Below are 143,034 nucleotides of genomic sequence, written 5' to 3'. Positions count from 1 at the left end.
GTCTACCACTGATAGTGCCCTGCAAGCAATAGGCCCCAATAAGGAGCAGGGATGGCTCTGAACCTTTCTTAGTTACTTAAAATAAATGCCCTTAAAACTAATACCCCTTTGTTACCTTATGATATTATACTTAAGCACATGCCTAATTGGTACAGCCCCAACACCTCTTTCTCTCCATCTTCCTGATACTACCCAATACTTCTCGCCCTGCAATGAACCCCCAACGTAGTATTGATTTCAGCAGTTTTGCTTAGATTCTTTACCGTACCAAGAGAAGGATTAATTAAACCAACCTGTTATTTCCCAAAGATACTGATCAAGATATTCTTGATTACCTTGGCTGGTATTTTTGAGATTGCAATTCCAACACAAAGAAGGGGAACCTGTGTGGGGAAGACAGAATTAAAACATTGTATTAGGAACTGACTAATGTCAAATCCTAATTCATGTTTTGATGATCATCAGTGTGTTCTGTCTAGATCTTCTGACTATTTAACAAGGACTTGTGGCTCCTAACTTCTAGCATAGTTGTAACAAAATGGCCTCCCCTTCATCACCATGAACTATCCCACTGATTACTGAAATAAAGAAGCTTGAGTAATAGGAGTAGTCTCGGAATGTAATTCTAGCACTCAAAGTAATGCTTGCACTCAAGAGTTTTTGAATTCTAGTCACATCAGCCTTCCAAAGAACAAAAAAAGAGAAATCAAACTTTACTTCCTGCAGACTGAAAAGAGTGTTTACACTCTATGCCCATATAGTATATTATATCGTTACCCAGTATGTTTACTGTAAATGTAATATGTCTGATAGAAAAAAATAATAAACTTCTATTATTACTAAAATACATATTGTGCAAATTCTGAGGCTGTTTTTGAGGTTTCTATGCAGTAGAAAGGCTAGTGAGTTGCTGATATATTAGACTTAAGAAAAGAGGAATAAATATCCTAGTTCATATATCATAAGTAGTTGGATTTTAATTGGTAGTATTTTACAATCCAAAGTATGTTTTCCCTTTCAGCATTATTGTACAGTTGTGGCCATTTTACAGATTGGGTTCTGCAGTTAAAGAACATTCCAATTTTGTTGCAGATTTAGGGTATCACTCCAAACTTCCCAGACTAAAATCCAGTGATACATGCAGAGTTGCATTAGTTTGTTTACATCCTTATTAGATGTGTAAACAACTATATAACTTCCTTCAGGGATGGAAGGAGATGGCATTAGTTTAAGTAAAATTGTTAAAATATTTCGCTATTCTCCATTCTTCTAGTGCAGACATTTTAAAACAATAGTTGAAAATGTATGTAAATGTACTTCTTCTGAGTGCAAAGACATCATTTCTAACAAGACTATAATAAGGAGCACTCTAAATTGTCTTTAACAATTATCCAACACAGTAAGCACTTTTTTTTCATATTTCAGCCTTTCAAAAGGAGTGAGGATGTATATTAGTCTCATATGCTTTGAGAATAGAAAATATTGTTTTTCCTTTTTTGTGTATTGTGATCTGATTCTTATGAATGTTATGTTATTAAGAACATAATGTATTAGTAATATATTAGTTTTCTTTAATCTTTGGTACTTTCATCTACCAATCATTTGATTAAAAAAGATCTGCTCTAAAATTTTAGGAAATTGGCTAATTCCTAACACAATTTTCACATCTTCCCTTCAACCACAAGCTGAACACATGGAAGGAAAAGAACCTACTGATGCTCAGTTGCAGGCATTGTGCCTGGGAATTATATTAATACATGTCCTTAATATAGTTTATAATTATATTAATTATATATCTTTAAGCTGTTTATGCTATTAGGAACCTTGGAACTTTCCTTCTTCCTATTCTGTATGTTATATCTGAATAGGAGGAGAATAATCTTGAAAAGTTATCAAAGGGATTTATGTCTGGAAGTAAGAAGACAAACTATGCTGTAGCATTTTGGAGAGTTCCTGGTTGGTTGTGCTGTAAGCTTCGTCAGGTAGCAACAGTTGGTTCTCTTGGATTCTAAAAGATAGGAATGTTCAGTTCAGTGGTGGAACTCCTTGGCAACCTGTGTCTCGAATCCATCCAAATAGACATGTATTGCCACCTTAATCCAGCAATCTTTAAAATTTAATAACATCTTTATATTTTCTCATCACATTGCATACAAAGAAAATAACAAAATTAACTGCAAAAAAGTGCTACATCCTAGTGGCATTTGGAAAAAAGCTGTGACTTGTTTATGAAAGCTCCAATGTTAACTGTGAGGTTGCCATTTAATAGGTCCAGCAGTTGAGTCTAATTTCCAAATGAATACAGCTCAATTTCTACCTATTTCCAGTTGTGTTTCTTTGGAAAATAGCTTATTTTGTTCCTACTTCAAAATTTTATCTGTTCCAGTTGGATTTATCCTGTTGAGTTAAAATAGCCCCACAAACGTTTATTTGAGTATGGTGATCCCCTTCCCCCAACTGTTTTTGGTCCACATCATTTCTTTCCTTCTCCTCCCCCACCCCTTTCCCCAATCCACTCTAGTACTCTCCAGATTATGAACCAACTTTGGAGTCTCTGTAAAGATAGAGATATTCTGTAACATGCATATAAGAAAATGATTTACTTACAGACCTAGTCTCAAAAGAAAGTAAATAACTTATAAAAGAGCATTATGTTTTCCTGACTTAACACTGCTTGTAAAATAGTACAGCTGGAAAAATGACAGAGCAGTAGCTGGTATATTCTACTCATAGAAAAATGGCCTTTAACATTTATAGTGTGATCCTTTGCAGTCCAAGAGGTCTTTGTTTCTCAGTCATGTTTGCTCTGGTGCTTGAAGTTTCATAATTTGGAAAGATTGTGAGAATAGTGTCTCCCATCTAATGTCTGCTAAGCTTTGATTCTGTTTAGAGCTTTGTTTTGATTCCAGACCACAGAAAGGAAGGGTGGAACATAAAACACCCACAAATTGTAGAGTACTTTCTGCCTAATCCCTTGTTTGCTTGGAATTGGTTTGTCTTCCATTGTAATAAAAGCCTTAATTCAGGGCTGTTACTTAACTCTCCTTCTTTCCATTGCCATTAAGGTGTAGACCTGTTCAAAGGATGTCTATTAATGAAAAAAAAAACCTTTATGTGACTGACTAGAAATAATTGGTTTAGCAGTCACACACTGTGACTTGATATCTAGTGTACTGCAATGGGCTGTTCTTGGTAACATCATGTTCAAGGTTGAGTAAAGATCTACACTGAATATCCATTTGTAGCTGGTTGAAAGTTTTAGCTGATGATTGGTACAGTGTAGGGAAGTCAGCCCTTTTTGTCAGATTAGAAATCCACACAGACCACCTGGAAACTGTACTATTTACAGTCTGTAAATGCACTCTGAGATGTACAAAACATGGCATGGAAATGTAGAACATGGCACCAACTAGTAGTGAACTAACTTTGACTTGTGAAATTTTGAATTTATATGTAATACAGTTATAAATCAAAACCCATCTTCTTAGTGACTGGATTCACACATCATGTTAATCTATGGTTTATTAGGCAGTGTGTATTGAATAAATGACCTTTTGTTGTTGTTCAGTCGTTAAGTCGTGTCCGACTCTTTGTGACCCCATGAACCATATCACGCCAGGCCTTCCTGTCCTTCACTGCCTCCCTGAGTTTGCTCAGTTTCATGCTCATTGCTTCAGTGATGCTATCTAACCATCTCATCCTCTGCCGTCCTCTTCTCCTTTTGCCTTCAATCTTTCCCAGCATCAAGGTCTTTTCCAAAGAGTCCTCTCTTCGCATTAGGTGACCAAAGTATCTGAGCTTGAGCTTCATTATCAATCCTTCCAATGAGCAGTCAGGGTTGATTTCCTTTAAAAATGACCTTTGGCTGGATTCATATAACAAACTAAACTATAAAGTAAAAGTGTACAACCTGAGGCCCTAAGGCTGTGTGCTGCCTCTGAAAGCCTTGGATTTAGCCCCAGAGCCCTCCAAACATTGTTAACAAATTGCAATTTTTAATGTGATGGAAGTGAAAAATAATTAAATGCATTACTGGAAAGTAATTGTCTATTAACTAAATTTAATGTTGTAAATACAATAAACTCAAATTTAGTTTTTGCTCTAATTCCACTCCCAGCACACCTGGGGAAAATTACCCTATCATATATTATGGTTTATATACTATAATAGGTGGATTCACACATCATAATAAGACAGAACTGTTATGATTCATGCAATTTATACTTGGCTGAAGACTACATTTCAGCAATTTGTCCCATTGCCCCAATTACAATGGGACAAATGAATGAGATATACTAAGTGTATTTTATCCCTCAGTTTATACATTAGCTAAGCATCTAGGAATGAATGAATGAATGAAAAAATATATATATATATATATATATAGAGAGAGAGAGAGAGAACCAAATGAGGTACATCCAGGTTTAACAAACTGGTTAAGGATGATTGTAGGAATTACCTTTGGTGAGGTTGACTTGCTTTTCCTTTACAACCCTTCTCTGGCATAGCTGTGGGGTAAAAATCAAGAGCTTTTATGTCCATTTGATGACTCCTGGCTCTTCATTTATTGACTTGTTAGATTTCTGTCCCTCTTTTCCTCGAGGAGCTGAAGGTAGTGAACATAGGACTCTCTCCCCCAATTTTACCACCACCCTGGGAGGTAGGTTCAGCTGAGAGAGAAAGAGGCCAACCCCAAATCACCCAGAGGACTTCTGTGACTTACTTATTTTATTTATTTATTTGTCCAATTTATATAGCCACCCATCTCAAAAAACAAGTGACTCTGGGTGGCGTAGAGGGTTTCCCTTACCCTAGTCTCAGACAGATTAGGTTAATCTCAATTTTAGTTGAGTTATGTGATCCAGTTTCATATTCCAAGATATGAAGCTGGCTTGTTTAAACAACATGTTAAAATTAACTACCCTTTAGAATTCATATGAAATACTAACTTGGGATTAATGGAAATTATAGGAGAAAAGATTCCTATTTTAGTCAGGGTTAAGGAAATGAAAAAGAGGAATATATGAGTTCAAGTCTCAGTGCAGCTTGTTCCTGTAACAAAGTGTTTAGCATTATTGAACATTTTGAACAACTTGTTATTTTTAGCCCAAAGAACAAAATACTTTTTCCATCCAACTAGTCACAGGCACTCAAAATGCTTGCAAAAGACACTTAGGCTTCCTTGCTTCCTAGTGAAAAGTATATTTATATTTGTACATTATGATAGCCACAGTCAGGCTATGTATAGCAGGATGCTGTCCAGAAGTATGAAAAAGTTGCATTCCTTTTTTTTTTTTTTTCCACCTCCATAAAGTGACTTAGTATCAGTAAAATGTGGGACAAAGATGGAGGATGATCGCTAAAGCCAAAGTGTGGTAGCTGATGACTTTTTAATAAGGAATGAAGGTATTACCAGTTACACCTGTTTGCTGGATTTGAACCCACAGTTCTGATATTGGCTTCAGAATTAAAATAGGAAGCTCCTCAGAGCAGAGATAAATGGGGGTGGAGGAGAGGAGGATCCCAAGGCGTTTTGCTGCCTGATTCAGAGGAAAAGTTGCTTCCTTTCTGTTCTGTGTATTGGACCTAATTCAATCAGCAACCCAAAGTGACACTGGGGAAGTGATAATTTGATTATTTATTACTGTATATACTCCTGTAAAATCCCATCTGTAGATAAACTGATCCTTGAACTTTTATAATGAAAAATGCGCTGCCCTGGATAAACTGACCCTCAACATTTTCGTATGTTTTAATTTTCACAACTGGCTTATCCACGGGTGGCGCATTTTTCATGATATTTTGGTTAAAAAATCAAAGTCTGCTTATCTGCAGATAAGTTTATCTGTGAGTATATATAGGATATACAGGTACTTTTAAAGAGCTGAGGGAAAAATCTATGTTATGTACTCGCAGATAAGCCCATCTGCAGATAAGCCAAACCCAATTTTTGGGGTGTAGTAGCACCTAAAATTCTCATCTTATCCACGAGGATATACGGTAATTTATTTCCTTTATATACCACCAATACCTTACAATCCCTGGTCTTTCATCTCGCAAATTAGGAGGCTAATTTAGGAGTATGGGACTCGTGTGTGGTACAAGTAAACCCTGAACTTTGCACGCCACAAAAGGAGAGTGGCAGGAGGACTTAGAAAGAGGAGGGGTAGTTTCTCATTGCTCTTTTTCAAATTCTACTGCCTGAGATGGTTTTCTTACTCTGCCTGATGCAAGGGTCACCCCAGTATCAGCAGTAGCCAGGAAAACAATTGGTGATAAGCCCAACAGGTTTCAGGTATGAAATGTTTGTTGCCTATCCAAAAAAACAGAATAAAATGTTGCTCTAGCATCTGTTGAGAGTGTTTTCCTCCCTAGTCAAACACTGTCTCTGTCTTTCATGTTCAGATAAAAGCTGGAGACATTCTGTTTTTTTTTTAAAAGGCCTTTTAAGGGGGGGAGAGAGACAGGATTGGTAGCGTGAGCATACTTGCACATGTGCAAGGAGTGTCAGAATTAAGATTTGTGGTCCTGCCAGATTGTATGTTGGGCCAGTCTATCACTGGCTTCAGCTTCTGCCAGATTATTCTTGAGGGAATTGAAAGAAAAATCCCTCACCCTTGCTGTTCATTGTTTGAGTGGATGTTATGAACTAGCCGAGCCTCCACTGATGTAATTCAGCTTTCTGCTCGTTTCTGCATGCTGGTGCTAAAATCTAATTATGTATAGTATCTTCTCTTCCCTCCCATGCCCTGGGACTTCTGATATGTCCACTATGGATGGGTTACACACATTCTTTCAAGCCTATATTCAGAGATTGTAGAACTGAGTTTATTGTTGTGTGCTCACTATACTTGCATTTCTTCAGAACTATGTATTTCAACCCTGGAAGGTTCAGTACAGTGACAGTTATATGCTAGTGTTTTTTTGTTGTTGTTGCAACTTAGACGGCAAGCTAGTTTTTGAAATCTCTCTACATGAGCATCTCCGAGTTACAGAGATGACGACATTTCCAACAGACAGTTGAATGCTTCCTTCCCCTTAATTACTCCTACAAGTGACAAATCTTCAGAATGCTACTGAGAAATGAAAGTGTTAGTTTCCATTGTACAATCCTGCCATGTTTTCTGGGCAGAGCCTTGGGTAGTCTGTGCTTGTTTGAAAATATCTTTGCAGGTTAATAACAGTCCAGAGGGATTGTAAAATGCAATATTAGTGAATATTAATCTAGAAGATCTAATAGTGAATATTTTCTGCAATAGAATGCTTAAATTATTTTTTTAAATTAGAACAGATAAACAAATGTTCTTCTACGTGTTGATTTAATAGAGTGAAAGTTGCAAAGCCAGTGCATTTTCATGATTAAGTTGTTGCACTGGAATCAAGGAGTCTCAGGTTCAATCCCCATCTGACCCCGAAGGTTCTTCACAGTCAGATGCTCTGTTTGAACCCAACCCATTCTCATATGACTGTTTGTTGAAGGTAAAATGTGGAGAGATTTCCATGTACATTACTTTGAACTTCTGGAGGAGATGCGGGCTATGACTATAGGAAGTAACATAAAATAGAACACCATCTGTTTTGCCAAATATGGAAACCAGACTTGATACTACCTTGCCTGCCTGGTGCCTCAATTGGGACAAAATGGTTTCTTCATTCAATGAAAGTATATAAAGATTTTTCAAGGGCTTTTATCAGTAGTAATATTCAAGGGGATGGCTTTAAAAGAGTGAATGAATAGGTATGAATTATTTCCTGCTAGAGAACTTCTTAAGGACAAAAAAGCAAATGAACCAGGGAAGATGAGAGCACTTATATGCTGAATGAAGTGGTCTGCTAATGGAGAAATGATTCAATACTTAGTTTGTCATCTATCTTGCTGGAAAACTCCATGGGAAGATTATTTCAACATGCTTTCATAACTTCCTTTAGATATTTCCCATTGTTTTCACTTTGCTATTCCTTCAAAGAATGCACAGTATAACCATTATATCTATTTTCTTATTAAACAAATTCTAACATTTAGATTTCTACCTTTAATTGTGTTTTAATTTTTACTATATTTTTATTCAAATTTGCATTCTTCCTTTTTTCCTTTATTTTGTTCAACTTCTGCTTCTTTGTTTGTAAGTAATTGTTTTGAGAAAAGGTAATGTGAATAGGATGGAAATGAGATTCTTACATCAATTTTAGAAGCACTGCAACAAGCAGGATTCCACATCAGAACAGGAACAATACGTTGTTTTCATTTTGAGCACTTACTCCATACAAAGTTCCATGAAAGATAAACTATTACTTAGACAACCACATCTAAACTCAGTGAATTCAGCTAGCTCTACTTTAATGTATATTTATGATATACATTATTTTGCATAATCTGAAGACAACAACTAGAGAGAATAAAGCATAATTTCAATTTGCATATTGTAGTGACAGGGCTATAGGGAGCACAGAGGATGGCCTTGATGAACAGAGGGAAGATCCATTACCAAGGCAATGATCAGATAAACGTGGCTTGAGCCCATATCAAGAAAGACTTTTACAAAGACACTTCAGACAGCAGGACCACCTCAGTTCACATGAAGATAAAAGAGAGAGGACAGGAAGCACATTCAGACTTGCAAGTTTCTGTTACTATAACTGTTCTAATAAAAGTAGCTTTAGGCCCACAGAATTTCTGTTTCTTAGTCTGGTCTACCTTATAGGCTGACAGGGGCTGAGCTTGTAGGGTGAAAGATTGACAGTTTCAGTCTTCTTTCACAGAAACCATCTAGGTGTCCACACCCTAACACCACATCCTACTTGGGTGTAGTAGCTTTGTAGTTACTGTTCCTATCACCTATCTTCCAAGGGAATGCCTTTATATTCCCTTAATTCTATAGGATCCCACAGCCTATGCACATTACTGGCAAGTAAGAGGAAAAAAGATGATACAATTCTATAGTGTTAAGGTATATGGCTATGAAAATCAGACCCACACATCCATCTTTGGGAGATGGATCAAACAAGATATACCCAGAATTAATGTTTATTTAAAGAAAAAAAAATTCATGTAAAATATTCAGTGGCATAGGAGATAAAAATATGGTTATTTAAATTACAGATCATGACTTCAGAGGATCTCCCATAGAAAACTGTAATAGTGAGCATAACATTCAGGGCTAAGACACAATAATGTTGGTCTGTTCCTTATTTAGAGGAACTCTGCTGTAAAAGGTTCAGAGTTAAATAAAAGACTCTGAACGTATATAGAACATAGAGTTGCATAAAAGACTCTGAACGTATATTTACTGAGCATATATAGAAAACAAATACTTGAGACAATAATCACCAGAGACATTAAAGTGGACTTAAAACACACAGAAAAAAAAAAATTATGCAATATTTCTAGCTAAATGTTTTTTGCCTATCCTTTCAAAGAAAGGTACTTTTTCTGAAACAGATTTCCCTCTGCCTCAATCTAGAGGAGTCTGGTCAGTTGTTTCTAAGGCTACTGGGGAAATGGACAAGGCCCCATTTTTTCTTCTCAGCCTGAATTCATCCTCCCTCTCTTTTTTACAGAGACAATCTGCTTTTCTCTCCAGCAGAAAGGAAGGGGCATGGTGATCTCACTTGTAGGTAGCCCAGGGCATCTAACTGTTCCTTGCACAGATGCAGACTCCATGTCCAAGATGAATTTATGCGTACTGGGTATGGCACAGCCTCTCTGGCAAAAAAGACTAGCAAACAGACTAAGTCTTGTGAAAGGCGGCTGCTATTCACAACACCACACACTTGTTTTAGAAAATAATTATATGGTTAATCACCCATTCAGCCAGGGAACCTTTTCCTCCAGAGTTGCCAGACCTGAGATCTAGGTGATCTAGAAATATATTAGGAGCAATGGACTGGCTGATAATATGCTTGGAGAGCTTTAGAAAATCTTCCTGCTCACATGTAAAACTTTATCAGAGCCAGAGAACTCGTGTTAGGAAGTAACAATTTAATATGTAAAGCCTACTCATGAATTTTAATGGTGTTTCCCCCTCTCTTCCATTTTTCTAGTACTTACAGAACTAAGTACTTTAAGTACTTAGGACTTGCCACTGTTGAAACTGGCAAAAATAAGAATGGTTGAGTTCTTGACTTAAGAGTGACTTTTATTTGAAGAGAAAATGGGCTCCATCTGATGTCATACAAAAGCATTTCAGCCTGCACAGTGCATTTTCCTCCCCACTTTAGCCCCTTGAATCTTCTCCATGGGGGCCCAGAATCTCTGTAGAAGTTTGAATATGCACAGAGGGCTCCAGGGAGAGGAGATAGATAGTTTCTCTGTGTTTTTCCCATTCATTGTCATATGATCATTTGAGCATGCCTTATGTAATCAAGGTTTTCCTGGATGTCATCACATTATCATATTTGCAGTTAAAAACAGTGTTGGGTTTTACTCGTCCATCGGGGTTTGCTTTCTTGATGGCTGGCACTAACACAGGATACACTGGCATAGTGAAAGCTAGTGCTCATTGAAGAAATGGATCTCTTGATAAAACTGGGATTTTATCTTTCAAATGGAGAGTGGTCAGCGAGTGATAATCAAAGTTTGGCAACTCTAAAGCTGGCTTACCATATTGTGACATTTTGATTTGTACTAATAGCAGCATTGCCTGACCATGGTACTAAAAATAGAGGCCTAGCATACTATCCTAAAATGGAACTAACAGATAGCTGAAAATAACCAAGAAAGGGGGTGACCCTCTTTCTCTTGGTAACTACTACTTGTAGAATTTTCACTGATGCTTAGTGAAAGATTGGTTTCCCTCCAGCTGCAAACAGCTGATGCTTGACATATCCTCAGTAATTAGGCTGAACATTTGCTCCATGTCATATCCTTACACTTCTCTTGAATGAATTGTAATTAGTAACACTGAGGGTGAAAGGCAGAAAAATGATAATTGCAGCCCTGCTTTTATTAATTTCTATGAATACGAGACATGGACCACAGAAACCTCAGCTTCCTGCTATGCCTTAACCTATGAAAAGTTTTGATGCTAAGACTGCTGATTCTTAATTGATAATTCTAGATTTTGGCATCACTTATTAATGGTCAGGTGTGACTACTAGTGGTGTTTGTCCTCGTAGATTAGATCAGGCTAATTAATTCTAATGTGCTTTCTGCTGTAGCTGTAGAAGTGTGTCTAAAGTACATGGGCAATAATGTTTGTAAGGTGGCATTGATACATGGTGACTCTCATAAGCTGGGCATTCTTGTGGCACTGTTCCAGACATGCCTACTTAGAAATAAGGCCAACTAAGGCTAGTAGGTCAACTTTTAGAGAAGTAGGTATAAATTAGTTTGAATTCTCTGTATTTCTGTCTTTGAGATGGTGGGAGCCTGTATAATTAAATTAGTTCCAAATTATTTCCATAAACCCTTTTTTGTAGTGTTAATACCACTTTCTGTGTGGACATTGCTTGTTTCCCAGAAGAGTTTCTTTGAAGATAGTATGTGAATATTGCTCTACAAATAATTATTTGATATTGCTGGCTGTATAATATGGAGAGAATGAATAAAATTTGTATTTAAAAAAACATGATGTGGGTTTGAAGATCTGTTTAGGCCTTTGCTCCACAAAATGACTGCTTTCTGTCATAACCTTACAACATCAGGTCTTGAGTGAGGAAGATCTTATTCCATGTGCTAGATTTCTGATCTCAGTATTTGTTCTTATGCCATCATGATTGGTAGTTGCCATTTATATTAGAAAGTTATACTTAGGTATTGTTGTGGCATGTCCATTCCTCATTTTGTTTGAATATGGAGACAGTTGGCTTCAATAACTATATTTAATGTTAATTAATTTTTTTTTTTTTTAATCTGCGCTCAGTCGTTACCGACTCTGCAGTGACTGCTTGGACGAGTCCTTGCAGTTTTCAAGGCAAGGTGTTTCGGAAATGGTTTGCCAGAGCCTCCTTCCTAGAGCAGAGCCCAGCTGGCGAGCGCAGGAGGCAGAGTTTCCGTTGCTTTGCGCCCTTTTCGGGCGAGCGCGGTTTCGCGCTTACCGGCAACTGCTCCCGACTCCTTTTGCAAGGCGCCGCCAGCATTTTTCCTCCCACCGGAGTGAGAGTACCCATTTATCTACTCACGTGAGTTTTCGAACTGTTGGGTTGACAGGAACTGGGGAGGAAACAGGAGCTCACCCTGTTAACGTGAAGGCTGGACTCGAACTGCTGAAGCGTCGACCATTTCTGGCTGGCAACTTTCAGCGTCATTAAGCCGCTGCGCCACCACGTCCCCCGTTAATTAATTAATCTGATACCTTTGATCCTAAACATGCTGAAGCAAGCAGCATATGTGTTTCAGATGGTCTGAACCAATACCTGATCACTAGCCATGCTGGTTGTAGTTAGTGGTGTGTGTGTGTATGTGTTATTCCAGCCTTTGGAAAGCGCCAGATTGCTTACTCCAGTTCTTATGCTAAGAACTCTAATGCTGCTTGCTTCAGCATGTTTAGGATCAAAGGTATCAGATTTTGGATCAGACATGCAGTTAAAATGTCACTTGTAATGAGTTGGAGAGACTTCCAGAGAATCAAATGAGTCATACTCAGGCACACAATATATAAGCATGCAGTGTACAAATGCACACTCATACCCACAAAATTGATCTTGTTTCAAGAATCTCTGTTCTTTGCTACCTGCCGTCTGTTCAGTATTACTATCGCATTGATTTTTGTTTTAAAGACAGATTAGTTTGTTAGATTCTCACCAGACTTGTATCTGGCCTCTGGCCCCAGAACTCTCTTCATGTGGGTTTACTTAGGGCACTGCTGTCTACTATGAATTACTGTGCTCACGGATCCCAGAAAGCATTGGCTCCTTATCTAATTGAGCACTACACTTATGCTAGAGTTCTAAATATATTTACTAGAGAGTAAGTCCCACTGAATTTGGAGGAGCTTGCTTCTGAGTACTTTATTTACTTAATGTATTACTCCTATCCAGTTTGTAGGCTAAGAGTAATAGCAATGGTCCCACTGTTGGGTACAGCTGAGAGAGGACAGGTAGTAGAGTCAGTGCAGCATCCCACCTGATGAGCTCTCTGTCAAGTGGATCCTGGTAAGCTGTATGGGGCAACTTAGCCTAGGAATATTCCATGTGCTAGATTTCTGGGGTATGGGGATTGCTCTCTGGGGCAACAATTAACAATATGCCTATTTAACCAGGCATTTGTAGGATAACAATTACTGCAGGAACTGTCTTTTAGATTACCTATGCAATAGCTTTTATTTTTGTTAATGAATTCTGTTTTAATTTTTGTGTCTATTTTTAAAGACTAGACTAGACCAAAACCAACATGATTTTACTGTTGAGGGCTTTTATTAAGGATGTTTTTATTGTTCTGGGCTCCTCTAGAAAAGAAGAGCAGTAAAGATTTAAAACTAATAGTTGTAGAAGTAGTGCTGTATAAATGCACAATAATAACCATATGTACTGAGCAAATACTGAGGCCTGGCCTGGGAAGAAGCATTTTCAGATTAAGCCAAAGCAGTCCATTGACTTTCTAATATTATAGTTTTCAATTCTGAGGTATCCTTAGGACAGAACTACTGAGGCAGTGTTTTCAGAAGCATGGGCAGTATCAGTATTGTTGCACAGAACGTGTTTTAGGAAAGCAGCCTATTGTACTAATAGTAAACAAGCCAGAGTCTTGGACTGCAAAGACACTCTAATTTCCTTGATTTTTCATAATATATTCCAGTTCTGCATTTTATTCAGATTGGAACTCAGAGCATGCTACAGAAGATTCCCAGGAGGCTTCCCACCACAGTGTTGGCCAAGCTAGTGCTGTATTGTGTGTCCTCAGACCATGCTAGACTAATCCCAAGTCTAGAGCAGATGGAATCTTGAAACTGATTATTCCTAGGCTTTTTTTTTAGAAGGTCCAGATTTAGTTACTTCTCCTTTTTGTTCCAGTGATCAAATATTTGTGTAGCCACCAGTTGCCAGGAATATGTAAGCAGCACCATTGCAGCTATTAGGCCTTAAGAGTTATTTAGCAGCTTTTCACAAAATAGATGCAGCCTTAAGCTGCTAGACAACAGTGCTGTGCAAATGCAAGTTCTACGGAGAATTGAGAGACTCTTTCATCTTTAGCAAAATTGATTAGTTGGGTTTCGTCATCTCAGGTTCTTAAATCACGAATTCCAGGAGTTACTGCTTGCTTATGGGTAAACCCATGATATACAGTGCATTCAGAAAGTACTCAGACCCCCTTCACTTTTTTCAATTTTGTTATGTTGCAGCCTGATACTACAATAGTTCAAATTCATTTTTTTTCTCATTAGTCTCGGTACCCCATAATGACAAAGTGAAAACAGAATTTTAGAAATGTCTGTAAATTTATTAAAAAGGAAACCGAAATATCACATTGGCATAAGTATTCAGACCCTTTACTCAGTACTTTGTTGAAGCACCTTTGGCAGCAATTACAGCCTCGAGACTTTTTCGGTATGATGCGACAAGCTTGGCACACCTGGATTGGAGGATTTTCTGCCATTCTTCTTTGCAAATCCTCTCAAGCTCAATCAAGTTGGATGGGGACCGTCAGTGGACAGCCATTTTCAGGTCTCTCCAGAGATGTTCAATAGGATTCAAGTCAGGGCTCTAGCTGGGCGACTCTAGGACATTCACAGAGTTGTCCCTAAGCCATTCCTGTGTTGTCTCGGCTGTGTGCTTAGGATCGCTGTCATGTTGGAAGGTGAATCTTTGGCCCAGTCTGAGGTCCTGAACGCTGTGGACAGGTTTTCATTGAGGATATCTCTGTTTGTTGCTCCATTCAGCTTTCCCTCAGCCCTGACCAGTCTCCCAGTCCCTACTGCTGAAAAACACCCCCACAGCATGATGCTGCCACCACCATGCTTCACTGTTGGGATGGTATTGGGCAGGTGATGAGCGGTGCCTGGTTTCCTCCAGACAGAATGTTTAGAAGTGAGGCCAAACAGTTCAGTCTTGGTTTCATCAGACCAGAGAATCTTGTTCCTCACAGTCTGAGAGTCCTTCAGGTGCTTTTTTGCAAACTCCAGGCAGGCGTTCATGTGTTTTGCGCTGAGAGGCTTCCGTCTAACCACTCTGCTCTAAAGCCCAGATTGGTGGAGGGCTGGAGTGATGGTTGTCCTTCTGGAACTTTATCCCATCCCCACACAGGATCTCTGGAGCTCAGAGTGACCATCGGGTTCTTGGTCACCTCTCTTACTGAGGCTCTTCTCCCCCGATTGCTCAGTTTGGCCAGGTGACCAGCTCTTGGAAGAGTCCTGGTTGTGCCAAACTTCTTCCATTTGAGAATTATGGAAGCCACTGTGCTCTTGGGAACCTTCAGTGCAGCAAAAAATTTTTTGTAGCCTTCCCCAGATCTGTGCCTTGCAATAATACTGTCTCTGAGTTCTGCAGGCGGTTCTTTTGACTTCATGGCTTTTGCTCTGATACAGTATACATTCTCAGCTGTGAGGCCTTCTATAGAGAGGTGTGTGCCTTTCCAAATCATGTCCAATCAGTTTAATTTACCACAAGTGGACTCCAATCAAGGTGTAGAAACAGCTCAGCAACAATCAAGAGAAATGGGAGGCACCTGAGCTAAATTTCAAGTGGTGTTGCAAAGGGTCTGAATACTTATGCCAATGTGATATTTCAGTTTTTTCTTTTTAATAAATGTACAGACATTTCTAAAATTCTGTTTTCACTTTGTCATTATGGGGTACTGAGCGTAGATTAATGAGAAAAAAAATGAATTTGAATGATTGTAGTATCAGGCTGCAACATAACAAAATTGAGAAAAGTGAAGGGGGTCTGAATACTTTCCGAATGCACTGTAATTGGTTTGGAAGTAATCTATTTAAGCAACAAGCTGAAAATTTGAAGGGAAAAGGGATGCCATTTTTCTATAAATGATCCTGATCCCATGAAACTACAAGCATGCATTTACTGGTGTTTGGATATTCCCATATTGGGAAGGTTTGGAATAGAAATACCATTTCAGACATAAAATTTCCCCTTGGAATCCACTATTACCAAATCATAAACCAAAGATCAAATACAGGTTGTGAAAAACCAATGAAGGTTCATGTTACTCTAGAGATTTAACACCAAATCTGCTAAACTAATATTTTCAGGAACCCTGAAAAGCAGATATAGCTCATAACACAAATTACAGAGGAAAGGGGAAAATATTAGACTTCCCATCCATTATACTGTAAATGTCACCTCCCCCATATTTTTTCTTACACTTTTGTATAATTAATCTTTTTGAAAGAAACTAGGTGCAATCTTTAGTCCAAACTGCTTTTGGAGGTTACTGTCTCTGATCTGTCCAAATAGATTAATACATGAGTGTACTATGCCTTGATTATAGTTAATATAAGCTGTTCAGGAATGGAATCCCAAGGAGTAAGAGATGCACAGCACAGAAAAATAAAAAAGATTAGTTTAGCAGATTTGGCATTATATCTCTAGAGTAACGTGAACCTTCATTGCCTGTATTTGATCTGTATTATCTTTGGTTTATGATTTAGTTGATGTGTCGCTAAGTACCACAGTCGTTATACAAGACATCACAGGACCATGACTTGCAACTTCCATGTTTTTCATTAACTCTGCTTGTTGGAAGCCAGTTGCAAAGCATGCAAATGGTGATCATGTGACCGTGGGATGCCGCAATAGTTGTAAATGCAAGCGTGTTGTGAAGCACCCGAATGGCGATCATGTGACTGTGGGACACTGTGATGCTCATAAGTGCAAGGATTGGTCACAACGCTTTTTTTTTTAACACGGTTATAACTGCAAATGGTCACTAAATGAGGCAGTCGGTAAGTGAAGACTACCTGTAATTGGATCTCTTAGCAGAGGATTCAGGCAGTTGTCCCACACATCTGAAGGGCACAGATTGTAGAAGGCTGTTCTGCACTTCCTTTCTCTAAATGCTATTCCAGGTGCCTACAGATTTGCTCAGTTAACCTTCTTGCACAGTATTCACAAACACTTAAAGTAGTTTTTGGAGGGATTCCATCTGTCAGCCTCTCAGCTGTTCTGAACCCACTGTCATATTTTATATATAAAATCAGAGTTTGAAATCAGGGTTGCTGGATCTCACTGGAATCAAACCTGTCTGTCTGGGTTTTGTTTTTGTTTTTTTTCCAAATTTGTCTCTGTGGAAGAATCTACCTCTGGCTTTGAGAAGGAGATGGGAGAGGGAAATGGTTACTCAGCCCTGGGAAAGTAGAAAGAATGGGGCTTAAAACAGCCTCACCTTGACCTTCTTGTCCTTTAAAAGGAGCCCTGAAGGTCTGGACAAACTTTTAAGATTCTGCTATTATACCCTACAACAATAAAGTAGCATTCCTGGAATCCCTGCAGCGTCTCTTTCTTGACATGACCTGCCTTGAAGGGCTGATACTCTCCCTGTTCAGATGAAATGGCCCATATTCAGTATTCTGGTAGGGCCTTGTACTCCCTGTCACCATATTCATTTTATCCTATAGTACAAACTGTAAATTAGTAATTATCAGTGGTTTATCTAATGGGTTCAAGTCATCCTGGAGATTGTCTATGCTTGTGGTCTCTTAAGAGTTGACACCAATTTGATGACACATAGAAGCATAGGATTGGAAGGGATCTTGGAAGTCTTCTAATCCAGTTGCCTTCCCAGGGCAGAAATCCTCATGCCATCCTGGACAAATGACTTTCCAATCTTTTTTCTACAACCTTCAGTGATAGAGCACCCATGACTTCAGGAAGCAGCTGCATAATAGCTCCCACAGTCAAAACATTCCTCCTTATTTCAAGTTTGGATGTCTCTCTCCCAAGCTTCTGCCCATTGGTTCTTGTCTTATTCTCAGGTAGCATGGAAAATAAATCCACTCCCTTCATGTATTAGAAGACTGGTATCATGTCTCCCCTTATCCTTCTCCTTTTTAGGCTAAACATGCAGGTAGCCTTCACTTACTGACAGTAATTGGGACTGGAAACTCCATTGCTAAGCGATGCAGTCGTAAGGTGTGATGTCATATGACCATGCTGACTTACAATGGCAGTTCTGGCAGTCCCAGTTGCCATCATTAGGCAAGTCCCGCACGGTCACAGCATCCCATGGTCACATGATTGCCATTTGCTATCTCCTGTTGGCTTCTCCATTGACTTTGCTGCTGAAAGCCAGCAGTGGAGGTCACAAATAGCAATCACATGACCACAGGCAGGGACACTGTGATGGCTGCAACTATGAGGTCCCATCTTAAGTCCCCCTCGTTCAGCACCGTTGTAACTTTGAACAGTCGCTGAATGAGTGGACGTTAAGCAAGGACTTCCTGTACAAAGTTCCTTTAACCACTCTTCATAGAATTTAGCCTCCAAGCCCTTACCATCTTTTCTCTTGTTCCACACATATCCAAAGAACTCTTTTTTTTATTACTTTTTGCATTCATAGCAAGCTTCAGCTCGTGCTTAGCTTTAGCCTTCCTTACCCCATTCTGGCAGATTTGAACTATTTCCTGATATTCTGCTTTTGTTATATGCCCTTCTATCTATTTTCTAAACTTGTCCTTCTTTTTTTTTGGTCCATCAGAGAGATCTTGTTGCAACCACACTGGTCTAATCAGGTGTCTCCCTTCACTACCCCCATCCCTACCAACCTGGTTTGATATTGTTTGTATTTGAGCCCTAATTGTCTTGTTTTTCAGAATTTCCCAATCTCCTGAACAGTTTTTCCTTTTACAATGTCTATCCTTCCTACTTTTCCCCCTTAGCTTGTTGAGGTCAATTCTCTTGAAATCTAGAACAGCAATCTGGCTACCTTCAGTTCTCCTTGCCTGCAATATGGTAAATTCTGGGATCACATGGTCACTCTCTCCCAAGGTTCCTACCACTTCCACTTCTTCCCTGTTAGTATTAAGTCCAATATAGCTGATCTTCTAGTTATTTTCTCCACCTTTTGAATAGTGAAGTTGTCTGCAAGGCACATCAGAAGTCTTTTGGATCTATTTTGTTTATTTATTTAAAAGACTTATATAGCTGCCCATCTTGCATACCATAACCCTGCACAGCTCACAGAACAACAATAAAAACTATAAAAATCATAGCAAAAACTCCCAACCCCACAAAGGTAACACATACCCACTCATCCACATTCAACTGGACTGGGCTCCAGCCTCACTCTACCTCAATCCTTGCAGGGATCTCCCAGTTGCCACAAAGTTTGATTCCCAGTTGATGTCATGGTAATTGAAATCCCCCATTCTCAAAGTAGTGTGTTTCCTGGATACTTTGGCCATCTGGTTTGAGAAGATTTCATCTGTATCTTCTGCTTGGTTGAGTGTCCTGTAGTCCACACCCACAACAATGACATTTTTGGTTTTTTCCCTTAATATTCACCCAGACACTTTCAGCAAGGTTTTCATCCTTTCGTTCTCTACAAATAATGCAAATCCACCTCCCCATTCGTTGGGTCTGTTTCTTTTGAATAAATTATATCCTTCCAGTACTGTGTTGCAGTCATGACATCTTTCCTACCATTTATTGACGATCAATCAATGGATTCAAGGCTAAGACAGTATCAGCCTTATGTTTAGGCATGTGATGAAAGCATTTTATCTTCTGCTTTACAAAGTCACTGACTAGATACATTATTTTCACATTTTGTTAAATAAATCAACCCAGACTTTTTTGTCCCAGGTTCAGTACAATATTCACTATATGCTACACATTTACAGAAATCCACCCTTGATTTAGATTTTTTTAAAAATCTGAAGGATTTTTGCAGGGCATCCCTCCACTTTCATTCTTAGCTGCTTTGTATAGGAAGGTGTCCTGCAAAGTCTGGCTTCCCCTATTGTACTCAGTCAGAGCTCAGTCAGAGAAATCCTTCAGTTTTTCTTGTTGCAACCATTTTTTTGTGGTTTTACAAAAAAGTGATTACAACAGCTTGTTTTACTTTTTCTAGTTATTGCTGCAACTTTCCAAACCAGTATTACTGGTTCTCCTTTTTATTTCTACCTGTCCAGTCTACCTGTGTGTGTGTGGTGTGACACACATTCTGGGCATTCTGAGTATTTATTCACTTTAAGTGCCTGACAGCTGCAGATTATTTAATTAACTTGTGTGATTAATTTAGGCAGACAAGAAACCGGAGCATCACTATTATTGAGCTGCTTTCTAATGATTAATTCCATCCAATTTCATTTGGATTCATAAACTCAGGTGCCTTATAAAGATCTTTAGTAAAGAAGGACAACTTATCTCCTTTCTAGCCATTAGCTCAATTTTCTGTTTGGACTTTAAGATAATTATCAGGTGTCTGGACATTACAGCTCAGAGATTGGTTCAAGCTGGCAAATAGTTACCGCTATAGGAGCAGCTTTCTATAGTTAGTCCATGGGAAACATCTGCCATTTGTCAATTATTAGAGATCAGAATGAGTTTTAAAGATAGGATGCTTGGCTCTTGTTTCTGTTTCAAGGAGAGACTAATGTGTAGAGTAGGGGAAAATGAGCTTGGGGTCGAGGATCCCTGGTTTTTCACCTTGTCTCTGAGCAACTTTACAGTCAACCAGGGAGGTGATGCTCAATTTTTTTGCAGGAGAAGCAACATTCAAATCATACTTCCCTGTCATTTTGGGCAAGTCAGTGTCCTGTTTTCTTGTGCCAGAGAGAGAGGGAGGGGGATTCTGGAAGTTATAGTTCCAGCATATCTGGAAGGCTGATAAAAAGCCTCTGGATTCTTACTAATATAGGTAGTTCCCAGTTTCAGAACGAGTTCCGTTCCCAAGGTCGGTCCTTAAGTCGAATTTGTATGTAAGCCGGAACAGTATTATTGTATAATACTGTGTAAGTTGTATTGTATAATGAACTCAAACCATTGTGTATTTAACTTGAATCGTTATGTATTTAACTCGAATTTTGCTACAATAGGCTCTGTTCTTAACTATGAGTCCTCCGTAAACCAGGCGTTCTTAACCTAGGGACTATCTGTAGTTGCCACGAAGTCATATTCACAACTAACCCCTGTTTCTGTTTATTGCCATCCTGAAAATACAGTATTTTGTACAGAACAGAGCAACATTGTGACTCCTTGGGTCACTGCCAATAATCCTTTTGTTTTTAATGTGTTATAGTACTTGATCAAGTTAATATGGAAGTATAGAAAATGCATTCTTGAACGCTTCTCCATCCATAACATTGTAATGCAGCATTAGAGGACTCATCCTGTTTATTTACAACCATATCTGTCTCACTTTTTCAATAAAATATTTTAAAGGTCACGCATAATGTAATCTAAGTTAAAATCAAATTTATAGCTTTAAATGATGTTTTCTAACAGCAGCAGTCTCTTCAAACTGAATTTGGGGAAAATTCAACCAAGCATCCAAATAAGATGAATCCTGCACTGGAAAAATGTTAGCAGAGCATAGTTGCACAGTATTAAAAAGGACCCGTCTGTCTGCCTCACCTTGGAAGGAGGGGCAGGGCCCTCAGAGTCAGGCCTCTAACACTGTGCTTAAGTGCAATGTATGCAGTCTGCCCTTTACAAATAGAATCCTATGCAGAATTCACAGTACCATGTTGAAAACTTAAAATACTGTATGTAGCAGAATATCTAAAACATAAAGTTAGAACTCCAGAAGAAAGAACTACAAATCCAAGATTTTAAATGCACTGAAAAACTTTCAACTCAAACTTATAAAGCTAGGATAAAAGAAAAAATAATCACTGAACTGTGAAAGACTACAATATAGGCACCAGATGAACCTTTCTTGGGAGGGCATTCCACAATGTATTGTATTTTATTATAATAACACCTAAAACATTTTTAAACACTCAAAAAAATTCTTAAGAAGCAAAATTACAGGTAGTCCTCGACTTAGGACCACAATAGGGACCAGAAAATTCATTGTTAAGCGGTGTGGTCATTAAGTGAGGTGTCTGCACCCAATTTTATGACATTTTTTGCAGTGGTCACATGGTTTCCCATTGATTTTGTTTGTTGGAAGCCGGCTGGAAAGGTCACAAATGGCAATCATGTGACCCCAGGATACTGCAACTGTCATAAATACATGCCTATTGCCAACTGCCCGAATTTTGATCATATGACAGCAATGCTGTGATGGTCATAAGTGCAAGGACCAGTCGTAAGTCACTTTTTTCAGCGCCATCGTAACTTCGAAGGGTCGCTAAAGGAATGGTCGTAAGTCAAGGACTACCTGTACCAGGGCTACAGATGGTCATTCTGTCTCATGATGACAACAACCTTCTCACAGGATTTCCTTGTCTCTAGCAAAATGTTGCCATGGAATAGGATTTCTGTCACCTATAAAATAACTTATATAAAATTCCTCAGGGCAACCAGAAGGCATTCCACAACCAGGGTGCTATCACTGGGCACTTCTCTCTAGTAGCTACCCACTTATTTCACACAGCAGAGGAGAGCTTCTGAAGATCTTAAGCCCAGGTCAACAGATGAGTGGAGGTGCTGTCCAGGCTGTGTGGGAATGGTCCTCTAAATAGTTGATTCCAGAGAGTTTGAGATTCACCCCATAGATTCTGCTGTGTTCCAGAAACCTGAAGACTTGCTGCAATTTCAAAACATGGGCTTGATTCTCCTGCCCTAAAACCCAAGTAAAAACACCTTCTGTATGTTTTTTTGTGATTTTACTCATAGTCTTACATTTTGGCTTGTATCAATTTCAGTGACAACCTTGCTTCTTGTGACATACAAAAAAGATACACTGGGGTGATAAGAAAATTATTTATCTGGCACAGGACTCAGCTAGTTATTCTCACTATAGCAAAAAAAATAATATGCCTCTATGCTAACTTAACTGACCTTCACTTTTCAGAGATCCTGAATGATGTTATACACAGCATGAAGAAGGAAGGAGAATGGAAGGTAAGTGCAGCTCCATGTCTTGGATGACTTAAATTTGTCTGATCAATTTATTAATCTAAATTACATGCATCTCCACTGGACTTTCTGTTTATGTGTTTAGAAAATCTCAGATGCAGCTTATTTATTATACAGTAAATTCTGGGACTTGTGTTCAGTAGCCTGTTGTATCCTTCACTGTGACACTTAAGGTTCTTCAAGCTTCCCTTATCTTTTCCTGACATAGGAAGGTACATGGTAAGTGAGCCTTGAAATTACTAACTGAGACAGACCAAATGTGTTATTAAATTAGTTTTGCTCTACTGGGTCTACAAGGGTATCCTGTGGCAGTGCTGATTATCTCATGTCTATCCTATAATTTGCTGTCAAATTGGTAAATATTTTCCATCTCAGAGTATTCTAAGACATGGTTGCCCCTATAAACTATACACCCACAGTTATATATCTAAAACACAGAGATAGAAGCCTCTGTGCTGTGACCAATCGTGTGTTGTACTAGCTGAAAATGAAATACTAGTTGAAAATAGAAAGCGGATCTGAAAGTACCCTTTAATCCTCTTCAGAGAAATTACATTGATGAGATAATGTGTTTTGTAAAACTCCCTCCAATGCAAGTGAAACTGTTTTAAACATCTAGATCATCCTTTATAGTACTCTTAAAACTCAGATGTAGAACAAAAAATGGGTTCATATTTCCAGGAACTGGAATATAGTAAATGCTGACTTACATACTCGTTTACTAGCAAAGTGATATTATGATCCAGCCATTCCCCCCCATTAAATAGTGCCCCCCCCATTAAGGAGGTTCATCTGATGGTACTGAGAAAAGGGGCCTTCTCCGTGATGGCGCCCTACCTATGGAATATCATACCCCGGAGATAAGACTGGCCCCCACCTTGATTCTCTTCCGAAAGGCCCTGAAGACATGTTTTGCCAGCAGGCCTGGGGATCCCAGGTTGATATGGAGCCCATCAAATGGCTAGTTTGAATTTGTTGTTGCGGGGGGGTGGGGAGTGTAGTGGGTTTTGTATCTGGGGTCTGATTTTTGTAAGCTGCCCAGAGTCACCTGTGTGTGAGTTGGGCGGCTATATAAATTTATTAAATAAATATTTGTAATGATAAAGGATGCCTTAGAAAGAAGATCAGAGCCCAAAACTAAAGACCTCCATGCTCATTTTGAAATAAGACATGGGGGGTAAGAAAAGGACATGGATGTGGACGTATTTCAGTTCTCTGTGCACAAATTTGGGAGCAGAAATAAAAATTGGAAGACCAATAAAGAATTGGACAGGAGAATAGGATACTTGTTTTTATAAATTCACAACACAGAAAGAAATATTCGGGAACATGAGTGTACCTCTTTATTGTTCCATGCTCTTTTTTTAGTGACGTGACTAATTATTTTATGCCTTTGCTCAACATTAAACATTGCTTCTTTATGTACAATATTCTTTTCTTCTCTGTCCCTGAAGGTCCTCATTATGGATCATCCCAGCACACGCATTCTCTCCTCCTGCTTTAAGATGTCAGATCTTCTGGCTGAAGGAATCACAAGTGAGTGGCACGTGCAAGATACTATCTGTCTGTGGTTAATCCTGTGAGCAGAGGCTTTTGTTAGAGTGGGAGAGGCTTCTGTCTTTTGTGACACAACTCTTGCTTCAGTTCCTCAACACAATGTGTCCATCCAGGCACAGCTGGTCCCTGGTTTCTTTAGAACAATTTTCAGTCAGCTTCTTCTGGTACTGTCAGGCTCAGATCTGTATATCCTTTAACTACTGTTTTTCCTTCTTTCACATGCCCTGGGAATTGTTGCCCAATTCTTTGTCCTTCCATCCAGATGTCTAATACAAATTTTACTTTCTTCAGTTATTGAAGATATAAACAAACGCCGAGAGCCCCTTCCCAGCCTGGAAGCCATCTATTTGATCAGCCCTGTTGAGACGGTAGGTCCATTGCCTGTTTGGGCAGTTAATGCACTGATAAATGCCTCCTTAAAGATAAATCCCATGAAACTTCCTCAGATACCTATGTCAGTGATGAGAGCTTTCTGCCAACTCCTTGGGGAGGAAAAAAGGTGGTAAGAGCAAAGGCAAATACTTTTGATTGCTCTGAAGCTTCACAAGGAAACTTATTCATTCCAGAATTCACCCAGAAGGATGGTTAGATGACTGGAGGGTCTCTTGAAGTCAAGATGAGGGCGTTAGTAGAAGATGTTTGGGTATTTGTATAACTGCTGCTAACAATCTGTTCTCCATTTACAGTCCGTCCGTGCTCTGATAAATGACTTTAAAGGCACTCCCACATTCACATACAAGGCTGCCCACGTCTTCTTCACTGATAGTAAGTTCAAGGGCTGTTCTCAGGCAAACAAAAAGACACTGTGGTTCACAGCAGGACTGTCTTTACTAACTTGTTGCCTTCCAGATTGGGGAATCCTGGGACAACATTTAGTGGGTACTGGGTTAGTGAAGGGTCTTCTAGAAGGCAAAAGCAACTGATTCTAAGATATGGGATACCCTGTTAAGAGATGTAGCCTGAGTACTATGGTGTTTTCTGTTATGGAACAGATACTTAGCCAATCTGAGTGTTGACCTGTAATATATTACATTTTTGCTATGAATCAAAGGGCTGTTATGCAATTGCTTGAGATATCAACAGCAGAACTGTATGGCTGCTGGCCTTAGTGACTAGGTTGATGAATTTTATTTATTTGATTCATTTATATTCTGCCAAAATTGTATAACTCATGTTAAGCCATGGTTTGTTTAACTATGATTTGATGACTAAACTATTTGGTTCATAAATTCTACTGAGAGATAAACCATGTTTTACAAACCATAATGGCTAGATTCACACAACACATTACATCCAAACAGACAAAAAATTGTGTCTTAGTGTGGTTTATGAATCCATTTCACTGAGGGTGTTAATTGTGCTAGATCCCAAAGTCTGGAAGGATCTGACCAAGAGGGCTCAAAAGTAAGCTTCTGTTCTGAGACATTTGTGAAATTTTAACTGTACTTTATAGCTTTTGGGGTAGACCTATAACCATAAAAAACTTGCAGTAAAATGAGTGGTGCAACCTGGAGGATGATGAACATTAACTCCCACCCTTGACTTTCAGCCTGCCCAGAGGACCTCTTTAATGAGCTCAGCAAGTCCCGGATCACAAAAGCAATCAAGACACTCAAGGAGATCAACGTTGCCTTCCTTCCCTATGAATCACAGGTGAGAAGAAAAGAGAATGGAGCAGGGGCCTCTAATTTTCACTATAGTCTGAAGGTTGTAAGGATACATGGATTAACACAGCACACTTTTGCTGTGTGAGAGATTTTGCTTTTAATAAAAATAATTATGTCGAGCTACTGTTTATCATTGAAGTCCTTGCAGAAGAAAAGAAACAGAGCCTCTTAGTAAAGGCTCAGAATTTGAGGAGGGAGCCTATCCAAATTATGGACACTACGTGTAGGCATTCTGATGTCTTCCAGATGTTTTGGATTCCAACTCCAGTCAGCCTACATTAGCATGGCTAGTAACAAGGATTTGGAGTTGTAGTCCAAGCAATTTAGATAGGTATTTGTAAGTCATTATGAGAATTGACTATGTTCTAGTAGCGGCAAGGACTCTCAGTAGTTTAGCACACTGAATTCATAGAGAGGTTTGAAGGTCCTTGCACACGAACCAAATTCTGATCCTCTAAAAGCTGGGGGATCTTGTGTATAAATAGACTTTTCTGGTGGACAGTAGATATAATGATATTTCACTGTCCTACTCCAGCCATAAATTCCTTAACTTTATTGGCATTACTACATATCCAAGATATGTTTGCACACATGGAGAATCCTGCATCATTCCTGTATTTGCAAGAATTGAACAATAAATTATTCTTAAGTCTTTATACTGCATGGCTTTCCATCCATTGTTTTTCCAGCTTTGTTTGTTTGTTTGTTTATTGAAAATTGAAAATGAATACGTCATTTGCACTTTAACCTGGAGGAAGATCGATTTTGCCATTGGGATTCATCTATAACTGGCAGCTGTTCCCCAGACTCCTAGCAACGTGCTTTTCTCCCAGTCTCAAGATGGGAGTAGAGTATGAAACTCTACTTTTTGCTGAACAAAAGTAACCAGTATGGATTTCTGAGTCCCAGATGTTAATATTTGCAATAGTAACAGGACTCACATAATCCAGAAATTACAATGTCAAAATGAAGAGGTCTTGGTAAAACCAAGAATAGATTTTGTGTTTGTGACTTCAGTTCATTTACTGTATGGTACCGTACTGAGTGCCAGTGTTCCTTTAATTATAAATGTATTTATTTTGCATGAAATTCAAGTGGATAAATATTGGAGCCTTAAAAGGAAACCTGTGTCTTCCAATTTGAGCAAAAGAACTCAGATTGGACTTGCTTGGCCCAACTATTGAGAATGGTTTTTTGTCAGTCTGCCTATTACATTCACTTCTTTCATAAGCCAAGTAGCCTGCAGCTTATTCTCCTATATTTGACTACAGGGCATGATTTTAATTATTCTTTTTTATGAGCTAGCTACTGAACTTTTATGAAGATGACTGTAACTATGGTAGTACACTCACTTTCCCCTATATTTTTCTGTCAAATTTTTCATCAAATTGCCCTCCGCTCAGCATTTTTTACTACTCTTAACACCTCGAGCAAGGAAGAAAATGGCTGGTGTGGGTCTTCCAGGCTGTGTGGCCATGTTCCAGAAGTTTTGTTTCCTAACGTTTCGCCAGCATCTGTGACGAGCATCTTCAGAGGGCAGGAGCACAGTTCTCTCTGTGCCCAGGATGATGTGACCCTGTTGTGGGTATTTATAGAGATCAGCAAGGGTGCCTAAAGGGGGTGGGTGGGGTAGGTGGGTGGGGGTTTGGGTTAACAAGTGGCTGCTTGTTTTGGTGTCAGAATATGTGTGTATCTTCCTGGGGGTTAGGCAGGGTTTTTTCTATTGAGTTGTTAACAAGTGGCCGCTGAGGGTGATTAGCATGTTCATTGTGTGAATTGTTCACGCGTCCTGGTGGTTGAGCTGAGTTCATTGATCTTTTGCAGGCTGTATTTTTCAGGATTGTTAGCCAGGTTTTGTTGATTTTTAGACTTTCCTCTTTTTTATTGAAACTGTGCTGGTGTTTGTGAATCTCAATGACTTCCTGGTATAGCCTGGTATAGTGGCTGTTGGTGTTGTCTAGTATCTCTGTGTTTTCAAATAGGACACAAAATCTAAAAGTCTAAAAATCAACAAAACCTGCCGTGAAAGCCTTCGACAATACAACGAAGTCCTTAAAACTTTGATTCAAGACTCTTTTAAGATTAGATGAACCAGAGTACATAATGTTAATTATAAAGTTCTTGGAGCCAAGAAACCGGCAGCATTCAGTGAAGTGTTGTACATCCAGAATTTACAAATAACCATTAACTCTGGTCCTAGTATGATGGCATGAAGTTCTGAATGAGGAAACTGTGCCTAGGGGAATGACATCTAAGGTTGCACCGACTGACAAACACAGGATAGGTGTCAGTTCAGGGAGAGTGGCCTGGAGGAAGCAATAGGCAGAAAAACACAATTCACTTTGTGACAGACTTTTTAAGAAACTTGGCCTCACTATTGTGAAAAAATGTTACTAGAGCATTGTACGAGTTTACACTGCCTTCCTCATAGGTCACTAATATAACACTCCTGTTTTTTCCCCATTTCCTCTCTCTACCTTCCTTCTCTCTAGGTGTACACCTTGGACAACGCTCAGAGTTTCCACCATCTCTTTAGCCCCTACTGCAGGGAAGATAAAAACAACCACTTAGAGAGGATGGCAGAGCAGATTGCCACACTGTGTGACACCCTCAAGGAATACCCCTCAATTCGCTATAGGAAGTTAGTACAATGGGGAGAGGGATGAAAAAGCTGATACTCTACTGCGTAAAGACCATATAAAGAGAATGAGGACAACATGGGGAATAATATTTGACAACATTGGAGTGTAAGTGTGGAGCATATCGGGGGCAGCGGGAGGGCACACCTATCCATTATGCAATTATGTAAGTATCCTGCTGCTTTTGGTTGATGCAGACAGTGACTGGCCTACTTCTTATACTGGGAGTCTGCTGCCAGACCAATGCAGCTGCAGAATCTGATGCTTTAGTCTTGTGTGGGACATTGTTTCATCAGTTGAGCCCCCCTTGACCCCTCCTGAAGACATCTCTGCTGCCAAGTACCTATAATAGGGGTTGAGAGCAAAGTTTCTTAGCTGTGTATAAGAAAGCGGGCCAAGAAATGGAAGAGACAAGCCACTCTTTACCTTGCCCAGTCATTTGTTTTGCTTGATCTCCTTCCAGAATGTCAGAAGACCTGCTCCTAAATAATTCTGTGTTTTTTGGTTGCAGTGGCTCTGAAGATGGTTGCCTATTGGCCCACGCGGTGTTGGCAAAGCTGAATGCCTTCAAAGCAGACAACCCAAACATGGGAGAGGTGAGCAATCCCAGAGCATCCCCAGAGTGCTGAAGAGCAGCCCAGTGGGTGGAATGTTAGGCTGTGTGAAGCCAGCATTCTGATACTATCACAGATCCCCTCTCCTTCCCCTGAGAATTTCACTAATAGAGCAAGAGTTGAAGCTCAGGAAAATGCAGATGTTGTCTTCCACCAAGCAATTTCTACAATAGCAAAATAGGATCAAGCTAGCAACGACTGTCGTATCACTTAGTGACAGGTTTAAGAATGAACAGTTGGGTGTAAGAATCCATCTTCCAAACACTGTCCTTGATCATAACCAGCTTATTTAATTTAAGTGGAAGTGGAGCGTTGTCAAGATGCTCTTCACAGAGGTCTGCAGGAGAGGCCCTTTGGCTGCACAGTTCTTTCCAAATCAAGCTTAGACATGCCTTAAGGACCAAGATCACAGGAAAAGATGACTGCAGTCTCTTACTGTTTTATGGCAGATTATGGATTTGATTGGAACAGTGCTATGTGTGTACAATGATTCTGCTTTAACCCTTTCCCCATGAGACTTACTAATCAGCAACATCGCTTTCTCCAAATTGCTTTTCCAGTGGGTGAGCAAGAAGCCAGGAAGGCAGACACTGATCAGAAAAATGGTCTATAGGGACAGGATTAAAGCACACTATTTGCACATACAAATTGCTGCTCTGTTATCTGTAGCTTCTCACTGCTGCATTTCAATTCTAAGAATAGAACAAAATTAATTGTTGTGGGAACTCCTCCAGGTTTTCTACCTGTCATCTAGTTAGCAAGCAAATTGTTAAATTGTTGATCTTCAAGATTAGACACAGACACACACATACACACCTCCCCAAAGTCCTGCTGTGGTGCTTCACCATGGTGGTGGGGAGTATTCCTGGGATGGGATGAGCAAAGAGTGTATGCCAACAGTATATATTCCCAGAAGGAATGAAGGTCATCCCAGCTGCCCAGCTAAAGAAAGTAGGCACCTATATTCGGCAACAGTGATATAGGAAGATGCTGGAGGCAGATGATCACTTTAATGACACTGCACAGGAGAAAGCAATGATAAACCAAGAAAGAAACATGGGTAGAAAATATAAAATGATTGACAATATAGTGCCAGATGGTGGGCCCCTCAGGTCAGATGGCATTCAACTTACTACTAAGGAAAAGCTGAGGATCTTTTGGAGTACTAATGATGCTTATGACATGACTAGATTAAAGCCTTCAAGATATCTAGTAGCTGATTTTGCTAAACAGGAAAAGAAAATCTGAAGCTGCAGAAACAGAATTACAGTGGGAACATGAAACATAAGAAGCATGAACACGAGAAAGCTCAACACAGAGAAAGATGAAGTGAAACTACTACAGAATGAGATGGACTGGAATTGCACACCTTCAGTCAGGAGATTACAGCGTTCACTACTCAAGACATAAAAAACAAAGAAGCACTGGGGTTGCTTTTATAGTTAGGAAAGGTATAGCAAGAGCAGTACTTGGCTGCAGTGCAATTAGTAATCAAATAATATCAATTAGACTTTATTTAATAATAATAAATTAGACTTTGTGGACAGTAATATCAATTAGACTTTAATTTTACATTTATCCTAGTTTATGCTCCAACCACTGATGTAGAAGAATAATTTTATGGTCAAGTTCAATTTGAAATTAACAGAACATGCAAGCAAGATGTGCTGCTTGTGACTGGAGACTGGAATGCCAAAACTGGAAACATTAAGGAGGAAAATGTAGTTTGACTGTATGACTTAGGAAACCAGAACGAAACAGGAGAATGACTTATCGATTTCTACCAATCCAATTATTTCTTCATTGCTAACGCTGTCTTTAAGCAACCAAAATAACACCTTTATATGTGGACATCACCAGATGGAGTACATAGAAATCAAATTGGCTGTATTGTTGCTAAAAGGAAGTGAAGGAATTCAATTACAGAACCAAAGACATAGCCAGGTGCTGACTGTGGAACAGATTGCAAGTTCCAGATTAAGCTAAAGAAGAAGAAAGCCAAACAGTTTCCATGATGAGACCCTGAGCATATACCCACCATTTTCAAGGAGAGCATCAGAAATTGCTTTGAAGACCTGAACTTCATACACTGCAGACTAGGACTTGGTAGAGTACCCATGAAGGCCTTAGAAAAGATACTCAAATGCTGTGATGTGTATACCTACAAATATCAGAATAGTGCAGGCAATAGTGCAGAGTAATACAGGTATTCCCTGTGACACTCTATGGAAGCAAAAGTTGGGATTTGAAGAAACAATAGAAAAAGTCATGCTTTTGAAATTTGGTGTTGGAGAACACCCTGGGAATATCATAGACAGCCAAGAAAACAAATGCGTTATTGAACAGATCAACCCAGGCACAAATGGCCAGGCTCAAATTATCATACTTTAGACACATTATGCGAAGACCTAGCTCTCTGTAGAAGTCTAAAGCTGGGAAAGGTGGAAGGAAAGAGAAGAGGATGACCAGCAGCAAGGTGGATGGACTCAGTTATAGTGGTGATGGATGCACCATTGGAAGACCTAAAAGATCAGGTTAGATACAGATTGTCATGGAAAAAATCTATCTATATGGCCGTTAAGAGTCCACGATGACTTGATAGTACACAATCAATCTGTTATGATTAAATGACCAAGATATTCTACCTAAGACTTCTTCAGGAAAGAAACTCTCCTGTTGACTTCACTCAAGTTTGTAACAATTCTGCAGTACCACTAGATTGTGATAGTGGTATGTCAGTCCCCACATAAAGAAAAGGTCAGGGCCAACTTTGTTGATGTGGGTGGGACCCCCTTAAAAAGAAAATATGATAAAGAATCTTAACAGGGAAGGGAGGTAATAGTTAAGGAAATTTCCAAATTGGGCAGAGCAAGAGGAGAAGGAACTTGTGGCTCATCTCTGGCTGATCAGCATCTTCTCATGACATTACTTGAACCAATTTCTGTGCCCTGAAAGATTCGTTACAGCAAGGCTTTCCAATGGTTGTAATTTGTTTTTAACCAACTGTGCTAATAAACAGTGATGCTGTATCAAAGTGGGCTGGTCCTGGAGGTGGAGGAGGGCTCTTAGTGCTACCAACCAAAGGGCCTGTTGCAGATATTCCATCTCTCTGTACTTAATCAATTTTTGTGGCAAACAACAACAAAAAAGATAAAACAGAAGCAAACACAAGACATTATTGTTTGAAAACCCAGCTGCTACGGAATTCTGTATATATGGTAAGGTGACAGCATAACAGAAACTCTGTCTAGAAATCTGTGAGTGTGTTGCTTTTGAACAGGAAGGAGCACTAACTTTTCCTTTAAGAGAGTGGCAGTGTTTTGATTTTGATTGGTATAACAAGCAATTTTGAGACATTTGTTTATAGGACATACCATTTTCTGCAGCCTATGCATACATTTTTATGAGTTGTCGAATAGCCATTAAACTCCTGAAGGCATGAAAAGGTATACTATTTATCTGTCTGCATCAAAAGTACCTGAGTATCTCTGTGTCAGCTTTCCCCTGTCAGTAGCTATATGATTGAGATTTCTGAGACTCTGCAGTTCCAACATATCCAGAGGATATGGTTGGCTACTCTAACCTACCTTCTGTCTCTGCACTGCTTCTGGATTCACTGAAGGGAACACTAATGTCCGTAGGTCACTGTTGTGTATTTGCATGCCACCCGCTGGCTAAAGGATACACTGCATTGTACTCCAGCACCAAAGAGTGACCCAGCAGTGCTATACTTGTTCTGAATAGCTTTGGGTGTGCTGGAAATGGCTTGGTAACAATGATTATGCAACATAAGCTTCCCCCTGCTGCTGCCTTTGTAGAATGGAAGATTTCATAAACTGGATGTTAAACAGCTGGTGGCATTTTAGATGAAACTGGGTTCTGCTGCCACCTTCCCCCAGTCATTACCACCAAAGTCCCATCAAACCTCAGGCCACTATTAAGTCTGCTAAAGATGTTGTGGGGATGGTGGGATGTCCAAGCAGAATCCAAAGGATTTGTTTCAAATGGCTCCAGAGCAGAATGTCCACTACTGAGAATTAGCAGCCTCTAGCTTGCCTCTTTTCTTTTGTTGTTTGCAGAGCACCATAATTGTAAGTCTGTTGAGCTTATGGGATCATTTACTTGGAAGGGAGTTTGGATTGTTTGAATAATACATTTTTGATCAGGCTCCCTGCCAAGAATGACTACAGAGGCTGCACACAGCCAACAATGTTTGGAGGGGAGGTAGGGCCTGCAATACTCAGTAGTTCGACTCTTCCTTGGTGCCTGTAGCAGGGCTGGCACTTAATAATTAATAGTACAGCTCTGTGGCTGTCTTTCCATGTGCTCAGTCCACTAGCTCAGTGGAATTTACTTCCAGATGGGATTACAAATTAAATCAATCGTGCCATGGTTAATGAGAGTTTCTTAAAATAGCAGGGGTGTCCTATGGATGGCATTCAGACAATGCCTAGGGACTGCTTAGCAGGGAAAGATACAGCATAACATGTGGACAAAGTCACAAGACTTTTTTGTCTTCCCTCTTTTGCTGCCTTCAGGGCCCTGACAAATCTCGATCACAGCTTCTGATAGTGGACCGCAGCTATGATCTGGTGTCACCACTCCTGCATGAGCTCACCTTCCAAGCCATGGCCTATGACTTACTCAACATTGAGAATGACACTTATCGGTGAGAGCTATTGTGGGGGAGAAAGAATGAGTAAGAGGGTAGAAAAATTCTATGCCTTCCCATTTAGAGAGCAGCCATACATTTCTTACAAAATATTGTTCTGTTGCCTTCCCTCAACTCCTTCAGGTATGAATCCACAGGCATCAGTGACTCCAAGGAAAAGGTAGTACTCTTGGATGACGACGATGATCTCTGGGTCCAGTTACGCCATATGCACATCGCAGACGTATCCAAGTGAGAACCTCTCCATCTATGCAGCCATACGTTCAACTGCCTGGTTGCCTGATGGGTTTATGAATCAGCCTGAATGACAACTATAGCCATGCTGTAGCCCTTCTTCCTAAGTTGATCTGGATTGCTGCTGGTGTCCATAGCTGGAGTGAATAAAGAGTGGGAGGGAAGGGATGTTGCTTCCACCATTACCCTCTGCTCCAGAATTATTACCATTTCTGGTGCAGGAAGCCCTGGACTTTGTAGGCTGTACAGGGTCCATTGTTGTGGGAGAGATGGAGAGTTGCACCTTTGGGATGTTTGCGTTTGGCCCTGAACATGATTTCCTTCGACAGGAAAGTGACTGAGCTCCTGCGTACCTTCTGTGAGAGCAAAAGGCTCACCACAGATAAGGTAAGTGGCCAGACCCTCATCTTACCTCTGATTTGTCTTTCTGAGAGACGTGCAGGGAGGCTTGCATTCATTTCTGAGACTAGGACCCATTCTACATCTTACAAGCTAGGCCTCTTTGGCTCAAGTTATGTGACAGTAAAAGAAGCCATCAGACTGCTCTATGGCTTTTCAGGGAGGCAGATCAACCTTACTTAACTCAGTCTTGTTTTTTTCTGGACTTGACTTTTTGAAAACACTATCATGGGCACAGTGCACAAGAAAAGCTAGTCGAGAGGTGCAGTCGATGTGAAAGTAAGAGGACCATTGGGTACACCAGGATGAGGAATCTTAAGCAGGGCAGCAAAAATGACATTGGAATAATTTGGAAGAATAAGGGGCAGGATAGGGCTAGGACTGACACTCTTATATAAAACTTGCATACAACTGGAAATGCTGGACAAACATTACTGGCTAGTATGTCCATCCTTTGAAGTTTCAACATTCAGTTCCTTTAAGCATCTTGAGTGGCTGCTCCAGAAATTTGGAGCTTGCTTAGGCAGTTTTAAAAGATAGAGGGACCATCAGCCTGTAGATCTTGTAAGACAGCTTTCACCAAATATTTTGGGGCTACATCCAGGCTAGCTGGGAATACTAGGAGCTCATTCAACCAGGTTGTGAGAGCTGTTATAAGATGAGGAGAGAATTACTTTCATCTCAAATTTTATTAATACAGATTGGCCTTTATGTTGAGTTTGTCTTGGACAATGGCTGTTTTTTTTTCTAGGCTAACATTAAAGACCTCTCTCAGATCCTGAAGAAGATGCCCCAATACCAGAAAGAACTTCACAAGGTAAAAGATGCAAAGTGTCTGATGTACCTGTATTTAATTATTTGTGTGCTGCAATCAGTTATAGGTGATTTAAAATAAGTCAATCTTGTAATCATCCACCATCAATTAGCATAAATTAGAATACACTGACAGTGCAGATAGTTTCATGTTCTAAAGTGTTTTTTATCTGACACTATAAGGCTGAGAGAAAGCAACTGGAGGCATGTCCACACAGGCTCTTTGCACCAATCCAAAATTAAATCCAGACATGTTCATCTATGTTCAGCTGCTGTGCTAATCTATTTCTGATTCATGCAGCAAATCTAAAATCAGGGGGAAAAAAAATTCCCCCATTTATAGAGATGAAGGTCTATAGTTTTCCCATCAGTAAGAATTTTTGCCTCACCCCACCTCCTGGCTCTTTGATTTCAGCTGATATGGTGCAGTATTCACAGGTCTTTATCATCAAACCCATAGAAACGTGTATGGGTTTACAACTTCTAAACTAAAAAAACTCAATTCCTTCACCCATTCATGCAAATCTAAGTGTCCTGCTAAATTTAAGCTCCAGAAGAATTGAGGATTGTACACAGTACCTTGCAACATGTGACAGCTCCAAAAGACTACAGTCCCCCTGCATTGTTATGACTTCCAACAAGGCTTGGCCAGTCCCATCTTGGCACTATTCTCACACTTTCTGAATGTTTTGCACCAAACTGCCACTGCTTCCTTGAGCTTCCATGGGAGTTAGCCATTTTTCTGAGAACTATATTTTGTTTTGAGAAAGGTATCTCCCACAATCTTTACCCAGAGACACCCTGAGAATCTAATCTCTTAATAGCCAGGTTTCTGGTTGTTAAGATGGGTGTATGATTGCCACACACTCTCAAGCACTTCAGCCAGCCTTCCAAAGCTGTAAAGCTGGGGCCATTGCACTGTCAGAAGTACAAGCAGGACAGACTGTGCAGAATAATCACAGGGACAAGCTTGGTTTCATTTGCAAAACTTTAATGATCATGACATTTCTAGCTACTGCAGAATATGGCTCTTCTTTTTGTGGGAGTCCCTTGGATCTTGTCTTGCTTGTACCCAGAGGCAACTGTTCGTTCATTGAAGGGGCCAGAGGTAAAAAGCCCATTTCTTAACATCCTCTTTCATCCTGCAGTATTCCACACATTTGCACCTGGCTGAGGACTGTATGAATACATTTAAGGGCACCGTAGAGAAGCTGTGCAGCGTTGAGCAGGTGGGCATATTAAGAATTCAGGGGAGGTGAAAGCAAAAGAGAACAGCCATGGCAACTCAACTCTGTGTATTCACAGTGAAGTACAACCTACCCTTGAGTGTCTCCTCCTCTCCCCTGGTGAAACAGAGGACCATTTCTGATTATCATCTCTTTCCTCTCCCCACAGGACCTGGCCACAGGTGCAGATGTCGAAGGGGAGAAAGTCAAGAACCCCATGAAGAGTATTGTGCCAATTGTCCTTGATACCAGTGTGGAGGCATTTGATAAGATTCGCATCATCCTGCTTTGCATTCTCCTCCAGAACGGTACTATTCTCTCTCAGCTGTCCAAGCTAGGGAAAAGCTCCACTGCAAGGACAAGAAGGAGGAGAGATTTCAGGTCACTTCTTGCCCACACTCAGATACCATGTTCACACAGCACTGCTGGGTGAGGCATCCCTCTCCTGTGATGAGTTAAATCCCCTCCACGCACTGGCAACACCCAAACTGGGAAGTCTCAGATGATTGTCCCTGCTGCCATTTTTCAGGTCCGCTAACCCACCACGAAGACAACTAGATAATTCCATCTTCTGTTTTTAATTTTTGTTTCTACAGAACAATTTTTTTAAAAGCATAAAAATCCACAATCAGGGCCAGCCTACTCATGGTTAGTGCTCATCCACTTCCACACTTGTGTGTGTGTGTGTGTGTGTGGTGAAAACTGAAATAGCAACAGAAACTAAGCGCCTAGAGAAGGTGCTGGCCTAGGAACCAGGAGACCATGAGTTCTAGGCCTGTCTCAGGCATGAAAGCCATCTGAGTGACTTTGGGCCAGTCACTCTCTCTCAGCCCAGTCTAACTAACAGGATAGTTGTTGTGGGGAAAATAGGAGGCAGGAGAATTAGATATGTTCACTGCTGTATGTGCGCGCACACACCTTCAAGTCAGTTTTTGACTCCTGGTGACTGCTTACACTAGTCCCTGCAGTTTTCTAGGCAAGATTTTGGAAGCGGTTTGTCATTGCTTCCTTCCTGGGGCTGAGAGAGAGGGACTGGCCCAAGGTCACCCAGCTGGCTTTGTGCCTAGGGCGAGACTAGAACTCACAGGCTCCCGGTTTCTATCCTGGTGCCTTAACCGCTAGACCAAACTGGCTCTTGCCATATTGAGTTATATATAAAAAAGGTGGGATAAAATAATAGTAATATCATCTCATTCACAGGCATCTGGAGGGAAAATTATTTGTCATCTGAGGAATAATTCACAGATTGTGGTGCAAGTTAATTAGTTAGTTTAGCTCCAAACAAAAGCAGGTCTGTTTGGTACTAAATCTAACTCTCTCCAGGATAATTGGATGGATTATTCAACTACAGTAGGTTTTAGTTATTTGCATGATGTACTAGAACCTTTGATTCTGTCTCTCCCCCCAGTAGATATGGCAGGTTATACATGTGGATGGATTGTTTAGTGGATTAGAGCAAGTGCTCCAGTGGTCTGAGACCAGGTTATAAAAGCCTGGCGGACTCTGTCTGAGCTGTACTCCTTTTCCCTAGGCATTAACGAGGAGAACCTCACCAAGCTCATCCAGCATGCCAATATCCAGCAGGAGAGGGACATCCTCTACAATATGCACTGTCTGGGGGCCACCATCATGCCAGAGGTATTCCACATATGCACCTGCCTGGTGGCATTGGTTGGGCAGGTAGCTTGTGCCTGTGCTGTTTGTGCATAGTTACCATTCACTAGTGTGGTCTGAGTGTGGGCCCTGGCAGTTCTTGGATAACGGTAACTTCGGGATAACCTGTTGATTAAGATAAGAATCCCTCTTATTTGGTCTGCCAGTGTTGTGTTTTTCTCTCTGCTCATTCTTCTCTCTGCTCTTTTCTCCTCTTGCCTGTCCCTTGGCCAGTCCTGCAGGAGCCAATTAGGTAAGCCACCCCATCTTCCCCTAAACATTGGACTTTCCTGAGCCATCTTCTCCATCCCCTCCTGCCTTTCTTCCAACAGGCCTGGCTCCTGCTGTTTTATTTTTTAATTGGCTTTTCTACTCGCAGGACACTGGTGGAAACCTGAAGCCTGTGAGGAAAGTGCGGTTAGAGCCTACCTACCAACTCTCCCGGTGGATTCCCATTCTTAAGGATGTCATGGAGGTACACAGAAGGAGGGAGAGGGAGCCGGGTGCCTCGAGTGTTGGCTGCCATACTGCCCTCTTGAAGATGGATTCAGCTTCAGTCCCAAAGCAAATCCAGCCGAGGGTCCAACTCACCCATCCACCCCGGGTAGCTTTGTGAGCTGGATTGCACAAGAAGAAAAATTAAGCTCTTGCTGTAGAAAATCAACAAAAGATAAATCACAATGTCCTTATTACCATGTTGTTCTGTAGTCCAGATCTATTGTGCAGACAAGCTGCAGGACTTTGATTTGCTGCTTGGACATTAGTTGTGGTCAGGATGAAAGTTCTGAGAACAGAATCCCTTGGGGGAACAGGCAGGCAAAAGTGGCTGTGCCCGCACTTGTGTACTGAGCAGCCAGGATCAGCCACACCAGCCTGGAAACAAATACAGCTGCTTTAATGATTCAGAGGGAGGTGCATCACACTTGTTGCCTGGCACTGCAAAGCCTCTCTTCTGAAGAGCACTTCTTTAGCTTTTTGTAGAACCCCAGAACCAGAAGAAAGGGGAGCCCTCTATTTACCTTTGCTTATCTTGACACAGGATGCCATTGAGGACAAGCTGGATAAGAAGGTCTGGCCCTATGTGTCTTGCCCTGCCCCTGGCCCCTGCTCACAGACTGCTGTGAGGTAAGTGATGCTCCAGATAGAAGAAAGCATAAGGCAGCACCATTTTTAACACACAGGTCAGATATAAATTTAAATGATCAGGAGAAAACTTACCACTTGGGTAAAGATGTTTGCTTTTCCACTTAAGCTTTGTTGAAGAACACTCTCATGTATGTTCTTGTTTGAAAGAATTGTAGGTGCAACATCATCACCTGTCCTTGAACTGCTGAGGAATATATGGTAGAGCTGATTCTTTCTGTGCGCATTTGGGAGGGTGAAATCCTTCATCTCTTGGGCCAGCTTTGGTGTTGCATGTTCCTAGGGAGCTGTCTAGCATGCAAAAAAAAGCTGTTTTTCCCAGATTGCTTGTCTGGTAGCCTTTTTGCAGATGGGTCTTCTGCCCACATCCATTTTTATCTCACAGTGCCCGTTTTGGACATTGGCACAAGACCAAGACAGCAACTGAGTACAGGACAGGACCCCGCCTTATCCTGTATGTGCTGGGCGGAGTTACCATGTCAGAGATGCGTTGTGCCTATGAAGTCACGGAGGCTACTGATGGGAAGTGGGAAGTGCTGATTGGTAAGTGCCCAGCCAGGGGACAGCCTGCTTGCTCACATGTGCGTTGTACGTGATGAGCGTCTTTGGTAACCCTTCTCTCCCACACAGGCTCATCCCACATCCTGACTCCCAAGCAGTTCCTGAAAGATGTGCGCAACCTGACTGAGCAGATGTCCCTGAAGACCTAAGACTCCTCCTAGCCCCTAAGAGACTTGCTGGCAGCAGTTCCATTAGCTACCTGGAGGAAAGCTTTTTCCTCAGCAAGATGGCCTCTTCCTCACCAATGTCTTTGTTTCTGTCCTTCTGAGACTAGCCCCATCTTCAGTCTTTAGCCAGCTATCGTGACTGAATTGACACTGGAAGGGACGTGGGCCAAGGCCTAGGCTGAAGATAAGGATCTGTCTGAGTCCTTCATCTCTTATTATGATGTGGTTTCTGGACGCCCTTTATTTTCCTTCTCCCTCCTCCCCCCAAATGAGGAGGAGAAGCAGGGGCTGTGTACCCATGAATAAGTTTATCTCCTGCTCTCCCTCAGCACAGTAATTTCTTCCATTATATGAGGCCTTGCCAGGAAATCAGCTCATCTGACTTGACACACACAACTTTGATGGACTTCATCAAAGTCCCTGCTTTGCTTCTCCTTTTTTTTTTTTTTCCAGCAAAGGAAATTGACCAACAAAAGTGATTGTTTGTTCTTCCTTTATGGAAATGTCACCTCTGGATACCCAGGTTTATAAGCTTGGCTACTGTTTTACTACTTGGCTTGAAAGGATGGTAGTTGCTTTAAAAAAGCGGGGAAGATGCTTTTGCTGAAGAGGTCATGTGCTCTCTGCATTATAAGGGTTGCACAGCTCAGCTAAGGAAATCTCAGAGTCTTTAAAATAAATATGAAGCTCAAGATTGTCAGCATCATCTCTTCTGTGGAGGAGATTCAAGCTGTGATAGTTGGGTAAGAAGAAAGTTTTTGCTTCGCACAGAGAGAATCAGGTATGTCTTCATCTTGGAAAGCTACTGTGCCAGGTGGAACCCGGACTCTTTATGGGTATCTTTATTCTGGCCACATTCCACAACACATTACAAGGGGCTTCCTGATAACAGCATGGAAACAACAGCTGGTCAGAAATGTGACAGCAAAACTGTTCACAGGGATGCAGCCATACATATGCTACCGCTGTACACTCCACAAGTTGCTTGGCTTGTATTTCTGGCCCTAGTTTGAAATGCCAAAATTAAACATGCAACCAGAGTTGCCTCCTTTCATACATGCTCTCCAGATTATCTTCAGATAGTATCTTCAGATATTATATGTAATATTAAAAGATGTTACAATATCTTAAGTTTACTAAATTTTAATAAATTTATAAAGATTATTTGTGCGTTTTATAAAGATAGAGTTAAAGATATTAAGGGTATCTTCAGATGGTCCAATCGAGACGTCCCTTCCCAATAAGGTGAGACAGAGACACTGATGGCACTGATGCTTGCCTAGCATAAATGATCGCCTTGGAGCCAGATTAAGCTGCCTGGGAAAATAAACCAAACTTCATTTTTAAAAAGCTGCATTTGGGTTGTTTAGCTCTTTCCATGGCACAGATTTTATTCTGGCTTTCTTCTGTATTTGTTTCTTAATGTTTAATAGGGGTGTGTTATGCTGCTTTATTTGATGTTGTATGAGTTTAAGCTGTATTCAATGAACTACCCAGGCAACATGTAGCTATTGGGTGTTATAGAAACAAAATAAATACAAGTAGAAAAGGAAAGTTTTGCTGTATCATGAGAGGAGAGCAGGTATGTCTCTTGATTTAGTGCTAAATATGGGGTAGTTTTACATCCTGTGATAGTTGCAGGTAAAGAGATCCTTTTTAATTAATTTTTAATGCTAAACTAATCAACAAAAGTAAAAGTACCAGTACATACACACAGCATTAAAGTATCAACACAACCTCATAATTGACAAGCACAGTAATAAAAAAAGGAGAGAAGAAAAAGCCTGGAAATACATTATAAACAGTAATTGCAAAAACTTCATTTGTATTGCTCAAAAGTCTCCTTCCTTTCCCCTTAGTTGAAAAAAGATAATTCAGATAGTTACAAACACATAGCTGCAATCCACTGCTGCAAATTATTTGCAGATTTCTCTTTCCAATGGGTAATGATTCCTTTAGCCAACCCCTGTGCCCCTCTCCCCCAAATCTGTATTTCTTGATACCTTGATAGATTCCAAGTAGGGTAATAGCCAAGAACATAAGGGTCTTAAACTCACAGCAGTAGATTCATATTTAGAATCCTGTTGATTCTTAAAGCCCAAAGTGCAATCATAATAGGGGAAGAATAAGCCTTGTCAGTTAACGTTCCAGTTCCTGAGTTACATCTACAACAGGGAGATTATAACACACCCTTACTGACATTCTGTGATGCATCTCTGAGTAATGTAAGTAGAAAGACCCTATAAGGAAATCTGCAACTACAAGCAGAGGTTTTTAGAATGGCTTCATAATTATAGAGCATACGCAATTGTTGGCATGTAGGTACAGCGCCACCTAAAGCATGAGCAACATAGCACATAACACACACAAATGTATTTAAGACGGCACATTATTCTACTTTAATACATTTACACCAATATAACACTGTGATAAAGAGTTGCACTGTTTGCAACTGAAAGTGTTGAACTGTTTCAGATATATGGTCATCTTTAATACATATATGCATGAATACTAGATGTTCCAAATGTGTCTATCATTATGTGGCAACATTAGTGACCTGGCATCAGCTATAATGTGGCTTGTGCATTGACTGTTAGAAGCTATTGTCTGATTCAGTGTGTGAATCAATTTCCATTCATGCCAGTTGGATTCTGCTTTTTTCCTACTTGTTGGGGCTAGGCTTCCTTTTTTTAGATTCAGAAGTGCATCAACTATTGTGTACTTCCACCTGGCAACCTCTTGTATGATGAAAGGGGTTGAGATCTCAGTAACCTAATAAGGCATTTTTATATGACGCCCCTGCCTAATCTGCCTATGTAAAGCTTTAAGTCCTGACTCCTGCCTGGGAATTAACTGCAATTAATATCCATTTGGATAATTGCGGTAAAGCAGCTGCGTTGAGCTGGATAGTGGGTCAGAGGAGGGTGATGTGCGTGAGAGAAAGAGACAGACAGAGGGACGAATTGGTGCTAATGCTGCTTTGATGGTCCCTACCTAGACGCATTTCAGCCTAGGAGAGGGGCAGGGAAGAAGCTGTTGTATAACATGGTTTTAGAGTGACTTCTTCTGTGCCTACACTGCCAAAAGCTTCTAGAGCAGGAGCCAGAGATGCTTCCCAATTTTCCTGGCTCCATAAAAGAAGAAAGTGACTGTCAGAAGCCCAAATGGGAATGGCTGAAGGTATTTGGAGTGGTGGCTTGTTTCCCAATGAGCAGGGTTAAGTCTTTTGAGCACCTTTAAGGATGTTAGTTAGCGCACTTAGAGCATCCTTTGTAGATGAAGGTAACTTTTGCCATGATTGCCTGTATAAGCCACAAATTACGTACACCTCTAGAGAAAGGATACTCCAGGGCAGGGATTTTCCAACTTTTTCAGACCACAGAACCTGTTTTAAAAAAAATTCTAAGAACCCCTAATCAAGTGGCAAAGTTCTAGTGATAGAGAATCGGTTGCATTTAAAGTGAACTCTTCTTTCTTTTGCCCTTGGTCTCTCACAGAACCCCATTTAGGTTCCATGGGACATAATTTGATAAACTCTACTCTAGGGCAGGGGAGACAACAGTTTCCATAATCCGATTATCAGTCAGGATAGTATGGGCTGATGGTGGTTGTAGCCCAATTCCCCCTGACCTTGTTCTGAGGGAAATGGGAGTCATTTGTTGAAAGAGAGCATCGAGAACAGCCACACACAATCCTGCAGTATGTTGGAGCAATGCCTTCCCATTTTAATTTGGTCCTACTTCCTCCTATCATTTCATCCTCTAATGGGGGGGAAAAGTATGCAGCAGAGCTGGGCACACAATTCCAAATGTCTGGATAGAGAAATTAGCAGGCAATTTCTCTGACATTTTGCAAGGAAAAGAGAAAGTATCGAACAGCTTTTCAAGAGAAGGACTCCCTTTGCTGTCAATTTTAGCACTGTAGTGGAAAAGTCCAGTAGGAGGAAATCCTGTACGATTAACCAAGGGAGACCAGACGGCTAGAGGGAAGATTAAAGTGCAAAAGAAACATTGACACAATATCCTTCCCCACTTTGTCCCTAAATAAGTGGAATGATACTTTCTCCCAATACTTCTCTGAAATTCTCTTCCAAATGAAAACTGGTAGGAAAACACAGGTGAATTTCACTGTCTTGCAGTAGTAGTGAGGCCGTGCAGCCCCTGCTGCACTTTTTGAAACCTCCCAGAGATGCAAGTGTAGAGTGGCTGGGAGACCCTTTGAGTTATGCAATTAGCTCCTAGTACCATTGTAAACCTAGCAAGCAACTAACATCCCATCTGTTTACAGTATAGGAAGGCTTGCTACCGGACAAGCTCCAGCAACTCCACCTGAACAAATCTATGCCTGCTAATTGGTGCTGGAGAAAAGTTGAGATGCGACGAGTAATGCGTTTCTGTTCATTTTTTTTATAAAGCACTGTAAAGGGAAAACCTCTTCCGGCTATAGCACTTCTTTGAATACTACCTTTAAGAAAGCTAAAGCAGGTGATCAAAGCCCTGCTTGGACACCCCCCTCCTAAACTAGTATCGCAGCAGCTGAACAGAGAGAAGGGCCAGAAATTGTCAGTGGGACGCAGCACTTCCAGGCAGGGCGCTGTTTGACAGATACAGTCAGTGCTTTACGGTCTTCGGTTGCGGATGTTTCAGAGTGTAAATCACTTGTTTCTATTATTAGAGAGAGGGAACTAAGAGCTACTTAAGAAGGACTGCACACTGAGTCTGTGGTAATTGGGAGGAAATTAGTTTTTAACCCCCTTCCTAGATTTTACTCAGTTGCTAGCCTTGAGTTGTATGTCTGAATTAATGAGACACTTCTTCCTTTGCATTCAGGGCCTGCAGCTCCTGAAAGCCAAACATGAAAATAACAAAATAGTCTAAGCCTAGTTACTATATTTTGGCAAGTATGTACTTACAGAAATGGTAGATGCAAAAGAGTTTACATGTGGGACAGACCTACATTGCGGGAAACTAAGTCAGTTTCATCAGTGACATACTTCCCCAACCTATTGCCCTCAGTTCCCATAACCCCCAGCCATCTTGGGGATTATGGAAACTGAAGTCCCCAGAGCTTGAGGACAACGTATGGGGAAGAGCTGTTCTATTACATTGCAGCAAACTTGATGAGAAGCTGCAGCCAAAAGTTCTTCCCCAACCAGAGTAGCCAGACAGGACCACTTACTGGCAAATAGGATTGCCACAGCTTGGTCCTGTTTCTGAGATGTGCAGCCAATCTCCACATTTACTTAAGAATACAAAGGAAAGAAGTAGACTGGGGGTGACCACTGAACAGGTACTAAATGCATAGAGAGGGCAGTGACTATATCCACTCCCACTCCAGACATCTTGAACAAAATGTATTTGTAAACATTTTGTATGTAACTAGGAGCTGTGCACATGTTCATTTGAAAGGGGGGGGTGTCATTAAACCTCTGTGCACTTACTGAAAATATTTTGGATAAAGTTATCTTGGCATTGCTGACTAATAATGGATATTTTTCATCACAAGAGCAGCTCTGTAACATCAGACCATTGAGCTGTCTAGCCCAGCCTCCTGTTCTCTCTTGTGGCCAACCAGTTCCCTTGACGAACCTTCTCCCAATCACAAGCCCAGCAACCGGCATTGCAAACCTTTTCCCTCAGACACCAGAGCAATACATGACAATCACAACTGGTAGCCACTGACAGCTGTACCCTCCATGTATTTTCCTACCTGGATGCCATTTGGTTCAAGCCAAATGTTGGAAGGAAAATGAATGGATCTCATCATTTGGGGCCACTTCAACTGGCAGGTTCACTACTGGGCCTCTCTTTTCCCAGAAGAACAAACATGCTGCTATTTACTTTTAAAGATTAAATCATTAAATGAGTCCAGGTGTTTGGGCTGCACTGCAGGAAAACAGCCAGCTGTTGATACTTTTTTTTTTTTATGGAATGAACCAGAGGCATTGCACATCACTGCAAAGTTACAGATACTCTGTGGAAGATGTGAATTGAATTGCTGTGGATTATCTGAATAGGAAAGTTCAGCCCTTGAGTTTTTAGGCTACCGTGCTGTACCTGGAACAGACAGATATGCCTCTATGGAAGTCCTGAAATCTCCCCACAGAAAATCCATTAAAGAGGAAAAGGTGTATTTTGGTTGGTAGCATTAGGCACTGTCCGTCCAGAAGTCCCTTTTAACAATCACAAAGTATTTGTGAGACATTCCTGGCACTCAGGACTTTACAAGTTTAACTCAGTTTAACTCAGAACTTACAAAAGGGGCAACCACAAAACTGATTCACCAAATGTTCTGAGTTTTACACTCACAAGTGTTGAATTGCCCTAAAGCAACTTCTTCCTCCATAATTAAAGCATAGGGAGAAAGAAGAGGCAGCTCTCATTTTCCCCAGAATCACTTTTAAGGTCAACTGCCTGTTCGCTTTGCTGTTCTGAAGCCCCCCACCGCCCCCGTATGCCTGGGCAGTTGCTCTTGGGTGAAGGAGCCCTCTGCATGGGCCTTGCAGGAAAGCAGTTCTAGAATAGTGCCCACCTGTTTAGTGAAGCTTTTCATTGTCAATACCAAACCAGTGAAAGGCCCAAGTCTTGCTTGGTACCAAGAGGAGAAAGGACAGCCTATTGAGAACGTCATGTACCCATGAGAAGAATGCTGAGAACACAGGGCCACCACTTCCATCCTGAGGAAGCCAGCAAGGATGGGGTAAGCAGTCAGGCATCCGTGGACCCGTCTGACTTCCATGTTGAATTCTCCATGGAGATGCCTCCCTCTGTTCCATCATTCTGCAAAGTGATATGGAGCCAATCATGCCAACTTTTACAGAATACAAAAAGTGTTGCAAGCAAGCAGGTCATGATCACTAGGATACTCTTGAACTTATGCTAGTGGTGGTAGTTACATTTTAAAAAATAAGCAATATCTGAGAATTTGTTGATCTGGTTCTGTTTCTGGTCTCCCACTCTCTCTTCTCCCACTCACTTTTTTACAACCTCTTCCGGATTGACTCCTATAATGCCAAACCAAGTCTGTCCCTGATGTTGCAGTGCACTCAAAACAGCTCTCCCCTCAAGGCAAAGCCAGTCTTTTTCTGCTGACTTTTTCTTTGCTGCAGAGGGTAACAATTGGGGAGTTTTAATCCTTCATAACCTACTTCTAAAGCCCCCCCCCCCAAAAAATAATAATAAGCTGAGCACTTACCCTTAAAACTGGTGCTGCTTTCCATATTATAATCTAACTGCAATTGCCTCCCTTTTTTACCACCTCTCCCTGAGGAAGTCAGGAGTCATAGAAACTTGCCTTAGATGTGTTGGGAAAGTGCAAAGCTAGCTTGTGCTAACAAGGCTCCAGGGCCCACAAAACTCCAAGGGCCCTGTTTTCTGCTAGTGTAAAAAAAAAAAAAGGAACTAGAGCTCATACAAGAGAACAGCAAGAAAGAGTTTCAGAAGAAGGATCCTCTGCAGGAAGTGGATGTCTGGAGCATATCAGGTAAGGGAGCAGAACACGCTGACTGGAGGGCTGGAGTGGAAGCTTCTGTGCCTGGCTTAGGAAGAAGCACTAGATCTGACAGGCCCTTTTGTTCAGCACAATGACTTACCTGCCTCAGGTGGCTGAAAGGGAGGAAAAGTGTTTGAGCACAGCCTTGCAGATGCTGCACAGGAAACCTGTTGGCCTCAAGGGTGGTGCTGAGGCTGAAGTTTGATTCAACCATCAGTCTGCTCAACTCCTGTACGCAGACACAGGGCACTATTTTCTTCAGAAATAAACTATCCGGGGAGGCATGGGAGTTGTCATCCAACTAATCTGCAGGGCACTAAGTTGGGCATCCCAAGCCTCATCTCTAAATATGGAAAGCCAGTCATGAATGTGAAATAAAATCCATCTACTGCTAGTCTTCCTAACGGACATCTTACTGAGCTAGATCCACTTCCACCCAGCATTGTCTCTGTAGAATGAGATAGCTCGTTATCTCAGGAAGCAACATCTCTTCTCTCTATTCTAAAGTCATGACAAGACATAAGAAGAGCTCTGTAGGAAACCTTAAAATGTGTGGATGGTGGGGAAGATGGTTTCAAAGAAAAATAATTCTTTTCTCACAGTGCAGAAAAAGCAACAACATAGATCTAAGATCTAAGATCACCAGTTCAATATTTTCAATATTCCTGCTAAGTTATAGAATGGTGGATAAAGTATGTGTATGTATACATGTACACGTGTACACACATGCTGTGACAATCCTTCCTAACACATGGGAGTGTGTTTGAATCCCCTCTCTTCAAACTACTAACGCAGCTGCACTTTTTCAGACTTGCCCAACTGTTTCAGAAGCTGCTTTGGCTCTCCCCATGTGAATGCACACACTCAGCCACTTCACTTGGCTTTTCCCAGTCCTGAGAAAAAGCTCGAAAAAGGACGTGGCTGCCTTAATCAAAAATGTGCTTCAGTGCACGCTGCTGGGTAACTTTGGAAAGACTCGCATGACCCTGACAGGCGGACTCATGTTGCAGTTTCCCAGAGTTGACCCAGCTTTTCAGGCGAGTTGGGCTAATCCCCTGAAACAACATCCAGTGCAAGGAGGTTGGCATTATGAAGGAGTGTGGAAGGGCAGAGCAGTGCTCCTAATCCTAGTCTGTCCCTGCCCAGTCATGTTTTTCTGAGGCCGTCACTTCAGTGTCAGGTCCTCCACCATCAAGCGAGGCCATGTCTGATCAGATAGGAAGCTTTTCACAGGAGAAGCTACCCCAGAGACTCCACCTGGATTCTGTTCTGAGACTCGGCTGCCAATTGCTGCAGGGCCTTGCCAGGAAGCAGAAAGAGAGAGCCATACTTCAAAGCCTGCTCCTGATCACTGGTGGCCACAATGGCAGAATCACAAGGCAGTATCTCAGAGACTAAGAGAGCAAGTTGGAAGAGGAAAGGTCTTTCTAACTGGAGAAGGTGCAGGAAGGCAGGTAGGTTGGCAAGGGGAGAAGTAAAGAAAGTAGGGTATCAACCCTCCCAGCTTTGATTTTCTCAGCTGACACGTTGATTCTTTCTTTCTTTCTTTCTTTCTTTCTTTCTTTCTTTCTTTCTTTCTTTCTTTCTTTCTTTCTTTCTTTCTTTCTTTCTTTCTTTCTTTCTTTTCCCTTTGCATTTGTCTGACAGAACACTGTCTCTACCTCCAATTTCATTTTCACAATAGCCCTACAAGGCAGATTCAGGTAAAAATAGGGAGTGGTTCAAAATTACCTGGTGAGAGTCCTAGCTAGGCAGGGACTTGACCCTGCGTCTTCTCGGCAAATTCTCCTCACTTGCTTCAATGCTCTAACCACCTCTCTGCCTCGGCTCTCCTTTCCCTAGGTGATGAAGAAGAAGAGCAGCTTGGGAAATGTTAAGCGTCCGCGGAAGTTGTTCCTGTGTTCCCTCAGGGCCCTCTCCATGCCTGGCCGCCAGTACCAGGCTCTTCCCAGTTCCTTTCTTGGAGACTATGAAAGCAGCATCCGCTATGCCAGCACCAGGACCCCCAAGAGGCTGTTCTCTGTAAGTGAGTGGCGCAGCCTCCTCAGATGCTCCTGGGCCTTCCATCATCCGACTCTGCCTGTGGGACCTCATGGGAACCTAATCTTGCTCACCCTCCCTGAGGAGGTTTGGCATTAGGCCAACTCCCCTGCTCTCCATCCCAGTCATGGAAACCCTGTCCTGGGCTCTGCTGTCAAGATTGGCTGGGCATAGCACTAGACCACAGTTTGGTCTAATGGTTAAGGCTCCAGGCTAGAAAGCAGGAGAGTGTGAGTGCTAGTCCCGCCTTAGGCAGGAAAGCCGGCTGGGTGACCTTGGGCCAGTCCCTCTCTCTCAGCCCAACTCATCTCACAGGGTGGTTGTTATTGTGGGGAAAATAGGAACAGGAAAGAGTATTAGATATGTTCACCACCTTGAGTTATTTATAAAAATAATAAAGACAGGATAAAAAAAATCTAAAAAAAATATTGCCTGGCATAGCAATATGTCTCCACTTTAATTTAGATGCAGGACTGGGTGCCATCCCTGAACTTACAAAGCTGTATTAATCTCCTGGGATCTCTCTGCCCCCAAGGTTAACTGCCACCCATTGACCTCCAGAGCCAACCAGCTAGGCAAGGTCCACTTTTGATACTCACCAGTGCTTTTTCACAGAACAACCGCAGAAAACCTAAGTTTTCTCTGTTCTTTTCCTTAGTCCTTGCCTTTGTCTTCCCACCACAGACCACCCTTCCTCAGCCTGGGCTGCAGCACATTTGGAGGACACCAGATTGGGGAAAGCTACTATAGATCTTCCCTAATTCTGTTCCCACAAGCATCTTAAAGGTCATGGAAGGCAGTTGCTGCTTCCCTTCTTGCTATCATATTGCTAATATTAATTGTCATAAGATTAAGACAAAGTTAAAACCAACATTTAGATACTTTACACAGTGAGCATGTAGATGTTGCTTTGCTGGGGGATTTTTTTCTGCTGTTGGTTTTTGGTTCTGAAATACATGACAAAGTACAGAGCTGATCCTCCACTAGATTTATTTATCTCCATCTCCCACCCACCACCGGAAAGGAAAGGCAGAAAGTATCAAATGATCCTGCTGCCTAAGAGAACATTGGCTGTGTTTCAGAAGATGCTCTGGCTTTGAATCTGACAGAGCAAGGTTAGTGTTGCTGTCCTATTTCCAGTGAATAGAACTACGTAGAAGAAAGAGAGAAGGTGGGTGAACGTGGGAAGAAGGAAGTGACCTGCTCATGTTCAGATTACTGATAAGCGATTACCAAATGAGAGCAGGAGTCTGATTGCCACCCAACTAATCCAGGCCAATTACTTTCTTCCTGCTATGACTGTGTCAGGGATTTGTTGGCACACTGTGCCAAATGTTATCAAAATAAAAGCTGGCAATGACTTTTTACATTTTAGGGAAGTTCACAATTTAATCTTTGCTTTACAAACATAGCCCTTTATTGTGGATTCAGTCAAGGCTTGGTACCAGGCAGAACAGCCAAAGATTGTGAGCCAGCTTGAGGGCCAGACCTTGCAGCTGCTGGCCAAGCAAACAGCCCCAAAACAGCAAGAAAACATGTGATGGGAATTTTTTTACTTGGGAGCCAAATATATTGGACCTCCAACCAAGGAATGCCTTCAGGCTCTCTTAGGACCAGGACAGGACCAGGACAAAATAAGATTTGCAAGTGCCGCAAATCAAGGATGCTCCCTCATTTCCCTTGTAATACAACACAACGGTGCATAGAGATATGCACCCTCCTGCACATAGACACACAGTCCCTAATAAAGAGTATTACAATTATTCAGGATAATCTTTATGCAGATTATCGGGACCTGATGGACAGAGCAGATTGGATGCCTGTGTTTATTAAATATGAATTTTGATCCCTGCGCAGAGAGTGGGATCCTGCTGGAGCCAAGGAGGGGGCTTAGTGCTGCCACTCTGTATAAATCACTAAAGCAGGATCAGGGCAGCCAGAGGGTGGGCAAAGTCCATGTGCTAAGACGTCCCACACAACCCACGCCACTGCAAAGAGCTTCCTTGGTAGGGAAGGAGCCCATTTTGAACAGCATATGCAGGAAGGGTACCCCACAATGACAACAATAGAAGCCAAAGCTGAAGAGGAGGACAGAAAGGAACCAGACTCCATGTCCGATCCAGATCCAGAGGCAGTGCCCACACCAGCATCCAATCCACCAAGCAGGGTAAGGTTGACGCTTGCGCAAGGATTCAAGTCTGTCCAGTTCTTACACTGCTCTGGGACCAGGCGCTGGTCAGTGTTAAGGTTGGGTTTTGAGGGAGAACAACCGCCACTTATCTTAAAGCAAGCAAGAGCATGGACAGAATTTAAAAGAGCAGGATTCAGATGGGGGCACACAGGACTCAGGATTGTTTGAAATCTTCTGAAAAGAAGATGCATATGAGCCCTGGACTGGAAGCACTGTGATGTCTCCAGTTGAGCTGGTTCTCCACTGCTGCTTGTTCTTCCCTTCTTCTCCTCTGTTGCATTCTGGGCTGGCTCCAGGATTCCCACCTTGTTCAGCAGCACTCCCTGCAAATACTGGTTTTCAGGGTCCTCTTTCGGTGTGTATGGGTACATCACTACTGTCTATTAATCTTCCATAGCTAATGGTATGTTTATATCATCCATGCAGATAGATTTCTTTTATGAATACTGATTCATACCTACGTACTGTAGACTTATCTCAGAGTCCCATCCCTTCAGTTACAGCATTTTAAATTAAAGGGACGTGAAAACAAATTCAAGAAATAGCTGTGAAGGAGGCATAACTGAAAAATGCCAGATAGTGATTTCTGCAGCTAATAAGGGTGGCTATGTCTCCTGGAGAGTCTTCTATCCAATCGCAACCCTTGTTTAAATTTCAGGGAAGAAGAGGCTCACAGTTGCTGTCAACAGTCAGCACTTGGAGAGGAAAATAGGCAGACAACCTGATCATTTGTTTTCTGTGTTCCCCACAGTTGGAAGGTGCATTGTATCTCCCTTTTAACTTCGAATAATTATTTCTAAATGTGTCATATTTCTTTTCAGGGAAATTTTCACAGCTCCTCTTCCACCCCAAAATGAGGCCACTAAACACTCTTACACAAAATCACAGAGCTGGAAGGAGCTATTTTTGGCCATTGTAGGCAACTCCCTTTTCAGCACATGAATCCAAATAAAGCTTTCCCAACAGAAGGCTGCTTATAGAATACATACATGTATCCATCATATATCCTTCCTATTCCAACTGGATTGCTTAAAAGCTTCCATTGGTTCCAAAAAGCTTTAACTGCCCTACAGGAAAACAATTTTTCAAGGAGGATCACAGCACACACAGGTGAAATGACTACTTCTTTCTGTCCAAGCAACGCAATGTTTCCTCACCCCACCCCACCCCACCCAGTGTTGACCTGCACATGACTGTTAAGCTTTTAAGCAAATCTAAAAGGCACTCCTTGGTTGGATGTCCAATATATCACTGGCTCTCAGTTAAGCTTCTTAGGCTTGATTGCTCTGCAGAGAAGCAACCACATGTAGATAGGAAGGTTCCTCAACCATCTCCAATTCATGGGCCCGAAGCCTGCCCAACACTGATCTATCCATAGATTATATTTATGCAAACTGATGTCCTCTTCTCTCCTTTACTAATGCCTTTTTTTTTCTTTTTTGGGCGATGCCTAAATAGTTATGCTATAGCAATTCTTCAGAGATGTTCTTTACCTGCCTCTCTCTCTCTTCTTTATATACAGAGTTTTCTCTTTTCATCATTAAGCTGTAAGAAAGTATTTTTACAATGCTGACAAAATGAAATACAGATGATCACAGAAGTTCCCCTTAATGAACCTGCTTCCTCCTATTTTTAATCATCTCAGACCAAACCTATGCAGATCATTTAACTCTTTAAGTCTTCCTCATAAGATTTGATTTCCAGACCCTTCACTATCTTGGTAGCTATCCTCTGAACCTGGCCCAATTTGTCACTATACTCTTTCAAATGTAGCACTCAGAAGTAGATACAGTATTCCAAATGGTGTCTGGCCAGGACAGAATAGAGTGGGACAACAGTGATGCTGACTCTGTGTCCTGTTCATGCACCAAAAAAATAGCATTTGCCATTTTCGGAGCTGCATCAAACTGTTGGCTCATGTTTAACTTGTGTAAATGAGGACACCCAGATCCCTTTCATATGTACTACTGCTAAACCAGCTCTTTCCTATCCTATATGTACTTGTGTCTTACACTTTTCTTCCTCAATTGCAGAATCTCACATGTGTCCTTGTTCAATTCCATCCTATTCATTTCAGCTCACTGCTCATGCCTGTCTTCAAAAGATCTTTTTGAATCTTCTCTCTTTCTTCTAAGGTATTAGCCACCCCTTCCAACATTGTGTCATCTGCAAATTTCATTAAGGTCTTCTCAATGCTGTCATCCAAGTAATTGATGAAAATATTGAATGACTCAGGGCCCAGGACAGAGGCCTGGTCACACCCCTCCATACTTGGACTTAGGTGTAGAGAAATGTAGTTTAATTGGGTGATCTGGGACTTTTCTAGTCATCCTATATTTTCATCATTTAATGAAAGTCAAATCCTGACAAGGAAAGAATAGAGGAAACTTCAACTGCCCAAAGCTTGGCTGCTTCACTCCTTTTGCCCTCTTCAACCACCTAAGGAACAACAGCTTTTCTGCAACAAATACACCTCAGGGTTTCCAATGGCATTGGAGTGGAGCCTGGATCCATGTACAGTCCAGGCTCTAGAGGGGACCTTTGCTCAACCGTAATGCTGGGAAAGGTTGATTTAGGTCACCGGTCTTAATCAATACTAGGGAGGAAAATCCGGTGGACATATATGCAAATCATTTTCTCATATATTTGCTCACCCAAATGACCAACCTTCTGTGACACAAATTACTCACCTGTACCTCTTGAAGCACAGCATACTGTTCTAGCCATTTATGACTCTGAATCTTATATACTGATTGCCTATGATTCCTCAGAGCATTGGAAAATTCAATAATATATTTCCTCTTCTTAGAAGCAGGCCAAATAAGAGCATAGGAATCTTAATCAAGCTGTTTCTTAAGAGCAGATGGCAGATTTTACATTGTGGATAAAAGAGAATAAAGTGATCAGAGCCAACCTACATCTTCACTTGCACCTAGCACACTTCCGTAGGATTCTGTGTCAGGTGGAAAATACATCTGGATCTCTGAATTTCCTATGACAACAATGATGGAAAACGGAACTGGTTTACCTCCTGCTTGTTGTATTTATACTATCAGTCAAAGCACCTATAGGATTTCCTTCCCAGGGACCAAAATAACCTGGTCTGTCTTGTATCCCAGGTCCCTTGATTTAGGGAGGACAAGAGAATATCATTTGCCATTCTACCTCAAGTAAATTATTTTGCAAAGTCTCCAAATTGTAATATGGAACTTCTGGATTCAGATCTCAGTGTGAAAACAATTCTAGCAAAAGCTTCCTTTATTGTCTCATTTCCCTACTGGAAGTGTTTCAGGCAGTGCTGAGTAAGGTAATCAGCCTAGGCCGTTCAGGTCCATTATGCCTACAAATGACTACAAGATACCCAAAGGGGGAAGAATATATTCCACAGCCTTCCTTATTGATATCTCAAGAGGAAGAATGTACTTCACCTATCTGCCCCACAAATCTCTAAAATTGTTCTCCTTTGCTTGTTATCTCTTCGTTCATTTTATAACATTTTCACCTTGGGCAGTCATTTCCTTGTGCTTGTTGGAGCACAGCTACACAATGCTTTACAATTTCCCACAGCTGGAGCTCAAAAATAGAAGGGTGTGTATGTAAGGGAATATGGAAGTTCATTCGTTCACTTTCTTTCAGCAATTTTTAAAGTTCTACCTTTTAGCTCAATATTCTGGACTAGCTTTTATTGTTCCTGGGGCAGGATTAACAGTGGAGCAGAGCAATGATAGTTATTTTCAAAAACACACTTGTAGCTCAGAGGACCATGCCAAGCACTTCAGCGTAATATATATTATATCTTCTATGCAAATGTAAGGCATCTAGCTCTTAACTTTAGGAGATGTAATGGTATGTGGGAATGACCTTGGGAGACAGGAGGAAGAGCCACAGACTAGACAATGGTCAGATAAGAGACAGCCGAGTCCACAGAAGGAATGGGGGTGTGGCAAATGCCTCAGAAGGGACCCTGCCTAGTTTCTTGGACTGTAAAGGAGAAGTGGGTAGAGATGTACTTTCAGACTTGCAAGATTTGGTTAATGTAACCTTACAATAAAGTTAGAGCTAGTACTTCTGGGTGTGCTTCTTGTCTGGACTACCTCACCAGATGACAGAAGAAGTAGGAGATGCTAGAAAGGCGGGGTATTTAGAACAACTAGCAGCAACTGAGTTGTAGACTCCACCTCTGTTTCTTGTTTCTTTAAAAACAATATTAAGCCCATGTTTATGTCTGCAAACATGCCCAAATTCAAAGCATTGTTCTTTTGAAGAACCTGCTACTAATGTGCAGGAACAAACAACAGAGGGTTGTTGTTTTTTTAAAAGAGGGTTTTTTAAAAAATGGGGCATCTTCTCCCTCCTGTCCTTCCTTTGGAAGTTCTATTTCAATCCTTTCTAGTCAGTTTCAAAATGTCTACAGAAAACCTACCTGAACATCACTCCAGTGGAACTGATAATATCTCAACTTTAAATCAGGTTATACTTGGTAACACACTTTTTAATTCTTAGTTACTATGCAATAATTAATTCATGCTTTCAGCTGCCGTCTTAGTTACAGGAAGCTCTGTGGTCTTATCATTCAGATCAGATAGTAGCTCTATGAGTCCCTAAGTTATCCCTTATAATTTCAAAAACTAAAAAAGGAGTAGCATTTCGGAGAGGTAGGTGACTTCTGGCCTCAGCTGCATAATTTTCCATGGTTAGGTGGATAATTTAAAAAGTATTAAAAACCAAACACCATTGATCTGTAAATCTGCAATCTAACTTCCTACAAAAGATTAAGTTCTCAGATAAAGTCTTTGGCAGATGAAACAAGGATGGGCTATTAAGATAAATGGTAAGTGACTGACAACTATGCAGCTCACTTGGCTAATACAACCCGTAATCCCTAGACAAAAGGAAGGCTAAGAATTACTTTAAGTCTCTTTTCTGTAGGGGCTAGATGAAGGGTAAAAATAAATGCTGGTGTTATTTTATTAAATTACTCAAAACCAGCAGAATAAATTTTAATTTCTCTTAACTATAATTAATTTATTCATAGAAATCAATCCTCTTGACACATTACTTATAAATCATATCAACCCTTGTATCCAAGCACAGCTCTGGCATCATCCGCTTACAGCAAGAAGTTCAGGAGGGCCAAACATTGTTTCTTATGACAGTGAACCATCCTGAAACTCTGTAAAAGTTCAGACTAGGTACATGCGGATGCAGGAGCAGGAAGGAATTGAATTTGTGGCCCTTTCCTACTTCTTCCTCATTAAAATGAAGGGCCTATTCACAGATATCCCAAAGTTCAGACTCTGAATGAGAAAGGTGCCCCCTGGAACAAACAGAATAAATAAAAAGACAGACCTTGCATTTAAAACTTCCAAGGGTTGACTGGCATGAACATATACCTTGATGTGCCTGATCCGGGTAGGCAGAACAGATTCTCACTCATTTATTCACTCACATCATTTGAATTCATTTGCATGCTACATGGTCTTATTAGTTGCAGGAGAAACCAGAATCAAAGTGCTGCAGCTACCTTGTTTCTAAATGCTTATAGGGACATGATTTCTCAAAGCCATGAAGGGGTTACTATCTCTCTCATGCTTAGATCAACATGAACTCACTTGGTCAAAAATTAAATTCTAATATGCCCAAACATGTAGATTTCCCCCCACCCACCTCCTCCAAGTCAGATCCTGATCCATTTAGAGAATTTGGGGAGAAAGGTATCTATTTTTTATAGGGAGATGTCTTGTGTCATTTTGAATGGCTAAAATTCAGAAGAGTTCAAACATAGGTTCAGCTTGCTTTGATTCTGACATCTTGTGGATCTTTCCCAATCAGCCTGATTTGGTTGTGCATTTGGGATTCAGCCATGAGCCTTCCTCATAACTTTGGGTATGACATGTGGAAGGATAAGAAACAGCTTGGTGATAAAGGACAATTGACCATCCTTTTTTCAAAAATCATCATCTTTTGCAAAGATGAATAAGAACCTGTACAAAGGGACAGTTTCCTAACCTAAGTCAACAAATCAACAAATCAACAGTTGGGAAAGAAAGAAAGAAAGAAAGGTGTCCTTGGTCTTTAGAAGTATTTGGAATTAACTCATGGTTGCAGTTGCACAAGGAAGAGGTAAGCAGGTATACCATCGTTCAAACTTTTCAAATCAAGAATTGTTATCTCTTTTTACCTAGATACTATTGATAAGTTCACATAATTTGGATCCCAAATTAACCCGTGTTCTTGGTTCACAATATGAAGAGAACCTGCCAAACCACCCAAAACCTATTATTTATTAATAAAGCACACAACCTTTAACAACTATGAATCATATACCATTTTGAAAACAAATATTATAGAAATATTACTGATTCCAAAAGTATGGACTCCATATATCTATTCTAAAGGCAGCATATCCACTTCCCTTGTTCCAGTATTTTCAGACATGTTTGTTACTCTAGCTCCACCAAAGACTCCTACTATGTGTGTCTCCTACTGCTCTCTGGCTGTTCTAATTCAAAAGGACAGTCAAGCAGGATCTTTTTGCCATTTCTCATAAGACCATTCATCCTGAGCTCATCCTCCTCCCACTGGCAGCTCAATGAATGATGACTCTGCCTTATATAAAGACCCCCCCTCCTCCCTAGGAGATCATGCTCCATCTGCTTTAGTTATTGTTCAGAGGATGATAATAGCATTATGTTGATCCCAGTTATTTCGCTTCAGCATTTGCCTCCAGGCATTGAATAAAGAACATAAAGCTTAAAGCTCACTTAATGAGCAAATGAAAACACCCTTGGCTTTTTTTTTTTTGAACCTAAGGATTTAAAAGTGTTTATATAGAGTTATAAAAAGTGTTCTTTTTATAGGTGCTTCAACTCTTGGTTTTCCTATATGGTTCTGATGCTGTGCTTTGCAAAGGGCTATGAGACCCTTTTTTGATGCTACATTTTGCAAAAGGCCATGATTAGAGATGACTCATCATCTATAATCTACTTTTGGGTAAAACCTCCATATAAGGACCATGTGGGGGAAGGGCTTGACTTTTACTCCCAAACGTCCATAGAATCAGAAAGTATGTCATCTGCACAATATGCATTATTTCAGTAATGAAGTTATTAAGGAAATGATGCAAAATATGTCACTTGCAATAATTTATATCATCTGCATAATGCATGCAAATGATGTAATAAAAATAAATATAAATTTAAACTATTTCAGATGCATCTGACCTGATCATTATTTAGAAGGGTATTCTGATGGAAAGTTTGTCCATTGGATCCAAAGTCTGCTAAATGGGGGTTCATTCAATCAAAGGTTTATGTTACTTAATACATTAGCATAAGGAATAAAATCAATAAAATAGAAGAGCAAACCACTTTCTCATCTTCTGCAAACAAGCATCCTTGATCTACAGTATATCATAGGAATAATGGTATTTGCCAGACTTGCAAAGGTATTGTAAGGATCTCTGGCAGAAGTAGAGAGCTGGCGGCCGTCTAGATGTTGCTGTGTGCTGTACTAAAATTCCAGTTTCTCCTCACCATTGGCCCTGCTGACTAGGTTACTGGGAGTTGTAGCCTAGCCACATTTATGAGGTCACATTTATCAGTGGTCTATAGTATGTGCTTTGGATACCCAAAATGCACTACTGTACATAAATGCAAAGTCCAACGCTCACAAAAACTTATACTTTTTAATAAAATTTGTTAGTCAGAAAAGGTGCTACCAGACTCCTTTTGGATAAATGCAAGGGAACTTTCCATTATCATGTCTATCCAAGACTGCACAGATAGTGTTTTAGAAGTCATCTTCACTCCTGATTCATTAAGTTTGAAAAGGCAAAGGAAGAATCCACAGAGGAGGAAAACCACATGTCAGGAGATTCCTGAATCATGTCAACTCCATTACTGGCCTTTGTAGTTCAATATCATATCAAAAGGTTGACAAGTCAGTAAATGTATGCCTCTCATATATTCCTAGTCAAATCCTTTAAGTGAACAAAGTTAGAAAGCCACATAGCTTTGCTCCTGAAGTTGATGACAAAGACTGGCCAGTGGAAAGATTCTTGTGGAATCAAGATAGGTAGGTTGGACCCATTTGATTATTCTCCCTCTGTTACAGTCGGACTCCCCAGAACAAGAAGGCTTCTTCAATCTGCTGACTCATGTGCAGGGAGGACGTATGGATGAGCAACGTTGTGACATTCAAATTGTACATAGCAAGAGTGGCTCAGACCCAGAAAAGAGTGAGTTCTCCAAGCTGGGTAAGAAGGTTTAATAAATCCAGGAGTTACTAATGTAGTGAGTGCTTCCTCCCAAGACCTAGCAAAACTTTGGATCCTGCCTACTACCTAAGAAAGGTCCACATCTTCTTGCACTCCTACTTTTTCACAAAGCAGATGATTCCAGTCTTGGGACATGGGTACAGGCAAGTTTTCTTGCAGGCTAAATTCTTCCAAAACTCTTGTAAAGTGTTATAACAATGTCTGCTTGCACTCCAGATTAACATTCTGGTAGCCAATTTACTTTGAATCCTTTTCTACAGTGCAGTTGAGATCCCCTAACTACTGGCCCTGTTTGTCAATGGAAGCTGTTTCCAACATTGCTTGGGCACTTAATCCAATAAAATTTCATTGGCTTTCAGTGACTATATGGATATGTCCACGTAGGGTGTTTGTTTTTGTGATAGAATGGAATTATGAAGGCCAGACTCAGGGAGAAAAACGTTTTCTTTCATCTCCTGAGGCATGAGGGAAAGATAAGAGGATGAGACTGGCACCTCCCTGAGGAATTCACAGGGAAGATTGATGTCAGGCCTAGCCCAAGGAACTCCAAGAGACCATGCAAATTCAGTCCAGCAATGTTTATTAGCTACAACCTCTAGCAAGAATCTTCCCAGACTGAAACCCCAGCTCCCAAGTAATGCCAGCCACAACATTGTAAATTCCTCAGGGAGGTGCCAGTCTCATCCTCTTATCTTTCCCTCGCGCCTCAGGAGATGAAAGAAAACATTTTTCTCCCTGAGTCTGGCCTTCATAATTCCATTCCATCACAGTTTTTTTAACACAAAAGTAGTTTACCATTGTCTTCTTTTGGGACATTAGGATTATAATTATTTTCCTGGCAGTCTTCATTCAACCCTGCTTTGTGGTTTTAAAATTAGCCAAAGTTAGCTAGGGGCTCCTACGTCTATCAAATGCTAAGGAGCAAGGATGATAAATGGACAAACAGCAATGTTTGACATACTTCATAACAGTGACATCTACAAAATAAAAAAAAGAATGGTACTCCGCTGTGCTTCAGTATACCCTCCACTGATAGCTGCTTCTGTTTCTTGGGTCTGCAGAGGACAGCCCCAGCCCGCCCCCAGAGATGGACAACCTCATGGAAATGCTGGCACATACGCAGAGCCGACGAATGGACGATCAGAGGGCCACCTTCAACTACCTTCCCGGTTTTCAGAACAGTGACTCCAATGCCAGCAACCAATCAGCCTCCGGGGCCACCAAGGTGAGTCCCTGGGGAACTGGATGTGAGCAGGGGTAGAGTGGCCATTGATACCTGTCCAGACAGTATAAAGGAGCAGGGCTGATAAATCACCCAAACAGGTTAGATCACAGTCCCAGCCTGTTCCCATGCTCTCAGAAGCCTTTTCTTATTAAGTCTGGAAACAGGCAAAAGGAATTCAAGTACAAAGATATCTGTTGTATTTTTTTATTGAGTTCCCTAACTCTGCAAAGATCTCAAGATAGCTCACGTAATGGAAAACATACAAAATCTGAAACCTTGATAAGAAGAACAAGCACACACCTTTGCAGTGAAAAAGAAATCTAAACACTCCTTCTCCTTACCCCGCTATCATTTAGCAAACATTACAGAAACTTGAAAAATATATTTTCCCAAGACAATAACAGCATAAGAAACAGTAATTTCATCTATGTAGCTATCATGTTTGCTGGTAAAAAGTTCTGGCCCTAGTTCTGGCCATCAAAAGGCCCTTTTGCCCACTCAGGACCCTGCCAGCTAGTAGAAACTGTATTTTCAAAAAACAAAAACCAGAATTGCTTGCTTCACATCTTAAACCTTGCTACAACTGCTAGAGTTCAGTACTTCCTGATTATGTGACCTTCTGCTTGTTCCCACATTCACCAACAGATGTAGGTGGGGTTTTGCAATACTTTGAGAAAATAGGATGTGGAAATGGAAAAAAAGGTCAAAAGTTGTTTCCTATCATTTGTCACTGCTAAGTGCAAAGAGGCTTGTGTTTGAGTGGTTTCCTTCCTTGTTGTTTTAGGCAATCCCATGAGGCAGACCATGCTATTTTCACTTTTTTAAGTGGAAAAGTGAAGTTGAGTAGCGACCACTCAGTACCTGTGACAGCCAGACTGAAATCCCCAGCCATCCATGCCAAGATAGTACATAATACAATTGTCACTTTTATCCTTTACAAGGATACATTGCTATCTTTTGTGAGATATGCTGCACACAGTGAAGTTCAACCTCTAAAAGATCATGGAATTGGGAGATACCAATCCTAATGCATATGTCAGCAATTGCTCTTCCCAAGGTCCTGGGAGCAGCATTTTTTCTCTGCAAGTAAAATTCCACCTTTCTGCAGGCAGGACAGATTGTTTGCCAAACACGGACACAACTTGTAAATTAAGTCTACTAATGCTGAACCCCATGGGTGAGACTTTAAATCAGCTTTTAAAAAAATAAGCTGTTGATTAGCCTTCATGCCTGGCACAAAGACTGTAAGAAAAAAGCCCAAAGGTGCTTCATTTCCTTTCCCCCACCATCTCACTCAGCAAACATACATCAATTTACTCTTTGTCTTTTGCAAGGTCAGTTCAGTTTGATATCTGCCTATGAATATAACATGTGCCTGCAGGAAACATGGTTTCCCCTTCATATATGCAAATATCACAAATTGGGATCAGCCAACTACCATTTCCAGGGCGGCAAAGCAGCTTCCCTTTTTTCCTCTCCAGAATCTTCTAGTTTTCTTCACCTACTAGCTCTATTAAAATAATAATAATAGTAATAATAACAACAACAACCCCCAAAGCCTCCAAATATCTGGTCAAACATTATACTGTATATTAATTTCTCACATTGAGTAATGTGATTTCTGCTTTTTAAATGTTTTAGAGAATTACTCCACTATCTTCCTATCTATTGGTTTCCTTCCTTCCTTCCTTCCTTCCTTCCTTCCTTCCTTCCTTCCTTCCTTCCTTCCTTCCTTCCTTCCTTCCTTCCTTCCTTCCTTCCTTCCTTCCTTCCTTCCTTCCTTCCTTCCTTCCTTCCTTCCTTCCTTCCTTCCTTCCTTCCTTCCTTCCTTCCTTCCTTCCTTCCTTTCTTTCTTTTTTGGCAAAGAAAACAGTCTACAATTTTGTTCCAGTGTGGAAATAGGAACTAGGGAGTCAGACACATACACTCACATATACAAACACATTGCATATGTTCACTGCCAAGAGTCATTTCAACAAATTTGATAAATAAAAAAAGCGTCCCTCCCCACATCTGGATACACCATGTCTTGTTAGCTGGTGCCTCTTTAACCTCCCTGAAGCAAACACTACCTCAGTTGTGGGATCTCTAACTTTCCTTTGCTACAGGTGGCCTTTTACTCTTCTCAATCTTGAACCAATTAGCATCTGTTCATGTCAAGTGTCTTCTGGCTAGATCTTATCTGGGTCTGTGTTGTGTCTCCAGGAGGGTACTTGCAGCAAGCTTTTAAGACATCAGGACTAAATTTGGCTATGTGTTGTTTGCTAGGTACAAAGCAGAGATAGGTGAATATATCTATTTCAGGTCTGCTGTATTTCTTCACTTTTCCAAATTATGTTTGTTTTGAACTATTTCTGGATCAGTTTGTATTATCCTTTAAATCCACATACACAAATAAATCATACCCATTTCTGTCTGCATTTCAAAGAATGCATATTTATGCCATTTTTACTAATATGCATAGGTTTTCAAGCACTGTTCTTGGCCAATAATGCTTCTGCAAGGAGAAGGGCCAAAATCTGCAAGATTTCCTGACACCTTTGTGATGTTATGCATCAGCAATCTGGTTCCATTTCAGTTCAAACGGAGCCAGTCTTTTTTGTACAGGTTTGGCTTGATCTAGAAAGTTCCCCAGTGCCCAATCAATCTGAATCTCCCCTCCTGGCACCACTCTCACATCCATGCATTAAGAACCACAAGCCCTTCCTGTCTAGTTGCCCCTCTGGGTAGAATAGATGGCATTTCTGAGAAACTTCCTTAGCATCCCTGGACTTCAGTTTGCTCCCTGGCTTCAGGGGCTAGCCAATTATATTTACCAATGTCATTAGTACCAATGTGGACCACAATTACTGCCTCTTTCTTCTTCACATTAGGTGGACAAGATACCATGCAATCTCCATGCCCAGCACAAACCCATCTCTCTGTGTTGTTAATGATCAACTTGCTCACAGTCAAAAGCTTTTTGCTCTCAAGAGTGTCCTTGGTTCAAGAGGATGTGAGTTCATAATCCCAGGATAAGGTCCCTTCTAGGAATACTTCCTTTACTGTCAAACTGATGTCCTCTTTTTTCCAAGGTTCTTGTTCTCCCTGACAGCAGGGTTTATCATCCTGGGAGCGGGATGCATCTATTACACGTTCATTTCTCTCTGCTTCTCTAGGCAACTTTACCTCAGCCATCTTGGTTCCAAAAACACAAGCTTGTTCCCCAATAATCAGGAGCTCATTATATTGAGCGCAAACCCACAACCTATGCCCAACCTGCAGATAGCTGACCTTCTGTGCAATAAGTTGGAAAGCACCTCTCCTGCTGGCTTTTAACCTTCATTCTGGTTGCTGTTGGTCAGTCTGGTTTGGTTCTTATTTAGGACAGTCCCTGTGTTATACTGTTATACTTTTATAAAGATTTGAACCCTGGTTTTCTTCACCCAGTTGCTAAACTCACCTAAGATCCTTAGATTCTGGAGATGGGAGTTCCATGTACTCCTGCACTGCTAAACTCCCACACAAACTCCCCATTCCTATTTCCCCTCATGGTCACAAGCTCCCCACTGCCTTTCCTCTTTCCAAAAAACACTGGTGAGACTTCTCAATCTACAAATCCTTAGCACTACTGGCTGGAAGGGTATCTCTGTGAGCAAGACTTGCTCACCTGTGGATGGTGCTATATTCTAGAAGCTAAAGTAGGCTTTGGAGCTTAGAACACCTGGGAGCATTGCCCTACTTGCCACTATAGTTCTGACCATTCACAAGTGCATTACAGGATCCCATGTTTTCTCTTAGAAGTGGGTCTCAACACTCTGACCTCGATAGGTCAAGCACCCGGGAGGAATAGGACAGGCAATTGTGCCTTGAGCAAAAGCAAAATTATGTTGGTAAATTCCTTTGGATAAAAAAGTCAGTGTATTTGTCGTGAGGTTATGTGCTTGCTGCAAAACAGTCTCTAGTGAGAAATGTACATTAGCCGTGGAAATGAAAGCAAGAGGACTCATGGTACCCAGCCACAGCTTCTTGAAATCCTGAGTTGATTCTGTGTATGCCTGTGCTTGTGTGTCTGCTTGTACCTACTCTAGCCACTCCACGCAAAGGAAAATTCTCCACCTTTTGCTGCATTACCATCCTCCCTATCTTCTTCTTTGCAGAAATGAAATCCTCCCCAGCCCTGCTTGGGGCAGCAGCAGAGAGACATCAACACAATGCCACTAACTAAGAACAGCACTGTGCCTCTCACTGAAGACCATCCCCTCACTGCTGTATCAGCCCCACAGGTTTGCTGTACATGCCCTGCCATTCTAATAAACATATCCATCGGTTCCCTCCTTGTTGATTTCCTTCACAGACACTCCTTAGCAGCAGGACGGGCATGCTGCTACAAGACAACACTGCTAGTGACAAGAAGAAGAATCAGAAGAATCAGGGGAGGAGGAGGAAAGATGACTCTGTATTTTCTTGTTTGGGTCCTTCTCTTGTCCACCCAGTGTTTCCTCACTTTCCAGCTTTTCAGATCAAGACTAAACTTGTTTTTTTCCTTCACAGACCTCATTCTGAGTCCTCAAATTTCTTCACTTTGTGAAGCTTTGGCCATGACTGTCAATACTAGCAAAAGAAAAAATAGTTTCAGATTTATGCACATTGAGGACAGAACTTCACCTTAGGCCCATACAAATGAAAACACACATGGCCCAAGAACAGCAAGAGCTGGGTATCCTAAGGAGAAAAAAAGTTCTAAAAGGGAGAACTGGGCAGGAGATACAAAATAGGTTCAGGAACCTAGCCCATATTCTGCCTGCCTGTTGATTCCCCACTACAAATTAGCAAGATACGTCTTCTTGTAGGATTCAAGCAACCTTGGTTGGTGACACCGAGCATAAAACTGCCAGGGGAGAAAACGTGTGTCAGAAAAAAGAAGCCGCAAGTAAAGAATCATTTGCTGGGAAACACAATCACTGATTTTCTATGACAAACATTTACATGCTGTGTCTCATTAGGTCCAAATAGGGCTGGTTCCCAGGAAGAGGCCATTGTGGGCTGTATGGTGGTAAAAGGTACCTTCCCCATACACATATCAGCTGCATTCACTACCAAACCTATGAGACATCCCCCCACTCCATACATATGAACTGCTGAAAGTTCCCTTGTAAGAAAACATTCACAGCAAACTGAATTGTTCTGTCCCTAGCCTTATGATCCATTTTCATTTCAAAAGCATCAATATTCTCAATATCCTGCTTCTTCAGAGTCCAACTTTTGTTTCCATAGAGGGTCCCAGGGAATACCATTGTCTGCATTATTCTTATTTTTGTAGGTATAAACATATCACACACCTGAATATCTTTTCTAAGGCCTTCATGGCTACTGTACCAAGTGCTATCTATCTTTCTTCCTTTACTGTTGATGGTTGATCCTAAAAGCCAGAAACTATCTACCACTTCAATATGCTCAATATCAAAACTACTGGCCAGGTTCTCGTTTAATGAGAATCTCATCTAACCTTAAATATGAAATGTACCAAAGTAAACAATACTAAACATGTACTGTTATCACTGATATACCTTTTCCAAGCAGGCTTAATGCAAATCAGCAGAAAGGGATTAATTGATGAAAGTTCTTAAGATACCCTTTCTCAACTTCTAGATATTCAGGGCTACAATTCCAAAATTCCAGGCCAACATATCCAGAGGGCACTAGTTTTGGAAAGGCTTTCCTAAAATTTCTCTAGTATTGGAGATGTCGATATGAATATGCAGCTAGAGCAACTTCCAACAGGATGGACAGAACTGGGAATGGTCAATTGGAAAACTAGAAGCTGTTTACTCTAAAATGGTACTAGGATCAGGAAGGTACTAGAATATATACCATATATGCCTGATGTAAATAATCAATACTTCAGTCATGCAAGTCATGGTGAAGATTTCCAAATCACCTGTGACATTAAGTGCTGGAAGGCAGCAAGGAAGGCTAGTACAACTGACCTTTCTGTTTACTTCAAGAAGAGACCAAAGACTCAGCTTTATAGGAAGAAGCTGTTTCAAATGTCCCAACTTCCCCCACCACACCCATGAATCATCTCTATTGTATCCATGGCAGGAATCTAGAAGCTGTTCAGGGCAGTCAAAAGCTCCAAACCCCACCCACACACCCTGCACTGCCCATGTCCTAGCAATTCTACCTAAATACCTAGATTCATGACTCTTCTAAATCTTGAAAATCTGCCATGCCTTGCTTTAACCTCCGATTTTTCTCACCCCAGAGTGAGGATCTTAATCCACAACTACTTTGCATGTTTCTCCTTATCCTCTCCAATTGTCAACCATCAAAAGCTATCATGATTGCCTCTCTCTCAAGATTTCCATCCTTCCTTGAATCGCTCTTTCCAACCTGTATAGTCTGAGACTATAACTCCCTGAATATCCAACCCACCTAAATGACCTAGATTAGGAAAGGCTGCCTTTTGATACCTCAACTCAGTCAAGGACACTGTTTCCCCATGGGATATATGCAGCTTTACATGAAAAGACTGATGCCCCAGACACAGATGGCTTCTGCTCCTCTTACAGATTCCACTGATGTTCTCCTTCCTTGCCAAACATTTAGAAAATTATAAATCTTTTAAAGATTTCTATATATAACGGGTAGTTAACTGTGAGAGAAGTTCATGTTCTACAAGAAAAGACCATCTTCCCCAAAAATGTAGCTTATAAGAACTATATAAGTTGAGTTTTGAGTTGCCGAAAGAGCAGTTATTGGAAAAAGATGATACACCACCAATCTCATACACCACTCTTCTCCAACCTGGTTCCCCTTTAGACTTACTGTAAAAAAAATCTGTTCAATCATGCCTGATTCTTGGAGACTCCTAGGTAAGTCCCTGTAGTTTTTTTCTTGGCAAAGTTTTTTGGAAGTGGTTTGCCACTGCCTCCTTCCTAGGGCTGAGAGAGAGTGACTGGCCCAAGGTCACCCAGCTGGCTTTGTGCCTAAACTGGGACTAGAACTCATGGTCTCAGTTTCTAGCCTGATGCCTTAACCTCTACAACCAAAGCAGCTCACACTGTACCCCTATTAGTTGACTAATTCTTAGGGCTGTGCTGTACTTCTGATTCAAGGGCAACAAGGTGCTTAACAGTACATCATAATCTGAACTTCAGTCTTGAGAGATGCAAATAAAGTACTATATGCACTGGTGTTGTATAATATAATCTTATATGCTGCTTTAGTCAAGGTGATTCACATGAGACAATTGCCAAGTCAGTGACCAATTTTAATGATTATACATTGCAAGAGATTGATCACAACTGAAGTAATTAAATCAATTTTTCCTCATTCTCATCCCCAAAGTGTCTTAGACATACATAGAATTTTATTGTGAAATACAAACCCTTTCATTTCATTGCCAAAAGTCTTTTGGAATTAAAGGGAAAAGGCATGCTTTGATGGCAATCTTCTTAAGAATGCATCAAACTATAAGGAGGAGAACGCCACTCCATTATTTTTTAGTTGCCTCCAGCAGCTTCTTCTCATTCAACTCCTGCATCCTTTTTCTAAAGCCTTCTAGGTCTTTTCTCTGGAGAAGACAGAAATGCCATTTTCACCATAGTTTTTTTTTCCTCCAAGATGTACAATAATGACATTTACTGCAGCAACACATTTACCTGTTCTTCAGTTAGAGGTTGAAAGATCTTGCCCTGAAGGAAAAGTATCAAGAAAACAATTAAGTAAGAAGATGCAAAAAAAAAAAAAAAAAGTGTCATAAATAAATATAGCAAGCAGCCACAGAATGTAAAATGCCAGCAGGAAAAAAAATAGAAAGGAAATGGGCAAGTAAAATGCTGTGCTTAAAAGAAATAATTGACTAGAAACTGGAATGAGAGTGCATCATTTAGGAGGGAAGATGCACTGCTATCTTCTGTTGAATGTCCTGTTTGTCACAATTGTGTAATTTCCTTTATTTTAACATTACAGACCACTGAGTCCAACCAAATGCTTGAGCAAGTCCTTTTGCAGTTTAAATCAAAACAGAAAAAAATGCACATCAGAATAACTTTGGAAATAAATGTATTAGCCCATATATTTCCCTCTAATTACAGGAGGAGACTTACTGCAATTGCATATTTTTCAAAAAATTCTGTCTGATTTGCTATCCAGAATATACCAACAGGGAAGGTCAGATACAGTACCATCTGAAAGAGAAAGAAAAAAGTCAGATGCCATTGGTTGAATCAAACAAAGGAAATTATTTTACAGGATTTGTATTAGATTTGTTTTTCCTTTTCCTTCCTCTTGCCCCCTTAATTAAAGGGCAGGATATTACAAAATGGCAAAAAAGGAAAAGGGTCTGTCCTCCTTTCCAGATTAAGTTCTTTTGGTATCAGAAAGAAAAAGAGGAAACTGCCACTGGTGATATCCAGAGCTGTACTAGTCCTTATGGCAGTAGTTTTCAAACTTTTTGGTCTCAGGATCCCTTTACATTCTTAAAAATTACTGAATACCCCAAAGAACTGTTGTTAATGTGGGTTGTATCTATCAATATTTACTACATTAGAAATTAAAGCAGAGAACATTTTTATAATATTTATGAATTTGTGTAAAAATAATAAATCTATTTACATGTTAATATCAAAAATAACTACATTTTCCAAAACAAAAAAAAATAGTGAAAAGAGTGGCAATGTTTTACAGTTTTGCAAATCTTTTTAATATCTGGCTTAATAGAAGACAGCTGGATTCTCCTATCTGCTTCTGCATTCAATCTGTTGCAATCTGTTGCTTTGGATGAAGTAAATAAAGAAAATTCAGCCTCATGCAGATCTGTGATTGGAAAAGGGAGGAGTGTTTTAGCAATCTTTTCAGGATATTCTTCTTTGACACTACACCAAAACTCAATGCATCTTAAAGGTTAGCTGTAATGTGGAATCGGAGAGTGAAAAAGGCAAAAAAAAAATCTTGGTATTATTATGAAAATAGTTTTGACCTTGCAGATCCTCTGAAAGGGTCCAGACCACCCTTTGAGAACTGATGCTGTAGGGCAGTGTTTCTCAACCTTGGCCGCTCGAAGATGTGTGGACTTCAACTCCCAGAATTGCCCAGTTACAGCATGCTGGCTGGGGAATTCTGGGAGTTGAAGTCCACATATCTCCAAGCTGCCAAAGTTGAGAAACGACGCTGTGGGGGAAAAAAAGGCAGCCATTTCCACCCAATACCCCTTTCCTCCGTAGCTCCAAGTTTCTTATCTCCGGGTAACAGTGGGTACTGCTCCTGCCCCCAAAGTTTAAGCCCCAGGGAGTACTTGCGGGGAAGGGGAGCGAGAGGCGGCGGCGTTTCCCTGCAAAGTCTATTAACAAGAGCAGCTTAGAGTTCACAAACGGAAACGCTTTTTTTTTTTACGTCAGAAAGAAGAGCGCCGTTTTTTAAGAGCTCTCTCCCGAATTCTCCACGGAGGCGAGCGTTTGTGTCGCAGGTTCTCAGACCCTGACCCCGACCCTTCTCCCAAACCGGGACGTTGGAAATCGCCCGGGATCTAGCGGCCCGCCAAACGCTGTACCAAAAGGCGGAAGGCCTTGCCGAGAGGCCTCCACCTGATCCATCCCTCTAATAAGCAGAAAAGCCCCCTCCCCGCCGCCATCACATCACAGACCCGGAAAATCTCAAGCTGGTTCCTCGACAACATGACGCCTGGCGACGGAAAAAGAACCCGCCTCCGCTCTCCGATGGCCAATAGGAAGCCTGCTAATGCAAGCCGTCCAACCGAGACGAGAGGTTGATTCAACGTTAATTCGGGGACAGGCGACGTCATCTTTGCGCGCTGTATTTGGCCTGGGGAGGAAGAGGCCGTGATGCCGGAGTTGGAAACAGTGTTAGGGAAGCGGGAGCTTTTCTTCGTGAGTACGGCTGGAGAGAGGATGGGTCCTTGGGTCGGGAGGTTTGGCTTCGATCGATGTTTCGGTTGCGGAGCTCTTTCTCACCAAGGCAGCTATGAATCAGAACGGGGGGCTTGCTTCGAGCAAGTGCGAACTACGTTATTTTCCCAGTGGAATAAATACACTTGAACCGTGAGCAGGAAAAACAGCGTAGTTACAGTGGATCGGTTTTGCAGCATTGTGAATATACCAAGGGGAGCCCTTGCTCGTGGGGAAAAGTAACAGCTAATGCTTTTTAATTATCAACTCTGAATCGCAGACCCATCGTTGCGATGAAAGGGACGAAAGTTGCTCTGAAAAAGATCAGACGGGAATTCGTGGCTTACTGAAGCTACTGTCTGCGTTATATCTTTTAGGGTAATCCACTTTGGAAAATATATAGGCAAACTAAAACGGCTTGTATAGCAAGTTTCCTTTGAGCAGTATATGATTAAAGGATGAAAATCACATAATGTTATACTGCTTTTGAAAGCACCTTATAGATAAATATAATTGCCATCTCTCTCTGCCTTTGTGGGGTAGGCAGGAGAGACCACAACATTATCTAGTACTTCAATTAGGTGTAGAATAATAGTATTTCCAAGTCTCTTAAAATATTTATTTCAACGTTTAGTAACATAATCCTATAAAATAAGTCACTATGATTATTCCCATATAACCAGTAGTGTGGATAGGGATAACAAGAGAGTTACAAAGATATGCCAATGGTTATTTAATGAAATTGATGTTAGGATGAGCATTTAGTGATTTTTTTGGCCTCCTATTGCATGTTTTTATTATACATAATGCTATGAAACTATCATATGGAAATAACCTGAAAGAGGTATTGTTGAGATATTGAAGTTGTAGGGCTGTTCAGTGAAATAAAATAGTACTTTTTGTCTAAACTTACATTACCTCCCCACACAGGAGGAGGAAGACCTACAGTATGAGGAAGAGATCTTGCGCAACCCATTCTCTGTCAAGTGCTGGATCCGCTACATTGAGTTCAAGCAGAATGCTCCCAAGCATGTTCTGAACCTGATCTATGAGAGAGCTCTTAAGGAATTGCCAGGAAGGTATATAATTATATTTCTTTCATTAGTTATGAGTGTTTTGACGAATTGCATTTGTGCAAATACTAAAATTATTTTTTCACACCCAGTTTTTCATAGAAGCTACTGAAAAGTCAGTAACTTTGATGTCCCTTCTGCCCTCCTCCCTTTTTGACCAAATTTATCTCTGCCGAAAGAAGTTAGTTACATACATACGTTTATTTGCAACCTTAGGTTTTAGCAAAATAAAGAGGTCAGTAATATTCAAAGTTCACTGCCAATCAGAATTGGAAAAGATCAAAATCCTTTACTTTGGTGCTGATGGTCCCTTCTGTTGTGTCTTGCAGCTACAAGCTCTGGTATAACTATCTTAAGCAGCGACGGAAACAAGTGAAGAGCAAATGTGTAACAGATCCCAGCTATGAAGAGGTGAACAACTGCCATGAGCGTGCCCTGGTCTTCATGCATAAGGTACAGTGCTAGCTGGCAAGCTTAAAGAGTTGGTAGAGCCTGAGAGGAACAGAAGATGTGGGTGGAGAAAACATTTGGTCTATGCCTTAAGCTCAAGGGGGCTCAATTTGACTTGCTAATTATTTTTTCTAATTCAAAAGGAAGGCAACTAAGATTATTAAGGGGCTGGAGCAGCTTCTGTAGGAAAAAAGATTGTGATATTTGGGACTTTTTAGTCTAGAAAGTAGGAGAATGAGAGGGAACATGATTGAGGTATAAAATTATGCATGGTGTAGATAAAGTAGACAAGGAGAAGCTATTTTCCCCTTCCCAAAATACTAGAACCAGAGGTCATCCAATGAAATTGAATCCTGGAAGAATCAAGTCAAATAAAAGGAAATTTTTTTGAAACAACTTGTAATTCACTATCTCGAGAAGTGGTGCTGGCTACCAGCTTGGCTGGCTTTAGAAAAGGGTTGGAGCAATTCATTAAAATCATGGGGATCAATGGCTATTAGCCTGTCAGGGTATTACCCTAGAGTAAAGAATTTCTCAGTGAGAATATGGACAGAGCACAGCTTGACTGTGTTTGCAATCCCCACAACCCCCCCAGAGCACACACCTGTAGGGTATGGCAGCATGACACAGCACAAACCACTGTATATAGCAAAGTGCCCCATAGGTTATAGTGTGGCTGATGATAGGAGTTGTGGCTGGTGTTGGAGTTCTGGGAAGTAATTAGGGATTTGCAGGTTGGTGTACATTCTGTATATATTGTGCAGTAAACGTCTGTGTGCATCTGCTGGGAGACTAGTGAGCTTCCTTGTGCAGTTGATTGGCCACTGTGAGAACAAACAGCTAGACTAAATGGGCCAGAGATCCAATCCAGCAGAGAACTGCTTATGTTCTTATTTAAAATATTTAAATTTATTTAAATTATGACCCCCTCTTCTTTTCTGATTTTGTTTTCACATTCTGCATTTTTATTAAATCTATGTATCTCAAAGACTGGAAATGGCAAAGGCCTCTCTGGATCCCTGAGTTGCTAGTATTCCAATGAAGTTGTGAAAATATCTGTGTAAAAGTGTTTATTTTTTACAAGAAAGCCTTTTATTGAATTACGCTGAGGGAATCTAAGCTGGAAACAGTTATTTAGGAAACAGAGTTTGTCACTATAGTAAAATATTCTTGGAAATATTAAGGAAAAAGCAAAATCAATTTTAGTCATCAATAGAGAAACACTCCAGATTTTGGAGTGTTGAAAGTTTTACATTAGAAATATCATTCAGTTGATATGTACATTCATCTTGATATTTGTTGAAAAGCCTCCAGAACGTCTAAAACTTCTTGACCAATGGCAACAATAGGGAAAAAAAGTTTGCATACCCATTGTTCTTTGAGGGCAGTGATAATTCCATTACACTATCTGCAGTTCTCTTAAAAGCAGTCTGTCTTCAGACTGCATATGGTCTTTTCAGATGCCCATCTGTAGAAGACTATATTACAGCTGGTGAAAAGCAACCTGAACAATTGTGGAGTATCTTAAGAAAGGGGTTTTTTTTCTTAGTTTAGAAAAATACTGAAAGGTTTATAAGATTATGATTGCTTGGAGGTAATGAATAGAGATAAAATATACTCTTTAAAAGAATGGAGCTTGGGATCACTTAGCAAAACTGAATAGTGGTAAGATTAAAGAATTCCTTTAATGGCTACTTGGAGAAAGAATGAGATAAATTAATGGACAAATGGCCTGTTGACAGTCATTAAGCAAAATATATAGGCTGTTTCAACATGAGATTATAAGTGAAATCTTTCTATTCAAAGGTATCCTTGTGGCATTGGACCCTGGAGACAAACCACCTTTACCATCATCTGTGGCTTCTGTCTCTTTGAATCAGACTGCTAGACTATGTGGACTTTTGGTCTGATCCAATGAAGGGGTTGTTTATTCTTGCTATCTTATGTTTCCTACAGATGCCTCGGATATGGTTAGATTACTGCCAGTTCCTCATGGACCAATGTCGCATTACCCGTACCCGCAGGACCTTTGACCGGGCACTCAGAGCTCTGCCCATCACACAGCACCATCGTATCTGGCCACTTTACCTGAAGTTTGTGCGTCTCTATCCATTACCGGAGACAGCTGTACGGGTCTACCGTAGGTACCTAAAGGTGAGGGTGCCTTCCTATTCCCACTCAGATATATTGTATTAGAATTTCCCTCTCTGAAGTGATTGCATACTCTAAAAAACGTGTGGTGGCCACTCAAAAAATGCCATGGTTCTGGCTTTTTATGTTACTGGCATAGGCTGGGAAAAGAGACATTATTTTTGTTTGCGGTTTTCTTGAGGCCTTACTAGAAAACTATGTTTGACTTGAGGAAAAAACTTTCTGACAAAGAGTCTGAGAACAAAGAGAATACAGAGAAATCAGAAGGCTGTGGAATGATTCTGAAATATTTGGTGGAGATTTTTTTTAAAAAAGAAAGGAATGTATTCTTGTTTCTCTAGTTCATGCAGTATGGTTTCCCGTATGTATACTACAGCTTTAATTTTGTTTGTTAGTTTGTTTGATTGGTTTATGTCTTAGTCTTTTTATGCAAGTGATCTAAAGTGGATTATGCATAGAAAAGCATAAAAATTCTTTAGTAAATTAGCATTTTTGTTGAAGTACTAATTGATCTTCAGCTGGCGGATTGTGGTCTATTACAGGGCCTTCTATTCTGTTCATGTTTAAGAAAAAATCAGATGTAAACATGCTCAGAGATTATCAGCTTTAATACAGAGAACCAGCAGAGTCATTTTCTTGGGATCCACACATGGCAAGCTAATATTCCGTCATTCCTTCTCGCATGCAACCATTAAAATGTAGAATCTTTGTCCTTTTTTGGATCTTGTAACTTTACATAGAAGAAAGAAGTGATTACATATGTGACTCAGAAACAACTTCCAGATGTGTAGACTAACTACCACAGTTTCACAGCCACCATGGTCATTGCTAGGAATTTCAAGAGTTGAAGCTCACACATCTGTAATTTGCCACAGTTGGGGAATAATGATATACCTGATCCCATGTTGCAAGTTGAGAATAAAATTGGATTAAAGATCTCAAAAGATTGGTTAAAGGTTACTGAGCTAAGGCATCTATGGAAAGGTTACAATCTTGGCTTGGTTGTTCGCAATCTCTTTTTCCTCTTTCTTAATTGGCACAGGATTTGTGGACAAGTGAAACTTGTGACATCATGCACAGAAAAAAAAGATATGGTTTGCAGATGGACCTGAAAATTAGGGGCTTTGGTTCTCTTATTTCTGAAACACTGTGGTGATTAGATGTGATTATAATCAGAAATAGTTTAAATTCAGGGTTCCTGAGTTTTGTTCCCCTTCCTGTTTTCAATCTGTTATATAATATTGACAAAGTACAGCTTAAGTGTTCTCTCCCAAGCAAAACTATCATAAACTGAACAGCCCAATATATGCATATAATATATACTGATGGATGCAGATTGGATCTTGTACTCAGCCTGCAGGCTGGCATTTATAATTAATCTTCTGATGGCCATTGCTATAGTGTGCTCTGAGCCCTGGTAGATTTTGGGTTTATATGTATGGGTTTTTTTTATGTTGCAGCTGAGCCCAGAAAATGCAGAGGAATATATTGAGTATCTGCGTTCCATTGACCGTCTGGATGAAGCCGCTGTCCGTCTTGCAGCTGTGGTCAATGATGAGCGTTTTGTTTCCAAGGAGGGAAAATCCAATTATCAGGTAGGGTTTCTGTATTTGACAATCAGTTTTACCATCCAGAATTGTATGATAAATCTCCTTCGTCTAAACCTGCATGCTTTAAGACTTTTGAATGCCTCTCAGAAGCTTTTCCAACTTCTTCACTGTCTCTAATTACCTGGTACTTTGGGCTTCTTTTGTAGCTGTGGCATGAGCTCTGTGATCTCATCTCTCAAAATCCAGACAAGGTGAAGTCACTCAACGTGGGAGCCATCATCCGAGGTGGCCTGACTCGTTTCACGGACCAGTTGGGCAAGCTGTGGTGTTCTTTGGCAGATTACTACATCCGCAGTGGCCATTTTGAGAAGGTAGTCACTGAACCCAGAGGTTTGCATGATGATACAGGCTGAAACCCCGTTCCAGGAAGAAATTTCCCAAAGCATAGATTGAGCAGAGTACAGCCTCCAAATTGTTTTTTACACCTGATGTATTTAATCTGATAAACTGAGAAAACCTTAGGCTAGAGTAGGGATAGGTCCATCACTCTGCAGCTCAATTTGTGCACCCCTAGGAGCTTCTGCTAAGCTTAATATATATATATATTTAACCTTTTTTAAAACCTTTACAAAAGATCTGAAAGAATCAATTCTGCATCACTGTCATGCTTTTTGGAGCCTTTGGAATTTGGCTGGGAAACACGTTCTGCCTTCAGCTATAAAAATGTTACCTTCGGAGGAGGGCAGTAACAGCTTTTATGAAGAGTTGGGGTTAGGCAGTTTCGAGCAGGGCATATCTATTCATTGTGCATGCATACATGTCACTTCTAGAAAAAACTAAAAAGCAGCTGTGTTTATTCCCTATGCATTTTGGTTCTTTTTATTAAGGAGAGCTGTATAATATAATACACCAAACCAAAGTCTTCTTTCCTTGAAAGAGACACAGGTTTTCTTTTTTGTTTTAGTTTTTTTTGTGTTTCTATAGCTGCTAGATTTCTTCTTTTTTTCATTTGGATTTTTGTGGTGGGGGACAAAAATGTGTGTTTGGGTTTGGATTCATATATTTCACTAAGGCTTAAGTAGCTGGGTAAACCCACTTTTGTCATTTGTAAATAATGATTTATGGCTTAGCACTGTATATGAACCCTATTGATTGTTTGGGGTGTAATTAACAAACATGGCTTAGCACAGTGTGTAAATATAGTCCCTGAATTCACAATAAAAGAAATGAAGCTTCTTCCCAATCATTTCGCACTTGCTGAAAAGTCATCTCTTTTCAACTTTAATGTTCCCTTTTGTCACACTTTTTAAAGAGAAGTGTTAATGATTTTTGTAGATCCCAATTAACCATCAATATGCAAAATAACATAAGACTTATTCTAGTTTACAAACAAAAGGAAGAAATGGGAGGAATGCCATAAGAAGCAACCAAATTGAATGAAGCTAGTAGGCAAAGAGAAGGGATAAGAATAGGGCATAGTACAGTGAAGATTACATAACTTTTGGTGGGGGAAACATGGGAAGACGCTGAGAATATTACAGGTAGTTCTTATTTAATAACTTCCCTGTTTAGCAACTGTTTGAAGTTACGATGGTGCTGAACAAGTAACTTTGTGATCAGTCCTCGCACTTAAGACTGTCACAGCATCCCCGTAATCACATGATTGAGATTCGGCACTTCGCAACTGGCAGGTGTTTCAACCGTCACAGTGTCCCACAGTCACATGATTGCCATTTTCACGCTTCATAGCCAGCTTCTGACAAGCAGAGACAATGGAGAAACCAGCAGTAAAACTGCAAGTCGCAGTCACATGATATCTCACTCAACTTTGGGTTGTTCATTTAATGACCCCAGTGGAAGTGAGGTCATAAATCTGTCACAGTCATCCGCCGTATCGCTTAATGACTGAATCACTTAGCGATGGAGTTGCCAGTCCCAGTTGTGCCCGTTAAGCAAGGATTGCCTGTACTAATTGAAGAGGCACAGAATAGTCATACAGAAGTGAACATGGTGGGAGTGCCTTACTTCTGTTGCTGATTTTGAATAATTACATTATTTCATCTCTGCCTCTTTATCCATCAAAGATCTTCAAACAAGCTCATGGTTACATAAAGTAGAAAGCCAACTTCTAGTATCATAGCCCTGACCAGTGTCAGTACAAAGGTGCAGTGGGGTGCTTCCATTCCATTTTTAGGAAAATCTTGTCAGCTTTTGGCAGCTCCAGGAGGCTGAAAACCAAAGAAGGGGAGGAACAGCTGTGGCCCCTACACAACTTCTGGGCCTCATTTCAAAATCACTTTTCCTTGCCAACACAGAGAGAAAGAGAAAGAAAGGGAACTATCTTTGGAATAGAGAATTTGGAGACCCAAACACATGCCATCAGACCACTAGCATGCTTCAGGTCCAAAGAGCAGATTCAGCCAATGTTATTAGGGCTGTTCTCATGGGCCTTCAGGATCATGAGCTTCTCAGAGGTAGTGGCAGGAAGACATCCTCAGGGGCTCTTTGAATTCTGTGTTAGCTCCTGTAGTGTGTTTTTCTTAGGTAAAAATCTTAGTATTTTCTGGTATAACTGCAGGGTGGCAAAAGGCTTGTGCCTTTAGGGAATGCCAGATAGATTTTAAGAAACCTCTGTTTGTTTGCTGGCACATGGATGAAGAAAACAGCTAGAGGCAGCTGGAATTTCCTACCTCTGTGTTGGGCGATCCTGCAGCTTCATTCTTCTTCAGGTGTGAATCAAAGATATTCTTAGTTATTGGACTTTGGATTTGATGGGCAAATCAAATTATGGGCACAATTTTATGTGACCTGAAGTTTGCTTTTAAAGTAGGTTTAAGCATAGCTGTCAGCCATCACTTTGGGCGGACGTAGGAGGTGTAATTTCTTAGCAGCGACTGCAACAGTTCCAGAGGGAAATTTCCTCTCTGTTAGATCATGTTCATTCCAGTTAGTTGCCTTTCGGCTGACCAGGCTCTTCCACACAAACTAGAGCTTGCTTTCCTTAAAGATGGATTGCATCCTGAGAGATTGACAGTGCTTTTATAAAAACAATCCCTTTTGAAGAGAAGTGGAACCTGCCAGCTGTCTGAGGGTGGGAACAGAGGCCACGAGTTGTGTCCTGGAGCAGTCTCAGTGATTACTTTCTCTGTCTTAGGCTCGTGATGTATATGAAGAAGCTATTCAGACAGTGATGACAGTACGGGATTTCACTCAAGTGTTTGACAGCTATGCCCAGTTTGAGGAAAGCATGATTGCTGCTAAGATGGAGACCACCTCTGAAATGGGACGTGAGGAGGAGGGTAAGAGCAGCCTAGCTAAAAGAAAGCAAACGTTACCCCTCTTTAATCTGTGTCTAGGGGAACAAGTACCACAATTTCTGAGCCTCCTAAAGCTTTCTGGCTTTCACCACAGTTAGGACCTCCCAGGCTGTTTGGCCTTACAACTCCCATCATCCTTCACTATTGGCTATGCTGGCTAGGGGTTATGGAAGCTGGAGTTCTCCAACTTATAGATAGCCGCACTTTGTTCATCTCTATCTTGAATCTTTACATGATGCTGGATGTTTTCCGGTGTTCTATCACAGATAATACTTTATGTTAATAGAAAACCACTTCTTCTCTTTCTTTACCTACCACCCACATTGGCTGTAGGCTACATGGCTCCTACTTCTCTTATTCTGCCCACCCTTTGGAGAACTGTACAGTTAAGCAAGTAGAAATGAACTCCAACCAAGAGCAGCTGCCTTCCTATGCTGCTATGGTAAAGGTTTCATTCCTGCTGTATTTCTGTTTGAAAAATAGATGATGTGGATCTGGAACTGCGTCTGGCACGCTTTGAGCAGCTGATTACACGGCGGCCTCTGCTTCTCAACAGTGTCCTCCTGCGCCAGAATCCTCACAATGTCCATGAGTGGCACAAGCGGGTGAAGCTGTATGAAGGCAAACCTTGGGAGGTAGGAGAACATTCATCTCAGAATGGGGAGAGCTATCACATTCCCAAGACAGTAGGCTACAATACTGTTCCCATTTATTAAATACTGGATTTTGATGTTAGATAACAATGCGATTCTGGGGCTGGAGTTCATGGAATGCCTTTCAAGCTGTTAACTGCCACCCGGTTAGGGACAGTCCTTGGAGGTTGGGTCTGTCTGGGAAAATAGGAGATATTGAGGCTTCTTTTCTGTGTACTCTCATCTCAGAGTAGCTAAAGGTTTCTGCCTCTTAATGAGGCTGAGTTAGAAGTTTAACACAAAGAGCCTTTTCTTCCTCTCTCTTCCTCAGTTTTGTGTTTCATGGTATCTCACCCAAGCATGAAGCAAGCAATTCCAATCACAGTTCTCCTTTCTGACCTACTTTTTACTCCCTCCAGATCATCAACACATACACAGAAGCGGTGCAGACTGTTGACCCGTTTAAAGCCACTGGAAAAACACAGACGCTGTGGGTTTCTTTTGCTAAGTTCTACGAGGTCAATGGACAGATAGAAGATGTGAGTGATGCACTGGGCAGAGGCAAACACTGCCCTAGCCTATTTCCTACTTCTCTTTCCTAGCCATAGTCTTAAGAGTTAAATTATAGGTTATTCATCACAATAGCAGTATAAAGTCATTCCCAATAAGTACTTGGGGGTTGTAGGACTTCTGAGAAGGGCCCCAGTCCTTGGTGATGCACTGCTACTTCAGAGAGGGAGGGTATATTCAGCTGTATATTACATACTAGAGCCCAAAGAGAAGAGATGGTCTTTTCTCCCCTTGCTTTCCCTCTGACTTTTCCACCCTGTCTTATACTAGGCCAGAACAATTTTTGAAAAAGCCACCAAGGTGAACTTTAAGCAGGTGGATGAACTGGCCAGCGTGTGGTGCGAGTATGGTGAGATGGAGCTGCGGCATGAGAACTATGATCAAGCCCTGCGCATCCTGAGGGTGAGAAGAAGCAAAGCAAATGAGGAAGGGTGCATTTTGGGGTCTTATAATCAAACAGGGTTGATTATAATCATTTTCCAAATGATTAGTTTTTGAACAGATTCTGTAGTCTCTGTCCATATCTTCCTGGATGGAGCAAACCGAGAGTCTGATCACTGGGAAGCAGACAAAGGTTCTTTTTACTCCACAATAAGAGGGACATGTGTTTAGTTAAGCAAGGATGCAGGAAACCAGGATTTCTTTTGTATACAATAAAAGCTACTTGGTCTCAATAATATGAATTTATACGAACCAAGTTCTTAATCTGCTCGCTCCAAGGGCTCTACTTCCTCTGTTCTCATCAGCATTTCTTCTCCTTCCAGAAAGCTACAGCTATCCCAGCTAAGAAAGCAGAATATTTTGATTCCACAGAGCCTGTGCAGAACCGTGTATATAAGTCCCTCAAGGTTTGGTCCATGCTGGCTGACCTGGAAGAAAGTCTAGGCACTTTCAAAGTAAGTGGTCTTGGTTGGCTTTCATTCTTACCTACCCCAGCTGGCATTTCTCCTGAGAATTTTTACAATGGGCCATCTTGCCAGACAGAGAGATTTGTTAGCCTAAGATTGGCATCTAGAAGAAACTGTCCCATGACTTTTTGTCTCTTCAGATCTTATGAAATTGGACAAAGTCTTGTAACCAAGCACAGATGAACTGTTTTGGAAATAATATTCCCCCAGCTTGGAATCAAATCAAAGAAATTTCTTACCCTCCTTAATTTGCAAGTGACTAAGAAGTCATCCAAAATAAAAGATGGTCTTTCTTGCTTTTCTTCTTTAAGGAATCCAAGCATCCTTTTCCTCCTTCCTTTTTCGACTTTGGTTTGGAAATAATCTGTCGAAGCACCATAGCCAGAGCAAAATTACTTAGCACAACCATCTGTTCTTTCCCATGAGTAGCTAAATAATTGTCTCCTATAAGTGCATTTTTCTTTCTATTCATTTAACATGTTACTGATAGAGACTGTGACAGCAACCTGATTTGACCAGCTGTAGGCAGGAGTCCTGCAAGTTACACTAGAAAAGCCATTCAGAATCAAATTGATGTGTTTCCTCTTGATCTGGACATAGTTGGGGAATGAATAGTAAGAGTCTGTGCCTGTGACTTGGATCCTAGTATTGAAGCTTCTTTGCTTTGTCATTCCTAGTCTACTAAGGCTGTATATGATCGCATTTTGGACCTGCGCATTGCCACCCCACAAATTATCATTAACTATGGTCTCTTCCTGGAGGAGCACAAATATTTTGAAGAGAGCTTCAAGGTAAGTTGGTTTCATCAATGCTTCCTTCTGTCTTCTGGGTCTGGATTCAGTGTAGAGGTTATTGAATCTTGAACACTGTATTACAGATAGTAGTACAAAAGAGAGCTCCAAACCAGCTGCAGTATACTAGGACCTTAGCACATCAGCAAAGGAGAATTACTCAGTCTCTCTCTCTCTCTCTCCCTCCCTCTCTCTCCCTCTCTCTCTCTCTCAAACCCCTGAACAAACAACAATTTTGCACTACAATTTCCATGCATCTTTGCTATCCTTAGCCATTACTCTTGTTTATAGTAATCCAGGATCCAGTTAACTTTCTTCTGATATTGACTATCAAATCAGTCTTTTGTTTAATTGGAAAATGTTAAGCAGATACATAACTAAGATACAGCCCAATAGAGCAGAATGATCCTGGGATCTCTTGATTAAAATAGTTCCTGGTTGGTTAGCAAGTTGCAGGAAGAAAATTCTTCCTTAAAAACTTGGATTGTTATAATCAGAGCATGACAGTCCCAAATGGTATTTAAGTACAAGTGAGTGGGGAGTAGGGCAGAGCCCTCCGCAAAGCAGTCTGAATGTTTCGTTCATACCTTCTGTTCATTTTGGCAGGCATATGAGAGAGGCATCTCCTTGTTTAAATGGCCAAACGTTTACGATATCTGGAACACCTATCTAACCAAATTCATTGACCGCTATGGTGGCAAGAAGCTGGAGCGTGCTCGGGATCTTTTTGAACAGGCCCTGGATGGCTGTCCCCAGAAATATGCAAAAAGTATGTATTAAAGTGCTCTCTAGCACAAAGTTGAGTCATAAACTTTTCCCATTCTAGTCAGATTCTGAAGATGAGAAAGGGTGAATGAGGCATGTCTGCTGGACAACAGATGATGGAGTGTAGGAAACTACCTCACCTGACAAATAATTCCTATGGTATATCGTTGCTGATGGACTTGCTTTATTGGCCTGAGAAGGATCCACATACATGAGCTACATGTCTTGACGTCTGAAAAATGCCTATCTTGCTGGAACTGGGGTAAAGAGTACTTCTCCAATTTCTTCATGTTTTAATGGAGAAGAGCAAGATGAATCAGTAAGCAAGTTCTCAGCAAGAACTTATTTTTCTGCTTTTTGATAAGTTGTGTCCAAATCTGGATATGAAAAGTGTTGACCCAAAAATGGAGGGGGATGAAGTCTGGCTCTAATTTTCTTTCCTTTTGCAGCCATCTATCTGCTGTATGCAAAGCTGGAGGAGGAATATGGGCTGGCCCGTCATGCCATGGCAGTATATGAGCGAGCTACTCAGGCTGTGCAGCCTTCAGAGCAGCATGATATGTACAACATCTATATCAAGAGAGCAGCTGAAATTTATGGGGTCACACATACACGTAGCATCTATGAGAAGGCGATTGAGGTTAGTTTATTCCCTCTAAATTTCATCTATCAGGTTGCCCATCCTAGCAAACATGCTTCAGCTTCCTTCACAGAATGATATGGCTTAATCTATTCTTGCTGGCCAACTACAGTTGGAAATGCTGGTTAGTTACTGGAGCATGTGCATCTTGGGCTGCCTCCTCCTATATAAAACTGCATGTATCCGGAGGTCATGGTTATGGGAACAATCAAACCAACAGGAAAGGATTGATTTTTGTTGAGATGATAAGGAAGGCCAAGAAGAATTTCCTGTTCCCTTGGAGAAGACTATCTTTACTCTTGGCTAGGTCTTGTCAAGCAGGAAATGGTCTCCCTGTCAGCTCCAGCTTCTGGGGCTGACTGACGAGAAAAGAAAAATAAAAAAGGAAAAGGAAAGAAACCAGCCATCAGGATAAAGAGGACCAAGAAGATAGAAGGCAAAAGAGTGGTAAAAGCCCCTATCCCACTTCATGGCCAGTTGCTTCCATGCAAGTTTTCAGAACAGTTGAAAAGCCCCTCAAGCTAACAGCCAGGCAACATTAATCCCAGGGCTCCCCAGCAGCCTCCATTCAGCACTAGCAGCTTCATTGTATTTTGTGGCAACAGAGGAGTGGTGCAGTAAAGACAGAAAATAGGACAACATTCTGCCCTCTCCCAAGAAGCCCAGAAGAGGAATTTCACAAGCAGTTCTGGAAGAGGGAAAGTGGGGTGTTGTGGTGGATTGATAGATAGAAGCTGCTGATAAGCTTTCATTCCATTCACAAGATAGCAGCAGAAGTGCAAAGGGGATCCACTATCTGAAGTCTGTCAGGAGGGCATGGAAACCCACATACAGGAATCCGTGGTTGTTTTTGCACCTTCCATTTTGGGTAGAAAGGAGGAGAGACACCACGGTGCTCAGATAGTTTTAGTTCTCCCACTGAAGGGAAAATGGGACCTGGAGGAGAACACCGTAGCCCACGGCAAGAGCCAGGCACCAAGAAAGTTGTCAGACTTGCTAGGTCAGTTCTCAGCCGAGAAACTGGGCAACATGGAATATCTATAGCCATAGTCATTTAACAGTTGAAGGAGAAGAGTTTCCTGGCAAAACAGAGAGGGACCGTTTGTCTCTGTGGGATCTTGCTCTGGTATCAGTGACTCTGCTTCATCACTAATTCCTTCACCCACTTGACCCTCAACTTCTTCGTCTCCTTTCTCCCCATTCACATTGCAGGAAGAAAGCAAAAGAAAGCCACAATTGTAGTATGAGTCAAAAAATCATTGAAAGAAAATAACAGGTTCAAGAAGCATCAGAGCCCAGGCAACAGCCTCTGTAAGTGTAGTCAGATGCTGTCTCGGCATCATTCCATTCATTATGTAACCTTGCTCATCCCACAGATTCTGAAGGGAGAGTGTCAGGGGCCCCATCAGACATGCAGTTCTTTGTGGAGTCCATGGAGGAGAAGGAGGATCTTTTTAGAGAGGGTGCACAGCTAGCTAACTTAGACTTCGAATCAAAACTATGCACAGTATTACTGGAAAAGTGACAAAGATCCTCAAGCTGGAATAGGTAACCATGATGTAGACCACCAAAGCAACACCAAACATACAAAGGCAACCTATATGCAAGCCCTTAATGAGGGGAAGATATTCAGTGAATCTCTTGAACTACTGCTGATTAAGAGCAGGTCTTCTAAGAAGGATTATTCTAGATCAAATAAATCCTTATCTAGTTTCAACATAGAGACCAAACTTCCCTTTCATCCAGAGAATAGATGAGTCTCCTGTGAGTCAACCATCAGGTCACATCTCCTCCAGACTCGGGAGGAAAAGGCCCAAGATACTTCAGCTTGGAAATGCTCTTTTCCTGGAGGCTGCACTGGCATGACATAATCTTATACTTCTCAGTGCCGAGGGACCCATTTTTGTACTCTTGTACCCCCTGTGCTCCTTGCCTGGGACTCCTGCTTCCTCCTGCTTAACGACCTGCACAGTCCTGGGGTCACGATGGCAACTGGGATTGCCATTGCTAAGCGATGCAGTCGTGTGACATTGCACTTTACGACCATATCACTTAGCAATGGAAATTCTGGTCCCAGTTGCCATTGTAATCTGAGAACTGCCTGTATTATTTATTATTGTGTATTACTTCTACTAGGTTTTTGTATTTTATCTTGCTTTTATGGATGATAACCTGCCTTTGGATAGTGGTGGTTATGTGGTACTCTGGCTTCTCAGAGTCAGAGGGCCTGATCATCAAGTTGCTTGCCTTAGGAGCCAATAGGCAGTGAGCCATCTGAGGTTGACTTGACCCCAATAATCAGCAGGAGTGGGTGAGGGCAGCACCACAAAATGCTCTAGGCCATCAAGCTTTTGTATGATTTCATCATAGAGCAGGTTCCACCAGAAGAAATCTTCAGAGGAAGCCACATGACTGAAGAAATGGGTAACACTTATCTACAGAGAGGGAGAGGGTACGCTACATTCAAGAATTTTCTAACAGATTTCAGTGAGATCTCCCAGAGCTTGATTTCATCACAGATGTGACAAACAAGTCTGGTACAACTTCCCTCACTTTTGGGGCAACACCATTGTGGGTGGTCCATAAAATAAAACAGTTAAAAGCCCAAGTAATCCTAATAGATTACTGGAGACTTTTCAAACATGATAGAAAAGTATAAGGAATGCCTGTAACACATATCAAGATGCTCAAATATTCTATTAGAGGATCCATTACTGCATCCAGATCTGGTCTGCTTCAACTCTATATGCAGAAATTGAACAGGGATCATTCTAGAAAAGTGGATCATCCTTATCTCAAGCCCTCCAGCCACCACAGAATCTACAAGACCTGGCCAGTCTTCCAGAAATAGTGCAAGAAACAAATTCAAGAAGAATTTGAGAAAAAGTCAGAAGTATCAGATTTCCTACAAACACGACTAAACAAGAGGCTGGCAGCTAACATCTTACAGAGGCAGGCAACTTTGTTGGGCTCCATCTCCTTGATGATCAGGGAAATGGTGGAGGAAAATAGACTATCTAACCATCGCCATCCATGAAGCTTCCTTGGATGCTCCTGCCATCTACTATACCAACGGTGCATCAATTTCCTACCTCGAATCTAACTCTAGTCTTGCAGACAAGAACAGCTGCATCTTTCAGACCTGGAAACAAAATTCCTAGATTAGTTCCTATATTTCAGTTACTTCATATTCTGAAGGCTCCTATTAGTTAGTTAGTTATCCTATTAATTATTAGTTAGTTATCCTATTAATTAGTTCCTATATATTCAGTTACTTCATATTCTGAAGGTTCTCTGGGTAATTGTAATCCTTGTACACTGTGCTTAGCTCTATATTACTTAGTTCCCAGTTGAAATATTAGCTTAAAAGGCAGTGTTCTTGGTAGCTATAATGTCAGCCAGGAAAGCTGTGGGCATTGTTGGGGGCTTGTGCATTTTCCACATAGGCATGGTAGTCATATGAATAGGCTCAAACTTCATTCCTAAGTGATCGTGTTACCCAATTTTATCCTAAATGCATCCTATACTAGCGAAATAGTAAGTTAGACATTTGCAGGACACTTGGGGTTTACTGAAAGTACACCCTAGAAACCAAGCAGCCAGCAGTCTCTTTATGTCATCCAAACCAGGAGCACAAGTTAAGCAGGTCTTTGGCTCCACCATTAAGGTTCTGACTAAGACTGTATTGCATTGGCACACATAACTTGCCTCAAGCAGATTTCCAGATACTCCCTCAGATGTGATTTTCAGTTGCTATCTTGGAAAAACTATTATAACGCTTGTAGGCCTACCCTAGGGAATACTACTCCTGGCTCCATCATTTTGAAAATGAGAACATTTTTAGGACTGTCACATGTTCTTCTGGTCAGTGGACAACAGTCCCCCAGTATGAAGAGCAAAGAGTTTGCACTTTGGGAAGAAAGTTAACCTGATGTTTGAGGATTATGTTTTTGCTTTTTGAGTGGAGTTTGGTTTCAGTTAACAAAGAATTATAGAATGTAAGATCCCCTATGAATGCAGTCAGTTCCTTTGACTGAAGAGAGGTTCCCCCCAAAAGAACAGAAAAGATGTTGGGTCTGCTTTTTCACCTGAAGAACAGTTAACCTTTTCCGGCAGGGTCAGTTGTCTGAAGCTCAGAAGAATTCTTCCCAGTAAGTCCAGCTGCCTCTCACCTTTTCCTAGGTGCTTCTACATTTACAAGCAAGTCCTGTGGCAACTGGCACATCTCTTTGGCTGTGGCATCCATGCTTCCACAGACCTTTTCACGCTGTTCACATTGGTTTTGTTCTTCTGGAACAAAACTCCTAGACTAGTTCCTATATTCCAGTTGCTATAATATTCTGAAGGCCCTCTGGGTAATCGTAATCCTTATACGCTGTGCTTAGCTCTATATTACTTCATATCACCCTAGAAGTTGAAATATTGAAGGGCATGGTACATTTAAATATATATACCTTTTTCAGGTGCTGTCAGATGAACATGCTCGGGAGATGTGTCTGCGCTTTGCTGATATGGAATGCAAACTAGGTGAAATAGACCGAGCTCGGGCAATCTACTCCTATTGTTCACAGATGTGTGATCCCCGAGTAAGTGGCTTTTTCCACATACCAGAGTACTAGTTAACTGCTTGTGGCAATGCTTAGTTCGTAAGAGGAAGGAAGAAGCCTCTCATTTTGCCAAAAGAGGAGCAGAAATGATCACTTCCTGCTCAGTTTAAAAGAGATGTATTGGGACACTACAATCTTATATGTAGTTTTGGAAAAGCTACGGATGGATTCTTTCATCTACAACCTGATGGAGAAATAAAGCAATGGGTGTGTGTGTTTTGCTTATGCAATGGATATGTCTCCATTGTTTATGACTGTCCATCCCTGATGCAGAAGATAGAGAGCACGATAGCAGCTGATCTCTGTCCTCTCAGCCTCATTACATCTATGGTGAGAAAGGTCAAAGGAGAGAGAGTGGAAACAGCAATCTTAATATTCAACTGTCTATTGAACTGTGCCACCGTCTCTTTCCCAACAATCCTCAAAACGCCTATCTTTTTGCTTTCCCTTTCCAGACCACTGCCAACTTCTGGCAGACATGGAAAGAATTTGAGATTCGGCATGGGAATGAAGACACTATCCGAGAAATGCTGCGCATTAAGCGAAGTGTGCAGGCTACGTACAATACTCAGGTTAACTTCATGGCCTCTCAGATGCTAAAAGTTTACAGCAATGCCACAGGCACAGGTACTTCTTGCCTTCTCTTAGAACGAGATGAGCTACATCTCCTGTTCTCTTTTAACCAACTCTCTATCCCTGGTGCTTATCCACCTCTTTATCATCATCTTGTTTCAGTGTCTGATTTAGCTCCAGGACAGAGTGGCATGGATGACATGAAGCTGTTAGAGCAGCGAGCAGAACAGCTGGCAGCCGAAGCAGAAAGAGATCAGCCTCGAGCTAAGGAGAAGATCTTGTTTGTCAGGTGAGGGTAATATAAGCAGATGACTTGCTTATCTTTCCCCCTATGAAGGCTATTTGGATTCATAACATCATCAGTTATAGGAAAAAATGTAACTATTTGTTATTTGTTAGATTTGTATTCAGGAGCTCAAAGCAATGTATATTATTTTAACCATCAAGAATCAGGAAGAAACAGTTGAATAGACAGTGCCCTAGCTGCTAACATGACTAGAATGGGAAAAAATTGAGAACAGAATTACGCTGTTGCCTTGAGAAACTAGGCTACACTCTTCTACAAAATGGCTACTTTAGCTTTCAAGCTATAAAATGTACTTTTCTAGGATTAATTAATAGAGAAAGCTGACACCGAAGTATTGCCAAGGACATCCTCCTTTGCATTTCAGAGTTTTGATACTTTTTGTATGGTGTGGTCTGAAAAGTATGACTTCTGGCACCCAACAGAGTATACTATTTGGCTTTCTGATTTCATTGACTACTTGATTGATTGATTGATTGATTGATTGATTGATTGATTGATTATGTGCCATCAAGGTGATGTTGACTCTTAGTGACCACATGGATAGATTTTCTCCATGACAGTCTGTCCCTAACCAAGTGCTTCAGGTCTTCCAACAGTTAACCCATTGCCACTGTTTACTGAGTTTGTCCACCTTGCTCACCTTGCTACTGGTCATCCTCTTCTTCTCTTTCTTTCCACCTTTCCCAGCATTGCAACTTTTTCCAAAGAGCTACATCTTCACATAATGTGTGTGAAGTATGATGATTTGAGCCTGGTCATTTGTGTCTCAAGTGAGAACTCTGGGTTAATTTGTTTCATAATCCATTTGTTTTCTTGGTTATTCATGGTATTCTGAGGAGTCTTCTCCAACACTAGATTTCAGAGGGAATACCATTCCGATTTTTGTAGGTATAAATACATCACACATCTGAATATCTTTTCTAAGGACCTCATGGGTACTCCATGAAGTGCTAGTCTGCAACATATTTCTTGACCGCTTCTTCCTTTACTGCTGATGGTTGATCCTAAAAGCCAGAAACTATCTACCACTTCAGTATCTTCAGTCAGTTCCAAGGCTGGTTGTTGTACCTGTTGTCATTAGTTTGGTCATCATTAATTTTAATCCCATTTTTTCACTGTATTCCTTGACTTTTATTATTAGAGCTTGCAGATTCTTTGCATTTTTGGCTATCAGAGTATAGTGTCATCAGTATAGCCCAAGTTATTGATGTTTCTTCCTCCAGTTTTAAAACAACACTCATCTTCTTTCAATCCAGTTTCCCTTAATATATATTCAGTATATAGGTTGGCTTAAATAAGGGGAAAGTATACAGCAAAGGATAGTTTCAATCCTTTGCCAACCTGGAGCCAGTCTCACCATGTTCTATCCATACTGTGGGTTCCTGACCTGTATATAGCTTTTGCATGAGGACAATGAGATCTTCTGGGGTTCTCATTTTTCTAAGTACATTCCACAGCTTGATGTGTATAGCCTTTCTATAATCAGTGAAGTACATATAGGTAGTCCTCACTTAGCAACCACAGTTGGGACCAGCAGTTCCGTTGCTAAGCACCATGGTTGCTAAATGGAAAATCATGTGACTGCAATGGACTTTCCATGTCACTTTCCATTCAGTCGTTAAGTGAGACGTTACGTGACTGAAACTTGCAATGTTACTTCCGCATTCTCCATTAACCCTGCTTGTCACAAGCTGGTTGGGAAGCACGCAAATGGTAATCATATGACTATGGGACACTGCAACAGTTGTAAATGCATGCCAGTTGCAAACTGCCTGAATGGCAATCACATGACTGTGGGATGCTGTTACAGTTGCAAATGTGAGAATTGGTCACAAAACTGTTCTTTTATACAGTCATAACTTCCAGTGGTTGCTAAATGAGGCAGTCGGTAAGCAAGGACTACCTATACTGACTTCTTTTTGGTATTCTTTGGCTTTCTCAATTATCCAGCATGCATCAGCAGTAATGCCTCGTATTCCTCAACCTTTTGTAAAGCCAGCTCAAACATCTGGCATTACTTTTTCCATGTAAAGCTCTAATTTGTGTTGTATTATCCTAAGCATTATTTTGCAAGCATGTGAAATTAAGGATATTGTATGAGAGTTTGCATGTTCTATTAAGTCTTTTTTGAATTGGAATATAAATCAACCTCTTCTAATCTGTTGGCCACTGTATCATTCTCCAGATTTGCTGGCATGGCTTGATTAGAACCTTTACTGACTCTTCTGTTGCTTGCCACATTTCTCTGGGTATTCCATCAGTTCCTGTAGCTTTCGGACTTGGTAATGACCAGCGTACTGATCTAACTTCATCTTCTAGTACTAGAAGTTCTTGTAAGTAGGGAATATCTTCTAAGGTATCTTGGATGCTGACATCTCTGCTGTACAGTATTTCAGTATACTCCTTCCATCTTCATTTAATCTCCTTTGAATCAGTTACTATCTGTCCATTGGCATTATTTAGCATACCAATTTGAGGTTGGAACCTTCTTTTGAGTTCATAGATCTTTTGACTTTCCTTGTTTTTCCATGTCTGTTTCCATCTTCAGTGTCTTTACAGATGTATAATACTGCTTCTTGTTTCTTCTAACACCTGTGTTTAAGTTCCTTTCTGAGATTTTGGTTTTTCTTGGCTTCTCGTCTCTTGGCAATATCCACTTTGCTTTCTTCTGTTCCTTGGTCTTCGGCAGACTCTTTTCACATCCATCTTTAACTTCATCCTCCAAAGGAGTTTCTATGTTCTTCCTCATCTCAGTAACTGTACTGAGATAGCTTAGACTGAGACAGTAGCTTTCCAAAGGATAAGTTGTAAACATCATAGCTAAGCAGAGATCTGAAGCTGGTTCTTCCTGGCTTGTCATTCTATCCCTTGGGTTAAAGGTGAAATAACTGGGTGCCTCAAAAAGGTTTAGATTAAAATTCCCATCATCCCAGAACTTTCATTATGTTGACTGGGACTTGTGAGAGTTTCAGTCCCAGGGCATCAGATTGCCTGCCCTGACACACGGTCCCACAAATTATACTGCTGGTTAATCATTCCACTCAACCAAAGAATGAGTTCACTCACAACATACTAGAAAGTGTGTATGACAGCATGGACATGTCTCCTTAAGTTAAATGTATTCCTACACGTGTTTTAAACATACAGGTTTCAAAATTTTTACCCCTTTGTGGTTTTTTGAAAACATAAAGCCAGGGCAAAAGGACAGGCAACTTTTTCTCTATCTGTAGAAAAGACAGAAAGCATATGTTGACCTACTGCTGAATCAAGGGTGCTCCTTTATTAGAGAAGGATAAGCACAGGACAGTCCCAATCAGAATTCTGCTTGGTTCACTCATCTTCCCTTATTTTCAGGAGCGATGCTTCCCGCAGTGAATTGGCTGAACTTTCCAAGCAGGCCAATCCCGATGAGATAGACATTGATTTGGACGACAGTGATGAGAGTGAAGACAATGAGCCTGATGGTAAGAGGGAGGATGGCAATGCAGCAGCATTCTTCAACAGCAAATGGCTGTTGACTTTGGTGGATAGGAACTGTTTTTGAAAAGCCAGTATGCTTGACCTTTATATTAACTACTCCAATCTTCTCTTATAGAAGTACAGCTGGAACAGAAGAGTGTCCCTTCTGCTGTGTTTGGTGGCCTTAAAGATGACTGAGCTATCTTTTATTAATGAACTGGTTTAAGCTGGAGTAGAGACGACACCTTCCTGATTAACCAGTGTGCCACATGAAGTCTTTCTTCGTGATCTTCTAAGCTGCTGTTCTTCTTGGCAACTCAACAGAATAGAGAAAGATGCTATTTATAAAATAATGTTGACAGTTGTATTGTACTTAACCCAAAAGGAGGGGTAACTTTTCTCCCAAATAATTTACCTTTAAAATGGAAGATTTCTGGAAAGTGTGGTAATGAATGCAGACATGTTTCCTTTGTGGGGAGCTTTCTTAAATTCAGAGTTATCTTTTTGGAAATATGGTAACATCCACTGGTTACTTAGCAAATTTCATTATCAGTAGAAGCTTTATTACTGTGTGGGCTGAAATTGTAAACTCAGAACAAGGTAATGATGTAAACAAGGGGAGTAGGAAGCTTAATGTATATGATGTTCCAAGGTGAGATAATTGTTTACTGTGTAAAATTAGCCCTCATTCATAGAAATGAAGTTTTTAAATGAATATTCCTAGATTTTTTATAAACATTAATAACTGCAGATTTAAACACTTTTTTTGCAATACATAAAGATAGGCTACAGATTTGGGTGGGAAGAGAGATGTCCTTAAAGCAGCATTCTTTCATCTGCAATCTTGGCAAATTAAGTCCCCCAGAATTCCCAGACAGCACGGTCAGGCACAGGAGATAAAGAAGCCTTCTCTCCATCTCATTCTGATATTTGTCTGCCAGGAACAAATTATAACTAATTATATATTAGCTCTGACATTTAGAAGGTTAAAGAGTACGTTCACCTTATGGCTTAAATGCATTGGGGCAAGTAGAAAAAAGTGGATAAATTCAGAGCACTAAGTAACTTCCAACTCCACTATAAATACCGGCAGGAGTTTCTTAAGGGGCAAGACAATAGGAGCTAATCCCATCTTGAGTTTATTCTTTGTGGAATGCAGGCGTGTGTTTATTCCTTCACTTGTGTAGTTTTCAGCAGCCCCCCCCCCCCCCGTATGCCTTTTTTAAACAATGAAAGGACAAAATTCATTCTAAAAGGTTGTGCCATATATTATGGAAAGCAGGGACGAAAGAGCACCTCTTCAAAACTTCAGCTTCCAGCTGCAGCCTCCACTAGTCTTGCATGGAAGCTTGATGCTTGCCTACTTTTCAATGGTACAGGCTGTCCTTCAGGACCCAAGCATTCACTGAGTAATGACCAGTAAAGAGCTCATTTAAGTGACTTTATTAAGCAGGAAGGGTAAAACCCCAACCCACTTTTTACATTAACTCAACCCTGCACTATACCCCCAGACACCTACATGACACTCAGTCAGCCACCAGAGACCAGAATAAAGTTGAACAAGACTGAATCAGGCTGAAGCATCCAAGCTGAATGGCACTGGCTCCCCCACATCTGCCTTGCAAGCAACCTCTACCCCAGAGGAATAAAGGTTGGGTGACAAAGGATGGTCAACCATCAAGGGCTACTTGCATTCTGTGCCCAGGCCTCCTCTGCCTCTTGAAAGGGCCACGTACCTTGCCTACAGCCTCGGAAGCAGGCAGGCAGGCAGGGTTTGGGGAAAGGAGGAAAGAAAAAAAGACAGAACCCGCTCCTCCCTGAAGTGGTTGGAGAGTTTCTTTTGGCAGCTCAACTCAGGGTACACAGAGACCTGCTCTATGACTACAGCAACCGCCGGCTTCTCAATGTGTAAATGGTAGCCGCTGCTGGAAAGGTATCCCATTAACAGCTCTTTCTCAGCTGTATACCAAATAGCCCTTATGAATAAGGGAGCAGACAAAGGGGAGAAGACATCAATGGAAAAAGGAATGAACATACACACCTTGCTCTGTACTACCTCCACCATGCCAACTTCATGTACAAATTCACCCTACCCGATGTTCCAAATTTGTTCCTTTTTATATACAAATAATTGAAAAATCATTAAATAGTTCATATATATATATATATGTATATGTATATATATATATGTATGTATAGTATGTATAAATATAAACAGGGAGACCCAGGAAATGAAAAAACCAACATAGAATCTTCCCAGGCAAACGGGAGTCTGAAAAAAAGACTCTTCCTTCTGGCTGCACATTAACATTCAGGTAGTGGTTGGAGGCAAGGAGCAAACCCTGATTTAGGGCAGTGTTACTATGGCAACTCTTGAGATTCTAGCTTATGGGATTTGCAGGTTATGCAGAACCTAGTCTTCCAACACCGCACCATCCCACAACCCAAAGCAGCCAATAGTAGTCTCATCTTCAAAGCAGGCACCAGAAGTATTTCCCAGATGGCTCTGATCCAGCCAGAGATAGTGCTGGCCCAGGACTAGATTCTCAGACCCATGCTAACAGCCTCATCAACTCAAGCCATCCATCACAGAAGGCCAGCTGTTAGAGCTCATGAGTCCAAGTCCAGGCAGAGGGTAAGAGAAACACCAAGTTCTTCAGGTCACAGCTCTTTCGGTGTGGTTGGCTTCTTGGGGGTGCCTGGCTTCTTGGTCTGCCAGAGGTGACCTTGGATAGTGAAAGCATCCACACTCATGGACATGGTCTTACTGGGAATCTGAGTGAAACGCTTGCGGTCAGAGCTATACTTGTAGATGCCTTCAATCATGGGCAAGGTAATGGTGCGGGGACCATAGCCTGCTAAACGCGTCAATTCATCTGTTTCCCCAGACAGTGTGTAGAGTGCCCGGAACTGGCAACTTGAATCACGGAAGAGAATGAGGAAGTGATTAGCTTTACTCTTTTCAATTTCCTAAAATTGAGAGAAAAGAAAAATATGTAATCAGAGATTAGATAAGGCCAGGGTATAAAACACAAGACAATTCCTAAGAAACTACTGAAGAACCAGAAGGTACCATTCTAAATTATGGATACTCACCAAATCAAATTAGGACAGCAATGCTAAACCCTTTATTTTCTTCTTCCCACAAAGAGGAAAGACTGACCTTGTTTTATACTGTAGTATCAACTTCTTGTACCCATTAAGAGGGCTCCACAACTTTTCAATAGTAAAGCTCAGCCATTTACATTTCTTAATGATTGGACTGCTTGCATTTCTCCCTTTTATGTCACAGCTAAAGAATGCAACAAGAGCTTTGTGTTTTATTCTGTAACTGGGGTAAACAATTTAGGGCTCTTCAGATGTTTCATGCTGTTAGCATGATCAGCGGCCAGAGTAGGGGAACCGTAGTCCAAAATCTCTAGAGATTATCAAGTTGCCTACCCATACCATAATAATAGATCTCAATAGTGCAGGCAGTGTAATTTTAAGAACATCAGAAGGAAAATCTGCTTATGTACAGGAAGCATCCAGCCTTGCTAAGTGAAACCAATACATACATACATACATACATACATACATACATACACACACACACACACACACATACATACAGGTAGTACTTGGTTAATTATGGTAACTGGAACCAGAATTTCTGTTGCTAAGCTATGTGGCCATCATGTGTGATGTCATGTGACTGCATCACTTAGCGATGGTAATCCCAGCAGTCCCATTGCTGTCGTTAAGTGAGGTTCACAGGTCGTTAAACAAGGACCTCCTTGCAACCCTCTGCCAGCTTCCTACAACCAAAGTCAGTGGGGAAGCCAGCAGGAAGTTGCAAGTTCCAGGTGGTTTGCAAGCAGGCCAGAAGGCAGGGAAGTGGCTGCTGCCAGGTGGGGGAACAGTGCGCAAGGGGCCGGTGAGCGCAAGTGCAGCGAGGTTTGCGATGGCTGCTGCTGGGTGGGGGAAGGTGTGGAAGGGGCTGCTGCTGGACAGGAATGACTTACTTGAGCAACTTGTGACCTTCCCTGCTGGCTTCCCCATTGACTTTGCTTGTGGGAAGTTGGCAGGGAAGGTCGCAAATGGCAATTGTGACTGTGGGACGCTGCAATCATCTAAGTGCATGGTGGTTGCCAAACACCCAGATCATGATCATGTGACGGTGGGAGTGCTGGGACACCCAGAACTTCAAGGACTGTTGTAAGTACCTCTTGTTCAGCATTGTCATAATTTAAAATGGTCGCTGAATGAGTGGTCATTAACTGAGGACTACCTGTAGCTCCAAAGCTATTGAGACAGGAGCTGCAGCCACCACTGTTCCCACTTTTTTTAGGCAAATCTTACCCTCAGCTTTGATACCAACACCTGCATGCTGTTCTCACTTTGAGAAAGATAAGGACTGTATGTTTTCCATGGCTCATATCCACCATGTCTCAACTTACCTCCAAGATACGGTTCTTCTGGGGTTCATTGACCTTGCCAGCGAGGCAGCAGTGAGACAGTGCATTATGGATAATGTATTTATTGGACTTGGCACTGGGCTCCTTGTACAGCTTGGGCCCTGCAGAAATACAGTGAGATTAGCACACAGAAGGTAGGCTATATTTCTCCCAGTCTGAAGGAAAGCAGGCCAAAAAGAGGCATTTATAAACACTTTGCACTGAAAGAAGATGGGGCTGGAAGGGCCTTAAGCATAGGCAAGGCCAGTTCAAGATGGGACACTTGGAAATGTGTGGTCTAGCGAACCACTCTCTGCCATGTCAGGAGAGGAAAGCTGCTATCTGTGATAGCAGAGGTTTACCAGTATATTCTGGAATGGAAGCTGGTGAGGACGCAGTCGATGCATTTTCCCAGTCACGTTCCCGGTTCTGATTTGGCAACAACCGACTAGGAGACATTGGCCCAGAAGGTGATGCAGCTCTGGGGAACAGATAAACAATTTAACCCTGGATTTAAGAAAACTGCAATCATTTTTACACAAACACGTTTCCTTGGATATGGGTCCAGATCTAAACCCTCCTCACCCACCTAGGACAACCTGTCAGAGATATAGAGAAGCAATGCACACTCACCGAGAAGCTCTCTTGATGAAGAGGGAGTTGCTAGGATCATTGGCCACCGTTGAAAGGGAGAGAGTTGACTGGGAGTATACTTTGCTGAGTTTGGAGCCTAAGAAAAACAGATACCAATAGGAGCTGGCACAACACCCTCTCATTTACAGAGGCAAAGCTAAGAAAGAAGCCCATTCATTTATTTTAAGAGTTCAGCAGACCTTGACTTTTCTTGCCAAAAAAAAAAATCACTGAAGCAGCTTCCAAAGATACTGAGTCAAAACTAGCAACCACATACAATTAAGGAGTTAAAGAATCAAATGCTTGCTTTAAGAGAAATACCTTCCATTGTCAGCAGAGCCCAGCTGACTGCTTCCTAGCACCTCTACAAAAAAAAGCACTTATGTGTGTTGTGATGATGGCAGACCTACCTGCAAATCTCATTTTAAAGGATGGCAGTTTCACATGTCAGAAAATCCCTCAAGCAGCCTGATCTAAGTCACTGAGGATTTTAAAATGATAACCAGCACTGCATCCAGAAACAAGTTAGACACCACTGTAGCTAATACACTAATGGCAAGCATGATTCCAGAACAGAGAATAGAGCCAAGTATTATCAGATGGATAAAAACCCACTCTCCTTCCCCAGACTATTTTTCCAGAATGTTAATGCAAGTGTTGAAAATTGTCTGACAATCTGTGTTTAGAAATTATATTAATCTCCACTACCCTTGAGACCACCAGCCATCTACCCTGCAGTTAAAACAAGCCCAAAACATGCCCAATTCAGTTAGCAGGACCAGATATCAATGAAAACAGTTTGGTGAAAGTAATGAAATCCAGAGCTGTACTTATTCTAGGGGACTTGGCATGAACATTAACCAGCACCAATCGTCTGGGAGTCTCTAAAGCCACATTACAGATCAACCTAGCCAGTTCAGGCAGAGCGAGAACCAACCAAATCGTCAACCTTCAATAATAAACACTCATCCCAGGGACTCAGGGATAGGCATACAGACAGATGATGGCATCATGATACAGCAACATAATCACAGCCTTTGAAACTCCCTTCTCCACACTCCAGAAAACCCTTCAGAACCCTCTCAATTCTCCAGAGAAACCACAGCCTTAGTTACAGACTTTTCCCTGCCTTGCCTGAATTTGACTGTTTTTCCTCTTCCTCCCACCTGCCATAACTCTTACCAAGGAGCCCTTTGACAGGGCTACGGGCAAGGGCAGAATCATCACAAAAGACTGTTTTGGGCCGTCCCTTCTTTAGGGCACGAACTGTTGTAGGCTTCTGACGCAGCACTTTATCTAAATCTTCCATCAACTTGAGCTGATGACGCCGCAGGTATTCTTGGCGAGTGAAATCACCACGCCTTGGTCCAACTTCCTCCTCTACTCGAGCCCGCTCATCTGCTTGAAGTCTGGAAAAAATGTAGTCAGAATTCCACAAGGGATATGAATCAATTGGAAATCCATCTAACTCAGGCCAAAAATATTTTTTCTTGGTGTGTACTAATGCAAGAATTGTCAGTATATTAAAAAAAGTTGTTTTCAAACTACATCTGCAAATCTAAAAAAAAAATAATAATCCTGGATTCATCAATAAAACAGTGAGAGAAAGAAGCAAGGAAGCATTTGTCACATTTTTAGTTCTTGAAGAGACCTGGCCAGTTCCCCATATAGACAGAGTCTATACACAAGGATTTACTCCAGGATCCTTTGCCAATACAGAGAGTTCCCTGGCAGTTCTATAGAATTCCTTAGCAAGTATCAATCTGGAAATGATTCCCTGAGCCTATTAAATCATTAAATTAAGGCTTTATAATGTAAAACAACAACTACAATGAATACTGTAGCATCTCAGGGGAAATGTCATGTATAGCAGCCATGGCCTACATATAACAATGTACCAAATGCATATTTATTCTAAAAGGTGACAAATAGGATATCTAAGAAGCCAATAGTCTGGACAGAAAGAATACCTCTATCATATAAAAAAGCAGGTTTAGAAGCTGCAACAACTAGATAACCCAATGAAAGTACGTTTTCCCACTCTACCATGTTTAATTCTTGGTGTAGCAACAATCTATTCAGACATCTGAATAGACACACTGCCATGGAATAAGACCAATGATAGTACTTGTCATAGTTGTGAACAAGACCAACTGCATGCTTCTCTCGCACCCTGCTGTAATTGGCTGGGTAGAAAAGTTATGTACAAATTGGCTCCTTTTGCTTGGTTCTAATAGTCACATACCTATGATAGTGGTACCCCATTACATCAAAGCAACTCCCATGCCACCTAGGCAGAGTGGCAAATATAGACAACAGTATGACTTGGCTCATCCCATCTTACCTGGCTTCCTCTTTCTTCTGTTCCTTCTCTGCCTCCTGCCACTGTTTTCTGCGCCGTGCCTCCTCACTGCGTCGCTGCTGTCTCTCTAGGAGACTGGCACGCTTCTGTGCCATTTCCTCTTCTGCCTTTTCTTCATCCTGTATGAAGAAAACATGTCAGCTTAGTAGCCCTAATGGATACAGCATCAGTTTTGACTTCCAAGAGAGCCAGGCTACTTTTATCCCCTCCCTCAGATTGGAGACTCTGAAAACCATCTCCCACTCATCTTGGAGGACTTTCACATTTACATTCCAGCTACTCTTGCATTTCATGTTCTGCCTGTAGTGGACTTCAACCAAATCATGTCCAAAACATCAGCAGATAAGACCATGTTCCTACCGGTAGGTTATATCAGGGGCTGCAGTATTATTATCAAGCTTTGAAACTGGTCATGCAAATAGGAGAACTCAGTAAACAGGATTGAGTTGCAACAAAGGTTAGAGCACACATGACCTGCCCACCAGGATCTTTAATCTCCAGCATTCATATATGAGCAATACAACTAGTTCCAATTCTAGATGCCACAGAAATGTCATTGATTACTAGAGAACAGCAGCTGGCCAGTGGCAGAACAGAAAAATCCTCTAAAAACATTCTTCTCATGCCCTAAGTTTCTCAAACAGGAGTTGCTTGTATATATTCACACACAGTTTAAATCCTCTGCCTGACTATTCCCACCTGCAAGCTCCTTATATACTTATGCCTACCAAGTAGCACCTTGGAACTCACTTCCCTTGACAGAATCTTATATGCCTCCTGCCCCCATTATGTCGAGCCAACTAGCATAGAAAGGAAAAAAGCACCCTGGTCTACAGATCATCCCAATTCATCTCAGAACTGCCACTTCCTAAGAAGCAACCTCCTTCCCTTTCTTCAGAAGCTCTTCTACAGAAAGCAGAAAGCTTTGTCAGGCAGCTAAGAATTGTAAGTAGCCAAGAGTTAAGTTCTCACCTTGAAAAAGAAGCCCAGACCTGTACGGGGCTCAGAATCCAAAGTTTCAGCAATAGATTCCTCAAGGGAGTCATCACCATCCACATCTTCATCATCCTCTCCTTTCAAGCTAGACAGAGGGATTTCAATCAGGCTACTATGTCGATCACTGGGTGAGGAGACATCACTGGTGCCATCACCTGAAACACGAGCATTGCCTCCTTGTGGAGGAACAGAGGCCACTGGCCGCAGATTATTCTGGGCCTCCACCTCTGGCACAGGCAGTTCCTCATCCTCAGCAAAATGGATGGATGAACGGGTCTGCACAGGGACCTGGCTTGGGGAGAATTTGCGGAGGTGTGGAAGGTTGTCCACGTTGTGAGGAGGCGTCAGGACTCGTGTGAGGGGTGGCAGCTTTAACTCAACTGGCCGGGTGTGCTTGGGACTTTTGGGAGGCACAGGGGCTGGAGACTTCTTGGGTGTGGGCTGGGGTGAGCGAGATTTGCGGGAAGGGGAAGGAGAAGGGGAGGACAGTTCCAGTGAAGAGCGGGGAGGAGCCCCCTCGCGGCTGGTCCTTGGGGCTGGGATCACCCAGGCTTGTGCGCTAGGCTTCTTCTCCTGCATGAGGCGTTGCTGTTGCTCACTCAGGCGCTGCATGTCCAACTGGAGTGAGCTCAAAGCTGTGTTCAGTTTGGCCACTGCCCGGTTGTAATCACCCAGATTCTCATCAAGCGCGCCCCCTTTGGTGATATCAGGAGAGAAGGTAACCTGTTTATTATCCAGACGGGTACGTGGGCTTCCAGCTTCTTCCTCAGCCTCTAGCTGGGCAAGCCGCTCCTCCAGGGCCAGTCGACCATCCTCAGACTGAGGCTGAGAGTCAGGAGCCTTCTGTAGTTGTAGGAATGCACTTTTGCCCAAACGCTGACGGTGCCGGGTAAATATAGCTTCTATACGTTTCTTCTGAGCCTCAATGGCCCGACGCTTCTCCTCCAATCGAGCACTCAACTGGCTCATTTCTGAGCTAAGGGCAGGGCTTTGGGCAGGACTTTCTTCTGATGGCACCGGACCAGCCTCTGAGCCCTCAGAGCTGATTCCACTGGATTTGCTATCAGTAGCGGCCAATTTCTTCTTGCGCTCTGCAAAGCTGGTCATGCGTACACCAGAAGCAGAGGAGGCAGTGCTCTCTGGCTGTGAACTCAGTGAACTCACACATGAGGTGGAATCATCTGGGCCTCCTGCAAGCCTCAAGGGCTCCTCAGCATCAGAGTCCAGACTACCTTCCTGGGCTGGTTCTGAACCATTGGGAGGCCCATTGTGGCAGCGGTAAATTGTGGGCATGGGAGACTTTTCCAGCATAGATGTTTTAGGAGGCTCTGGTGAGTGCAAATAAAAACCATCAGGGGCTCCCTCGGGAACCAGGCGTTCACTGCTGTGAATGATCTGCAGTGCTTCCTCAATGGTGGGCAAGTCAGTGTAGCCATCATTTAGACCATTCTCTAGAGTCGGTCCCTCTTGACTTTTGTGTCCAGCCCCATGGAGTGATGGCATCACTAATCCATTGGGAGCCTCAGCAGCCTCAGTGGGCCACGGACGGGGGGAGCGAGGCATGGAGGAATAGAGGGTCGGTGCCAGGCTGTCAGAACTGACAGAACGAAGAATGCCCACTGGATTCCCCATCACAATATCCACATCACTGTCCAGGCCAAAAGGGATGCTGAATGAGACTGCCTGTGACAAGGGATGGCTAGAAAAGAGAGGGAAAGGGAGTGAATATTAGGGGCCAGAAAGGATTGACCGAGAAAGTCCAACTTCAGCTTCTACTCCGGCATTGTATAGCTTCTCTTTTCACAATTCTATGTCTAAGCCTATAGCTATGATATCCTACACAACTCTAGCCTAAATGTCTAATCTTCCTCCCACCTGCTGAGAATTCAGGGAGTATTTTTAATGTTCCTGGACTTCAGGGAAAGGACTTGGAAGTGGGAGGGTGGTTCTTAATGAGCCTAAAAAGCCATACAAATGTGGTGGCAGAAGTAAGCTGCTGCGGTGCCAGACACAGGGAGAGATTTTGGTGACCTACACAATGTTTTGTTTACTCTCATAACTAGAAAGCAGAATAAATTATGCAGAATATTTTATTTAGCTTTCATTGAGCAGTTGAAGGCTGATATTTCTCACATTAATTATTTGCCATCCTGCTTTGGTTTATTTTTAATTACCTGAACTATTTAACTGTTGATTGGCAGAAAATTTTAAAAAATACAAAACAATCCTAAGTACTACTTTGTAAAAGGGAAAATAGGACATACATTATCCTAATAATTAAATTTGTATATATTTATATACCAATACCGATTTTTTTTATTTTTTAAAAATGTATTCATTTAAATTATTTCCACCTTAATAAACGTCAAAATCATTTTTGCTTCTTAAAAAACAACAAAAAGAATTATATTTACAACTGGAACTAGAATCACATTAACTAGACTGGCTTTTTTCAACCTCATGTCCTTTAACCATTTTGGAGTTCAGAGTCCATAATTCTTAGCTAGCATAGACTCTGCCACCTCTATTCTTTGAATGGCCTAACCAAAAATGATGGAGCTTTCTGAACTTGTTCAGTATTTACTACGTGAATAGGATCTGTAAACTTCAATAAAAATTATTATTAAAAAAAAGTATTTACTATGTGAATAGTGCTTACTTCTGGTTCCTGCTCCATCTCAGACAAAATGCCTTGCTGCACCTTCTCTAAACTAGCCCTTCCAGATGTGGCATGATAACGACAGGCATGCTAGCTAGGAATTCTGGGTGTTGTAATTTTAAATATATTGGAATTCTGACAAGTTTGGAGAAGGCTATATTGGTGACTGAGCCAAATTAGCTTTTCTCAACCTATTATCGGCTTTTTAAATACGATTTAAACATTGTAAACAGATACACCTCTACTACCATGTATTCAATTACATCTTGCCTTTTGGCTCAAACTTTAGCCAAAGCAGATGAGCCTCCTAAGCACTACCCCTGCTCAGTACCTGGAAGGGAGACCATCAGGGAATGCCGAGACTTTAGGCTAGACTGGAAAGATGGCAAACCACTTCCATACTGTTGCTAAGAAAACTGCACGACTGTGTCCATTTTAGTGATTTAGCCTTTTAGTGCCTTATCTTAATTTCTGTGTAATTTCTTTACTATTATTATTCTTTCCCTCCTTGTATCATGTAACTTGCTATCCAATTGTACAAAATTCTGGTTTTCAAAATCCCATGAACCTCCAGGGCTGCACAATCAACAGCTCTGCATTCTTCCTAAGAGATTCCTGGTACCTCTTCCTAAGAGTTTTTCAGGAGTATCATCCACATGACCCACAATCCTTCCTCCTCCCTCTCACCTGAGCTGTTTCTTGCTCCATGCTTTACCAAAGCCCTCTACTTGGGACATGGATGTGGAATGATGCAGGGAACCTATGTGCACAAAGACAGAAAGTCACAACAAAGCACAACTCCAAGATGATCATATACTGGTTACCTAGAGAATCAGTAGTAGGGTTCAAGGCCTACTTTGAAAAGAATGGCAAGCATCTCAGGGAAATTTTTACTGGGAGGACAGTTACTTCCACACTAGATCAAAATAAGGAGAAACACGGAAAAATTGCAACAATATTCTACTTTAGCAGAAGTATCCTTCACAATTATGCTAAGATTGGCCAATCTTTGATCATTTTAATATCCTTAATTATTTTTTTGAGGTTAGATTTTCATTAAAATCTAAGGCTGTTGATTAGTATACAGTACAATCTTAAGCATGTAGGTTTAGAAGTAAGTGTCACTGAACTCAGTGGGAAAGTGTGCAAGGAGTAAGCCACAATTGCTCTACATAATTGAAAACACCTGGTGGAACACACCCTTATCATACAACTAGACCAACAAGCTTACTGTGGCTCTACTATCCCTGAATTATGTGTAGCCACAGCCTAAAACAACTGGAGGGCTACCCAGCACTGAGCATTCAAAGCCACTTTGATCATAAGGAAATGCTGGAAGCCAAGATCAAGATATCCTGGAAAGATCTTCTAAAGCTGCATATGCGCAGCTTAACCATATATTTCCAACAAAATTAGAGGATTCTTTTTCTTCTTCTACATCTTACATGAAAGTTACTTGGCACTACAAGAAGGAGAAAACAGAAGGAGCCAAATCTTACCTAAGGAGGCACAGAGTGGCGACTGTGCCTGCCCTCCAGGCAGCAGTGGGTGGCGCAAACTGAACACAGGGGAGCTACTACAAAACAAGAACAAGAAGCAAAGACTGGATCAAAACAGGGGTAATGTTTCGGGTCGTTGCACACAGGAAGACAAATGCTATAGCCTGATGGTTATAAGACTATCAACCAGTGTTTGCATCAATAAGCAACAAGTCTCCCTAAAATCGTTCTGTCCTCTGCCCACAAATATAGCTATAGAGAAAGAGCAAATTGTAGAGGGTACTTAAAGGTACTTAAACACCTGGGATGGGAGGAGATGACAAAGCAGGAGGGATGAGAGAAATTCAAGAAGGAATTACACAATCTTAAAATCACTATATAGCTGTATATGTATGTATGTATGACACATGTGTGTGTGTATGGTAAAGAGTCAATCAGTTCATTCATTTGGTAGATAAAGCGAATGTGTATTTACTGACTTGCAGGAACATGTTATTTTAATTTGCTGCCTACAGGCATTCCCATAACTTGCAAATGGGAGGAGAACCGTGCCAGAGATCTAAGATCAGAATTTTCTCTGTCCTCCAAAAAAAAATTATCAGCCTGAAGCAATTTGGGAAATGCAGTTTTGGCCAAGAGTCTTTCCTCTAAGCATGCAATTCAGTTCAGGCATATCTAGGAGGCTCTCCTGATCAAGAGTTAGAGCTGATGAGAACAAGTAGCACTCTACCCTTACTTCAGAACAGCCCAGACTCAGTTTTTTCCCTGGAGCAAAGGAAGGTTCCAGCAGCTTAAAACATGAGGAGGCATCAAGACACAATATGCACACAGTGAATTCTCCCCACCCTAATAGCAGGAATAACTCCTTCCAGATCCAAGTTTGCCTGAAGAGACTTCTAGCATGTAAAAAGGCCCATGAGCAAGCGCAGAAAGATCAGCAGGAAAGTCAAGTCTTGGAACTCTGGATCATTGCCACTTCTGAAGGGGCAAAACAGGCTCTGAAATATCCACAACCCAGAAGGGCTATCTACCTGGACATGTTAAAAAAGGAGGATCATCTTTATTGAAAGATTCCAACACATGGTCCAGGGACCAGTAATGCATGTAGTCCCAGGTACAGTACTAACATAAAGAAAAATGAAATGGCCAAAACCTTGCAAGATTTGGAAATCTAATGAGATGTTGACCATTATAGTCCTTTTAATCTAAAGCATGTTAAATTTAACCTTGGGAACCCACAGACACCATTTGCAACATGGAACACGTGTTCCATGAATCCCAGAGCCCCAACACTGCCTTTGGATCAGACTGGTGATAGAGCAGCAACCCCCTCCACTGCACTGGGGGGGTGGCTGGGGGGCAGACCAAGTGCACACAAAACTTTGCCTGCTCCCTACCCTTCCATGTAATGACACCTGAAGTGGTTGAAACTGCCCTCACCAGGGTAAGGAAGTTTCTTTTTATAATCAGGAGCAAGGGGTGGCGAGGTAGAACCCCAGGACTGTTGTTTGTTAAGTTCCTGTGATTAATAATTAGACACACAACTGCCTTGCAGGAAAGGATCCACTCTGGAGGTATAATTCATTCTCTTCAACCCTGCTCCCTGATATGCAGATCCTAGCCACACTCCCAGCATAGGGAAGACACGACACACGTAACATGGGGTAATGGAGGTGGAAGTATCAGGGACTCACTCACCTGGTCTTCCCACTGTTTGGTGTTAAAGCATCATTCAGCCCAGGGGAATCTGAAAGAGAACAGCAGCTTTACTGCAAGAGCAGGGAAGGGAAAAAGCAGAGATTTCAGACTGGGGATTATGCTAGTAGAAGATCAGGAGAGGGAGGAATTATCAGCCACCTGTACCCAGATACAGGAAAGAAGCCTGCTCTGATCTCAAGTCAGAAAGGAGGCCATTGTTCCAGAATGGAGCTGGGCCAGATCCCAGCAGTCTTTGCTGCTGCTCTACCTCTTCACTAGCTGGGATGTGGATTTGGCAAAGGGAGCAACTGTGATAGACTGCAATCAAATGCAAAACTATAGCTGTGGATGTGTGCGTGTATACTCTGTACACAAGTTAGCTAAATACCATAGATTGCTCTTGTTTGACCAGTTAGACAGGGAATTCACCACCTGGTATACAGAGTAAATGAGAAAAATCCTACGTTCATGAGAAAAGAGAACAGAAATATTTGCAACATAAAAAATCCAAATTTCCTCCCACTATCTAGGTTCTAAAACAAACATGGAAGAACTCTGGATGTTAAAAAGGATGAAGCAATCAATGCAAACCCCTGGGGAAAAGATACCCAGAATAATCTATAATCCCACAGATATGAAGGATTTGAAGGATTAACTAATACCCTTAGTTAATAAATTACATGAAAGTGCTCCGGTTTGGGTTGATATGCTTCATGTTTCTCATGCCGTACTTACTCTATGTAACATTTGGGATACTTATGCTTTGGGCTTCCTGTTAGAAGAAGACAACCTAACAGATTATTTTCAAGTTTACAGCCCCAATAAAAAAAATATAATCTGAGGTTGACTTCCCCACCCCCATCTCCCCAAAAAACTTGAGAGCCTGAATATTTTGTTTTTTAAAAAAACTAAGGAGCAGCATCAGAGTTGTAGTAGTTCAGAGTTCTTGTAGAGTTGCAAGAAGTCTGAAAACATGCAACTGGAAATTAAGCTGGCTACAGTGAAAACATCTGCACATCCTCCTTTTTCTTCCAGTGGCCTTTACCTTTTTTTCTTCAAGATCCACTTTCTCATACTCAGAGACATATTAACTATATTATGCATGACTACTATCTCATACTGCATGCCTTGCCCTGCCTAATAGCAGCTTCTACATGGCAAGGCAGCAAAGGCTTGGTAGTTGCAAAGAGACTCTCATACAAAGATATTATCTATTAAGCTCAGGAGTGGGGTGCTTTACGAACAGACCACACATGCTACTTGCTTACCTTGAACTCTCGGCAGTTCCTTCGGACACACAAAGTCTGGCTTTAATACTTCAAAGCACAGAAACAATTCAGCCAGGAATACTCCAACATTGATCTGGGGAAGCAAAGCACTGAGTGAGCCAAGGGCTCTGGGAAGGGAAACATTTTCCTTTCTCTCAAAGCACTGTGCCCCAAATTCTGAAACTGCTCTCCTCCTGCGCCATTCCAGGGAAGCAATGGCAAACTCAAGACGGCTCCACTGAGAGCAGAGCAGACAACCACGGCAGAACGATGATCCAGCAAATGGATTGGCTTCTCAGAATTCCTCTCCGGACAAGGAAAGGACTCAGGATCGCCCACAAGCACTGCAGGCAGTAGCTCCCCGTAAGGAGACCATAAGACAGTGGTCTCTGGCGGGTTTAGGGCTCTGGGAGCCAAGGAATTGCCATCTTTACCCAAGCTGCAATCAGCACCTCCACAGACACAGGGTTACACACTTCCTTTCTTAATCACTTCTGGAAATTGCTTGTTAATGTTTTTTTTGATATTAAGATCCTTCAGAATGGCAAGTTTCATTACACTGGGTGAGTCTCCTTCAATCCTTGGCAAAAGAAGTTTTATGCAAGTTTAAGGACTTAAAAAATCCTTATTTTGGAATGAACAGCAAAAGGCGATTAGAACGTTGATTTTGGAAAGTTATAAAAGGACTAAGAAGGAGATGCATTTGAAATAAGATTTTTAAATTAATTACAAGAATCCATCCTGTGGGTTGTTTAGAATTCTATAAAAATATATGAAGACTTTGAAATTAAGTATAAGAAACCTTCCCATGGGAAAACATTGTTGATTAAAAAAAAATCATGATAAGATGGGACTTTGAAAGTTGGACACTGAAGGAAACCAGAAAGAACTAAAGATTATAATTAAAGGAGAAGAGACCCACTAATACAGAATGGAACAAAATACTCTAACTTTGGAACAATTCAAGGATATTTGGGAACAATGCACTCAGAAGTTATTGTCTGCTATCATAAAAATGGATTTAAAAGAAGTTATAAAAGAGGAACAGGTTTTGCTAGAAAAGGCTGAGGCTGAGGCTGATTCAGATGTGGATTAAAAAATGACAGGTTACAAGAATTATATGGAAAAAGATGTTACACTGGATTTACAAATGAAACTGGCTGATGTCTTAATAATTAAAAGGAATATACAAATAATAAACCAGAAGAGTGACTTGGATAACTTTCTCATTTTGGATTTACAAAAGAGACATGTTAAAGTTTTGAAGGAGTTTCTGAAAAGAGACAAAGAGAAAAAGAAAAAAAAAATCAAGTTCTGGAACACTTTTTAAACTGATTCAAGATTGACTGTTAAAAACAAAGAAAAGGAATATAAAGTTGGTTTATTTGATTAAGGTTAAAATATATGTGTTGTTATTTCTGGTAACTCTTAACAGATTTCTGCGGATTAGGACTGAATGACGAGGCTTTAAGAATTCGTTTATAGACAAATGGGATATGGGAAGAAGAGATATTCTGTTGTAGTATCAAAGAAGGTGATAAGTTACTGAAATTGTTTGCACTTGTGATGAAGGGGGAAGTCATTTCTTTATATTTCTTTTTTCTTTACTATATTTTTCTTTTTTAATTTTTTCTCTGTATTTTTTCTTTTTTCTTTTAATATTACGTTTAGTTTAAGAAAATTAGACTTTTTTATCTTTGTATCTGTAACCTTTAATAAAAATTATTATTAAAAAAATGAAACTGCTCTCCCCTTGGCTTGAATTTGGCAGGGAAGAAGCATAGGGGTCCCTGCTCTATACCAGCACAGTCACGCTCAGAATGCAACAAGCAAACAGGGTAACAATTCCATCTTCACGCCCAAATCTCTTTTTCCTTCCAGCACCACTACAACCTCCACCTTAAAAGGGCCTCCTTGTTTCTGCACAATCAGCTTTTAATTATGTGGCTTGAGACATCGGCCAAGACTTATTAGGGCAAGACAGGCTGAGTGCTGGTACAAAACAATAATCCCTATTTGCTCCACAGGATGAACTTTGCTGGATGCGGAGCTCGACTTTCCCAGTGTGCCAGGGCAGCCATTTACTCTTTCCCAGAGTAAAATGGGCAATGCCTTATCCTTCCGATAGCGGATCTGAGCAGGACAAAAAATGCAAGGAGAATTCAAAGCAATGAATTCCCTTTCCCAGTGTGCCAGGGCAGCCATTTACTCCAGGGAGCTCTTCTCCCTTCAGTTAGACAGACTCCTTCCTGCACTCTTCTTCCTCTCTAGTAGCAGAGCCTGAAGGTGGCCTCTGCTGCTCTCCTGCCAACCCCAGCACTCACCCTCAGCGCAGGGGGCATGTAGAGCAGGTCCTCCAGTGAGAGGAAGCAGGAACCACCCAAATAATCTGAAGAAAAGCCTTGGATAAGCTGCAGGTTATATAAGCTGTCAGCCACCGACATTGTCTCCTTCAGGCACACATCTACCAGGAAACACACAAGGTGATTAGTGGCAAAAGGAATGAGGTCCATTCACAGTAACTGTCACTCTGGGTGGCCACCCCGTCCTTCCACTCAGACCCAGAGCACAGGCTCACCCTCAAGGCGTATGAGCTGGGGGCAATAGTAGTGGATTGTGGCAGCAATGGCCCCTCCGCTGGCCAGGTCCTTCATTCCTGTGATGGCAGGAAAACACGGTGTCTGTTTGGGCAATGCCTTATCCTTCCGATAGCGGATCTGAGCAGGACAAAAAATGCAAGGAGAATTCAAAGCAATGATAGCAGGATCTAGCCCCATGTGCCAGAGAAGCTGGAACAATGCCCTCCCGTATCCATACCTCTGGTCCAATTTTCCCATGCAGCAGCCCTCACAAACACTATCTGGGAGAGCTCCCAGTGGGTTAAGGACCAACTGAAATCAAGCCACTCCCCCAAATACAGTACTTCCCTCCTCTGGATGCCAAGAGCAAACTGCATGCTGGGAAGGAGGCAAGGATATAATAGCAGGGAGGGGTGGGCAAGCAAGAACTTTGCAGGAACCCCTCCAAAGGCAACAGAGAAGGAAAGCAGGAAGGAGGACACAGCCATTACTGGGGGAAAAAGGAAGGTCATTTCTGGAATACCTCTGAATGATCCTGAACAATAAGAGTCCTTTCCCAACTTTATTCCAAGGGAGGTCCAGATCCCAGGCTCTGTCCCATAGGCTAGATCAGCCTTTCATAATCTGATGCCCTCCATCTGCATTGCACTAAAACTCCCCAAATTCCCAGGTAGCATGGCTAACCATCAGAATGACTCTAGGCTGGGAAAGCGGCGGGGGGGGGGGGCGGTATAGCACCACAAAGTCTAAGTGGAAGGATCAGCACTGGGGAGGAGGGGAAGGCAGAAGATTCAGCTGTCAGTTCTTCCACCATCACCGCCCCCTTAGGAAATTACAAATTTACCACTCCATACACGCTTGTCCTCAACCCCAGGACATAGCACACAAGACAACAAGGCAGCACTCCCAGCAGAGACACACACAGAGCAGGGCAGGCCACACACACATCAAGAGTGCAAATGGCAAGGAGGGGAAGGAAGAAGGGACACAAGCAGGCAGACACAGACACTGAGCAGGCCAGCAAAGAGGGGGAGAAGTAAAAGGAGGCAAATGGGACACCTCCATTCCTGCTGAAATGAGCTGGAGGGAGGATCAATGGGAATTGCTGGGTAGCACCAAAGAACTGGCCAGACCCAGCAAGCTTTGGATAACAACCTCCTGCTCTCCATAACCTGCAAAAACAAGGAATTCAGAGAGGAAAGCCCTCCTCTAGCCTGTTTTCTAGAGATCTGCCTCAGGAAGAAGATGGGGAGAACTAAAAAGAGACATCTCACCTGGCTATTGAGGACAAGAGAGGTCATAGCGCTTGGGGGGGCAGGGCTTGCTACAGTATGCAAGGATTAAACTGATGAACATATATACCTATGGGTGCTTCTCCTAACATCTGGATGCACCTTATAATTCTGGAGAGAATACAGAAATAGCCTTGAGAAATAAGGCATCTCACTGACAATGAAAATGCCCCCCAAGATTCCCAAGTCCCGTTCACTACACTTCCATCCTAAAGAGATGCAAGATCATTAGATAGTCCTCAGACCCAACAAGGACATAGGGCAAGGTGAATTCCCAACAGCTATGGAGAGATGGATGGTCTCAGGTGCCATGAACATCTGTGGCCAACAAAGGAAGCTTTGGGTTGCTCTGACCATAGAGAAAAGCAGCTGAAAAATGGTAGGAGGGTGCAGGGGAAAGCTCGCCTCTTGAGAAACCCAAGCAGGTTGGGCGGCAAGGGGGAAAAGGGCAGACCCATTGCAGCAGGAACAGCCAGAAGTTCAAGAACAGCAACCCAAGTGGATGGCAAGGTGGTGCAGGTGGGCGGGCAGGTGAGCACGCCGATGGATACGTTACCACAGGAGGCTTATTCCCCGACTCCTTCAAACAAAAAGCGATGGCATGCTGGATGCAATAGCAAAGAAAAGAGAGAGCCTGATCAATGCACCCACCAGGAGGGAGAAGGAAGGGAAGGGTTGCTGCCTTGCAAGGCTGGGGGAGGGAATCCCTGAGGGGGGGAGGGGACACCAGAACTCAACTTAGGTCCGACTGGAGGAATGCTTCCCAGCATGCACCTGAAAACTTGAGAACCTCTATGCCTTCTGGATCACCCCCTCTCCTAAATACCAACACACTGGATCTTATCAGACCTTGGGAGGATATCCTCTAAGCCAGTGTTTCTCAAATTTGGTAACTTTAAGATGTGTGGGCTTCAACTCCCAGAATTCCCCAGCCAGCATGCTAGCTAGGGGATTCTGGGAGTTGAAGTCCACACATCTTAAAGTTGCCAAGTTTGAGAAACACTGCTCTAAGCCCTTATTTAGCTGCACCAAGTACAGCAGGACAGCAAGCAAAGGGGAGAGGGGGCAGAAGGCAACACAAAGGGGAAACGGGATAAAGGCATGCCAGGTAACTCGCATGCGGTTCCTACTGGCAGCTCCAGGCATGAACTGCCCTGCTCTGGCTGTCTCTTAACCCCTCCCTACAAATAACAAGTGGGCTTCCTGTTGATATCTGAAGCCGGTGCATTAGGCTCCCCACCCAATGCCTGCAGCCCCAAGAAGGCTGCATTATCGAGGCAGAAAAAGAAGGCAGATATGAACCCCCACCCCCCTGTGTACGCAATGAGTGAATAGCCTGTCCCTCAAGTGCTCCCAGAGGAGGACACAGAGAGCTATGAGAGACCAAAGCAGGTACAGATTGTGAAGGGAAGGGTGAGGGTTAGAGAACAAAGGATGCTGGGATATACCAGCATCCCAGCAGCTGGAGTCTCGTATGGGAACCCTCTTACTCCCCACCACAGGCATCCCCTCTGCCCTCATCCTCTCTCAGTTCCAGAGCAGATATTTAGCGCCTGTCGAAACAGACCAACCCAGTCACCCGAAACCTTCTCCAAGGGAAGCTCTCACTGCACTACACAGTCACCTCTGTCCCAGGGTCCTAAACCCCCAGCATCCTTTGCTCTGGGTCCCCCTGGCATGCAGCACAGGAGCCAAGGCAGCAGGGAGATAATAAATAAAGCCACCCACTTACGGGAACCAGTTTCCAGTACCACCTGGTGGGACACTGAAGCAGAGGAAGGAGAGAGGCCAGAGGGAGGAGAGGAAAGAGATGCAGAAAAAGACAGCTCGGTCACATACCACACCTCGACTGTATTCAGCACAGGCAACCAAAGAGGCCGTTGAGCTGGGACAGGGGCACTGAGCCCACCGGGCATGGAAACAGGATTGCCCCTCATCTACTCCCAACTGTTCAATATTCCAGCCCAGCAGAGCCAGCCAGCCCCACTGAACAGCTTGGGGGAAAAATAAATGGTCAGCATTTGCCCGGCAGTCAAGTGGGCCACCCACAGGGCAAGACAAGAAGCTAGCCCACTCAGAGAGACCACAGGCTTCACAGGTGGGGAGAGAGAGAGACACCCCTTCCCAAGAGGTGGAGGGGGGCAGGCGGAAGCAAACTCTATCCTCTAAGGCAATAGGGAGGGAAAGGGGCAGCTTGTAAATATAACAAAGCCAGTGTGGGAAAAGCTCTTTTGATGAACGCAGCAGTGCCCCTAACGGATGCCACCCCCAAGTTAAGCCAGCATCTGAAGACCAGTCTCGCCACCCCTCCCCTGCTTCACTCAGGAGGGGAGCCATAGCAGCAAAGCACCCACACCTTGGGACCGCTACTGGAAGCTGAGGTCTGGCCATCAGTTCCAGGGGCAGAGCGCTGAGAGGACTCCTGTTCCGCAGTCTGTTGTATCTTGCGAATTATCTGCAGGAGGCAACAAGGCGTCATTTGCAAACATGCAGCACAAACATCAGGCCAGCTGCAGCTTCCTTCCCTCCTCATCCCCTTTTCTATTTTTTCTGGTCCAAAACTGAATAAAGAAATGGGCCCTTGTGGGTTTTGCTTATTTTATTTCATCTACATTTTTCCATCATTTTTCTCATGAGGACACATTCAGAGAATATTTTTGTATTGTGAAAATGAAAAGCCCCCTTGAGCTGAACAGCAGTCTTCTACCGCTATTCATCCTCCTGCTCTCATCTTTCACAATCTGAGCCTTCTTCAACTGCCCGGCTGGCTGGGGTAAAGGGGACAATAACTCTAGTCTCACAAATCTAGACAGGATTAGATGGGGAAGTTGATCTAAGCAATCCAACCACACTTAACCCAGCATTGTGTTTCACACGTCACTTAGGCTAAGGAGGCAGACTTCAAATATGGACTTAGCTGAAGCTCACTGGGTTTGTCTGGCCTCTCACATGGATTGGTGTGTGCGTAAAGTGGGATATTCCTATGCATAAGCTCCTTGGAAGTAGTTCAGAGAGATAACATGTAAATGAATTCATATTTAGTACCATATCTATCCAGTGCAGGAGTTTCTGGTCCCAGGAGGTGGCTGCTGGATCAATGCCCAATGCAGCACTTAATGAACTGGTGGCTTCCAATGCAAAGGCTGTCATCAGAGAGTCGATTAATGCCAGGTGCGCCCCCTATAAGTCAAGCAGGGAAAAAATAAGAGAAAATGGAATCAGAAAAGCTACAGTGGTCAAAAAGGCACCCCTGCCTCACAAATGGGAGTCACACATGTGCTTGACACTATCTTCCAGAGTATGAAATGACACAAGAAGGGAGAACTATCTGGCTAGTACCAACACTGGGGTAGGTAGAAGCAAGCTTGATCTCCCCTTATCACACTGATCTTGCACAACTCAACTGAATGGAAATACGGAGCAGGAATAGCCTCCACATTTTTCATCACTCAATAGAAAATAATTTGGAAATTTTCAGAATATAATTCAACAACACATTTACATCTTTGACCCTTATTTCTTTTCCAAACACCCTATTTACAACTATAAAAATAGTAAACCAAAACGGTGTCAGTGTAGAGCAGATCCAAAACACAGACTCTCTCACTTTCTTTCAACAACAAAGGTCGAAACCCAGTCTTCGCCATACATCCTCTGGTACATCCAATATACTTCAAAAATAATCCTATGTTGACTTATTCATCTTAAAGTCATATGGTATTAATTTAACTTTATGCATATCACCCAAAACTATCTGCATACAATCTTCCAACTGTAAATAAAAATTAACTCTGAGATAAGGAACTTCAAAAACCATTTTGAAGTTTAATGATAAAAACAGTTTAGGAACTTCAGAGGTAGCTGACACATCAGGCAAAAATTGCAAAAGACCAAAATCTTACCAAAAGTATGGTAACATCACAATTCTCTCCATTTGATTTGAAGAAGTTAATTTCCACCTTAATCCAGTCTCTGCCCACAGCTACATTAGCTGTTTTAAGATTTTAATGCTGTTAAGAGAAACCTGAGACTATTAGATATGCTACCTGCCAATCCTCCAGAGTCTTGAATGCAAACTCTCTCAGCTCAACAAAATACCAGATCCAAGAACTGCTAATCCAAAAGTAACAAATCCTTAAAGCCACAGGAAAACACAATGACCAATAATCCAATTGCCAAAGGCATTCTGGTAAGGGAAAAGGGAAAAAGTGAAAGAATGGTCATCGTTGGCAGGATAATTCCCAGATTTTTATTTGCTGCTCACCATGGCTCTACAGTGAACAACCAGTACAACATTTCTCAAATGCTGTAGCTCCTGCCATAAAAACATCCACTACAAGATCTACATGATGGGAAGGAAGAAGAGGAAAAAATAATTTGCTACCACCTGACCTAGCAGCATGGAATTAACAAATGGGAACTTCTCCAAGTAAAGCATTTACTCAAGGAATGTAATCACTTACAGCAACTTCTGCTTGTTCAATTTCTCTCATCTTCAGTTTTCCAAAATTACGTTTGTTCCCCATTACCAATGGATTGAAGACCTGATTGCACTAGCTACTGACAAGCAGATTGCCTATAGATGTAGACTTTGCATGGACAAACATAACGAAACATGGGACTCATTTCTACAAAATACAGTAGGTTAAAAAAGCATGTCATATAAATGTATTAGAATATATACATACTTGAATATTTGCATTAAATAAGTATATATAGAATTGTAATTGTTTACTGCTATAATGACATATTAACATGTTTTTTCTTTGTTTTTCACTTTTTGGGGAAAGCACTTTCTATGTGTGTTTTTTCTTTCTTCTTCTCAATAATAAATAAATAAAAACGTTTGTTCCCCGTTACTGCATCAGTTGGCAATTTTTAAAAAATGTCTATGAAGATTTTAAATTTGAACTGTACTGTGGAATTTAAAACAAGGCAATTATCAACTATAATTACATTTCCAATTCACACAGAGGTTCAGAAAGTGCAAATTAGGTAAGCTTAAATTAAAATTTGAACTGAGCTAATTTCTCAGCCACCCCTCATTGTTGAATTAAAGAGGAAAGCTAGAGACTCAATAAATTGCATTTACTTAAAGCAGTGTTGTCCAAACCTGGCCACTTTAAGATGAGTGGACTTCAACTCCCAGAATTCCCCAGCCAGCATGCACCACTGGAGAATTTTCTACCAGCTGCAATATGATAACAAGAACCAAAATAGCAGGGACCAGGTTCACCCCATGTTCACATAGTAGATCAGCTTAAACTAGCAATAGAAATAGATGACAATGCTCTTTTTGCTCATACCAAACCTACTGCTACCCACCAAAAAAAAGCTTCCTACATATAGGGAAAGACTAGGCTGAACTCTTCTTTCTGCAAACCTTGTTTAAAAAAAAAACTTTAAAAATAAGGAATGAGGACTGTTTTAAAAGTGGGAAGTATTTTACTACTTTATTCTCCTGATTGTGGTGTATCTGACTAACAGTTTTGTTCAAAGTACATTGGGAAGTAAATCCATATTTGTAGCTGGTGTGACTTCATCCCATAACCCAGGTCCTAGGACACAAGCTAAGGATCAAAATGGGGGAGTTGAAGGGGACTCTGAACAAGGTCTTACATATATATATGTACAATTTGGTACAATTTCATATATATATGTACAATATATATGTACAATACATGTACATATGTATGTACAATATATATGTACAATACAATTACATATATATATGTACAATATGGTACAATTTCATCTTCCAGAGTTCTAGGCTTCGTTAAGAAAGTTTTTTGGAAGGAGAATAAAGGGGTTTCTGCAGGGAATGAGGAAAGCAACTGTTAGCAATTACAGTTACCATAAAATCTCCACAGATTCCTACTATGCCTACTGAATATTGATTTATTTTGTGTACTGAACAAGGAAATGGAAGATATGGGTGTGTTAACCCTTAAATAATTTCTTTGGGAAGTGAGAAGATGCCAAGAAAGAGTCAGAGTAGTTGAGAAAGATGGGGAAGAAAAGCCTGATGGGGAGAGGAGAACTGGGGTAAGAAGAAGGGGAAGGACACCATGGGGCAGATGGGACATTGGGTTTCTTATACACGGTATAGAACAAAGCTTCAAATTTTGCATACATGAAAACAGATGAGTATTATGTAAACATTTTCCCAAATCAACATGTTTAGAATACAACTCCTCTCTCTGAGGAACACAGATCTGTACAATGAAATCCAGTGCATATTTCTTCATTATTACCTGTGTTTCAGACCACAGCCCCAGCCACTGAATCTGGGAACTTAAGAAATATAAAGCCTATCAACACAAGTTCACTAGGAGTAAGGGAACAGTACCAAAGGGTGATCTCTCTGTTGATTAAAGCCCCCCCAAAACATGAAGTTATCCTGGATGCTAAGGCTTAGAACTGAAAATTGTACCATAGTAAGAGTGTATTTATGCATATACAAAACAGTATTTGGGTGACACCTAGGCAAACTTTGACACGGCTTGCCTGTTTTTTTAAGTTTGCCTTTGGGTAAAATAGGTTTCACGTTATACCTTTTTCCTTCTTTTCCAATTTTTCATCCAGGAGAACAGAGTCCTATAACCAATCGTTGCAGTGTACTTCAGCATACCCTTTTCCAGGATACTACATTCTATCTTCCTTACTCCAATCTCAGCTTTTCATCATGTCTTACTACTACAGTTTGACAGCAAAACATTCCTTGCCTACTGATTAAACCCAGTTCTCACAGAACTGGACTTTCTTTTCTTTTTTTTTTTAAGTTCTTGCCTAGGGCTTTTTATCAGAAGCAAGACCCAATTTGTAGAGTGGGATTTTCATTTATGGGAATATGCAAGAGAAGATTGTGAGTCAAAGACTGGATCTAACTGGCTCCACTTATGATGACTCCATTGACAATCACATGATGAGGTGATGGCCTCAAACTTGGATGGTTCTGAAAAGATATTTGATAAATTAATGAAAAACAAGTCAAACAAGGCAACCATTACCTGCTGTGGGCTACAGGTTCCTAGGAAAATAAGCAGAGAATACTATCCATTCATGTCCAGCTTATGGATTTCAGGGGCCTACGGCTGGGAACACTGGATTAAAAAGGCCTTTGGCTTTTATGTTTTAATACACTAGAGTGTGTGGGTTTAGTAGATGCCTGGGAGCAACTAGATCCTAGAAGCCAGAACTTTGCAATCTTTTCTGAGCCAAAAAAAAAAAAAAGGCACTTGAACTTTGAGTTGTATGCTAATGACAACACTCTAAAAAGGGGTAGAACCAGAACAAAGTTGGTAAGACAAGGAGAAAAATGCAATTTCCTAGTCCTTCATAACATCTCCCATATATAACATTAAAAATTATATGTAGGAGCAACTTCTGATAGGGCTCTGAGGGCTGTTGCAAAAGTATCTGCAGGGCCACAATGTGGCCCTGAGGCTGCAGCTTATGCATCTTGTCCATTTATACCACTTAGGCTTTCCTAAAATGTTATACACTACAGCAAAGAGAACTTCAGCAACAACAACAAAAGTCACTAGGCAGTTAATAAACCCTGGGAGAGAGTTAATTGGAAGGAGGAAGAAAGCAGAAAAGGAACACCTTAAGCCTGAAGGAAAACCCTGAAAACAAGTTCTCTTTTTCTTCATGGCAAAGCTGTTTTTAACAAACCTAAGGAGATTGGATGCAAGATAACCAGTTACTCTTCCTCTGCTTCAAAGGTTTGGCCTCTCCCCCACATGGAAAGAGGCACAAAACCTAGCCCAAGCCAAGCTGTACAAACCTGAATAAACGATAAGGCAGGATAAATGCATAAAAATTGCATCATACAAGCCAGGGGAGTAGAATAATGGCCATTCTCAACTCTCAAGTGACATCCACTTGCCCATATTTTTTGCTGGCAATGAGCCAACGTGATTCCCTTCAAAGAGCAGCTGATTCACAGCTTTGTTTTCCCATCTTTGGAGCTGATTCCAGAATCATAAGGCATACAAGCCTCCCTGCAGCAGCCACATGATCCTGGAAAAAGATACAGCTGCATTAATGAGTAACCAATTTGTATTGGTACGCTTTTGCTTTCCACAGCACTTATTCAGATTTAAATCCAAAGCACTGTGCAGCTCTAATTTAAATTTTCTTGAAGCAAAAGGGTTGGAGAGAGAGAACTTTCCCAAGATTCCACCAGAATTAAGACTCACCATCATTTCTCCATCCTTCAACCTTCTTCCACTGATAGCATATTTCACAACAGATAGCAGCTCCCATCCCTCCTTCCAGTCTTGATAAAGTCCCAAAGCAAAATCAGTATCAATCTGCGAGATCAGCTCAGTGCTAACCAATCCTACAGGGCACCTGCTGATAGAACCTCAACAGTTGGAGTTCTCCTTATCTCCTCCACGTACTGAGCACCAGCCAGAAGAATTATAATTGCTGGCACGTGGAGGCAGAGAGCAGACATTCCCATTCCCAAAAATATTAGTAAGTTTATGTGGGTGTGCTGTTTAATTCAAACATCCTAGCGTTGACTAGAAAACTTGAGAAGCCACTCTTCTGGTGACACTTTGTCATCACTCATCGGGCCAAAGAAGGGAATTTTAGCAATCTACAGGGCTTCCAGCTTTTTCAGAAACAAGTCCTGAACATTTTGTAACTTTTATGGATGCCTTGCATAGTTGTTGTCTTCTACATACCTGCTTTCTTTTCTTTTCCTTTTGTAAAAAACAAACCCTTTTGTCTATATATATTACTAGAAAGGAAAGGGAAGAGGGAGAATTTGCAGCAGCCTGATAATATAGGTGCTTTGATAGAAAAGATATAGGGTTGACTTTTCCTTCACTCCTAATATGGGCAGCAGTAGAGGAAAAAAAAGACATTTATTCCCTCTTGTATTTTCTCTATACATTCCAGCCATGATGGGAATTGCCAGCATGCTGCCCATGTTAAACAAAACCTGAATTCTCATCTATTTTCTTATTAAACAGAGGTGTTTGATTTCTCCTTCCTACATGAGGATGTACACATCTATCAACTCCAGCCATCAAAACTGTGGCATATCATTATCCATCTTAGCCCTTAGGCATATCAGCCTTTGAAACATGGTGGCTGCAGGGAGCTGGAGCAGGATCTTCAATCCCAACAGGTAATTTAAGCCCTGGGAAAAAAAGAATTACCTCTGGAGTGGCTTTAGCCACACCTCAACCTTCCCCACCCAGAGAGAGGAGGGAAGGGATTCCCACGGGGTGGCTGAGGTCTAAGCTTGTAAAGGCCCCACCCTGAAGCTGAGGCGCCACATGGAATGCTCCTGGTATTAAGCAGAGAGGTAAAAACAGCAAGGAGGGAGATTTGGGGATCAGCCTGGCACCCTCAGGGCCTTTATCTAGTCCCTTGTCCAGGATGCTGCTGGGAGGTTTCATGCCTACAGGAGGAGGAAGAGTTCATTCAAAACGTTTCTTCTCCATTCTTAGGGACACTCTCACAGATGAACTTTTCCCAACCTGGTGCCCTCCAGATACTGGCTGCAACTGATGGGAGCTTTAATCCTACAGGCTACAGGGCATCTATCAGACTGCCTTTGGAAGGGGTTCTTACACAAATCCATCTCCTCCAAGATATACTGCATGCATGACTAGGGTTCCTTTTACAGAAGCTCTATTTGGGAGCCATTCTCATCAATATCACAGATAAGGCTTAAATGCCCAGATATTATGTCACACCTGTATAGGTCAATCATATTCCAAATTTAAGGTACGCATTTAATAAAAAGTGCAGCTTCTTTCCTAACAGTGATGTGGTGGCGAGCAGAGGAGAGATAGAATTAAGCAAGATAAAAGTTGGCTAATCCAGATTTCTCAGCTCCTGCCCCTAGATAACCCAAGAGATCACAGTAAATTAGCAGAATTAAGCCTTCAAGGAATTCTGAGGCGGTACTACCACACTTCAATTCTCTGTTACCAGCTTCAGCTAAAGATTTGGAGAACCACTCATTCATTTTTCCCACTGCACAATTTGAACAAAAGACAGTTTCCCCTCCTGCAGCACCAGATCAAAGTTGCCTCTAGGAACGTAGCCACCCACTTGCCTCCAGACTTACCAACTTGATTGGTTTGTGGTGCAGATCAGCTTCCTTAACAGGCTTCTCTTGAAAGGTGGGCACCAAGCCACGATGGGCCAAAAGTTGCAGCAAGGCAGCATTATCCTTCGGGGGAAGGGCGCTGTCAGGGCCAGAAGGCAAGGCCTGGCACCAGGCGCGGCAGTAAATATCAGAAGACAGCAACAGGCGGATGAGAGGAGGCTTCATATGCTCCTGTTCATACTGGTCTGTATAAAAGGGCTCACGCAGTTCGGCAGGGATGTGCTCTGTAAGAGGGAAGCAAACAGTCACGCTGCACGTATCTCTCTATAATGCAGTTTCCACGTCCAGTTAAGACTCTAATGGAGTCTTGAATGCTCCATTAGCTTTGGCTCCTGCCTTAGCCCCAGCTCAGTGAGCTGCAATCAGAGATGAGAGCATTGGATCCGGGCACAGAATACCCAGGTTCAAATCCCTCTGAAACATAACAGGTTGCCAGGGCAGGTTATCAGCTCAGTCTAACTTCCTTCCACAAAACTAAAATTTTCCTTTCTGAGGGCCCCCAGATGTGTTGGGCTGCAATTTCCATCCTTCCCCTGGCTAGGGATGATAAGAATGATAGTTTGATACATCTGTAAGGGATCAACAGGAAGCTTGCTATAAGAACAAAGGAGGTAAATAATACAGATTGCACCCTCCACTGGAGAATGAGCTAGATATGCATTGAAAAGTAACTTGCACCAGGAGAGGAAGGGCTGCTATTTTGTTCTCCAGGCCTTTCAGTGCCTACTTGTCCTTCATCTTCCACTGTCTCAACTGATTTGTCTCCTGGGTTACAGATAGCTAAAGCAAGATAGCTCTGCAGAAGGCTCATTCTGGCCTAACTGCATACAAGGAAAAGGAAACTGTGTAGCCTTCCAGCTGTAAAGCCCAGTGAGGATCTTTAATGGGCCTGGAAGTTGGTTTCTTTGCTCTTCTGAGCCAGGAGTGAATGGGAATCAGACAAAAAGCTGCGATACTGCTCAGTGCTGCACCTAGCACCCTCAGACCATGAATGAGGCCAGAGCAGCTACTTAGTAAACAGCAGTGCTTCCGAATTTATGTCTTCACATCCTGTACAGCTTGCATTCTCATAATACATGCTTCTAGGCCCACTTTCTCTATTCTTAAATATACTGTGAGTTTTGGATATATGGCTCAGATTCTATCCCTGGCATATTTTATTCCCTTACTATGTCCAGGAGGACATAATGATTTTGATAGAATGAGGAAGACATGGCTTCCTACCCACTAATACGGAGAATTTGACTCACATCCAAAAACTTATTTCTCCAATATAAACCCATAAAGAGATCAACAGCAATGTAGAAAGAAGGGAAGTTCCCAGGAAGGCAGGCATTGCCTCTCTTCCCAACTCTTTCTTTTTAAGAGGGATGCAACTTGCAGTTCTCTCAGTGTCAGGGATAAGAACAAACAATTCTGCTCCTCAGACTGGCAAACAAGAAATCACTAATCAACATCTTTTACAGGATGGATACAGCAAGGAAAAGAGTAATGTTAATTTGTCCAGGCACAACAAGGTTTCTGGTATACATAAAGATACATGGCCCAACATTCTAGATACAGGTGATTTGGCAACATCATGATTTGGAGTTGAGGAGTTTCCCCATCTTTCATTTTTATTTTCCTTGCAGAAGCTCTATCTGCAACAGCTTATCATTCTTACTTAGAATGATTTCCATATAGCAAGAAGAAAATAAAGCAGCAAGGAATAGCACATCAAGATAATTACTTAGGCAATCTACTCTTAGGACTATATGATCAATATTAGATGGGATGGGGACAGAAGGAAAAAACTGAGCCTTAAAAGGGCAATCTCACACAAATGTGGTTGACACACAAACACATCCCATCAAATAATAAATGCAGACAGTTAGAAGCAATCAGTGCTGTAGTATCACCTGGAACCCTTGATTATATCCCTGGTAGGATTTTCAGCAGCTACCCCAGGTACCCACCACAGATCAAGAAAGGTGACACAGCTATAGCTACAGTGAAATGGAAGTGTTTAGGAATGCTGTATCCAATTTCTAAGTACAAGTGAAGAAGGAGTCAGAACTTCAAATTTCACATTTAGCTTTGGGAAAGGGGTGGGTTTTCAAATAAGTCAGAAAGTAAACCAGAAAGTAGGCTCATGATTTCTTCTTCTTCTTTTGGGAATAGTGAAATTTCATTCCCCAGGATCTCTGGCACTCTTGACTGAGTATGGCAAAGCAACCAACATTTACTTTTCTCTAAAAAAAGAATGCTAGAGCTGACATTCACATGCTCTATTGGCCACTTCCTCAAGAGGCCACGAGACTCAGGATCTACGTGTCAGTAAATTGGCTGGGAGGGGCAGGACATTCCTGAGTAAGAGACTAGGGAAGGAGAACAGGTGGAACAGCTTCACCAGCTGATTCAGCATCACCTGATCAGAGCCACAACTGCAAACTTGGCTAAAAGCCCAGCTCCTTCTAGCTGATAGTGCAGAGCCCAAACAAGCAAATCTACCCTAGCCAGGAACTCATCACACCCCCTCCAAGACTGCAGGGCATCCAAAATTAGGAAGAACTTGCTTGGGGCAGGAGGCATAAATCCCCAGTCAGATATGCTTCAGTTTATCAGCACAGCAGCTCCTATATTTTCCTGAGTACAGCTTCAGTTTAGGAGGGGACCACACGTTGAAATATATAGGTAAAGGAAGTCATATCTTTGATGCAGCATGATAGAGGCCACATGCCAAAATGGACCTGACACTTTCTCCACTAAGATACTTTATCAGGCAAAGCCTCCACAGGGCAAGCATCAAGCTAACAACAGATAATTGACTACACAACTGCTATTTCACTATGCGGGCCAATCATTTCTCAGGACAAGCTTTGTGAAAAACTACAAGCTTAATTCTGGTCTAAAGTAGATTTCTGGACTGAGAACGTGCTCAGAGTCCTACCCCCTCTGCATTTGAGATTCACAACCCTTTCAGCAGTAAAGGTTATTTATTTAGGCATGCCCAACAAGAAAGCTTTCAGGATACTGCTGCCAAAGTCTTAAAACTCATAAACCAAGCCCCACTTGAGGTTGCACTAACACAAGTACACAAAAGACACCCATTTCCTTGAAGTCCAAGAAGTCCTAACATGATTCACATCCTGGAACTTGAAGTACAGCTGTCATTGATAGAGCAGATATCCTAATCTATTGAGTAGGTTTCAGTTTCTGTACAGCCTATTATCATTCAAGATGGGTCCCAGTTTGCCACAAGATGACAATTTTGTGATTGGCCACTCAGCTCATTCACAAGCACAAATAGCAAAGACTGTGAAGTAAGACCACTTTTAAATGGCTAAGTTCCAACGCAAATGTTTCTCAAAATTACCTTTGCCCTCCCAGTGACCCAGTGGAGGATTAGTCATAATGCCAAGTAGATTACAGCATGGTAGGCATGCCTATGGCCTGGTTCACATATAACCATCAGGCAGTTTGCTTTTTGCTCAGCTGATTGTAAATCCAACCATTATGTTTTAATGTGAGAGCCAAGCCACTATGGCTTGCTTAACAATTAATGACTGAAAGTCCTGACTTTGCAAATGTCCAATCAGAATAGATAAGAGAAGGCAGAAAACAAGTCTTCTCTCCTCCATTACACATATCTCTTTAGTACAGGTAGTCCTCAGCTTATGTCCATTTGTTCAGCAACTATTCAAAGTTATGACGGTGCTGAAAAAATGGGCATATGACCGATCCTCAAAGTTCCACCATCACAACAGCCCTGCGGTCATGTGCCCAGCTCATGATTACAACATTGCAGGGAGCTGGGGTCATGGTATTACCATTTGTGACCTTTCCTGCCAGCTTCCCACAAGCAAAGTCAACGGGGAAGTCATCAGGGAAGGTCTCAAGTCACTCCACTTTTTCTCCAGCCTACAGCATCACCATCCAGCCTGCACACAGCCTGTGCTGGCCCTCCCAGACCCTCCTCTGACTCATGCATGGCCTCCACCAGGCCTCCCCAACTTGCTTGCAGCCTAACCAGACCTCCCAGGGCCTTCCCTAACCTCCCCTGACTTGCACACGGCACTCCCTACCCACCCCCTGCTGCATTCCCACACTCCTTACTTGGGACTCCCACCTCTTCTTGCTTAACAACCTACACATCTTGGGGTTATGACAGCAACCAGGACTGTCAGAATTGTCATTGCTAAGCAATGCAGTCACATGACGTCACACTTTACAACCTCCTGTCCCAATATCTGTACTATCCACACTTGAGAAGTGGAGAAGAAAGACCTTATGACCAATGGACACATTCTCAGTTGTAAAAAATGATAGCATAGCAATGAATATGCAGACTAATAAGCTTTAAATAATTAAAAGATCCATCAGTAGAAAAGAGAGTGCCACAAGAGAGGGACATCGATAAAAGAAGTGATAAGCTTCAAGGCAAGATTCAGCACCAAGTCCAACGTTCTCTTTCTATACCCAATAATTAGCAAGCACAAAGGAGAATATCACAAGAATGCAGGTTAAATAGAGAATACTACTGATACCACATCCAAAAGACGTCAGCATTTACTCATTAAGCTCAAAGGAATGCTGTATGGTCTTGAACCTTACAAATAGAATAAGGAATTCCATGTTGAAAGGGGTCTCAAATCTAAGGCTAAACTAGATATGATTTTCATCATGAGATGTAGACTGCATAGCTGATGAGGCTATGGCATGGGAGAAAAGGGACTCTGCTCTAACATGAACACAGCAAGGGCAAAGAGTTAAATCCTCCCCCCCTCCAAACACATACAATTCCACTGCAACAGCAGGAGATGGGAAACCTTTTCAGTCCTGGGGTTGCCACTGGCAACAGAAAACCATCAATCTTGGGTAGGATCACTCTGAGAAATTAGGAAAATCTTCCTCCCAGTAACCCACTGGAGATAGCTAGTTTCTCATCACAGCCATTAACTGCAGAAAACCAGTGTTCTAGCCACTAGTAAGCAAGAAATTGTAAGAGGGGTTTCTACAACTCCAAGAGCTGCTCATTTTGCACATACAGACTGCATGTAGATTTTGGCCTGTCCTTTCCTTTGCTATAACTTAGGTTGGGCTACCAGATTTGGGTCGAAAAATTAGGGCAATCACTGTATGTCAGCAAAGTGTGTGCCAAATTAGCTAGGTCTAACTTAGGACCTTCTGTTCAATTACTAATTTTGGGAGGAAATAACTCCAGCTATTACAGCCAGGGCAAGTGTGCCTCTGATATACACATTATTAAGATGTTAATTTAACATATAGCATGGCTCTAAAACAGTAAATCCATCTTCTGTGAGATGGAGTTCTTGCACTTACAAAAAAAAAAAAAAAAAGCCTAAACCCCGGGGGGAAATAGAAGGCAACAAGATCGCCCCCAAATTATGTCCTGGCAAGTCCCCTCCATTGCCCTGAGCCAGCAAGCATGAGCTTAATATACATAGAGCAGGAAACCTAATGTTAGGTAACAATCCCTTGTAACAGGCACCCATAGATCCATTTGTAGCCACTGGCTCCAAAAGTTATGTGAATTAAGACAAAATTGGAGGCAAAAGTATTTCATGATAATGAACAAGTTCGAGCATAGTACACGTTAGAGGAAATGCAGGCATTATGATGTTCCTTTAAACGACCATCACCTCAGCAGAGGAATGCCATTGTGCAAAGAGAACAGGTTTCAGGTAACCATTTCAGCATATTTTGGAGCTAAGTGCAAACTCCCAGAATGAGACCTGGGAAAAGAAGTAAGCCATCCTGAGATTCAGTTTCTCAGTTAAATCCCCCAAACACTGCACTTTTCTAAAATCCTCAAGCTAAATTCAATAGTCAGTCCAGGTAAATTAAGATCTCTCAGAAGATTAGATCCATTGGAATATGGAGTACAAAATAGGATGTTTTCTGGTATCTAAGTATCCAGAGCACACTGCTTGTTCCAATTTACATATATGTTCATGAGAAAAAAGCAGCAATGAACACAGAATGGTGAAAACATATAAACATGTTATAAAAGAACTGAAACATAAACCCAATACAACTTGCGCAAATGCAGGTAACGTAAGTGGTCCAATAATCCTTTTTGAACAGGAAACAAGGCACAGGATTGGTGGGAGCAAAGAAGCATTGGGCAAGGCTTCACTTTTTCCCTGCTCTGAACTGCCTTCTCCAGAATTACAACAGTGTATCTTCTAAAGTTTACTGCAATGCACTCTACAAGGGGCTGCCCTTGAAGAGTATCCGGAAACGTCAGCTGGTGCAAAATGCAGCAGTGCGAGTAGTTATGTGTGTTTCTAGTAGAACACTCGTTACACCTCTGCTTCATGAGCTGCATTGGTTAGCAGTTTGTTTCGGGGTCCAATTCAAGGTGCTAGTGTTGACCTTTGAAGCCCTTCATGGCATGGGGCCAGGCTATCTGAGGGACCGCCTCTCCCCGATTTCATCTGCCTGTCCTACCAAATCCAGCAGAGAGGGCATTTCTGGGTTCCATCACCTAGGGAGATACATTTGGCAGGCGGCAGGCCTTTTCTGCTGTGATGCCCACATTGTTGGAATCTTCTGTGATGCCCATTCATTGTTGGAATGGCTGGCCTCGTCATTGTTGAGCTTCCGGAGGTCCCTTAAGATGGTTATGCCAGGAGGCCTGGGGACTCCAGGGGACAGGGGAATTAGTGAGGTGGCTCCCTTATTTTTAACTTTCTTTTATTCTATGTTTTTGTTTTGTTTTATATATTTTTAATGTATTTTACTGTTTTTAGCTTTGTTGTAGAGTCACCTGCAGTGAGATGGGCGGCTATATAAATTGATTTAATTAAATAAAGAAGAAAGCAATAAAAGTCACCTTTAAATTGCGCTCTAGTTTCAATAACTCCATAGACACATCCATGTAGTTTCCTTGGCAACAGTTGCCATTGCTTTCTTCTGGGATGTTTCTTTCACCATCCCAGTCTGGCCCACAGCTTTGGGATTCCCTGGTGATCTCCCACCCAAGTATTAACTAAGCCCAACCTGCTTAGCTTCGAAGCCCAGAGAAGACAAGACAGCTTCTTTTACATGCAGAGACTTGGCACCAATACAGGATTTCTCATTCTTCACTTCCCTTGCCATGACCATACGATCATTTCTAAGCACTTTCCACAGAACTGCAGCAACAGAAGAAAAAAAATTATCCCCATTATCAGTGCACCTCTCCCAGATGATGTCATTTGCATTTTCAAAACCTGTGCATTAAATGCAAAGATACATTTTGGTCCTGAAGACCAGCTTGGCCTTTTGAGCCAGGCATCTAAAACCACTTAAGAGGTAAATAACGTTGGGATGGGATTTGAGGTTGGGAAGCAGCAATCAGGACATGGAGCAGGGCACTTCTCAAGGAGCTGAACTGTCTCTACCAGAAACTATTTTTCTGTAGGAAGGGTCACAATGCTTCCATTAAGATTTTCTAGGGTGGGAAAAAGGTCATTTGGCTCCAAAGGAGCAAACATGAGTGTTTAAAACACCTTAAGCACCTCTTAATTCAAGTTAAGCCATGAGTTAATCATGAGCATGTGCCCAAAGAGGTGAATGGCAATTCTAAAATAAATTAACAATTAGCTAACAGACGCTGACCATATTTATAGCAGGCAACCCAGTTTTAAAAAAAGCTGATCCTTATACCTTATTGCCTTGCCTTCAAGATTCTGCCGTCGCCCATCCCAGCAGGTCCCATCAGGGGTAGAAGAGTTTTCCTCAAGCTGGAAGCAACACTGCAACTTTTCTGCTTCCCTGGGGTTACTTCCTAGGCCTTGGCATGCAAGCAGAAGCTATGGGACTTGGGCAAGTAGACATGTCAAAAACATCCCAAGAAATATACCTGAGCCGGAATGGTGAAAACAAAAAATACTTCTCACCCCACAGACAAGTCCCAGCCTATAATGAAGGTCCAGAGTGTAGCTACTATAACCTGAAATGACATCAGCTGTATCATGCCCTATCATTCAGTCTATTGGGCCTCTATTTCCCAGACTTAAACCATGTTCATACATGGGGCTAAGCCACCATTTAACACATTTACTGAATAAGCCATAATTAGCTTATTGTGTGACCAAACAAAAATAAAAACAAAATTATGGTATTGGGTGTGAAACAAGACAGAGAGTACTACTGCCTACTTTAATTACATCCATTTGCCCCAACCAAGTGAACTCCAACAAATTCTCCCAGAATCATTTGTTGCCCCGACCCCAAAATACTGGGCACCTTTGTTCCAGAGGCCAGGATGAGGTGGCTTGTGTTCAACAGTAAAGGAAGTCATATAGCAAAAAGAGATTAAGGAAAAGGATTTTCACTTATCTAATGATATTAACCAGGAAGATTCTGCCACAGAGCAATAAAGATCAGGTACAAAAACCACTCAGATTCTGCCATTTTTTGGCAGAAAGGAAATGCATAACTTTTAATAAATAAATGTATTTTATACCATATTTGTCTTTATATTGTATTTTTAAATTATTGTCAACTGCTCAGAGTTACATTTGTGAAATGGACAGCCATATAAATTGAAATAATAAATACAACAAATGAAAAAGCTGGTAGAGGCCTGAGGGAGTAAAAGTATGTGTATCAGATTTATACATACATACTTACATATGATATATTCACATACTTTTATACATATATGCACACATATACACATACCTACAAGTAAAAAACTGTACATCACAGCAGAGTGAGTGAGGATGCAGCCTAGAACCTGTTATCAGAACATTTGGGGTGGGGGGGCGATGTTGGTTTTTAATATGGGAAAATATTCAAAACATATATCTATCAGCACGGCATGGTAGACATTTATCTTCCTTCCTTCTTTCTTTTTTTTTTCAGCCAGAACACACTGTCCATGTAGACATGATCAGAACAATTTAATTACAAGAAAAAAAGTTTATTGGTTACTGAAGCCAAAGTTCCTAATAGAATTAAAAAGCCAGCCATCCCCAGTCGGATGCTTTCCAGATGTTGTTGGACTATATCTCCCAGACTCCACAACCAACACACTGACCAGGAATTCTGGCAGTTGCAGACACAGTGCTGTGAGGAAATCAGGGAGGGGAGAACTGTACTTGCTAGGCATACGAGGACTAGTGGTCACTGGAATAGGAGAACAGAAAGGCAGCTATTTAAAAGAGCAAACAGCTATTGCCCCCAGTGCATTTGAGAATCAGAGTTACTCCTATTGAGACCAAAAGTTCAGTTTCATAGACAATTTTTATATTAGAATCCCAGGCCTGCCGAGAAACAGATAGATGGGACCAAATATCCAGAATTGTGCCACAAACGTATTGAAGTATGTCCCCAAGGCACAGGAGTTTAATTCAAGCCAGAAAACTGTTCTGTAAAATCACATGTGGGAATCTTAGCAAAGCAGCCTGATTACAGAGAAAAACAATCAGCTCAGCCCATTACCTGTACCTCTCCCTTGGAATGCCAAGGTCACAGCTTAGGCTTTACGATAGGGCTACAGTCAAGGATGAGAGGCAGGCAGAAGTCCATAAAGGAAGACTTAATGGACCCCGGAGATGTGCCAGGGGTAAGACAGCATCCACACTACAGAGATCTGGTTGGTCACACACACTCTGTTTCATAAAAAAGTAGAGTTCTGCTGGATGAGAATAAAGGCCTTTACAACACAGCACCAGATTTCCACACGGTAATTAACCATATGCCTAGAAGCAGAAGATGATAGCACGCTCCTATTTCTGTATCCCAGCAATCATCATTACATCATTACAGGCCACTAAGATCTTTATCATTCATAGATCCATCTCATTTCATTTTTAAAACCACCGAAGTTGGAAAGTGTATAAAAAACTTTCAAGCACTAGTCTGGAGCCTGAAGCAGGATAGTTCTGAGCGCAGAACACTTTTGCAATGGCTAGAACAACTCCAGCAAAGCCAGAACAACTTGAATTTGAAATGTTTACACAAACTTAGAAGCCATCATTTAATTTCACAGTAATACATTTCCTGTTTTAGTTGATTATCAAGAAGTATTTTCTGTTCGGTTGAGGTTCCCATTATTCAGCTAATATTACTATGATGGTCATCATACTGCAGAGAAGAAGAAAGCATTATTATGCCAACTGCCAGTTCCACAGTGGATGATTTGACACTTATACAAGTAGTAGGTATGGACTACTTTTTTGAAAGAAAACTCTGAAACCTTTCAGTCAGTATGGGAGAAAACAAACCAATCTATTTTGCAGATGCAAGAGAATAAATCACCAAAGGGTGGGTTGTCAGCTTGTGGGGTTGATTGGTTACACTGGACTAGAGACAAAGTCAAGGAGAGGAGTTTCAGAATAACTTTCCATTCCACTGTAGCTGGTAAGACCAAGCAAGAATCAAATATTTTTCTACCTGCAGTACATTTATCCCTAGCCAAGAACAGATCAGAGCCCTTTTTCTACCAACAATCTCTGGACTGTTCCAGTCTGCAGACCAAAGAGAAAGTGCTTACACAGAAAATTCAGGCATTCAAGTCCAATATACAGTTAAGTCAGCAAGAGACAAGTGAGGCAATAAGAAGGAAAGCCTATGTTGCAGAATGAAACTAAAGACAGGTTCTACAACTGAAAAGTTGAAACCTCTTACTTTATGAAAACATATGCCAATATGTATGTGCCTACAATCGTAATTTTAAGCCAAGTAGTTTTTAGGCTAATAAAATATATTTTAGTTTCTGAAGCCAAGATGACATATGCAACCCCCTAAAGAGCTCCAAATCACAGTGCAAGTCAGCAACCTTCTCAAAACTACTACAGAAATCATTACTACACCAGCCATGCAGTCACTATTACAATAATCAAGGAGTGATATGTATCCCTACAGTCTAAAAGAGACCGGATTGCCCATCTGGTAGAGAACAATGACCAGCTTTGTAAGAGAGGTTCGGCGTCTCTCACAGCTGCATGGGATCCTACATGAGAATATACTCAGGTCAAAAAAATAAAGGAGGACATAAGCTCCAAGCATCCATGGCACAGTTAGAAAGGCCAGGAAGATCTCAGAAAAATACCAAGAAAAGATAAGGCACATTCCTATCAACAGAAAGCAACTCAATCAAGCTACAGCAGCAAGCACTTTCTTGAGAATACAATTCACAATGTCCAGTCTTAACGTAAGAAGGCACAGCCTACCAAAAGATGCATCCAGGGCTGATTCCACGAGTGAGTATTCAACATCTTAGCCAACAAGAGGAATCCTATACCGTCACAGAGGAACGAGAGCAATCGCTTTTCAATGAGGATTTCCTCGGTATAGTTTCCTCATTAAAAAAGCTCAGACAGCAGCGAGACTCTTATATGCATGGAAATGGAAGGACCCACAAATACTTACAACTGAAGAAAGGACGGTGAAGTTAATGGAATTGGTGGAGATGGCGAAATTGACTACTTTGATTAAAGAAGAGTTTGACTGGCTTTGTTTCTACTTGGAAACCGCTTTTGGACTTTTTGCTTGAAACTGAAAGAAATGAAACTTTAATGTTGGGATTTGGTGATTGATATTCTTTATGGTCATAGAAATACTATGTATTAGTTTAAATTTTAGAGTAAGAGGTGAATGTATTATATATTTGTACCTGTAGCAAAGAAAGTCCAAAGTTATCCTTTTCTTTTTTCTTTTTACCTTTTCTTAATAAAGTTCTTATAAAAAAAAAGCTCAGATATTCAGTAAATCGATCAAAACAGCTATGCAGGAAAGATGGGCATATGGTTAAAAGAACCTAGTTCCTAACCAACTATACTCTCAAATTCTCAATTAGAGAATCAAGAAACAAACAAAGCCGCTAACAGTATTTTTTGGAGAAATCTTTAAAAACACATGAAATTCCTGCAGACTAGAAAAAGACAGCAGTTGTTTCTATATTTAGCAAGAAGGATAGAGAGACTTCAGAAAATTACAGTTAGTTTCTACCTTTAAAATATGCAAAATGAATGTTTACTAACAAAACCTTTAAGTATGAAGAAGAAAATGAGATTAACATTATTTTTCAAGACCAAACAAATTAGCTTCTATTAGCAGTTTGGCAAATTAGCTTCTATTCAAAAGCTTCTATTCAAAAGTTCTGCAGAATTCCATAGGACATTTTAAGGGTTCCATAAAGCAGAATATATTATGTAAATTGTGAGCAGTAAAGACTAAATTGATACCTAAAATCTGGGAGGTGGTATCATAAAAGTTTGCATGGCAAGTGATTTTGACCAATAAGCACTGAGGTGGAGGTAATTGGATACCATGATAGCTGAGACTTCTGGGAGTTGTAGTCCCAGCATATTTAGAGGCCAACATATCGATTTAGACCATCTCCATGTGCCTTTTGATGCTGATGAGAATCTATATTGCAACCCAAGACACATAGTTACAGCATACAAAGAAGCTGGATCATGCCTCTGCACAAAATTTAAAAAAAAAACTGACTAAGCTCTGACTAAGAAATACCTTAACTTTTTTTTACATCAACGTAATAGTATATGAGTCAGCAATGTGATGTTACTGTAAACAGGATTCCACTACAGAAAGCAAGGCAGGAGGTAAAAGTAAAGAGTTCTATTTAATTTAAACAAAATTGATACAGGCTGAAAGAGATAATCATATACACGTTTATACAAAGACTTTCTTTTTCTCTCTCTCTTTCTCTCTGTCTCAATTCATATTAGGATCTGCACATCTCATTTGCCACCATCCACTAAATATTTCAAACAAGTTTTGCCCAACTGCACAAAGTAATTACTTAATAGTTTGGGACACAAGGACTGGATAAAACCTAGGTGGAGTTAATTTTTCTTTTTGCATTTCATTTTTCAAGTTGGCAATAATATCATAATATCATTTTATGTTCCTGTATTATCAGGAAATAGCTGGTCTGGTGGAGAATATGTTTACCACTTGGATTAAAGTGCTACAGCACTGGATGTCCAAACAGTCTACCTGTTTGATCTAGAACATGACAACACCAAAATTGGTGTAACAGAGTTGCAAAGCTCAGCCAATTAGATCATCAGTCAACCAACTGAGTTTTTTGGCCAATTTCTGCTGGCTATTTTTGATCTAGTCACTTCCACCCACGTCCTCTCCTATCACTGCCAACCCTTTGCCAAAGGTATGGCAAGCTCTAAGTTGTGATCTAACACATAAGGGCCCAAATTTGTCCAAGAAATTAATCTTAGGGTGCTACCTTAGTTTGCATAATTAATACCAATTTTCTCATCTATACACAGCAGTCTCAGCCAGGAAACCTGTCAGGGATTAGCTAGTTTACAGGGAAGGCATAGGTCACAGGATGGGCAACCATGTGGGTCTAACCCATAAAACTGATGACTAGATCTGTATCCACTGATAAAGAGATGGAGCCATTCCTGAGGAGAATCCAGACCCTTTTCTTGAATCATCAGTATTAAGTAAATAAAGACTCCAGACTTTTTTTACATATAGATGGGGAAAAGTGCAGGCAAAAATATTTCTGATAATATAACATGCGTATGGCTTCTAACACGTCAGTGACTACAAGGTATCTGACCAAATCACTTGCTAATACTTATTTAAAACAAAGGATGTTAAACTTTAAAAATATGTAATCTTTTAATACATTTTTGCCCTTTCAGTAGCTTCATCACTGCACCTTAAATCATATTAAACCTCCAAATACCTTGCTTTGACCTACTGATGACTCTCACCAGTAGCTAATTTCTGGAACTATTGGTAACTGTGCCATGTTTATTTGGGGGGTATGGGACAAGGAGTTGTTGCACTCAGAAGGACTTGAGTTCCAGACTGGACAGCGCTTTAAGGTTCCACAAACCACGGTAGGCGCATTCTCCACTTTCCACTGAACTCTGAACCCGGCACCGGCTTAACAAGATTGATTGTTCTGGCCTCGGTCCAAGGCAAACAACAAGGCTCTCCCTTCCAACACAGTGTGCTGTTGGTGTGTCATAGAAGGTGACATAGAAGGGCAGGGACAAGGGGAACCTGTTTCACTTGGGGTTGATCAGATATGTACACTAACTCCAAAGCTGAGAACTGGTCTCCCAATTCCATTCTTGTGAGGACACAGACAGACACACAGACATGGAATTTCAAAAAGTGTGACAATTTACTCTACTCTTTTCTTCTTGTTGCTCCATGGAATAGTTGTTGCATCTCACTCAGAGGAGGTCATGATTCCAGGAGTTGAGGAGAGAACAGCTTCTGGGCAAAAAAAGCCCTGGACCAAGAGGAGAAAAATTATTAATTGACTCACAAGCCATTTTCCTGCTCCCAGGCTGGCCTGAAACCCAGCAGGACTCAAACTCTATTATTTCTAGGTCAACAGCCTCAGAGGAATGTCCCCCATGCACACACACACACAGATAGCAGGAGGAAGGCCTGTCACTGCTAGCCCCTGGTTGGAGGTTCACCAGGGACAGGAAGCACCTCAAACTTTTTATACCTAAGAGCCTGACAATCCTCACTGTTAAAGAAACAGTAGTTCACATGCCATTCATGGTTAGAATGAGCCCACTATCACTCTCTGCAATCACACTGGGCTGAGAGCTGCAAAATGGTCTTTAGGAGAGATTGATGGGTAACAATCCAATGTCCATGGGCTCATCTCTTTTTTTGGCAGTCAGGAAAATGAAAGGATGACATCAGGAGAGGGAAGCAAAATCTGGGTTATCAGGGACTGGAGAGGAGTGCCGATGACACCCACCTTCCTGGAGGAACAGCAAGGAGGTTAATCCCACTAGGGATTTTCCCCTCCTTTCCCCCTTCATTGTGCATGGCCAATTTGCAAATCCTCACAGAACATTAATTCCAGGCCCAGCAGAGACAAAGAGAACAGCAGCTAGAGCCCAGGGGGTTGCCTGGGTGCAAAGTCTGCAGCCTGGCATCGCCAGAGAACCGAAGAGGAACATGCTAAGAGGCAGTGGCCTTTCCATAGCACTTGTTTAAACACCCTGCCAAGGCACAACCAAAGGATCAAGCACTCAGTATCTCCTTTTTGTTTATAACAGCTAACAAACAAGGGGGGGGGGGGAAGCAGTACAGTGGGGCTAACAGCATCCTTTTCCCCAAAGAATTTTCTATTGCTGAACAAAGATAAACATCAATATTGCCTTCCTGTTCAAGGATCTGTCAGTGCCACCAACTAGGGTGGGGCAGCAATGATACCATCAGGCTTTGGAGAATGTGGTCCTTGGGGTGCTCAGCCAAGCGAGTGTTGCTAAGCCTTTGATCTCACCTAGCAGCCTGCTAGACCTGCAGAAGCTTATGCCATAACAAAAGCCAACACAAAGCTACAAGGAATTGGAGTGACTGAGGAGGGAGGGAGGAGACAATATTTACATAGGGCAGTGGTAAGACAGGAGCTGCAGTAGACATGGCAGAATGCCCCCACCCAATGCCACCATGGCCCCCCCACATGCCTGTTTACTACCTATTCAGGTCAATCTCCCAGACCTCTCTCCTGCCAATCTGAGAAAAGGAAACACCTGTTCGGCGAGAAAAAGATATGAAGCAATCCTCCTAGGCACAAAGACGACCCACTGCTGGCTCTGCCAGCCCCACCCGGGCTATCTGGCTGAGAAGGCGGCAAGCGAGCTGAGCCCATTGTTAGCGCTGAAAAGGGGGGATGGACGGAAGGCTGTCAAGGCAGCACGCCACACTCCCTCTCCACCCCTAGAAAGATGCAAGCAGGTAGGGCATCCCTGAAGCCGGGAGAGTGCAGGGCGAGGCTGACATATTCTAGCAGCCCTCCCCAACCAGAGGGAGAAAGGAACTGCGGCTCAGATGGAAAACCCAGGAGTCAGTAAGCTGCCAGAGAGAGAAAGATCGGGTCACAACAGCGCCCCAGGGGAGGGTAATCACCGCTCCCTCGCCACCTTCTCCATGAGACACTGAAAAAGAAAATAAAGAACACTCGGCCAACACGATACCAGCCCCCTCTGCATGTCACCGGCCGTACCTGCACCCCCGTAGGCTTTAGCGAGCACCCAGGCCAAGCTGGCAGCGCTGCGCGCCCGAGGAAAATCATACTGATCCAAAGGCTTGATCTCGGGCACCAGGAAGCTCTTCCTCATGGCCGCGGCAGCTGCAGGGGCAGCGGCAACCATGGCCCCACCAGCGAGAAATAAACCGGACACGGCCTGGTGTGGCGGCAGCGGCGACGGCGGCAGCGACGGAGAATAAGCTGGCGGCGGTGGCCCCAGCCGAGCGCATCCCCGTCCGGTTTTCCCTTCCCTCTAGCTCCAGGTGCGAGCGCCCGCCCAGTCGTCCCAGTTTCCCGGCCCCCACAGCACGTGACCGAGGCCGTCAATCAGGGCAGGGGCGGAGCTTCCAGACAGGTAATTGCCCGGGGTAAAGGGAGGCGCTCGTCTAAGTGGGCTGGGTGGATTGGAGCCGCAGCCCAGGGTGGGTGGGGCGCGTGCGCGCCTTGCACCAAGCTGGCTGGCGGGGGTGCTTGGAGTCCATTGAGCGTTTGTGCAAGCGCTCTCCCGGCAGCGGAGGGGGAAACGAGACCGGGATTTCCCTCTCCTCTTCCCTCCCCCGCCGCGTTCCTGGTTATATAGGCTGGAAACGACTATGCCTGTCCTTCTGCTGGAGAGAGACACAAAGGAACCGCAGCCCAGACTGGAGCCAAAGCGCGCGTGCTCGCTCTTTTCATATGCACACCTCCACCATGTTAGCAGGCGGGCGGGCGGGCAAACATGAATGACCCTCCCCCGAAGGAGGATGAGTTATCCCTAGGAGCTCACCCCACCCCGGTCCTTTGCTCATTTCCTTGGCCAATACGCAGCGTGAATTTGGCTTTTTGCCCGGCATTTGTGGGGAAGCGTTGGTTTGGAAAACGAAGTACAATTAAGCTGCTTCCTCTTGCTCCAACACGCTCCCATTTTCCCAACAAAGATGCTGTAGAGCTGGGAAAGGCCACCGATGTGATCCAGGGCTCGGGGCACTTTCTGAAAGAAATGCTAAGGGAGAATTAAAAAGAAACCTAGGAAGGACCGAAATCGGGTTTATAAGAACCCGTGCATGATGGGGAGGTTTGCTTCTCATTAAACTTTAACTCGGGGCAACCAATGGAAGATTAAGGGGCGATAATGGTATATACGGAATTCGCGGCTGAAAGATGTGGCAAAGAGCATTTGGTTTGGCTGCAGCCAGAACTGACCATTTTGTTAGGTTGGAGCCATCCTAAATCCCACTGATTCCGGGGGGTGGTATCTAAAGCTTGGATAGCAGGGGGAGCAAAGTCTTGAATCCTTTTGTTTTTCAACCTGGAATTACCTTTTTGCCCAATATTTTTTTCCTTCCTGCAGTTGTCCCAAAGGAAAATAAATGGTCGGGATTTTTTTTTTTTTAAAAAAACAACCTTGTATTGTGGCTCTTCCTCCTTACCCCTGTTGCATGAAATAGTTTAGTCCGCTGCCTGAGTTTATACCTCATACCACAGAGGGGTCAGGATTTAATTTGGCGTTTGGATAGCTTTAAAAGGGAATTAGATAAATGCATGAATGAAGGTAAGCCTAACAAGATAGCTTAGCTCTGAGAGCATCTGAAGCCTCCATGTTCAGAGGCAGAATAATTCCAAATGCCAGTTTAACCATTTAAACATGGAGATAATGAACTTGTCAGGGTCTCGTTTACTTGCTTGTGTGTACATGTAGATGAAACATAATTTTAAGTGATCCATATTGCCCATATTGCATGTATAAGCAAAGACATACTCACACACCCAGGCCGCTCCTTCCTCTCCACACCTTCCTAGGTAGGTCCTAGCAATCCACCCTGTTCACAAGATAAGCATCCTCAACAGCTAAACATTTAAAATGTGATTTTAAATGAGGAATTTACTTTAAGGCCTTTCACATTTTCAATGAGCATTTGAGGTTTGTATGTAGCCAAGGACATGTTTTCCAGATGCTTTAATTTTATGGTTTATTCCAGATGTCATAGTCTTGAAACTCCAAAGTGCAATCCAGGGAGCAGGCAGTTTGGTATATTAACATGGAAATGATAGTCTGTTTTTCCGATGCTGTGGAGACAGAAAAAATGTATAAAACCAGTCCTCTGGGTTTCTTGTTTTTCACATTTGATTCTATATAAGCTTCTTTCCTTGATAATAAGCTTCAATTTTGTCCCATAGAAGTAATTGGTGGTTTTGTTAAAGTATGAAGCAACTATCAGCTTTTAGATAAAATTTAGGAGAATGTACTTTCAGTGTGATTCACCATAATGAAGGGAATTTGGATTAATTAATTTGTAATGCATATATACTTGGCAATATCCAATTGTGCTGGAATGTTTAAATTGACATAGGTTTGCAGGCAGTGAAATGGGTTTGAATTGCAGTGAATTGCATATGGCAGTGTTGTCCAAACTTGACCACTTTAAGATGAGTAGACTTCAACTCCCAGAATTCCCCATGGCTGGCTGGGGAATTCTGGGAGTTGAAGTCCACTCATCTTAAAGTGGCCAAGTTTGGACAACACTGCCATATGGGTTTAAGCTGAACTGAGAAATCTCTTGAATCTCCTGCCTTCCAGATACATTGTGACTACGATTTGGAGAATTACTACCCACTGGCCATGCTAGTTAGAAATTCTGGGAGTTAAGTTCCAAGATAACTGGTGGGTCCCCATTTAGGGAAAGCTATTTTAGCCACTTGTATCTATTTGGATTTCTTAAAATTAATAAAATTAATTCTATTGAATTTCATTTGAATTTAAAAAGAGCCTTGCCAATGACTAAGGTTAAGAGCTCGTAATCCAAGAGCTCTTGTGAAAGGTCTCCTAAAAGGATAAGTAAGTAACTGGTCCTCATTCTCTCTTCTCCTTCCCCCAAACACACAACATTTCTCATATCCTAGAAAAAGACAAGACTCCTAGTGACTTCATGCATTTTCTTAGTAGCCATCTTCCAGAATGTGTGTGCATGTGTGTGTGTTTTTAATTTCCCAGGTGCAAGAGTACGTGGGACTCTTTTTTTTAATTTCCCACGTACAAAGTACAAGAAGTTTAATTTTTTTCCTGTCCCTTTTTAATTTTTTTTTATTTTTTTATTTTTTTATTTAATAGACTTGTCCCCGCCCATCTCCCCACAATGGGGGACTCTGGGCGGCTAACAACAAACTTTTCTATACTGCCAGTTAGTTTCAAACTAGCATGATAAGAGAATGGGAAAACTCTATCTTTGAATCATTTTGAAAAATCTGAAAAGCATTGCTCAGGATCAGTCAAATGAAGGACTTCTTCACTTGTCTTAAATTATTGGATTCTGCTCTAGAGGTGAGAACATCAGTTGGAATTTTAGCTTCTGCTTATACCTAATTCCAACAGCAATCTTCTCCACTCTGATGCCTTAAGATATCTTGGACTATCACTCCTGGAATATTCGGAATATAGCCCAACATATCCAAAGGGAATCATGTTGGAGGCAATTATCATAAATGTTCTATATAAGCATCATTTCACTTTTTAAAGGCTACGCACCAGTATCAGCTTGGTCGACGGGCTTAGATAATGAAGCTTTTCTTGTTGGGTGGTCTTGATTTTTCAGTGGATATGAGTACCAAGATGGTCTGTTTCTCTTGGCATTACTCTCCGCTAACCTCACTGATTAGATCAGGAAAACGGAATTCCTAGTATAGCAGGGCAAAGTCTGACATTGACTCCTCTTGGGGAATGCAGTGCAAGTTTCTATGTGTAAATGATTAACAGATTTACAGAGAGGTTAGCCAAAGCATTCTCTAGAGTCTTTAGTTTTCTCCACAGTAAGACCTTCGGTGTCTCTTGTGCAGGTGCAAATTCAAATATTTATGACAGAACTCTCACCAGCTAAGAACCCGGGGGAGGACAGTGCAGGAAGAGCTGGAAAAGAGAAGCCTAAAGTGATCAAGAGGGCTTGCACTCCTCTAGGAAGAAAAGCTTTGCCAATAGAGGTGAATATGTGTAGCTCGGGCTGAACTGTGGGGTCCTTGGGGCTCTCTGAGCTTGGTTCTTGTCTTTCAAACGTTTCATTACCTGGCTAGGTAACATCTTCAGTGCTAGAGTGGGATGGGGTTTGCTCTCTGTTTATATGCTGTGGCGTGCTTTGCCACTGCTGGTGGGGGTGGGGGTTTTGTTTTGCTCCTCCCCCACCAGCACTGGCAAGGCACGCCACAGCATATAAACAGAGAGCAAACCCCATTCCACTCTAGCACTGAAGATGTTACCTAGCCGGGTAATGAAACGTTTGAAAGACAAGAACCAAGCTCAGAGAACCACAAGGACCCCACAGAAAAGCTTTGGGCTT

The 143,034-nt window shown here is 41.7% G+C and overlaps 5 protein-coding genes and 1 long non-coding RNA gene across 14 annotated transcripts in view; 3 read left to right on the top strand and 3 right to left on the bottom strand.

Moving 5' to 3' along the window:
* Nucleotides 1-40,301, top strand: part of STXBP2 (syntaxin binding protein 2) — a 41,618-nt gene extending 1,317 nt beyond the window's left edge. Inside the window, exons 2-19 of one of the 3 annotated variants that reach the window (XR_015794707.1) lie at nt 22,853-22,902; nt 24,372-24,453; nt 24,766-24,842; nt 25,161-25,239; nt 26,024-26,127; nt 28,634-28,782; nt 29,292-29,376; nt 33,933-34,063; nt 34,190-34,297; nt 34,630-34,687; nt 35,451-35,516; nt 36,661-36,741; nt 36,908-37,046; nt 38,270-38,376; nt 38,626-38,644; nt 38,771-38,866; nt 39,431-39,516; nt 39,920-39,970. Coding sequence is in view for 2 of the 3 variants with exons in the window: in XM_088133527.1 (XP_087989653.1) it covers nt 22,853-22,902; nt 24,372-24,453; nt 24,766-24,842; nt 25,161-25,239; nt 26,024-26,127; nt 28,634-28,782; nt 29,292-29,376; nt 33,933-34,063; nt 34,190-34,297; nt 34,630-34,687; nt 35,451-35,516; nt 36,661-36,741; nt 36,908-37,046; nt 38,270-38,376; nt 38,771-38,866; nt 39,431-39,516; nt 39,920-40,077; nt 40,165-40,244 (1,736 nt within the window). In the remaining variant the exon portion in view is untranslated. Of the gene's footprint in view, nt 1-22,852; nt 22,903-24,371; nt 24,454-24,765; nt 24,843-25,160; nt 25,240-26,023; nt 26,128-28,633; nt 28,783-29,291; nt 29,377-33,932; nt 34,064-34,189; nt 34,298-34,629; nt 34,688-35,450; nt 35,517-36,660; nt 36,742-36,907; nt 37,047-38,269; nt 38,377-38,625; nt 38,645-38,770; nt 38,867-39,430; nt 39,567-39,919; nt 40,078-40,164 lie in introns of those variants that run through there. The other 2 variants (XM_088133527.1, XM_088133528.1) reach the window with 2 other exon arrangements.
* On the bottom strand, nt 36,487-39,435 carry LOC148216623 (uncharacterized). Of its 2 annotated transcripts, XR_015794709.1 has the most exons (3): nt 39,085-39,435; nt 38,825-39,008; nt 36,487-37,088 (listed from the first exon to the last, which is right to left on the bottom strand). It is a non-coding gene; the product is annotated as an uncharacterized LOC148216623 (long non-coding RNA). The 2 variants fall into 2 exon arrangements; XR_015794708.1 differs by having other exon boundaries at nt 38,825-39,435.
* Nucleotides 40,302-51,737: 11,436 nt separating the features above from the next.
* PCP2 (Purkinje cell protein 2) lies at nt 51,738-65,799 on the top strand. 2 transcript variants are annotated; one of them, XM_025165389.2, is made up of 4 exons: nt 51,738-51,960; nt 60,100-60,241; nt 61,324-61,487; nt 65,627-65,799. In XM_025165389.2, the coding sequence occupies exons 1-4, from the start codon at nt 51,829-51,831 to the stop codon at nt 65,630-65,632; spliced, it is 444 nt and encodes a 147-aa protein (XP_025021157.1). In that variant the 5' UTR covers nt 51,738-51,828; the 3' UTR covers nt 65,633-65,799. The 2 variants fall into 2 exon arrangements, with proteins under 2 accessions (XP_025021157.1, XP_025021158.1); XM_025165390.2 differs by having other exon boundaries at nt 51,743-51,960; nt 60,100-60,223.
* Nucleotides 65,800-68,721: 2,922 nt separating this feature from the next.
* Nucleotides 68,722-71,247, bottom strand: PET100 (PET100 cytochrome c oxidase chaperone). Its single transcript, XM_007426168.4, has 4 exons — nt 71,116-71,247; nt 69,581-69,661; nt 69,134-69,166; nt 68,722-69,045 (listed from the first exon to the last, which is right to left on the bottom strand). Exons 1-4 carry the CDS (start codon nt 71,146-71,148, stop codon nt 68,968-68,970), a joined length of 225 nt encoding a protein of 74 aa, XP_007426230.1. The 5' UTR covers nt 71,149-71,247; the 3' UTR covers nt 68,722-68,967.
* A 23-nt stretch (nt 71,248-71,270) lies between these two features.
* XAB2 (XPA binding protein 2) lies at nt 71,271-93,885 on the top strand. Its single transcript, XM_007426167.4, has 19 exons — nt 71,271-71,359; nt 72,308-72,456; nt 72,780-72,903; nt 74,857-75,054; nt 76,512-76,646; nt 76,808-76,972; nt 79,756-79,900; nt 80,402-80,553; nt 80,970-81,089; nt 81,391-81,522; nt 81,885-82,016; nt 82,706-82,819; nt 83,426-83,588; nt 84,034-84,224; nt 88,688-88,810; nt 89,287-89,458; nt 89,567-89,693; nt 93,066-93,175; nt 93,307-93,885. Exons 1-19 carry the CDS (start codon nt 71,315-71,317, stop codon nt 93,366-93,368), a joined length of 2,559 nt encoding a protein of 852 aa, XP_007426229.1. The 5' UTR covers nt 71,271-71,314; the 3' UTR covers nt 93,369-93,885.
* Nucleotides 93,886-94,597: 712 nt separating this feature from the next.
* Nucleotides 94,598-139,065, bottom strand: CAMSAP3 (calmodulin regulated spectrin associated protein family member 3). 5 transcript variants are annotated; one of them, XM_088133524.1, is made up of 19 exons: nt 138,707-139,065; nt 122,689-122,954; nt 115,638-115,772; nt 114,949-115,047; nt 114,325-114,357; nt 113,149-113,196; nt 111,300-111,438; nt 111,046-111,185; nt 108,722-108,815; nt 107,454-107,502; nt 105,756-105,829; nt 104,944-105,016; nt 101,574-103,296; nt 100,584-100,720; nt 99,422-99,648; nt 98,240-98,336; nt 97,969-98,087; nt 97,610-97,728; nt 94,598-96,140 (listed from the first exon to the last, which is right to left on the bottom strand). In XM_088133524.1, exons 1-19 carry the CDS (start codon nt 138,852-138,854, stop codon nt 95,832-95,834), a joined length of 4,029 nt encoding a protein of 1,342 aa, XP_087989650.1. In that variant the 5' UTR covers nt 138,855-139,065; the 3' UTR covers nt 94,598-95,831. The 5 variants fall into 5 exon arrangements, with proteins under 5 accessions (XP_087989650.1, XP_087989649.1, XP_087989651.1 ...); XM_088133523.1 differs by having other exon boundaries at nt 105,756-105,832; nt 138,707-139,056; XM_088133525.1 differs by lacking the exon at nt 114,325-114,357 and having other exon boundaries at nt 105,756-105,832; nt 138,707-139,053.
* Between the last annotated feature and the right edge of the window lie 3,969 nt (nt 139,066-143,034).

This window comes from Python bivittatus, unplaced genomic scaffold (assembly GCF_059951505.1).
Source record: "Python bivittatus isolate LINGU-HERP-01145 unplaced genomic scaffold, Pbiv_v1 ctg000080_np1212, whole genome shotgun sequence".
Classification (NCBI taxonomy): domain Eukaryota; kingdom Metazoa; phylum Chordata; class Lepidosauria; order Squamata; family Pythonidae; genus Python; species Python bivittatus.
Note: the sequence above shows the minus strand (reverse complement) of the source record. Positions and strands in the feature narration are given on the sequence as shown.

Coding starts and splice junctions, on each gene's coding strand:
- PCP2 (XM_025165389.2), top strand. CDS start 51,829: ATGCAGGAAGGGTACCCCACAATGACAACAATAGAAGCCAAAGCTGAA. Junction 51,961..60,099: donor CATCCAATCCACCAAGCAGG/GTAAGGTTGACG, acceptor CCTCTGTTACAG/TCGGACTCCCCAGAACAAGA. Junction 60,242..61,323: donor GAGTGAGTTCTCCAAGCTGG/GTAAGAAGGTTT, acceptor TTGGGTCTGCAG/AGGACAGCCCCAGCCCGCCC.
- PET100 (XM_007426168.4), bottom strand. CDS start 71,148: ATGTTGTCGAGGAACCAGCTTGAGATTTTCCGG. Junction 69,662..71,115: donor ACCAGCTTGAGATTTTCCGG/GTCTGTGATGTG, acceptor TTTCTCTTTCAG/ATGGTACTGTATCTGACCTT. Junction 69,167..69,580: donor TTGAAAAATATGCAATTGCA/GTAAGTCTCCTC, acceptor CTTTTCCTTCAG/GGCAAGATCTTTCAACCTCT.
- XAB2 (XM_007426167.4), top strand. CDS start 71,315: ATGCCGGAGTTGGAAACAGTGTTAGGGAAGCGGGAGCTTTTCTTC. Junction 75,055..76,511: donor TCTACCGTAGGTACCTAAAG/GTGAGGGTGCCT, acceptor TTTATGTTGCAG/CTGAGCCCAGAAAATGCAGA. Junction 83,589..84,033: donor TCCCCAGAAATATGCAAAAA/GTATGTATTAAA, acceptor TTCCTTTTGCAG/CCATCTATCTGCTGTATGCA.
- CAMSAP3 (XM_088133523.1), bottom strand. CDS start 138,854: ATGGTTGCCGCTGCCCCTGCAGCTGCCGCGGCCATGAGGAAGAGCTTC. Junction 111,439..113,148: donor CGGGGAATAAGCCTCCTGTG/GTAACGTATCCA, acceptor TGTCCTGCTCAG/ATCCGCTATCGGAAGGATAA. Junction 96,141..97,609: donor AGAAGAACCGTATCTTGGAG/GTAAGTTGAGAC, acceptor TCTCAATTTTAG/GAAATTGAAAAGAGTAAAGC.